The sequence below is a fragment of the Crotalus tigris genome, unplaced genomic scaffold, assembly GCF_016545835.1.
Source record: "Crotalus tigris isolate CLP2741 ecotype Arizona unplaced genomic scaffold, ASM1654583v1 scf7180000024457.371407, whole genome shotgun sequence".
NCBI lineage: Eukaryota > Metazoa > Chordata > Lepidosauria > Squamata > Viperidae > Crotalus > Crotalus tigris.
In genome coordinates this window covers 29,043-173,221 of record NW_024100627.1, presented here as the reverse complement: position 1 = coordinate 173,221, position 144,179 = coordinate 29,043, and the positions used below count along the sequence as shown (strand labels likewise).

At 39.2% G+C, this 144,179-nt stretch overlaps 1 protein-coding gene, 1 long non-coding RNA gene and 1 other non-coding gene across 6 annotated transcripts; 1 reads left to right on the top strand and 2 right to left on the bottom strand.

The window, feature by feature from the left end:
* Positions 1-59,629: 59,629 nt before the first annotated feature.
* Positions 59,630-98,666, bottom strand: TANK (TRAF family member associated NFKB activator). 4 transcript variants are annotated; one of them, XM_039332222.1, is made up of 12 exons: positions 97,659-98,664; positions 96,727-96,821; positions 94,125-94,235; positions 91,662-91,820; positions 85,236-85,394; positions 82,382-82,490; positions 76,623-76,753; positions 71,555-71,734; positions 70,283-70,356; positions 68,720-68,838; positions 66,091-66,398; positions 59,630-59,842 (listed from the first exon to the last, which is right to left on the bottom strand). In XM_039332222.1, exons 5-12 carry the CDS (start codon positions 85,332-85,334, stop codon positions 59,666-59,668), a joined length of 1,197 nt encoding a protein of 398 aa, XP_039188156.1. In that variant the 5' UTR covers positions 85,335-85,394; positions 91,662-91,820; positions 94,125-94,235; positions 96,727-96,821; positions 97,659-98,664; the 3' UTR covers positions 59,630-59,665. The 4 variants fall into 4 exon arrangements, with proteins under 4 accessions (XP_039188156.1, XP_039188157.1, XP_039188158.1 ...); XM_039332223.1 differs by having other exon boundaries at positions 97,670-98,664; XM_039332224.1 differs by lacking the exon at positions 91,662-91,820 and having other exon boundaries at positions 97,659-98,666.
* Positions 77,378-77,541, bottom strand: LOC120303080. Its single transcript, XR_005555348.1, has one exon. It is a non-coding gene; the product is annotated as a U1 spliceosomal RNA (small nuclear RNA).
* Positions 98,588-102,212, top strand: LOC120303077. Its single transcript, XR_005555347.1, has 2 exons — positions 98,588-98,722; positions 99,175-102,212. It is a non-coding gene; the product is annotated as an uncharacterized LOC120303077 (long non-coding RNA).
* The last annotated feature ends 41,967 nt before the right edge of the window (positions 102,213-144,179 follow it).

The window sequence follows — 144,179 nt, the reverse complement described above, 5'->3', positions numbered from 1 at the left end:
AGTAGGTTGTACCATTGCTTAATAGCACAAACAATAGGACAATAAATTATTCTTCATTTTGTGTTTGGATCTTTTTCTGTAAAGCTACCACCCATTGGTTGATATCCTGCTTTGTGGAATTATGGAGAATAATTATCCTCTTTCCTGGGGTCTATTATGCAACCATGGTGCCCAAAAGTGCCAGATCAAGTCTATTTAATAACTAAGTTAAATGTACATTCCTGTATTCAGAGAAAAAAAAGTTAGTTTAGCATGATTAAGCAAAAAAAAAAAGTATAGAAGTTATCTAAGTTTTGATGGCAAGATAGCAAATGGCCATATTTAGAATAGCAAGCATATGTCTGAATTATTCTCTCTCCTCAAAAGTATCGTGACATTAGAGGCACAATCTTTCCCAAATTACTGGTTTTTTGTTTAGAATTATGTCTGGAATGGGGCATGTGATATGACCATTTGGAGTATCTGAATTACAAAACTGGCTGAATTATCCTTTCTGGGTTGAATCCAATTGACAATCAGTTGACAGAAAGACATCTGCCAGTGGAACAAATTCATCCTGGCATCCCGTATCTGCTGGGGAATGTTTTGGAGCAGATTGGGGGGATGATAGCAGGGTAAGTCTCACTGGACAAGCAAAAATCCACTCACAGAATGTTGGATGAAATTCTATTATTTTAGACAGTTGATACATGTTCAGTTAAAAGTATTCATTATACACAGAGTGCAATGTTATTGAAATACAGCTTGCACTGCATCTTTAGAGTGAAGAAAACACAAATTCATCCAACTCAAAAGTGTAGGTGTCTTCATTCTATTCAAAGGCATTTAGTCAATTGAAAGCTCTTAACTCTTTGTTACTATACTTTTTTGCTTGTAAACATGAACTCATACATTTTCCCCTTCCAATGAGTTCTTATTTTCCATAGGGGAAAAACCAGTTATCCTGCAATTAAGATATTACACAGAGACATTTGAACTACAAATGCATTATTACAGAACATATAAGTTTGATGATCCCTTGTGCATCTGCAATGCATGCCAAATTCTCGTACTTCTAGATAGTTCCAGTATCAATTAAACATACTATCTCATAAATGTAGGTTGCTAAACATGGACTACTTGTTATTTCCTCATAGTGTACTCTTAAATAGCTAACAAAGGAGAATATTTGTAGCTCAGGGTTGAAATGAGGGGTCCTTGGTGCTCTCTGAGCTTGCTTGTTTTCTTGCAGACGTTTCGTTACCCTAACATCTAACTAGTGCCCTGATGATGTTACCTAGTTAGGGTATTGAAATGTCTGCATGAAAACAAGCAAGCTCAGAGAGCATCAAGGATCCCTCTTAAATATCTCTGAGCACTATATGTTGTGTTCTTTCATTCTTAACACAGATCATAGAATAAGTTGTAACTTAAAACTATTTATTGCATAACATTTTGAGATATAACACTGAGTTCCCCATTTTGTTTCTTTCCCCTCGTTTCCTTAATCCGCCTTCTTCCTGTTTGCTGCGGCATTTCCTGAAACTGTAGTACTACACCAGGCTGGGTGTCCCACCAGAGAACAAACAGCTAAAATAGGATCAGCAAGCAAGACGAATCACAGGAAAAACTTCCTGACAGTTAGAACAATTAATCAGTGGAACAACCTGCCTCCAGAAGCTGTGAATGCTCCAACACTGGAAGTCTTTAAGAAGAGACTGGACAGCGATTTGTCTGAAATGGTATAGGCCAGGGTTTCCTGCCTGAGCAGGGGGTTGCACTAGATGACCTCCAAGGTCCCTTCCAACTTTATTATTATTATTACTATTATTATTACATGTTTGGTAAGTGACAAGTTATGCAGCCCTAACAGAGTTTACTTGTTCCATATAAATTCATGGAAAATCAAGAACAAAAGCGGACTAGTTGGCTTTGGCTGACCTTTTTCTCTTCACTTACAAAAGTCTTGCAAGAATAAAATGATGGTGGTAGGAGGTTTGCTGTTGCCCCGACCTCTGTGGGATAAATATATAACTCAGTAACTAAGTAAGTATTATCCATGAAAGCAAGCTATATACTTCTGAATACTACAATGCAGGGGATAAATGGAACAGCTTTGCTATCCGGTTTAGGAATTTCTAGAGGCATTTCTAGAGGCATTCTAGTTCAAACTATTGCACCATTGCACTCATTTCACATGCTAGTAAAGTTATGCTTAAAATCCTACAAGCTAGACTCCAGCAGTATGTGGATCGAGAACTACCAGAAGTACAGGCAGGATTTCGAAGAGGCAGAGGAACTAGAGATCAAATTGCCAACATATGGTGGATCATGGAGAAACCTATATGCAGGTCAAGAAGCAACAGTGAGAACTGGACACGGAACCACTGATTGGTTCCAAATTGGAAAAGGAGTCCGGCAAGGCTGTATACTGTCACCCTGCCTATTTAACTTATATGCAGAGCACATCATGAGAAAGGCAGGGCTAGATGAAACAAAAGTTGGAATTAAGATTGCCGGGAGAAATATCAACAACCTAAGATATGCAGATGATACCACTCTAATGGCAGAAAGTGAAGAGGAACTAAAGAGCCTCTTGATGCGGGTGAAGAAGGAGAGTGCAAAAGTTGGCTTGAAACTCAACATTAAGAAAACCAAAATCATGGCATCCGGCCCTCTCAATTCCTGGCAAATAGATGGGGAAGAAATGGAGGTAGTGACAGATTTTATTTTTCTGGGCTCCAAGATCACCTCAGATGGGGACTGCAGCCAAGAAATTAAAAGACGCTTGCTCCTGGGGAGGAAAGCTATGGCAAATCTAGACAGCATACTAAAAAGCAGAGACATCACCCTGCCAACAAAAGTGCGTATAGTCCAGGCCATGGTTTTCCCAGTTGCAATGTATGGCTGTGAAAGTTGGACCATAAGAAAGGCTGAGCGCAAAGAATTGAGGCCTTTGAACTATGGTGCTGGAGAAGACTCCTGCGAGTCCCTTGGACTGCAAGGCGTTCAAACCGGTCAGTCCTAGAAGAGATCAACCCCGACTGCTCTTTAGAAGGCCAGATCCTGAAGTTGAAACTCAAATACTTTGGCCACCTAATGAGAAGGAAGGACTCACTGGAGAAGGGCCTAATGCTGGGAAAGATTGAGGGCAATAGAAGAATGGGACGACAGAGAATGAGATGGCTGGATGGAGTCACTGAAGCAGTAGGTGTGAACTTAAATGGACTCCAGAAGATGGTAGAGGACAGGAAGACCTGGAGGAACGTTGTCCATGGGGTCGTGATGGGTCGGACACAACTTCGCAATTAACAACATAACAACAACAAGAGGCATTTACTATATCTGGAAACAAAATGCATTTACTCAGCCTGGCAATGCTTCTGTTCTTGCTCTATCACTATTGTTGTTCATTGCATCATTTCTGTAGAACAAAAGAGAATTCTGTTAAGGTCGTACAAAACATATACAGTATTAAAATAACTAGACATTAATTTGTACTACATTGTTCGGATAACTTACTTCAAGGAAAGAAAAGATGCTTGAGTATAGAAATCATATCTGTTTTTTATATACTCAAACCTTTTCTATCCTACTTTTTCTTTAAGAAGAAAATTAAAAAAACAAACAGATGGCACCATTTATTTCAATAAAGCCAATATTTAATAATGCTCAAATACAAGAATAGAGATTTTATTTGGAAAAAGATTGGACCTTAAATGGTGCTATTTCACTTGCTTTGTTTTATTTTAATTGTCTTTTGAAGTAGGATGGAAAGCCCTTTGACCAGGGGTCTTCAAATTTGGCCCTTTTATAACTTGTGGACTTCAACTCCCAGAATTCCTCAGCCAGGCACGCTGGCTGAGGAATTCAGGGAGTTGAAGTCCACAAGTCATAAAAGGGCCAAATTTGAAGACCCCTGGCTTTGACTAATGTTCCAGGACTGACATTTCCTAACCTTAGTGGTCATGAGACAACTGACAGCAAGGACTCTTTATTTAAGATTTATCACAAGCACTTTTATAAATATAAAATGTTGTTTCCCACTATATGTAACTACTTTTCTCTTTTTTCCATACAATATTCATAATTACAATATATTAGTAACTATTGAGGGGAGGGGCTGAACCTAAGGTTTTGGAAGCTATATAGAAGCAAAATAACATACAGTTCTATAAGGCTACAGATTAGGGTTCTTCAGCCTTATACAACTGATTCAGATTCAAGGGCAAAAAGTTGCTCTGGAGTCATGAATGGAGGTGGGATGTAGCACCTGTCTGCAACTTCTTAAAGCAGCTGCAATTTTCCCTCGGATTGCAAAGCTGCCTACTGGAGCTGCAATGTTATCCTGTGAAAAGAATCCTTTGACTTAGGAAGCTGCAGCCAAGAGCTGCATGCAGATTTCTATGTATGACAAAGCCCTTTTATTTTGCATTTGCATCTGAAGTTATGCATGGCTGCATTGCAGGTTCATTCCTTTACAACAAGCACCCAGCAGGAAGCCCTACACTGTCAGAATCCAATTATATTTCATCTTTAATTATCAAACATAGAAACTCCCAATTCTGCCTTCTCTGGATTCTGCCATAAGAGGGAGAAAAGGGGGAGAGCAAAGGGGCTTTATGGCCCTCACTTCCTTCAGCACACTTCAAAGGACTGAATGTGTGTTTATTGTGGCCTCTAAGCTTTAACATATCAAAGAAGAGTAATTGCCTTTCATGTAGTTATCTGAAGTCTCCATCCCGACGGAAGAAGAAAGGGGATGGAATTGTGATACTTGAAACTATCACTGGAAGGGGGGTTGATTGGGTGGGACTACTGGGGAACCCCTTAAAACATTGAATTGGAGAGCTTGAACCCCAAGTCCTGTCTAGCATGCCTGCAACCATTTTCTCTTAATAAAGGATTCCTGTTGGAAGAGCTATTCCAAGAGTTCTGTCTTCTTAAGATGCAAGTGGGGTGGGTCCTTACATTAGACAGGACTTGCAAAATTAATCCACCTGGAAGGTAGACCCTTGCCGGGGGATTTTGCAAAAATTTACCATGTCAGACAACGAAGCAAGAGATGGAGAAAACTCCCTGGAAAGAGAGCCGCTGACCCAGTTGGAACCTTGCCAGATGTTGGGATCCGAGAGGCCAGATTTCTCAGAAGAAGAAGTGGTGGAGACCCAGGACCACAAGCCTAGCTGGTCGATGGGCGTTGGAAAGAAAAGCGAGTGGGGAAAGGAATCAAGAAAAGTGACCCTGAAACGGGGGACCAAGCAACCAGAATGGAAGCAGGAGATGGAGAAATCCCTGCACGCAAGTGAAGAGGGAGGAAGCTGTATGCCGTACTCAGACTGGATCCTAGAGAGAGCTCTTGACCTGATGAAGAGAACTCTCAGCTCCCTAGGAGAGGAGATTCCTGAGCCCTACGCCCGCCCCAGTTCCTGGAGCCACAAAGGGAGAGACACCGAGGGTGACGTGGAACCTGCAACCCCAGGGACATTTACTGATCCAGGAGCTCCCACCCCCTACCGGACCACAGATGGAAATCTGGACGGAAGACACTACCACCCATAATGGAGGCACCGATCCATTCCAAGACGTCCACCGTTGGAGGTGAAATTCAAAGGGGAGCCAACACGCTTGGGGTTTTTCCTAACCCAACTCCTCAGCTACATGGAGGAATATGGGCAGGACATCCCCAGCGACAAAGCCCGCATCCGGATCGTGCAATCTGCCCTGGATGGACCAGCTGCAGATTGGGTGGTGAACCTGCATGACTCCAATGCCCCAGAACTCAGTAACTTCAACCGTTTCATGTCCTCGTTGAGAAGACGATTTGAAGACCCCCTGGCTGATCGCAAAGCCCGTGAAAGAATAACAACGATGAGGCAGGGCAAACGCCCAGTGGCTGAGTATACACAAGAATTCCGAGCCATTGCCAGCAAACTGAATTGGCCAGAAGACATCCTCCTTGGCCGTTTCAAAGACGGACTAAACTATGATCTATATGATGCTTGCCTGCCCCGAGGAGACCCACATCGACTTGAGGAATGGTACGTCTTGGCAGAGGAAGCAGAGATCGACATATTGAAGAGGCATCGCCGAGGAAAACAATGGAGCCGCCCCCCGCCTGAGCTGACACACCAACCGGTGAAATCATCGGATACAGCCAAGAAGCAGATGGGGTGTTTCAAGTGCGGAAGAGAAGGGCATCGAGCTGTAGAATGCCGCTCAAAGGCCCCCCAGCACAACCCAGACAGATCCCCAATCAACAAACCCAGAGGGTATTCAGCTAAGCCAAAAGAAACAGCCATGAAAATGATGGAAATTGCAGAAAACCCCACCTCTGCTCACCAAGGGGAAAGAACTCCAGCCTACACCACAGGGACGGTGGATGCCTCAGATGACAGCTCGGAAGGCGAACCCCTGGTAAGTGGACGCATCACACCCATCTTCAAAACAGTGACTATATTAATCCCCCCCATGCCCGAAGCTGTGAAGGTGAAAGCCTTAATAGACTCTGGCTGCACCCGCTGCCTCATTAGCCCAACACTAGTGGGGAATCTGGGCATCCCATCCAGGAGACTGGAACAACCAATCTCATTTGGCCAGCTAGATGGATCCATAGCAGGGGGGGTGCCAGCTACCCTAGCCACTCTGCCAATACACCTCTCCCTGGGCAACCATGAAGAGGACTTAACGTTTGTGGTGACCCCAGGTATGGAATGCCCAATGATTCTAGGGATGGAATGGTTGAAAAAATGGAACCCCTGGGTAAATTGGAGGACGACAGAAATCAAATTCCCGAAGGGGGACCCTATGGACTTAAAACCCCAAGAGAGGCTACCAGAATCAAGAATAGAAAAAGCATCCATAGGAGAGGAAAAAAGATTAACAGAAATACCAGAGGAATATAGGGACCTTGCTGAAGTCTTCAGTGAGGAGAGGGCGAATGAGCTTCCCCCCCACCGACCCACAGACTGTACCATTGAATTCAAGCCTGGGGCAAAACTCCCGAAACCCAGATTATACTCCATGAGCCCAAAGGAGAAGGAGGAAATGGAAAGATTTATAAAAAAAAACCTGGAGAGAGGTTTCATTGAACCAGCTAAGCCTAAAGTGGCTGCCCCGGTCCTTTTTAGAGAGAAGAAGGATGGCTCTTTACGTTTATGCGTGGATTATAGGGCCCTGAATACAATCAGTGAAAGCAACCTATACCCGCTGCCCCTCATGAAAGACATGCTGTCACACCTATCGAAAGGGAAAATTTTTTCTAAACTAGACTTAAGGGAAGCTTACTATCGAGTGAGAATCAAGGAAGGGGACGAATGGAAGACTGCATTTAACTGCCCCATGGGGTGCTATCAATTCAAAGTCTTGCCATTTGGATTACAAGGGGGCCCTGCAGTCTTTATGCAATTAATCAATGACGTTCTAAGGGAGCACCTGTTTAAGGGGGTCCTTGTTTACTTGGACGACATTCTTATCTTTACCGAAACAAAAGAAGAACACGTCAAACTTGTCAGAGCGGTTTTAAAGAAGCTGCGAGCCGCTCACCTATATGCCAAACTCTCAAAATGCGAATTCCACCAGGAAAGGATAGACTACCTAGGCTATCGCATATCCCCACAGGGCATTGAAATGGACCCAGAGAAGGTCAGAGCAGTATTAGAATGGGCACCACCCCGCACAAGAAAGCAACTACAAAGTTTCCTGGGCTTTGCAAATTTTTACCGCCAATTCATCCCCTCATTTGCACAGATAGCCTTGCCCCTCACTAACTTACTAAAAACGAAGGGAACATCCTCAGTAAAACCTAGCCAGCCACTAACATGGACAATGGAGTGCCAAGCAGCGTTTGAGAGACTAAAGAGACTTTTTTCTGCCGAACCAGTACTAAGGCACCCAGATATGGACAAGCCCTTCATAATACAGGCAGATGCAAGTGATGTGGCAGTGGGGGCTGTGCTATTACAAGAAAATGATGATGCAGTATTGCAACCCTGTGCATATACATCTAAGAAACTCACGGAAACAGAACAGCGCTGGCCCGTATGGGAGAAGGAGGCTTATGGGATACGTTGGGCATTACTCACGTGGCGACAGTTCCTGGAAGGCAACAAAATCCCCTTCCAGGTATGGACTGATCACAAAAATTTAGAAGCCCTGAAAACTTCCAGGAAACTCAATCCCAAACAAGCCCGCTGGTCCCAGCATTTTCACCAATTCCAATTTAAGCTCAAACATTTACCAGGAAGAAAGAACTTCCTGGCAGATGCACTATCTCGCATGCCCCAATATAACAGCGCACGAACCACAGACTCTAGACCAATAATGGCAGAATCACAACTGGCAGCGCCAGTAACCACAAGAACCCAAGCCAAAATAAAACCACAACTGGACAGCCAAACTGGGATTGAATTCAGAAAAAGTTTGGAAACAGATGATTGGTTCCAGAAAAACAAACATGTGTGCACAATGAGAGACGGATTGCCTTGGGTAGGGGAAAAGTTATATATACCAACAACTCAAAGACTAACTTTCATGCAACTTTGCCATGACACAAAATCAGCAGGGCATTTTGGATTTGTAAAAACTTTACACTTAATTAAACGGCAATTTTGGTGGCCATCAATAAAAAAGGACATAGAAAGTTATGTTGCCAGCTGCCCAACCTGTGCATCAGCAAAGAGGTTGCAAGGGAAATCGCCAGGGCTGTTACAACCAGTGGCAAGTCCCTCAGCCCCCTGGAGGGAAATAGCCATGGATTTTATAGTGGAATTGCCTGAAAGCAATGGGAATACTGTTATCTGGACAGTCACGGACCTATTTTCCAAACAGGTGCACTTTATCCCTTGCCAAAAAATTCCCACTGCAAAGGCCTTAGCAAAACTTTTCATCCAGCACATTTACAGATTGCACGGGGCACCCCAACGCATCATCTCTGATAGGGGAGTGCAATTTACGTCTGCATTTTGGAAGGAATTTTTATCCCTCTTAGGGACCACTCAGGGATTGACATCTAGCCACCACCCTCAAGGAGATGGACAAGCGGAACGGTGCCAGTCGGTACTTGAGCAATATTTGAGATGTTTTTTAAATTTCCAACAGAGTGATTGGACGGACTTACTTCCTTTTGCAGAAGTTGCCTACAATAATGCAGTCCACTCCAGCACAGGCTACACTCCTTTTCAAATAGCCAACGGCCAAAGTTTCAACCCTATGCCAGAGTTAACCCCAAAAGAACCAACGATCCCTTCACTGAAAGAATGGATGGAAAACCTACAAAACACCTGGCCAATAGTCAGAAAATCACTAGATGAAGCTAGGCGGGCATACAAAGCACAAGCCGATAAAAAAAGGGTTGAGCCTACACCATTCATTATAGGAGAAATGGTGTACTTATCTACAAAATACCTAAAGTCCCTACAGCCCTGTAAAAAACTTGGACCAAAATATATAGGACCTTTTCCAATTAAAAGGATCATAAATCCAGTAACAGTAGAATTAGAATTACCCAAAAACCTCAGGCAAATACACCCAATTTTTCATTGCAGCTTGCTGAAAAGAGAGCATCAGTCACCTCTACGGCCAAAAATCCCCCCCCCACCACCTCCAATCATGGTGGAGGGGGAACAACACTTCGAAATAAAAGAGATCCTTGACTCTAGGAGATATCATGGAACAACTCAGTACCTAGTTGCCTGGAAACACCTCCCTGCCTCACAAAATGAGTGGGTCCATAAACGTCACGTCAGAGCCCCGAAGCTATTGAAGAAGTTTCACACAGAGTATCCTAACAAGCCTAACTAAATTTTTTACTTGTGTTTTCTTTCAGGTGGATCTCTCTTATTGTTAAGAGGGGCCGGATGTCAGAATCCAATTATATTTCATCTTTAATTATCAAACATAGAAACTCCCAATTCTGCCTTCTCTGGATTCTGCCATAAGAGGGAGAAAAGGGGGAGAGCAAAGGGGCTTTATGGCCCTCACTTCCTTCAGCACACTTCAAAGGACTGAATGTGTGTTTATTGTGGCCTCTAAGCGTTAACATATCAAAGAAGAGTAATTGCCTTTCATGTAGTTATCTGAAGTCTCCATCCAGACGGAAGAAGAAAGGGGATGGAATTGTGATACTTGAAACTATCACTGGAAGGGGGGTTGATTGGGTGGGACTACTGGGGAACCCCTTAAAACCTTGAATGGGAGAGCTTGAACCCCAAGTCCTGTCTAGCATGCCTGCAACCATTTTCTCTTAATAAAGGATTCCTGTTGGAAGAGCTATTCCAAGAGTTCTGTCTTCTTAAGATGCAAAGTGGGGTGGGTTTTTTTTTTTTTTTTTTTTTGCCTTTGAGTTGGGCAAGGCGTTCAGGGAGTCACCTATGGGCACTTCACTGTTCTGCTTCCATTTAGTTCCCTGCTCAGAGCACTTTCTTTCTCTTCTCCATTAAACACAAACGTCCCCTACATTTTCTGTGCACATATACTTACAAAGGAACATACTTTCCCCTTGTATTTTCTTTAACTGTTAAAAGCCCTTGAACGTTCAGCTAAGAAAATTTCAGCCATGTTTCAATACCTTCATTTTTTTCTTGAAAGTATAAATTGATGAGCAGGGAGATTGAAGAGGGGATCTGTACAGACAGGGCCACTGCTGTTGTTTCTTTTTCTTTTTTTAAAGACCTATGTAGCACCACATTTGAAGCCTTTTGCCCAGTGGTGCTACTCACATATCACCAGTGTTTAAAAATCTCCTTTTTTGCTTCTTAATTGACCTGATTTGATTTGATGCCAATCAACTCAAAATGATTCTGCCTGGCTCCCAATACACATAACTATGTTCTGTTCTTTCTCTCACACACACAGTGCTGTCCTTTACATACAAAGCAGATTTCAGTAACCATTAGTTCCCATTGAAAAATGTCAAACAATACATTTTAAAGTACAGCCTGCAATCCATATATAAAAATTAATGATTAAAGTGTGTATGTCTATTCTACAACAGACACCAATCTTGTTAAGCTAGGTTGGTATAGGCAATCATTTCAGACAAAATATGATGGAATCTTTTGTGTTTCGGGATTCGAGGCATTGAAACACAACACATCGTAAAGCAAACTTCTTTATTTCTCCTTAACTCCACTCCAAGCAATTGCAAAACAGGCACGCAGGCCTTATATTTCCAACCCCCAGGCAGTCCAGCCAATAGGAATCCCTCTTTCTTCGCACCTTGAGCATGCGCAGTAGTCCAGCGCCAGCCAGTCTGGTCCCGGGCAGCTTTTAGGTTGCCCGGGACCATTTGCAACATTTCTGGGCCTGCTGAGTTCCCTCATCAGGCCCAGGACACAACACCCCTCCCCCCTAGATAGAACACACACACTTCCAATTTTTTTCACAATCATAATAATAATAAAAAAATATATATTCCTGCTCACACGCAGGCAACATTCTTATAAAACAATAGGGTTCTCTAACAACCCACCCTTTAATATGGACTTCCTGTGTCTATCTTTTACCCCACATAGGTCCAACTCCTATCCTAGACTAGTAAGGTTTCCTTGTGCTGACAGGAACCTCACATATTCACCTAGGTGCTTAGGAGGGGCCTTAGCCCTTTGTGACCTACGCAAAGTCAGGGAGGGTGCCTGGCCTGTCAGCTCACCTGCCCGGCTAGGCAGACCAGGACTTGTAATTAAGGGCACCTGGCCTACCGGCCCGTCTGGTGGGCTCGCTAGACCAGGACTTTTATGCACAAATTTTGCAGTTGACCCCTGGTAAGACATACTGGCAGAGTTGCCAGGGCTCTCTCCAGGCTCCATGAGAGCGGAGGAAATTCCCCAACCCGCTGGAGTGGTTGAGGACTCCCCAACTTCCCTGGATGGCTCCAGGGAACTTAGTGCCTCGAGCCCGCGACCAGTCTCGGACATGACCTGCATTGCAGGTGTGCCCCAATACTCCCAGTCCCCTGTGGCTGAGGTGCCAAAGTCAGGAGCCACTTCTATGGCAAACCCCTCCTCAGGAGAATTCCTGTTTGGTGCTCTTGCGGATATGCCGGCCACCCCTTGGGATGACTTCCTCTTGCCAGACTCTCTGTTTGGCGTAATAGCTGAATCGTGAGGATGCCATTGCTCCTCCCCTGGGAAATCCCTAGCAACCTCTGGCAATTTCCAGGAACAGTGAGATTGTGTCTCAGAAGGTTGACCTGAAGTGTGACGTAGTTCCTGGGCCCCCTCCCCCTGAGAGCGGAGGCAGGGGTAAAATCAACGGGACAACTGCCAGCGCAGTTGATCGATATGGCGCAGCAGGACGCAGCCATTTCCCAAGGTCACTTCGTATAATAGAGGTCCAGAGATCTTACAGATGACAGCAGGAACCCAGAGATGTCCAGGACCATAGTTCCTAGCCCAGACCGGATCGCCCACCTGAAGTCTCCGAGGAGCCCGTGGCTGTGACACCTGGGAAGACACCCGGTCAGGGTGCAATCTGTCTAACTTCGTGATGAGGCGGTGGTCCCAGTGGAGTTCAGCTGGGCTCTTCCCAGTGGCAATGCAAGGTATGGTGCAGTGTGCAAGAAGAAAGTCTGCTAACCTGTGATGCCAGCTGCCGTGCGTTAGTCTTTTGAGCGCGTCTTTGGTGGTGCGCACCATTCTTTCAGCTTGCCCGTTGGTGGAAGGGTGGAAGGGAGCTGACGTTGCATGCCATATCAAGCTGGCCTGAAGGAAAGCCTGGAACTCACAAGATGTAAATTGAGGACCATTGTCAGAAACGAGAATATCAGGAAGGCCATGGGATGCAAAGATTCCTCTTAGCACCTGGATGGTCCTAGCAGTAGTAGTGGAGGAGACAGGTACAACCTCTAGCCACTTGGAATGGCTATCCATAAGGATAAGGAAGAATTGCCCCTGGAAGGGCCCAGCATAATTTAAATGTACCCTTGACCAAGGGGTTTGTGTCTCCTCCTATCTGTGTACAGGGGTCTGAGGCATTTCAGGCCGAGATTGTTGGCACACCTGGCATCTGTGCACCTGGGCTTCGATAGCTTTATCAAGCCCAGGCCACCAGAGATGGCTGCGCGCCAGCACTTTCATGCGCACTATGCCCGGATGTCCCTCATGCAGAGAGGACAAGACCCTAAACTTCAGTGAGGCTGGGATAACTAGTCTACTCCCCCATAAAAGGCACCTATTAAAGGTAGACAGTGCATGTCTCCTTTGCCAGAAACATTGAAATGTAGCATCTGGACACGTGACTGGCCATCCTGACAACACCCATGTCAGCACATGTGCAAGCGTGTGATCAGTGGCAGTTTCTGCAGCCACATCCCTAGCATTGAGGGGAGATTCAGGCAACTCCTGAATGGAGTTAATAGCAGGAGCAGGATCTGCCTCTATCTGTTTTAGAGGTAATCTGCTAAGGCCATCTGCATGGCCCATTTCCTTTCCAGGTTTGTGAATTAAAGTATAGTCATATGCTGACAGGAAAATAGACCATCTCAGCATACGTAGGGAAATAATGTGTGGTGTTTGTTTGTTTGTTTGTGGCAAACAAACCCAGCAAAGGCTTATGGTCTGTGTAGACCGTGAAGTGGTGGCCATATAAGAAATCATGAAATTTCTTTATGCCAACCACTATGGCCAAGGCTTCTCTGTCAATCTGAGCGTAATTACGCTCTGCAGATGACAGAGTCCTTGAATAGTAGGCCACAGGGACTTGGGTCCCATCAGCCTTCAGGTGACTGAGTACAGCACCCACCCCATAAGTGGATGCATCACAAGCGATACATACAGGCAGTTACTCATTAAAATGGGCTAATACCGCATTTGATGAGAGCAAAGTCTTGACCTCCTTAAAACTCTTGTCATGGACTTTAGTCCACTGCCATGGAGCTTGCTTGTCCAAGAGCCGGTGTAACGACTCAGCCACAGCAGCCTTATGGGGAAGGAAAGCATGATAAAAGTTAAGAAGTCCCAAGAAAGCCTGAAACTCGCTCTTGGACTTGGGGCCTTCTGAATGGCCTTCAATTTAGACTCTGCAGGGTGGATGCCTTGAGCATCTATTTTAAAGCCTAAAAATTCTGTAGAAGTAACACCAATTTTACATTTGTCCTTTTTTAATTTAAGGCCCACTTGACGGAACCTCATCAATACAGCCCTTAATCTTTCAGCCAAATTCTGCGATGACTCCCCTGCAATGAGGACATCATCAAAGTAGGGGCAGACCCCCGGGATACCCGTGAGCGTGCGCTCCATGACGCTCTGGAATACACCAGGAGCAACATTCACCCCAAATTGTAACCTTTTTACTTTAAAAGCACCCCTATGGGTCACTATTGTTTGGGCTTCAGCAGTTGCCTCATCAACAGGAAGCTGTTGATAGGCCTGTGCTAAATCAAGCTTTGCAAACAGTGTTCTCCCTTTAAGGGAGGCCAGAATACAACTCACTACTGGTACAGGATATGCATGCTGTTGCAAAGCTGTGTTCAGAGTACACTTATAGTCCACCCAAATTCAGACTTCCCCATTAGCCTTTAAAGGCGTCACAATTGGGGTGGAAGTGATCCTTCAGCATGTTTTTTAGGTCTGTATAGGTGACAGACTCCAGTGGTGCCGGGGCTACCAGGTTCTCGGCTACATCGAAAGTGTCCTGACCGCAGACGCACAGCAGGGTTGCTGCTTTCAAGCCGTCTTCCCGAACCTGATTAACTCTTAGGTAATTTTCCACCCGGGCCACATAGGAGTTCCAGTGCTCCAGGTGAAAGATGTTGAACTCGGACAGACATCCAATCTTTGACATCTTCTGCTTCGAATGCCTCACTGCAAGCCTTTGTTGAGGGGAAGGACCCGTTTGCCAAATTCACCTCCAGCGATGCTGTACTGGCAGGTGAGTGCAGAACTGGACGCCGATTCCCAGGCTTCAGGCTTTTCAGATGAGGCTTATCCTCTTCTTATTGCCTTTTTCCTTGCAGCGATCCCATCCTCGTCGCCACTTTTGTGTTTCAGGATTCGAGGCATTGAAACACAACACATAGTAAAGCAAACTTCTTTATTTCTCCTTAACTCTGCTCCAAGCAACTGCAAAACAGGCACACAGGCCTTTTATAGATTTCCAACCCCCAGGCAGTCCAGCCAATAGGAATCCCTCTTTCTTCGCGCCTTGCGCATGCGCAGTAATCTGGCGCCAGCCAGTCTGGTCCCGGGCAGTTTTTAAGACCATTTGCAACATTTCTGGGCCTGCTGAGTTCCCTCACCAGGCCCAGGACACAACAGAATCTATCATTAGATTCCATCACATTTAGTCTGAAACTATTACCTATATACCAACCTATCTCAACAAGATTGGCATCGTTGTAGGATAGACAAATACACTCTTTTTGATGCTTCATAAGATCAAATGTTATCACTTATTACTAAATCAATTGTGTAGCCTTTTGGACCTTGAGAATTGGTTGCTACATTTTTTTCTAAGAAGAGGATGGGCTGGAAGCAATCTGATATGTATTACAGACCATGAGCAGGAACTGACTGTGTCTAATCTCAGACTTCCCTTAAAAGAAGTCTTTCCACTTATCCTTTGGCACAGCATGGCAAGTACCCTTAGTAAAGTGGCAGAGCCAGTGGTGGGATTCAAATATGTGTGAACAACCGGTTCTCTGTATGGATGCCATTTCTGGAAGTCCATTCTGGACCTGGGCAACAAAAAATTAGCTACCAGTTCTGCCGAAGTGGTGCGAATTGGCTGAATCCCACCACTGGGCAGAGCCCATCAGAAGGCACCTGTGTGTGTTAGCCCAGAGGTGCTGGGGACTAAGTGGACTACTGCTCCCCTGCAGATAGAAAGCTGAGCCAAAAAGAGGGGCAATCACTGTTGGAAGTCATGTGAAATATGTTGATCCCGTTCCTCCCACAACTCAGCTTGCCCCATCCCTTACCAGCCCTGTTGTTACATAATATAGACAACTCATAAGTAAGGTTGCATTTCAGTTACAGAAACCGAAAGAAAATGAAAACTTGTGTGATGCTCCAAAACTGCTTAAGCGCTGCCAGTCTTCTTCTGTCTAAGGATGAAGCAATGCCCATCTGGTGTAAAAGCAATGGTTGCATACGTAAGTGGCACAGCTGTTTTTAAGAGTTTTCCTGCTTTGTGTGAATGCAGGGATGATGGGGCGAGAGTTACATTCCTATGCTCTTTGAAATTCATCACAGCTAATAGTTTTTTATCGAGCCATTGCTGTTCAACATTTGTATGAAACAGCATGCATGCATATATTCTCAGAACGTTCTTAGAAGAGAGGCATGCATATTCCTGTAGCAGCTGAGTGTGAACTTACTGCAGGTGAAAATAAGATGATGTAGATCTGTCAACACTGCTATACATGTAGGTGGTTCCATTATTATAATTTGTGAAATGCTCACAAGCTGTCTTTGTAAAGGTTTGTACATAGAATAATGTATTACAACGAGGCAAGATGTTCTACCTTATAATGGCAGTTACACTTGGGCAGCCTGTGCAAGCGACTGAACGTGTGATAAATAATGTTTTAAAATTATGCTGTGAAGAACGGAGGAAAGAAACAACAAAAACAGGAAAGCCACACACAATTTTGAGTCTGAGAGGCCAGAATCTTGAAACTCCCTTGTAACCAATCCAGTGCAAATCTCTGTTGAAGGGGAAGAATAAATAGCTCCCTGCAGAGGATTTTTTTAAAAAAAATCAGCATCCTTTGTGTTACATAAACCTTGCATAATAAATGTACTGTATTTCAGAGAAAGTTCATTCGTCTTTTTAGTGCAATCACCTAGCAAAAGACAGGAAAACACAATCACACTGGGATAGGGATGAGTCTATTCAAACTGCCAAAGAAGTTTTGTGTTTGCTCTTCACACAAGGGATCAGTCCTTTTATCATATGTAGCTTTTCAGGTGGGTCACAATACCAGCAATGCTGCAAACTCATCTTTCTGACTCATTTCTGGATTTTTCCATTTGAGGGAGAAGGGAGAACCTTCCCAATGGATCCCACCAAACTTGCCTACTTCTTGCCTCCCATCATCCCATTGATTGATTACTCAATTACTTCCCCACTTTGCCCCCTTCTCCTTTATTCAGCTGAACAGGGAATAGACAACCAATAGTGTAGAACAGGGGTCTCCAAACTTGGCAACTTTAAGACTTCAACTGGCAGAATTGAAGGCTGTCTGGATGAGGAATTCCGGGAGTTGAAGTTCACAAGTCTTAAAAGTCACCAAGTTTGGAGACCCTTGCTGTAGAAGGAAGAGAAAGTACATGCAAAGGTAAGAGACGGGAAAATAGTTCAATTTGTTCATTGCTCTAAACCATTGATTAATATAGAATTGGAGATTAATGTAGATTAATGATTAATATAGAACCGATTTGACTTGTATTATGTGCTAAAAGCATAATCCATGATACATGAATCACAATGGTTGGATTCACTCAGTGGGCCAAGTTGGAATCAAGCCAACTGCATTATGGCTGAATATAGCATGTGAACTCAGGTATTATGGTTATAGTTCACATGTTGTACTAAGTGATAGTTTCTTTTAACTGATCTTTATTGAATATGGCCTGGTCCTTGTCATGAGGGCCACTGAATTGCTCTACAGCTATTCCAAAGTGAGGTAAAAAGTGGAAATAGCTTTATTGGCTTCCTTAATATATAGTAGGTGACAATACTTTCCTGCCTCAGCAACCACTATTTTATCTAGAGGGAGCAGAGATTTGGTTTATGGTATTTTCTCCTTATGTAGTTTGTCTTTTCTGATTTACTACATTATTTTTTTAAAAAAATGTCGTTTTCCTTTTCTTTTTTAATGTAAGGAGTATTCTAACTTTTCCTGAAAAGCGTCATCTAAATTTCTTAAGGAAATAAAATTTTGAGTGCGTAATATTGTACACAATATTGTAAGCATGAAAGTGCCATGGATTTATATAATGGTATTATATTTGCTCTTCTTTGCTGCTGGGAAAAGCAAAAAGCAAACAAACAAAGCCTCCTGAACTGAATTAAAATTGTGTTTTCTATTCCTGCTATGCAAGCCAATTTAGAATGAGTATTTGGAAGCTGACATTCAGTCTTTCATCTCAGTGGGAAAATATGATTAATACAGTCCTGGAAGTTGTGGAATTACTTTGAAATAGCCTACTGAAAATAGCATTTTGTAGGGACAGGGACTCACATTTTCCCTTAGTGGGAATGGGTTTAAAATTGGATTTGATTGAACCAGTTATTGCAACAACACCAATATAAAAGTTGATACTGGATTTGAAGTCTAATGTCAATTTTGAAAATGAGCTGACATCTAATAATTTTGCAGTTAAATGATAAATATGAATCAGAACTTTATTCATTCTTCATTTCTCATTTTTAAAGTTTCCCTTTCTTTTCATTCTTGTAGTCCTTTCATTCTATAATATTGATCATACTAAAATTATAAATTACAGTTGTTTAATCATTAAGTCTAATTTCATCATTTCCTGCCCGCTGAAAAAGAATTATGGGAAATGTCTACAGTTTATATAAATTTTGTTCCAGCCAAACAGATTCCTTGGCATTCATATTGCCTTTTAATTAATCCAAGTGAAAATGTATTTCTAATTGTTTCCCACATTTTTAAAGTTTTAGGTACATGTATGTTTGATTGCTGTTTTAACATATATCATTATTTTAATTAGGCTTTTTTGTTTCTTTATTGCACTGTAGTTTGCATTTTATTATGTAAAGTATCTTGACAATATTTTCAAAGGTCAAATTTGATTGGAAATACTTTGTTGGTGTTGGCTGAACTTTATAGCTAAGCAAGGTTTGGTTTGGAAATCAGCTGGATGTCAGGAATGAAAGATCAGGTCCACACATGAAGGTCCAATTAAACTGATTTATTGCTACTCATGCCTAAGCACAGGAATATTCTTAACTAACAGTTATCACCTGCTAGGGGTTAAATAAGGGTCAACGGAATTCAAGGGGGTGCAGGACTTAACTCGCTTGTGGCTATGTGGAGCTTTTAGAGGTTGATTCCTCTTTTGACCCTGCCCCCCAGATTCTGTCACTTTTTCCACTAGATTGGATGAGGGACTATGTAGGAATTCCAGGGCTATTGGCTAGGTTAGGAATTTAGCAAACCATTTTGGAAAAAAACAATTCTAATCCTGCCAAGAAAACTGCATGGAGAAATGAGAATTAAATCACTTTCTGATTGGAAGCATTTTTAGTACCATTATGTCTTGATTCAAACCACCATGTCATGCAGAAGTTCAATAGGCACTTCATAATAAGGTAGACCAAGCTAACTGCTACGTTGATTAAAACGGTAATTTAACCAGTACATTAGTTTTTCTGAGTTTGAACAGCAGGTGCCACAGTAGTTGTCATGCAATTTATATTAATTGGGATTTACACTTATATAAAACTCAATGCATGGAAATTTCTTCAGTTTACAAGAAATATATGAGTGCAATAGTCAGAAGGCAAAGACTCCAGACAGGTGTCAGTTCAAAACTTCATTGTATTCTAAAACCCAAGATAAAACTGTTAAATATGCAACAATATTCTTGATTAATATCTAACAGCATTTTAAACTAATAAACCTTACTGAAAGAAGCACTATGGTTATTAATGATTAGGGAGTAAAACTTAATAAAACCCAACGTAAGCTGAACATACTATTGAAATTAATATGAAAATGTAATTCCCTAGATTTCAATTGATTTAAGTGTGACTACTTGATGACATAATCAAGGGCATATTTCTTCTGAAGAAGTTTTACTATTGAACATTTATGCTTAGATTTTTACTATTGAGTACTTGTGTCTCAACTGAAGTCCTACACTTGTATTTCATCCAAAGAATCCAAGATGGTGTACATCATTTCTTCTTCCCTATCATTTTATCCCCACAACAGCCTTGAGCACATTTGAGAGAGAAAGCTTGGATAATTGGCCCAAAGGTACCCAGGGAATTTCAAGAGGAATTTGGGATAACAAGCCAGGTCTTCCTAATTTACTCAATAAATGCTATATCCCACTTTAAAAGTTCTCACTAATCTGTGGAGCTATATCATACAATTAACCAGTTTGGACACATGAAGTGTTATATATGTTTATAATTGTTGATATGTATTGGAAGATAGTATGTTCCTTCATAATAGTGTGTGGTAGGGAAGTTGAAATTTCTAGAGCTGAGCTGAGCTTCTGGAGAAGATTCATTAGTAATGGAGAGGGTTGACAAGAAAATATTCTCCTGCAGCCAAATATGTTCCATGACATTCTTCTTTTCTTCATCCATGGAAATCTCCATCTTGGCTGTTCTTCAGGTGGTCCACGAAGATGATGTCTCTCATTCTCAAGAATTTTGGAATCTTGGACCTCTTTTTCCAATGCAAATGTATCTGTGCCAATGTTCTGAGCTCTGATAGCTAGTAAGATGACCCCTACTTAGCTTTGAGCATGTATTACTTGACTGTACAGGTTCTTTCACTCATATTGGCCAATGGCCCTGTTTCTTCTCCATTCAGAATAGAGTCCTACCAAATTTTCTGCTCTTAGATCAGTGTCTGCTAACTGTGAACTTTCTATAACATACAATCTTTGAGAAAATGGAAAATGAAAATGAAGCATTAATAACACCACCCCATTTTAAAAAGAAATGGTGTTATCAGTTCAGTTGACAATAGAAAGTAGGGGGGCACATTTGAGTCATCCCTCTTCCTCTCTCCCTTCCCATCCCCCACATTCCAGACTTGAATTGTGAAGGAATATCAGGAGCTTTCCAAGTTTCCTCTGTGTAGCAGCACAGCTTTTGCCTCCTTTTGTTCTGCCCAGTGTGCCCATTTTTAAATATTCAAACAAAGCTCCATAAACCGCTAGTTACACCATAATACCAGCTTGTGTTTACATTTTCAGCTCTCCAGATCATGATCCCATTGAGTGCACATAGAGCGAGTGCTCGTGAGTATGCGCCCATTCACCATCAGGAGAAATCAGACTGTAAACACAAGCTGGTATTTTGGTGGGAGCGCACTAATATGGCGGCTGGGAGGGTTGGAAGTGAAAGGTCAATGATAGGTTCAGAAATTCCTTGCTTTTTTCAGGCTGAGTGATGCTGTGTGTGTAATAGCTGTTATATTTCTCTCTCCCTTCCAAATGGGAAGCAGTCATCTGTTCTGAAGCAACAAGGCCTAGTTAGAATGGTTTCCTTTTTTTAAGATGGCATGAATCTTCTATGCCACTTGAGAGCAGCATTATTTAAAATATTTAAAACAAGACCAGATCAGAATTGTTTGTCTTATGAGTTAGACTAGATGACCTTCAAATTCTTAGCCATAATTCAGAGAACCACTAAATGAAGTACCCTATTGATAGCTCCTTTTTTTTTTTTTTAGAAAAAAATCATCCCTCCATCCATCCCACATCTTAATCTATGTTTGAATCTTGGGAATCTACAAAGAAACTTATGACACTAATGAATGTAGAATATGCAGTCCAAATGTTCCTCAACAAATCCTTGGGTACCTCTGGAGAAGTCCTCCCCTCCTGTTTAAAAAAAAGAAATCACATGAAAGCTGCTCAGGTACCACACTTCCTTTCTAAATGCTAAATCAAAAAAATTTGAGTACAACTTAAAAATAATCCAATTAATGAAATGGGAGCTACCAAATTAACTCTGAGAAACCTATTTAAGTCTCAGATGAGATTTGCATTGAGAACATACTCATCTAAATAAGCTAAGTATAAAGCATTTCATCCTGGAAACAGAAAACTTAGCAATATATGACAGCTCTAATCAGATGTCTGTGAGGAATTTCCTAAATGGTTTTCTTCATTTAGATCATCTTTTAATAGAATTCATTCATTTCAGACGTAAAATAATAATAAGAGTCTAGTCAAGCTCGCTAGCAGAAGCATCATTAAGAAGCAAAGAAGTAATGAGCAAGTTACAATACACGAGCTAAATATATCTTACAGAAATCTTCTGTGTATTTATATAAACAAGTCATATATGGGCAAAGATCACCAGATCTCTTTGGGAAATATTTTGACACTGGTGACTTGGAATATATATTCCCTAACTGTTGATGTTCATGAAGTTACATGTAGGGTCTTCTTACTGTAACAAAAGAGAAAGAACTAATGTATCTTTATGCAAAGAAAAAGGGAGCAATTTATCCATTTGATTTCAAAATTGGAGGCTGAGTAATTGAATTTCTACAATGAATTCCCATCTATCACATATGCAATAACTAACATTCTCAATGAGATTTGATTTCTTTCTTCTTGCCTGATATATTTTTCTTGAGGGCCTGACATTAATGCTGAATCAGAGATTGTAACGCAGTTGTTGGCAAATGATACGATTAATATTTACAATGAAATCATATAGAAAAAAATGTTAATAAATTATAATACAGTACTGAGCTCTTCCTATGACAATGGTTGTAGAAATATAAATGAGATAGGAAATAAATTGTTCAGTTTTGACAGAAAACTAATAGTTTTACTAATATGATAGAAAAAAAATTACACAGCAACTCTGAAAGTCAGCCTTTGAAACTCGTTGAAACAATCGAACTACTGTGATGTCATAAAAGGCAGGTAGGTGGGCACGAAGGCAGAAATCTGAATGCACCATGGCAGAAGATCTTGGGAAGCCAAAGGCTAAAGAAGCAGATGGGAGCTTTTGAGACAATAGGCAGCCGAAGCGTATTTGTGATGCAAAGCAGATGATAAACTAGTAAGCCCTGTATTTCTGATATAAAATAGTGCTAGAAAATGATATCTTTGGGAATAAGTAACCATACTATGTGATAGGCAAATTTCTCATCGCAACTATTGGCTGTGAGAAGAGTTAAAATAATTGTGGCACGTTTTGGAATAAACCATATTTTTATCTGGTTGGTGGGATGTGGGCCACAATATGTTGGCTATCAAAGTTATCGCCAGATTAGAGATACCAGCTTGTGGAAAATAGCAGAATAGAAGTAGAGAAATGATTCCCTGCCATTTTTCTCCCAGGGTCCATCTAACAGTCCAATAGAATCATTATCCAACTAGCCAGTAAGCCAGGTTTCTCGTTTATTTTTCCCAGAATCAGTGGACCTTACCCCAGTGTATACCATAGTACTTCCCTAGTTCACTCCCACTTTCAGCAGAGCAGCTAAAGGCATAAACAACACCTTCAGTCCCCATTAAAGCTAGGATCACCACTGCCCCCCCCCACATCATCTCTGATCCAAAGGGAGCTAAACATATGTTGTTTGACACCAGGTCTGTTGCCACAGCTGCATCATTGCTCTTGCACCCGTGTACTGTACAGACATTTGATATTATATCCAATATAAAATACAATAATTAAAAGGGCTGCAGTTCAGAGATAGTGCTAGGTCTGCAAATAAAAGACCCAGGTTCTGTTCCTGTTCCTAATATAATTATTAGTGGTGATTATAACTGATACTACTAAGCTTAAGTGGCCCACTGGTCTGATTTGGTATAAGACAACTTTTCTTTTACATGTTCTATTTATTTCTGACTTATCTTAAATGTTCCCCATCATTTTCATTCACAATTTTTGTTACTTATTTCATTGATAAAATTTTGATCAACATTATGATATATATTAATCACATGATTGCTGTTAATTCATAATTTATCATGACTGCTGTATAATTGGTGTGGTCAAATCTACCTTCATCTCCTTTTCCCCCTTTTACTGAAAAAAGAAACCTCCCCTACATATACAATTCTACCAATATACAGATTTTTTCCCTCCTCATATTCTCATGTTGATGGCTTTTTTTTCATAATTTAGTTCTTTCTTTTGATACTGATGCTGGAATGATTTGAACATTTTAATCATCACTTGTAGCAGTTCATAATTATAGATATTTAATTCTTGAAGGTATCAAAAAAAAACAACCTTAAGATTTTGGGATATGTGGCCTTTACACTGAAGATAGATTCTGAATATTGCATTGAGTTCAACTCAATCACAGGGGTTCTAGATCCAGATTATAAAACCTTCTTTGTTGCAATCTGATAGTCATCCAGCATATGCAGCTCATATCTGGTATGTCTAGGCAATTAATCAACTTTAACAGGACTAGCGTTCAGTCTTTTAAATAAGAGCCAGTGTGGTTCAGTGACTAACGTATTAAACTGTGATTAGGAAGACCCCAATAAAATATATATGCAGCTGTGGAAGTTTACTGATTCATACAATGGCGATGGATTACTGGTTAATTTTGTGGCCATTCTCTGTCTCTCAGTACTATTTATCCTATAGGAGTATTGTTACAGCAAAAGTTGGAGAATAGATATCAGCTATGCTATTTTGATCTTCTGTAGAATGTAAATCTAATTAATAATATTAATTCTGGTAGAATATATAATGTATTCTTGAAGTTACCTGAGGTAAAATTGTGATCAAAGCTAGATAGACAAAACAATATTTATACATGTTCATTGAATTTTTATAATTATTCTCAGGCTAGCTGGAAATTCATAAGAGACCATATCCACAATGTCATGGAAAACAGTCAAATCATGAGGTTATGTTAATTATATGATGATAGTAAAGGTTAATTGAAATAAAATATACTTTTTGGAGGCAAACACAGAACCAGATTTATTGAACAAAGTTGAGAGTTACACATATATTTATTGGACCAAACAAAAGACGTAGGTGTAAAATTTCATCATTCTACTTTAAGAATTCCCACCACTAGTGAATGCAAAACCATGAATATCTATAATGTTCTTGTGAAGAAAGTTTATTTGAGGGGAAAATGGTTAGGGATTAGATATATTCTGGAGATACAGACTTTGCCTTGAAAGGAGATTCAAGAGACACAGATAAAAGAGAAATAAAAAATAGCTACCTGGGGCAAAATAAAGGGTTTCCCCCCCCTTCTCTGAAGGGAACAAGTGTGACTACAAATCAAAGGAGCACAAAACTCAAAATTTCTTCCTTGAAGGTAACAAAAATGTTTGAGGATCATGGAACTAGTCCATCTCTGTCTTGCCTGTCCTCTGAGTGAAAAGACAGATACCCTCACCTAAAACAATCCTTGGAGAAGTAGAAAGGATTAAAACTGAATGTCCTCAGTTCAGGAAATTGGGTTAGAATAGAACGTGGTTGTTAGAATAGCTTCAGCTTTATCATTCCCTTCAAATCGTGACCTGAACTAGACTGTATTTGCCTCAGAAACTGAGACTCAAATAGAAATTATATTGAACTGAGATGAGATATGACAATAATATACTACTATTGCTTGTAGTTTTTGCTTTTACTACCAGCCTGACTTCCAAACCCTGAAGTTCTTGCTCTATTTATGGTTTAACTAAGTGATGCATTTCCAGCCAGTGCCCTGCTTTTGAGGCCTGCAGTGTTGGCATGCATTAGGTGAAGCCAGCAAAGACTGCTGTTGGGGCACATTGAAGGCCTGATCACTTTAAAATGCTTGGCATAGCTTTGCTTGGCAGCTTTTTTCTTCCTGACAGCTGTTTGTTAATCCAGTTGAATTTCTTCACTTCCTTGGGGATAAAAGCGCTTCCTGCTCCAAATCCAAATCTCCATTTTCACCAAATATCCAATGCCATGTGTCACCACTAGGTTTCATTTCCACATGAGCAGGACTTTAAAGGGTCCATGCCAGTGGGACAGACCCTGCTTTAAAATCAATGTGTGGAGGAATATCACTACCATTAGAAGCTATGGCATCTTCTCCTCTACGTTGTTTGACCTGGGTTGAGCCTTATAAATCTTAAAAATATAAATACATAAATTTTAGTAAGCAAGAGATAAGAAATAGCCAGGAACACTACAGTGGGAAAATCTAGGAAAAGATAATTAAGTAGTGGACTTGTTAGCATGTAGAAATAAACAATTACTGGAAGCCAGCATGGATTTGTTAAAAACAGATCATGACAAAGCTTATTGCTTTCTTTGATAAAAGTGACTATGTTAGTGGATCAGGGAAATATTGTGGACATAATATACTTGGATTTCAGTAACACATTTGACAAGGTAGATCACAATCTATTTCTTGGTAAAATAGAACAATGTAAAATAGAACAGGGGTCCCACTACTGGCCTTTGAACCTTTTGGAACCGGGCTGTGAAAGTGGTGGGCGAGCCATTCCCTCTCACCCACCCGCTGGTCCACAAAGCCAAAAAGGTTGGGGAACTCTAGAGTAGACAGTACCACCATCAGATGGATTTGCAGTTGGCTGACCAACTACACTCAGCATGTAGTTCTCAATGAAGCTGCATAGAGGGAGCATGCAGTGACGTACTCAACGTTCTGATTTGGGCCCGGTGCTTTTCAACATCTCCATAAATGATCTAGAGGGGACAGAAGGGGAACTCATCAAATTTGCTGATGACACTAAGCTAGGAGGAAATTGTCAACACTTTGGAAGATAAAACTCAAGATTCAGAAGGATCTTGACAGACTTATACATTGCACCTTATCCAACAAGATGCAGTTCAGTGGTCAGAAAAGTAAGGTCCTGCATTTAGGCAGGAAAAAACTGCCTAAATGCATAGGTATAGGAGATATCTGGTTCAACAGAAATAAATGTGAGAGGTGCCCTGGTGGATCATGACATAATTATGAGTCAGTAGTGCAGTTCTACATTGCATCAACAGAGGGATAGCATCAAAATCATGGGAAATGATAGTACCGTTTTATACAGCACTTCTGAGACCACATTTAGAATATAGTGACTAGGTTTGGTCACAATTCCAAAAAGATGCTGAAGCCCTAGAGAGAGGGCAGAGAAGAGTGACAAAGATGATAAGGAGTCTGGAGATTAAATCATATGATGAACGGCTAAGAGAACTATGTATTTTTAGCCTAATGAAGAGAAGGCTTAGGGGAGATATGATAGCAGTCTTCCAATACTTGAAGAGCTGTCACAGGGAAAGGCAATAATTTATTCTCCATAGCACCTGAGGGCCAGAGACCAAGAAGCAATGGGTAGAAGCTTGTCAGAGGGAGATTCAGCTTGGAAATACAGGAATTTCCTGACAACAAGAATGATTAATCAATGGAACAGCTTGCCTCCTGGAGTTGCAGGTGCTCCATCACTGGAGATTTTCAAGAAAAGATTGGACAATCATTTGTCCAGGATGGTATAAGGACTCCTGCTTTGGGCAGAGGTCGAACTAGAACTCTAAGGTCTCTTCCTGCCATATGATTCTAAGGAATTTCCAGGATCAAGGCAAGAATAGTCACGGCTGGAACAATGCAAACTTTGAAAACTTGGGGAATGGGATCTTTGTTTTTATCCTCTCTACGCACATATTTCACAAATGCAATTTTGAGCAGAGGAAAGTGTGCTCATGGAGGGCACAAAGACAATCACTCTATTTTGTTTATATACTTTTTAGGAACACACTGCAGAATATATATATATATTCAAATTGGAAGTGTCTTGGCGACGTTTCGATGAAGTCTCATTCGTCATCTTCAGGCTGATGTTTTCGGCTTCGTGCTTCTAGGAGTAATGTGTGATTGTAGCTGTTTCTTCCTTTTAACTGCCAGTGGGAGTATGTACTGATTGGATGAGAGCTTGGCTGTGTTCTGATTGGATGGAGGTGTGTTCTGATTGGTTAGGAGCTTGGCTGTGCTCTGATTGGATGGGGGGTTGGCTGTGCTCTGGTTGGGGGAGTGTTCTGTTTGGGTGGGGGCTTTGTTGTGCTCAGGTTAGTCTGAGTTGCAGGGGGATGTGAGATGGTGAGCTGCATAGCTATTGTTTGGCTTCGAGTTCATGGTCGTGCCCCATCTTCATGGTGGGTGTCAGTTTGCTTCATGTATGGATTGGAGGGGTTTAAAGTGGCTAATGATGCAGCTGTGGTCTGGCTTCTGGTCTGTGGTCGTGCCTCATCATCGGTGTGAGTTAGGGTTTGCTTTTTGCATGGATGTGTAGTAGTGACATCCTGTGTGGCTTTCGTGAGTGTGGGTCTGGTGTCATTCTTTGTGTTAGGGACTCGTTTGTCAATAAGGGTGGGTTTACAAATGGCTGATAGGCGGGAGGTATCATCTTCGTTTGTTCATGCTGTGTGGGCGTTTTTCTATCTCGATGGCTTCTCTGATCATTCTGTTATTAAAGTGTTCAGTTTTGGCGATAGTTCTGGTCTTTTTAAAGTCAATTTCATGTCTTGTGATTTTAAGGTGTTGGACCAGGGAAGAAGTTGGTTCCTCTTCTTTGACTGAGTTCTTATGTTCTTCAGTGCGTGCACTTATTCTTCTGTTGGTTTGTCCAATGTATGTGGTGGGACAAGCGGTGCATGGGATTTCGTATACTCCTTGATTTTCTAATTCAATTTTGTCTTTGGGGTTTCTTAGGATGGTGGATATTTTTCTGTTTGTGCAGAATGCTGTCTTAATGTTGTGTTTGTGAAGGATCTTGCTGATTCTGTCTGTGGTGCCTTTTATGTAAGGGAGGAGAGCTTTGCCGTTTTCTTGTTCTCTGTCTTGGATTTTAGTGGGGGTTTCTTTTTGGATTAGTTTAGTAATTTTATTTCTTTGGAATCCATTGGATGTAAGTACATTAGTGAGAGTGTGTAGTTCGGTTTTTAGGTGTTGTTCATCAGCTAAGCGTTTTGTTCTAGAGATGAGTGTCTTGGCTACAGAGTTGATCTGTGCTGGGTGGTGGTGTGAGAGAATGTGCAGATAGCGGTTTGTGTGTGTTTTCTTCTGGTAGATGGTGTGTCCTAGGGAACCATTGGATTTCTTGTAGACTAAGACATCCAGGAAGGGAAGTTGGTTATTAGCTTCTGTTTCCATGTTGAACTGTATTTTGGGGTGTAGGCTGTTGAGGTATGTGAGGAAGTTGTCCAGTTTTTCTTTCCCATGTGGCCAGATTATGAAGGTGTCGTCTACGTATCTGAACCAGAGTTTGGGTTTGTGATCAGATTTTTCTAGAGCTTGGGTTTCAAAGTGTTCCATGTAGAGGTTTGCAATGACAGGTGAGAGGGGTGATCCCGTGGGTGCTCCTTCTATTTGTTTGTATTTTTTGTCCATTATAGATGAAGTATATGTTGGATAGGCAGTGGTTGGTCAGATCTAGGATGTATTTGGGGGGGGGTGGTTATATTTGTTTTGGATAGCTGTCAAGGCTTCTTTGATTGGCACTTGGGTGAAGAGGGATATGACATTGCCCTTGTCTGCTGGTAGGATTATTATGCTGGTGTCTTCTTTCAGGTTACGTAGTGCTGTCTGTTCCTCTTTGGGTAAGTTGCTTTTGGGTGGCTTGCTGGTACAGAGGATGTTGGTGATTTCGAGTCTGATTCTGTTCGCGTTGTCGGGGTTGATTTTGGTCAGGCTGGTTTCAACTCCGCATATAATGGTTTCAGTGGGGATGTGTTTGGGAGCGACTGCAAAGTTGAATCCTTTGGAAAGGACATTAGTTTCGGCTTTGGTGAGGATCCTATCTGAGATGTTATGCACTGTTTGTTTCATGTGTGGCTGTGAGGGAGGAGGGGTTTGTTTCTGGCGTTCTTGTAGTCTTCGGAGTTTGTTGGTGCGTGTGTCTGTCTTGAGGGTGGTCTGTGTTTCGGCTCTCCAGACGGCGAATTGTTTGGATTTGTCCCAAAGTGCAGGGTGGATCTTGTTGCTGAGTTTGAGGTGAAGTGTGAGGAGATCTTTGTTGATTCGGTCTAGGAGGAATCTTTTTGTGTGAAGTTCATTTCTGATTAGGGCCAATTCTGTTCTTTTCAGGATGCGTTTGGTGGCTGCAGAGTTGGAGTGGAATTTCAATTGGAAACCTGTGGGGATTAAATTTTGATCTCGGCACTTGCGTAGGAATGCAAGGTCACATAAAATGGAAGCTCTTTGGACTTCGAGTTTTTCATAGGTCCTGGTCAGATGGTGGATATCCTCCCCATAGAGCAGTGGTTCTCAACCTGTGAGTTGGGACCCCATTTGGGGTCGAACGACCATTTCACGGGGATCGCCAAACAACGCAGTCCGCCATTTTTTCCCCTTTTCTTTAGCTGTGCTACTCCCTTTTATTCTATTGGCTTTTGAAAGCCAATAGAATAGACTCTCTTGAATAGAGTCTAATTCTATTGGCTTTCAAAAGCCAATAGGAATTGTCCAGGCTGTCTCTGCCCTGCTGAGCCCGCCAAAAGTCCCATTCTGCAAACGGTGCTGCAGCAGTTGAGTAGTCCTCGACTTACGACCGGTTGAGTAGTCCTCGAATTACGACCAGTTGGGGGTCACGGCATTAAAAAGGTTGAGAACCACTGCCGTAGAGGTACAATATTTGTTTTCTGAGGTTTTCGCGAGCAACTCAGACTAACCTGAGCACAACAAAGCCCCCACCCAAAGAGAACACTCCCCCAACCAATCAGAGCACAGCCAACCCCCCATCCAATCAGAGCACAGATCAGAGCACAGCCAACCTCCCCATCCAATCAGAGCACAGCCAACCCATCCAATCAGAGCACAGCCAAGCTCTTAACCAATCAGAACACACCTCCATCCAATCAGAACTCAGCCAAGCTCTCATCCAATCAGTTCATACCCCCACTGGCAGTTAAAAGGAAGAAACAGCTACAATCACACATTGCTCCTAGAAGCACGAAGCCGAAAACACCAGCCTGAAGATGACGAATGAGACTTCGTCGAAACATCGCCAAGACACTTCCAATTTGACACGGGAGAAAACCCAAATAACCAAAGACCTACACACACACACACACACACACACACACACACACACACACACATATCTATCTATCTATCTCAAAGACGCCAAAGTCTGAAGAATTTGTGTATTTGTGTATTTCAACCAGCTTTTAAAAAGAAGTTAAACTAAGATTGTTGGGCCATCTCTCTCTTGTTTGGAAGTCATCGATATGTCGTACCGCTTCATATTCACAAATGTTTTCTTCTTACACATTCACAGAACAATTTATTTAGAAGAGGTGCAGTCAGTGGGTGCCAGCTGAGAAGAATCTACAGGCATTTGGGTTTTGTTCTTTTTTTCACATGAATAAATGAATAAATGACTACAAAACAAACAAATATGATAGAAATAATAACCATGGTTCTTTAATGATTTTATCATGTCTGCCTAATCCAAGTGCCACAATGCAAAGAGAGAAAGATCCCCAAATCTCACTTTCTCTGAAATTCAAAACCTAAGAAACATGGCCTCGGGTTAGCTATTTTCAAAATGATCTTAAATTTTGGATTCAGGAAATTGTGCATACCTTTTTAGAGCTCTGTATAGATCCTACTGTGCTGTTTACATGCTTATCTCACTCTTAGTAATAATATGGGAAACAACAGGAGTAGCAATGTCAACTAGGAAATAGCACAGGCATGATAATGAAGCACAACCCTAAAAATTATCTTCATATCAAAGACAGTTGTAATTTTTAAAATGTTAGCTAGATATGATAATCTATGCTAATAACCTGAGCCAACTGAGCAAGAATTCAGGTTTAAACTGAATTTTCTAAATCATTACCTTATTTTTTTCTTTCTTCACTACAATATTTCTTCACTTGTAGATAAAATGGCAACAATGCTTGGGTAATCCCCTGGTTTCGTCTTGGTACCAAAGTGCCTCCAGCCTTTTAACAGTATAGTCCCCTGCCCCTCCTAAATCAACACTGCCCTGCCATAGCTTCAAGGCATAAAATTTTTCTTCCCCTTCCATTCAATCATCAGTTTGCTCGGCAGTGTTTTTTAGAAGTAGTTTGCCCTTGCCTGCTTCCTAGGGCTGAGAGAAAGTGACTAGCCCATGGTCAGCCAGCTGGCTTTATGCCTAAGGCAGGAGTAGAACTCACACTCTTCTAATTTCTAGCCCAGCGGCTCCCAACCTTTTCTATACCCAGCACCCCTAGAACACTTCTGATATATTCTTGCACCCCTTACAAAAGGTTGAAATAACGGCAACGAATTATGCATATACACTACAATTTTGAAAACTCAAGTTTTCGCACCCCCTGGAATGTCGTCTCGCACCCCCAGTTGGGAACCCCTGTTCTAGCCTGATGCCTTAAACACGACATCTAGCTGGCTCTCTTATAACAACTATAGTGGCTATTTATTATTGTAGCATTATCACTCTCTTGCATTTTAATATTTAATGACCATGGGCTTCACAGTTTAAGGAGTGATATTATATTATAGTTAGGCCATGCTGTGTTTTGCTTGTGTGCAACTGACAGATTGGATGCCAAATTGTGATTTTAATCTAGATTTTATCTGTTAATTTATTATTTTATTCTAGAATTTTTAACTGGATATTCCTTGAGTGTTTTTAACTTGCTCTGGTCTTTGACTGTAATACACAAACATGAACTGTTATAATATTATATTATATATTGTATTGTGTATATTGTATATATTATATTATATATTGTATATTATTAGTTGTGTTTTGGGAGGCCCTTCCCTCTGGTCATTGCCCAGGATCTACTATTATAATTTCTTTCCTTTCCTAGTTGATCTCCCATTTTTAAACTCAAATTCTCCCATAGTCTTCCTTCCAACCATACTGTGAGAAGTATAGAGCAAAAATCAGAGCAAAACCACAGCAAACATAATTCTGGAGAGAATCATATTACAGGAGAAAGTAAAGTCTCTATAGATAGATTATTTGTGGTGGCTACAGCATTCTGAAAGCGGTTCAAAATACTGAACTGGTCTTTTACAAAGAATTGCCAGTATCAGTAAATTGGAAGTAAGAAAATAAGATGCTGGATATTCGGGGGGGTTGGTTCGTTTTAGTTTATCAACTTTGTAGAGTCTACTAAGCATATATCAGAGGTTGTTTCCTTCCTCTGTAGGGCTTTTTCTGCCTGGGGTCTCCCTCTGTATGTTTAATTATATCTGATAGAATTAGAAATTGCCTGGTGCTCAATCAATTAAATGATTTTTTTTTTGTAAGACACATGTTTATCACTGGGTGCTGTTTTCCCATATGTTTCTTCTTCACATTACTTTAATTTCTGAGATGCCCAAACAAGATGTGAGAGGATGAGAAGATAAATCAGCTTCTGGAAGTTTAGGTGGAGTTTCACAACTGCTTAGTGTTCTGGTTTGTGGATATTTTCCCATTAGCTAGTGATGTGTCCAAGGGGAATAGTGACAAAACCAGATGAAAAGACTAAACATCACACAAAACTACTAGCATGTCTACCAAAGAAGAGAATGTGATTTGACATTAAATTGCAACTGACAATGTAGATTTTGGATAGAGAGCTGTTGATTTTGACCATTAACTTTGATTGCAGTTATGAGGATGTGGTTTTTGGAAGACACAACCAGGTAACAAAGTATTCCATGTACTTCCATGATTCATTTAAAATTAATACTGATCATACTTATCCTACAGTTGTCAGAGACTAATGTATTTATTTATAGGAATAGAAATTACAAAACAATCAAATCAATCAAAATACATATAAAAAGCTGTTGCTGCAGGGGAAAAAAGCTAAGTATGTATACAAATACCTAAAAAACTTTTATATTTTTAGATGCCAGGTCTTGTACATGTTTCTCATTAATATATTTTATAATAGTTATTGTTTGAAATATTTCACTTGAAGATATGTTCTATTTGTATGTGCATACATATGTATACAGGCTTTACTTTATACTTTGAGTATCTCTCAAAGAAACTACAGTATAAGTGATATTCTAAAAAAAGTTGTAGATGAGATTTGAAAAATAGTATTCAAGAGTAAGGTAGATTTTCAATTCACTTTCTTTCCCCTTTAAATTATCTTAATTTAGAAGATTCAGAATTATTACACTTATTAGATGTACCAAGTGCTTGTTTAGGTTCTACATTTCCTATTATGCTTAGAGTTAATTTTTTTAAAAAATTAAAAGTTCTGGAAATCATAGCATTTGGCATCTGAATATGCATGACACTAAAAAGAAATATATTAAATATAAGTGTACACTTTGTACACTTTAAGGAAATAGTCATTAGGAGGCAAGCTGTCAAAATCTGGATGGGCTCTTTGCAAAGCAAGATTAAAGCACTCGTTTTGATCCTAAGACTGATAAATGAATGCTTCAGTAGTAATCATCTCATCTCATTCAAATGCCCACTTTACTTCTGAAAAATGGGTATTTTTACACTATTTAAATCCAGCCTGTGTCCATTCAGGATTTAGTTTAACATCAGAAGCAGCCTTAATGCTATTTATAAATGAGTATGATATTTCTGTTCAAAATGAATGCATCAATTTTCTATTATGCTAAGTTGTGTATCTTCTGTCCATCTATCCATCTTTTTGTCCTAGAATCTCTTTCAATGTCAGCAGAAAACCAAATTCAAAATAGAACAGTTTTATAGTTTGTTCTGCTCCTTCCTCTTGACTCCTAATCTATTCCAGCTGGGAGACCCTGAAAACCTTTAGCTGAAGGGTGGACCCATCACGTTTTTTCCAACAAGTGGGGGAAATGGGTAGAAGACAACTGGTAGTGAGCTATATTTCTAGAGATATGCAAGTAATCCCAGCCTTGGGCACAGGCCCAGTGTGCAAGAAATGTAGCAAAGGAAGACCCGCTGAGCATGGAAGTAAAATCATTCTGCTTCATTTACACATATGGAGCTGCTGTTTGAGGCTGAGGGGCAGACCCAAAGCAAATTTGGCAACCTCAATTGGAGAATAAAAATAGGGTTTCAAAGGCTGCCTCCTTTTCTGTTCTGTTTCAAGGTTGCTGGTATGCTCACACACATAAACATTGTCAGATTTCAAGGCATAGGCAGACTCTGAATCATGGCTTATAATATTTTCTGTGGTGAGACCAGACCACGGACAGGGAATGGGAGCAGAAGGTGTCTCCCTGGAGGCTCTCTCCTTCTGGACAATCCAGAAGTCCTGATCATTACTATCGTTTTGAAGAGGTAAACAATTGCAGCCCATTTCTAACCAGGTTTGAGGCAGCTGCTTCTTTTTACCCATCCAGGAGCAGCACTTGAGCCCCAGCAATCCCAGTTTGCATGATAGCAGTCGATACCGCAACTACAGTAGATGACCTGGAAAAGCCCTTTGATAAATGTGCACTGTGTTTTGCTAATGACCACAAATAATATATTTATATTGTATTTTTATTTGTATAATTAGTATAATTATGAACAATGTACCAGTGCATTATTACGGTTAACTAACTGTGCAACTAACCATAATACTGTAATAATAATGCTTTGGTACCATAGGTGAAGGAATAGCAGGTTTTTAGTGGGAAAACTGATTTATAGGCAGACAATTGTAGGGCGAATTCTTTTCCTTCCTTTAGACAAAAGGGATGCTAATTGGAGAGACTCCTTTCTGGAAAGCCAGCACTCTAGCTGGGGAAACTCGGCAGGATCACAAAAATCCACACATGTGAAAGAGAGCGACCAGCAAGAGAGTAGGCGGGCCACCTCCTTTCTCCAGTGGCTCATTAATTGGGTGACATTCTGATCAAGTTTGCCAGGCACTGAGAAGGCTAGACACGTTCAGGTACCTTCTCTTTTCCTCCTCCCTTGTGGGGGGGAATATTAAATCTCTCTCTCTCTCTCTCTCTCTCTCTCCCCAACCCAGAATGTTATATTATTAATTGCCAATTTGCATATGTGTGCAGCTGCTGTTTTGGCATCCGATTAGCTTGCTGGAGGTATCGCGGAGCATTTGGCAGCTTTCCTCTTCCAAGGGAAGAAAAAGGAGAGAGAGAGAGAAAGCAAAGGAAGAAGGCGGCCTCCCCTAACTACAGAACAGCTGATAGTCTATCAGCCATAGACCCTGATGGCGTGAATTACAATTACACTACTTTTCACACTAAATCTGGGTGATAGCTAGTTGGAGAGAAGTTTCATTTTTTAAAAAAACCCGTAAAGTGTGTGTGTGTGTGTGTGTTTGTGTGTATTGGGGGGGCGGTTTGCAGAGAAGGGGGAAAAAAACATGGTCACGCTGTGCTTTTAAAGGCGGTATGGGTCAGTTTTGTCTCTTTAACACCTCATTCCGAGGGTCCGTAGGCATCTGGGAGACGCGAACGGCGCCTAACGCGGCTTGAGCTGCTCTCTTCCCCCGCCGCTCCGCCTCTTTAATAAATCTACCTCAAATTACATTTATTAACGAGCCGACCGGGAAGTGTGAGAGTTGTGTTAGACGCTTCATTGATTAAATAATTTGTGGGGATTTTCAGTTGTCATCTCCAGAGTCACGGGGGTGGTTGTGGCTTCACTTGCTATATTATTACCAGTGACTTTAAAACAAGGTTCCAGCGATCTTCGCAATTCATCACCGTCGAAAGCGGGGCTCCGGCTGCCAGCCTGCTGCTAATGGGAGTGAGAGCTAGGGGTTAGGGCTCTTTTGCAGCCCAGCCTGATTAGATGGAGCCCCTGCTGCCCCTTACCTGGTAAGAGAGCCTCGCTGAATTCGAGGGGGCCTTACCTCGCGTGAGAAGCCAGTCGTTCAGGTTCACGTCGATAGTTTGTTTTGCCTTGCTGTATTCATACGTCTTAATTGGCTGGGTCCCCACGACCCAATGAAGCCACTAAGCCGGCACACGCGATGATCTCCGTGGCGTCCGAATTCAGCGACGCGTTTCCCCGCGATTTGGGAGATGTAATGATCATGACTGGGAATCGAGACCTCCCTGGTGGCAAAACATGGTCCTCTGGAACGTTTTTTCAAGGCAATCCTAATGTGAATGGGGGTTAATCTCCGGCATAAAGGCGACAGAATGGTAGCCAAGCCTGCGGATTCCCCCATCGCCACTAAGAAATTGCCCGAAAACTTATCCGGGTTTAAGATGCCCAACCTTTTTTACACTGCCGTGTTTAATGGGGCTGATTCGCAAGTTAGGAGGCATTTGCTGTTGGAGCTTTTCCAAGGCACAGGTCCACTTATTTCAATTCCAGACTTACACATAACTTTCCTATTAAAGTCACTTAAGATTTTAAAGCGCTGGAGTTGGCTGGGTCATAGCTATTTAGTGTCGTTTGGTGGCTTGGTTAAGTTTCCCACGAACCTAATACACTGAAAAACTGTCCCTGGCCTTTTCCTTGCATTTCAACAATTCTGCTTCACACAGTGGTTGGAGTGATGACATCTCCCACAGGTGTTAAAGTCAGATCCTTGGCCTAAAAAAATAAGGGGGGAGCTATCAATTATCATCCTTAACAACAGGTCTAAATCCTATGCACTCTTAATAGAAAATAAACCCTGCAGGAATCAGATTCACGCCCTTAATTTAATCTTCAAGAGTCGGGCCTATTAGCAGCATCAGGTTGGAGAACAGCCTTGTTCTCGAAACTTCCATCCTCCGGGTGCCTTGAGAAAGGGAAAGGGGTGTGATGGAGGAAAGCGCGCGGGAAAGCTGTTATAATAAGCGGGACACCGTATAGCTCCGTCCCTGGGCCACGGAGACGAACGCGGAGCCCCATAGCTTCTTAGCAGAAGAGTGGCACCTCCGGCCTGCCTCAACTTCAATCCACCCGCATAATTGGGCCATTGGGATGTCAGAAAGAGACTTTCCCCTTTGTCACTGTAGCTCTCAGCTGAAACCTGGACCATTTCTTCCTTCCTCTCTCTTTGCATTCAGTAATCTGCCTGCCACCCACCCACCTTAGTCGTGTGCTTCCAGTAATATGGAATATACAATAAATTTCATATGCTTTTCGTGCCTCGATAAAAATAGCCATATGCAATGTGTCTATGTAGGCCCGCGCGCGCACGCGGATGCACACACAAACACACACACCAAAACGTGTACTAATTTCTTGCATAAACGGTTCTAGTCCTGGCTCTGCTAACGTAAGAGAAAATAGACTGTTTTCCTTTTCTGAGTTGCTTGCATTATTAGATTTCTCACTCTCACAGATTATCCAAAAACTACCCATTGATTGATCGCCCGTAGAGCTGCATTTGGTGTAAAGAAAAACTTCACAGCTTTATTGGCTCCCAAGAGACAAAACAAACAGAACAAGATATTCGTATTAATACAAACAATGCAACAACCGAGAGAACCGTCCTGCGGAAAACAGCGCAGCCAAGGCCGTGCAGCGCACCGCAGCCCCAGCAGAAGAGAGACCCGGGAGGGCAGCTCCGGTTTATCGGCTGGCGCTCTCAGAGAAAAATCCCTCTGGGATTGGCAGTAGCGTTCAAAGCCTCTCTCGGAGGGATCCCGGTTCAAAGTGGGAAAGATCCGGACAGAGGAATGGGCAGGGCTCCTCCTGCTCAGGGGAGCTTCGCTGCTACAATGGGCACGGCTGCAACAGGTGTCCCAGCAACTCCGGGTATCTGCTGAAGCTCCTCCCGCCCCGGTGCAATTTGGTCCATGTTTCTCGCTTGTTGGGTTTTAAAGCGTCCGCGGGCGCAGTTTTCCCTTCCTGGAGGCCTCCAAGCCTTGTGGTATACCTTCTATCTCCCGAACATGTACAGTTTCGGTCGGTTGGGATTACGGGAGTGGTAGTGCAACGCGTATCGGGGAGGGACATGATGAAACTCGTAATCAGTCACTCCGCGGCCTGCTCTGAAGTGTTTATCTGAGCGTCCTCTTGGACCTTTATACTGTCTATTCAAATTAACATACGCATAATTCGACGGGATTTACTCCCAGAAAATAGTCCACAGTTGTAATCTGACCCCAGGTAATTTATGTTTGCGCAGCATCGCAACCGGGGAAAATAAAATGTAGGAATCCCAGTTCACAAAAGCGCCTTGCAGCTAGTTGCATTTCCCAGCTGGAAAGAAGCCGTACATTAATTCTCATTTATTTAGCGCCAGGCGATGCGAGCTCCGCGCCAGAAACCAGATTGTCTTTAGTTTTGCAGCTGCAGAGCTGTGTTGAATAAAACAGATTTTCATATTCTATATACAGTAATGATTACTTAATTGCCTGGATGCATAAAGAAGGTAACAGAAAGCATTGCTATTTGTAGTGCAAGCAACCCCGAATGTGAATTCAGATTCAGGAAGTCCCTTGTTTCAAGGGTGACCGTGGCATATGGTCAAAAAAGTTAAGATGGCAACCAGGATGGCCTAGACCAGTGGTTCTTAACCTTTTTGAACAAATCGCCCCTTTGAGCCAATGAGGAAGCTGTCATCGCCCCCCTCCCCCAACATAACCTCTCAAGCACAACATAGGAAATAATTCTTCAATTTATGCAAACACTTTTTCTGTTTTCTTTAAAATTGTCATCAGGACATATCAATGCAAATAATTTATTTCCAGTCTTTTTCCCATATCTCCCATATTCTGGCCAATGGCACGCCACTGTATGTAGAGGCTGCTGCGCAAGGCGCATGAAGATAAGTGATACGTATTCACACATGTACGCTGTTCTGTACTGAAGCTAGCTGGAGGAACATTTGAAAACACAATTCAATCCACTAATAGCGATCATCTGATGTTTTTGTACGACAGATATGCAGCTATTCACTGTACGAAAAAAATTTCAAAAGTGTCCCCAAAACTTCTCGCTCCATCGCCCCCATATCGCCCCCTTTTCGTTCCTTCGCCCCGTCACCCCTTTTTGTTCCATCGCCCCCTTGAAAAATGAAGTCGTCTCCTGGGGGGCAATATCACCCAGGTTAAGAACCACTGGCCTAGACCAGGGCTTTTCAACCTTTTCACTGATTGTTCCACTTTTAGGATATGGCAATATTTGAGTACCACTTATCAAGGTGTCAAAAACTTGATGACAAAAAAAAAAACCTGTTCAAAGTTGCAATTGCACTGAAATGACTTATGACCATTTTTCACACTTATGACCATTGCAGCATGCCCAGGGTCATGTGATTTATATTTGGATGCTTGGCAACTGATTCATATTTATGATTGTCCCAGGGTCACGTGATCCCCTTTTGCAACCTTTTGACAAGCAAAGTCAATAGCAGGCCTGCTGGTGGCCAAGTGCTAAGGCGGGACTTCCCTCCCTCCTCCCTCTTTCTCATGCCCACCTCCTTCTGAAGAAAGAATTTGAAACACCCCCCCCCCCCCATTTTCTCTCTTCCATATATTCATCAAACAAGGAAAAGCCTCCAGAGGCAGAAAATACAAACTGCTGAGTGAACTAGCTTAAAAAGGCACATTCCCCTTTAAGAATTAGCTACTGGCTAGAAAGGAAAGTTAAGGAATGCAGCTGGCACTTAAGGAAGCCAGCTAAGGCTCAAGCTCAAGCTATTAACTTTTTGAAATACTGGAGGGAAGCTGACAGCAGGATTTTAGGTAACTTATTTGGGTGCCTCCTAATTATTGTTGACTCCTGGTAACTGCCAGGACAAATCCCTGCAGTTTTCTTTGCAAGAGTTCTTAAGTGGTTTGCCATTACCTTCTGCCTAGGGCTATGAGAGAGGGACTGGCCCAAAGTCATTCAGCTGGCTTTGTGCTTAAGGCAGGACTCTATAGCTCACTGTCTCTGGCCTCACGCCTTCACCACTGCACCACAATTAGTGTAATTATCCTTCTGAATTTGGTAGGTCAATTTCCTGACTTTGGCTGATCTGGAAAAAAAACTATACAGGGTCCCACCGGATCAGAATTGGGAGAGGTAAGCAGGAAATGCTAAGGTTGCATGCTAGGCAAGAAGAAAGGAATAGCAACTACTTCCATATCAGTTGCCATAAAGTCACCAGGGGTCAAGACAGACTCAAAGGAAATTTTCCTCCCTTCTAAAGCTGCCAAAACAGGCTTGCTGGAAGAAAATATCAATTCATTGGTATGCTGTATAAATACATTTATTTATAAATAAATAAACTTCTGTATTTTCCCAGGTCATGTAAAATTAAAGCTTGTATTTTAAGTATCTGAGGACACTAGCAGTAAAGGGAGCATATAAACACTTTTAAAGCGAGTCTATAAATATAGAGGTGGCGCAGCAGTTAGAGTGCAGTTTAGCTGACTGTGTTCAGCAGGTCAGCGGTTCAAATCTCACCGGCTCAAGGTTGACTCAGCCTTCCATCCTTCCGGGGTAGGTAAAATGAGGACCCAGATTGTTGGGGGCAATGTAAATATATATATATATATATATATATATATATATATGAGGTTTTCGCGGGTAATAGGTCTTTGGTTGTTCGGGTTTTCTCCCGCGTAAAATTGGAAGTGTCTTGGCAACGTTTCGACGAAGCATTCGTCATCTTCAGGCTGGTGTTTTTAGCTTCTTGCTTTGAGCAGCAGCTGTTTCTTCCTTTTAACTGCCGGTATGAACTGGGAGCTTGGCTGTGTTCTGATTGGGTGGAGGTGTGTTCTGAATGGTTAGGGGCTTGGCTGTGCTCTGATTGGCTGGGGGAGTGTTCTGTTTGGTTGTGCTCAGTCTGAGTTGCTCAGAGAAGCCATCCGGCTCATACCTCCCGCCTACCAGTTGGAAACCTGCCCTTATTGACAAACGACTCCCTAACCCCAAAATCTTAAACCCCTCTGCAACTCAGACTAACCTGAGCACAACCAAACAGAACACTCCCCCAGCCAATCAGAGCACAGCCAAGCCCCTAACCATTCAGAACACACCTCCACCCAATCAGAACACAGAGCTCCCCAATCAGTTCATACCCTCACTGGCAGTTAAAAGGAAGAAACAGATTGCTGCTCAAAGCAAGAAGCTAAAAACACCAGCCTGAAGATGACGAATGTGACTTCGTCGAAACGTTGCCAAGACACTTCCAATTTTATATATATATATATATATATATATATATATATATATATATATATATACACATATACATACATACATACATTGCTTACTGGTGTACACCACTTAGAGAGTGCTTGCACTTAAAGCGATATATAAGTCTCATAAATAAATAAATAAATAAATAAATAGACACGCAGCATAATATTTTATAGAAAATGAAATTTCCTGGGTTTAACTCTGAGGAAAGTACATAGCATACTGGACCTCCAAAAATGAAAGAGAGAGAGAGGAAGGAGAATCCCAGTTAGAGCAGGAGAATAGGCAACTTGATGCTCTCTGCACATTCTGGATTTCAGTCTCTTTCTCCCCCAGGGCCAGTGATTGGAAATGGTGGATGTTGAAAACCAAAAAAGCACTATTTGTGCCAAAGGTTCACCCACTCTCTCTTTTTAACTGGAGATGTTTTGGTAGTTGAATCTAGCAACCTTCTTCCTTCAAACATATACTCTCGAAAAGTGAGCAGCGTGTCTTGATGTTAGCGTCCATATATTTTGATTGCAGTCAGTCATTAGATGGAGAAATGTTCTATGAAGATATTTTGAAAGCTAAAAGATGAGCCCCAACAATTGGGAATCTGGAACTGCAGTCAATTTCCAAAGGGGGTAATTGGAATTCTCCTTTTTAGCATAATTTTGCTGGATTAGGCAGGCTGATGCCTTCTAGATGCTTTGCATGATCACTGAGAAAAGATGGCTAAGGTTTATGGGAATTGTATTTGGTTATAGCACCAACACATTATCATTCTACTGCTGTCCCCCTATATTTTTTAGATATTCAATCTTGTTTTGTTCACTTTTCATCTCTTTGGATTTATCAAACAAAAACTGCTCCATCTATTTGTGTACATCTGCTGCTGGCAAATTAATATTGAATTAATTTGATTTTTCATTCCCAAAATATTTTAGTATGGCCCCATGTTCTTTGCTATATAAAGGCAGGTGCAGCTCTTGATTTAACAAAGTAGCACAGCCATTGGCATAAGAAAGTTCCACACTCCAATTGTTGTATTACAAATCTAATTCCTGACCTCCCAGACATCATAGATCAGGGGTGTCAAACTTGCAATGTCACTTGACGTGTCGTGATATATTGTGACTTTTTTGCCATTGCCGGCAATGGAGTGACTGGGTGCAGTTTCACTATGAAGCATCTGGCCCGCGGGCCGGCAGTTTGACACCCGTCGTAGGTGGTCATGATATCAGAACGAGTATTGCTGAATATTTTGTATGGGGGCCTAAGGGAGAGGTAGTTTTAAGTACAGTATGGTAATCAGGATCTCTTAAATATCCTGTGCTCACACTATCTGCACAACTGAGCCATCTCTTATTTAATGTGTTGTGTAAATCTAAAAGCTGATTTAATATTACAGTAAGTAGAAATAGCTCATCTGGTCATATTTCCCATCTGATCTACCATACCAGGACAATCTTGAAAATCTGAAAGTAGCTCTCTCCCTCTATTCCCTTTATAGCCTAAGAAACTAATGAGGATCCTATTTTGCCAAGTATCAGGCAATAGCCAGATGCCAGAAAATGGTTCTTTTGAGGGTCAGTCTACACTTGCACAAAGTCAGGGATTTTGTAGGATTAGAGGTAGATGTATGATTAACCAATAATACCAAGCAGGTGCCAATGATCATCAATTTCATGTACAGGTTGAAACAGTCATTAACTGAAACAGAAACAGCTGTGTAGGAGGCTTAAAACCGGCCAGCCAAAATCTGCTACTAAAGTGAAGTTCTGCAAGAGTTTCATGTCACATGACAAAATTGAGCATAGGAACAAGACAAGGTAGTTTTACTGCATCAGCAAGATCTCTCCCAGGCAAAGATTTCAGAATAGACTGGGGTTTCAAGATGTGCTGTTCAAGCTCTTTTGAAGAAGCACAAAGATATGGGCAATGTTAAGCACTGTAGACACAGTAGTCGGTCAAGGAAAATTAATGCAACAGATGAAACATATCATGCTTACTTCCCTTTGACATCAGATGTCCAGCAGTGCCATCACCATAGTGGGACCCAGTTACACCCATCTGCTATCTGGAGAAGTCTGGCCAGAAGTGATCTTCATGGAAGAATTGTGCCCCAAAAGCCATACCGCCAATGTGGAAACAAGGCTAAGTAACTCAACTATACATGAAAACATAGGAACTAGGCTGCAGAAAAATAGCAATAGGTGCTCTGGACTGATGAGTAAAATTTGAAATATTTGGCTGTAGCAGGATGCGGTTTGTTCATGGAAGGGCTAGAGAACAATACAATGAGTGTCTGCAGGCAATAGTGAAACATAAAACATGAAATTTGAGGCTGCATATCTGCAAATGGAATTGGAAATTTGGTTAGGATCAATAGTGTCCTCAATACGAAGAAATATAAGCAGAAATATAAGCAGATACTTATCTATCATGCCATACTATCAGGGAGATGTGTGATTGGTCCCAAATGTATTCTGCAGCAGGACAATGACCCCAAACATATAGCCAATGTCATTAAGAAGTATTTTCAGTGTAAAGAAGAACAAGAAGTCCTGGAAGTGATGGTTTGACCCCACTGAGCCCTGATCTCAACATCTTCGAGTCTGGGATTACATGAAGTGACAGAAGGATTTGAGGCCGCCTACATCCACAGAAAATCTGTGGTTAGTTCTCCAAGATGTTTGGAACAAGCTTGAAGGAACCTTGCTGAGTTCTTTCAAAAACTCTGTACAAGTATTCCTAAAAGAATTGGTGCTGTTTTGAAGGTAAAGGGTGGTCACACCAAATTTGATTTGATTTCGATTTCTCTTCTAGTCATTTATTTTCCATTTTTTTAATTGATAATAAATTAACACTTCTATTTCTGAAAGCATTCTTAATTTACAGCATTTTTGCACAACTGCCTAAAATTTTTGCACAGTACTGTACATGAATGGATGCCAAGGCTTAGCAGTAAAGAACTTACTTTCTAAACACTGATTAGTTTCAACCTTTCAAGCCGTAACTACTGTTTCCCATTTGGCCAATTGCAAAGGGGCAATTGAAATACAGGTAGTCCTTGACTTATGACCACAACAGAGCACAAAAGTTCTGTTGCTAAGTGAAACCTTGAAATGAATTTTGCCCCATTTTACAACCCTTCTTGCTACAATTCTTAGGTGAATCACTGCAATTGTTAAGTTGGTAATATGGTTAAGTAAATCTGCCTTTTTTGTTTATCAGGTCACAAAAGGTGATCACATGAACCTGGAACGCTGCAATTGCCATAAATGAGTCAGTTGCTAAGCATCTGAATTTTGATCAAATGACCATGGCTAGCTGCAAAAGTTGTAAGGGTGAAAAATGGTCATAAGTCACTATTTTCAGTGTCCTTGTAACTCTAAATGGTAAGTCGAGGACTATCTGTATTGAAGCCCAACTAATACGTACAGTTTAAAAGCTGGTAGGATATCAGAAGTGAAGAAAATGATCATTTTATATTCCTCCCCACCCAGTAATGAATATTGAAATAGTTATTCTGATTGTTACCAGCAGTAAGGATCTTTCTTTGAATTAGAGGTTGTCCAAGCTGCTTAAATCAAATATTTAGATTCTCAATCTGTTTAATACTGATATTGTCGTATCAATCTTAAGTCAACAAGCAAGCTTGTTCTTTTTTTTGCCTGCAGTTAGTTTTGCCCCTCCTGTTTATTTCAGCTGTCTCAAGCTTTCCCACCAAATGGATTAGAATAATTGATCAATGGTTAATAATTGTACCCGCAAATTTATGTAATCATGCTGTAATCATAAGGATATACCAAACTATTACATCTGTGGCAGGCAAACACTTTGGACACTAGTGGCAGATAAAAAACAGGTGCCAATAAGCAAACCACTTTATGGGTTTGTAAATTGTGTAAACTCAATCCTAGAATAGAGAACACACTAGGTCTCATAACTGCTACCTTCCATAGAGGTGATGGTTGGGTCAGTTGTATATCCAAGTCCATTGTGGTTTTATTATTTTAATTCAGTACTCCTTGGTTACTCAGAAAATGACGAGCTGTAACCTGAGCCCCAGTTTGTATTTCCGGTTGCAAAGGGACGAGAAGTCAAATTTGGACGGCCCTTAATTGCAGAATGACCTGGAAGAGTCCCACAGCAGCTGGGGATTCACGTGCGGGATGTTTAAGTGAAGCCAATGGAATGCAGGTTGGCGGTTCCTCCTCCCAGCGGTGGTTATGGCCGCTCCCTCCGGAGAACAAGCGACTCGATTCCGCGGCTAATTTCCGCGTGCCAAGAATGGCGCGACCACGTGGTTTCAAGCGGCCTCCCTGGGGAAACGCTACGCTGCTATCGCAGCCGGGCCTCTAGCTTTTTAACATCCTCGCCTTTTAATAAGGAGCAATGCAGGAGGTTATAGTTCAGAAGCGCGAATGTCCTCTCCTGGGCAAAGCAGCTGCAGCTTTCTGGTGTGCCCTCCCCAGGACTTCGCCATTAAAGATGGTCTGTAGGGGCTTCCCTTTTTTTTAAACAGACATACAGCACAGAAATAGTTTAAAAAAATACTACTGTTTAAGAGCATAACAAGTTACTTCTTCAGCTCCTTCGATTCCTGATACAAGAGGCCTCCCAGGCTCTCCCTCCCTCGCTTAATTTTAATAACATCCAAAAGGAGCACTTGGCTTTTTAAATATTGTTCACTGTATTGAAGGGTTCTGGCCTCGGCTCGGCTTCAGGTGGGGGAGGCTTCTTAATAATAATAATTATTATTATAATTATAATAACATAATAAAATATAATATAATAATAATAAAGTTGGAAGGGACCTTGGAGGTTATCTAGTCCAACCCTCTGCTCAGGCAGGAAACCCTATACCATTTCGGACAAATGGCTGTCCAGTCTCTTCTTAAAAACTTCCAGTGTTGGAGCATTCACCACTTCTGGAGGCAGGTTGTTCCACTGGTTAATTGTTCTGTCAGGAAGTTTCTCCTTAGTTCTAGGTTGCTTCTCTCCTTGATTAGTTTCCATCCTTTGGTTTTTTGTCCTGCCTTCAGATGCTTTGGAAAATAACTTGACTCCCTCTTCTTTGTGGCAGCCCCTGAGATATTGGAACACTGCTATCATGTCCCCCCTCATCCTTCTCTTCATTAAACTAGACATACCCAATTCTAGCAGCTGTTCTTTAGTTTTCTCATGACTGTGTTTCCAAACACTAGATGCGCAGGAAGTTCTTGGTGAAAACACAATAGGCCAACTCGTACTTCAGGGTGTTTGTACCAATTTAGGAGAGTTTTTTGCCATTCAGGAATGTGTTGCATGGTACTGTAGTATTTGTCCATGGAGATGTGTCCAGTTTAAGATCACAGGGTCCCTAAGACAAGGTATAGATTAAGTGATCTTTTCAAAATCAAAAAGGTGTGTGTGAGGCTACCTTCCTCGAGTCCTGATTTGGGCGCAGTTTATATCAGCAGGATGAAAAGTCAAGCTCACTATTTATTCACTAAGCAATCTGGGCCCACCATCTGCTCTGAAGTTGGCATTATAATAGGAAAGGAGACCATTGACTCTGGTTTGTGTAGAACTATCCTGTCTTGGTTTTATCTCTTTCTTGTCCTCCTATCGCTGGAGGACAGCCTCTCCATAGGAGTAGGAGTGTGGAATAGGAATGTTTTCTCCTTCAGTCCTGCGACTGCTTTTATCCTTAATTAGCAGTTACTGTTTTTAGTTGTAGCTGATTCCACCAGTGGCATCTGAGGCCATTTATCAATTAGACGACAACTAAAAGTCTCTTCTTGACTCAAAGGTTAAGTATTTGACACTCTCCAAATGCTGCTCCTTGCTATCTACTTAAACTAGCCAGAATCCTAATCCACAAAATGTAGGAGAGAGAGTTTCCTTTCTAGTTCTCTATTCAATCTCATTAAACTAGTAATTGTACCTTGTAGACAAATGAGTTTTTTTCCTATCTGTGAAATGGCAATAATGCTCCACTCAGTGCAAACATAGGCTTGCCTTTTATGCTGGTATGTATTCTTCGAACACCCAAACTTAAAAAAACACCCAAAACTTTACTGCATGACTTTACTGTGATTTAATACAGAGGTATTGTCTCCTTTGTGCAATATTTAAATATATAGTGGTAATAATTAGTATTTTTTTCCAATAACATAAAATTTAATTTCAATCAACTGATTTTCAGATATGGGATGCAATTTAATGACTTATTGGATGCCATTCAAGTTACACAGTATCTTTTTGAATATTGTGTATCTCATTAACTCAGTTGGCATAATTTAAGTTTAAAAAGGGATCAAATTGCAACTGAGACTGGACTGTACCTAAACACTGGTAATTTTTAGGCTTCTTACAACTGGTCAAGGAGCAGATTGTGTATTGAGTATACATGCATTCAATGGGAAAAGTTTTATCAGTTGGGCTCCTATTTGTCAGACTGTTAATAGTAATTTCGCCAGGAGAAGAAGTTTATACTTTTAATTGCAGCAAAATTTATTATGAGCATGTTAAATTTGCTCACAAGCAAAATACAATTTGGGGCTGTGTCAACCAGAAGTGAAACACATTTTTTTTTTTTGGAAAATCATAACTGCTGGGTGGCAAATGGAAGGTTTTATTTTATCCCAAGTCCTGCTCTCTTGTCTGCAGTGAGTGGGTTTTCTGCCTTGGGAGGCTGTCAGATGCATTAGGAAGCATGAAAAAGGGTGAAAAAAAAAGCCTTTTTGGGGATAAATAAAATACACTTTTAAAAGTTATGGATACCACCAAGACTAATAGAACTTTTAAGTCCTTAAATTTCAAGAAGAATCAAGTCTGAAAATCTACATATAAGGACTTGAGAGAAAGCCATATGAAACTGGGGGGCGGGAGTATTTGTAAGCAAATTCTTCCTAAAATCAAGTTTGCAAACAACAAATCCAGTGCAGTTTACTTCTACGTAAATACAACTGTTTCTTCAGCAAAAAGTACACCTTGTGTGTGAAATTGCTGTGGCATGCTTTAGTTTCTCTTACTGTAGTCTTGCAGTGGAATTTTATATAGCTTGATGCAGAAGCAAATCCCACTGAGTTTATTCCCAGGTAAGTGTTTTTAACTTGCAGATTTCAGGAGTCTTTTGTACTTTCAAAAATGGATTTTAAAGCTAAGAGTGTGCAAAGATGCCAAACCAGCAGGCTCACCAAAATTCGACAGTGCTGGATAATTTTTTGCTTGACCACCCGAGCCCTATAAACATTTTACATTTGGTTATCAATACCTGCCTGCCTTCTTGGCCTCCATCTCCATCATTATCTTTAGCCCACCATAGAGGAAAATCAACTCCTCGGTCCTTCACTTTAGCACCTGGGACTGCAGTAAAATCAGAAGGCAACAACAGAGCTGATAAACTTATTTGGGAGGGGAAAAAAACACCTTCCCCATTTTTCAATTGGTCCAATTGATAAATGGAAGGTAAGGCTGCCCTTTCTTATTCCGCCTCTTTCCCGCTTCATAGAGAAGAGAAAATGACCTAGCTTAATGAGAGGCCAAAGAGCCCAGTAGGACTTTTCAGGATCTAAAACTATTTCTCAGCATCAGATTTGGTGGACTGTATAGTCCACTTCACCCGCTCTCCTGAGTGACATCACTTTCGGACACGTACAGAAAGTGTTTAATAGAATTCCCTACCCGGACTCCGTCTGGAAACACATTCGGAGGCGTCTCAAATCGCTTCCTTTTGAGGTTAATTGCACCGCAGTTTAAACACGCTGTTTCTCCGCGCGCTTCGCCAGGCCTAACTACTGCACGCACGTCCACTTCCCCACAAGGGAACGAAGTGACGTCCCTGCCATGCGGCTGCGAATCTAACTATTTCTCTTTCTCTGTTCCCCGGAGCGTAATCTGGTGGGATCTCAGAAAAGCCGTGGACAGATGATCCAGAGGCACCCAACAACAGCGATATCCGGGGCCATCTGGTCGGGGAGCCACACCAGTGTAAAATGCGTCAAGTCCCCCTCTTGTGCGCCATAAAGAACGAAGAGCGACCGACTCGGGGACAAGCTCGACGACCTCGCACTTCGGCAGAGCGTCCAGTTGGAGACGAGCCGCTTCCGAACCGCTTCTGTAGCTCCCCACCCCACCCCCACCCCGCTTTTCGCAGCCTCCCTGATCCCTCGCCGTCTTTTTGCAAAAAGGCTCGGCGCCTCTCTGAAAGTATACTTCCACAAGTAAAAGGTTGACAGTCGCCAGGAAAAATAATCCACCAATTTACTAAAGCAACTGGATCCCTTCAGTTTTTAACTCTTGCGGGGCCCAGGATGAATTAACAGAACGAGAACTGAAGGTGTGCGATTTTTTTTAAAGTGAGGGCAATGCCCACGACCTTCCCAACCTCCCAGGGGTCTTGTTTTGAAAGGGCTTCGCCGGTTGCGTAAATGCTGGCAGGCCGGGCTGAGCCTAGCCTCTTCGCTTCTCCAAGGGCGTTGGCTTGGCGGGCTTCCCTTTTGAATTATCCCGGGGAACGCGCGGCTCCCAAGCGTTTCGCTCCCTGACTATTAATGGGGATCCTTCTCCAGCACGCCTCAATATGTTGCTCTCCTCACATTAAAAACAGCCATGCCGTTTGTGTAAATCTGTAATAAATAATATTTTAATGTTAAAAGAGAAGTGTATAGTAATCAAAATCTTTAGGGGCAGGATGGAATGGAAACTGAGAAGGATTTGACAGTAAACAATCCAACGCTCATTCCTCTGCCTCACAAGACGAATAAAAGGCACCGGGTGCTTCCAGTTGCCATGGAAGAAGGATATGGCTTTTTAAGAATAAGAAATACTAAAACATCAGGAAGAGGTGGTGTGCAGGGACAGAGACCAAACCTTGAAGGTGAGGCCAGGGGTTGAAAGAGAAACTCGGCTGCGTTGGAGAAGTGGGGTGCTAGTGCAACATCAAATGGGTAACTGGACCATTCCCACAAGATTTGATTCTCAACTAAATTGCCACTATGTCATGCTTTCATTGTTCTGCAGATTTATCTGGGGCCTCTGTCATATCAGGCTACAATTCTGATCCCAGGGATTAGAGATTTATTCTGAACTGAGGAATTTATCAGTGGAAAACATTTTGGTGCTTGATCTGGAGGAACTGCAAACCCCATCCCAACCTAATCCAAGGTACAGGAGCCAAAACCTATCACATTATTTTGGCAGAAAATCTTACAAGCTTTTTCTTTCTTTGGCAGTTAAAACTAAATAATGACAGATCATATAACTGTTTGCTGCCCTTTTCTGATACTTGGAACCAGGCGTTTGAGCCGGTGGAGTGGCATCCTCACGCTACAGCTGTTTTCATACTATATAATAACTTAGTTAAAACGTAGTTGACTAAATTAGTCCAACTGCCTGGATTTGGATGAACATTGAGCCATAAATGTTAAACAGAATTCATATATTTGATGTATTACATGTTTATCCATGTTAACTTAATACAGTGTTCTCCATTCCTTTTTTCCCAACTTCCAGCAATGCATCAATGCACACTTTCCTAGATTTAAAATGTATGTGACCAGTTGGTGGCTCAGTTTGTAGTAAGAACACAGCCACTGAACCATAAAGTACTTAACCATATTTTAGCGTAGCATACTATATTGTGTGAGCTCATTGCCCTGTTTTTTGGAGACAGCTCTGTTTAAGGTAGTGCTTCTTCTCATAAGACCTGTAAGCTTGGATAGCACCTGAAAATGCCATTGATGATTTAAACATAATATTTCCCTGAAACTGGATTTCCCTGACTTAGAGTAATAACTTGGGCGTTTTCATTCCATTTTTCCTAGAATACCAAGTGGTCTGCCATTTCCTTCTATAATTTATTTTTCCAATTTGTATCTGTGTACTCCTAGCAAATGCAACATTCTTAACTTCTCAGTTTAGTCAAGAATCATGGCATCTCCTATTGGTTATTAACCAGATGTTAATAACTTAGCTGTTGTTCAAATTACTCTTATTGCTGTGTGCATAGTCTGGATTTAGTTCTGACTGGATTTTTGTTTTTACTTTGTACTGCCAGATATTTTCAAGAATCTACCCTAGTTAAAGATAACATATATATATCATGTATATATTTATGTATTATGTATGTATATTATGAACTGAGATGATGCTGATGATGATTTTTGAAAAGCTTCTGGGAATGCTGCACTCTCAGAATGCAGAACACTCTATGCACTTCTGATAAGTGATATGGGCAATTCTGTGTAGTCTGAAGCTCCAAACTATAGTGAAAGTAGCCATTGGCCTTGTAGTTCTTGATGGAGAGAAATCATATATACCACTGCCACAGACATAATCCTTTTGTTGAATTTGTGTAACACACTCAATCACAAACTGATCAAGGTCAATTTCATTCAGAATGTTGTGTCAGAACCTATCTATGGTCTACAGATTGCATAATGCAGCTCTTTCCTTATAGTTTTCCATCAGCAGCAGAATATGCTAGCCCTTCCAGTGTTTTCATTTGATGGTATAATGCTGATCTGTGTCAGAATTATGGACAGTTTTATTCCATTCTAGAAAGCAACTAGTTATTCCTGCTTAACAGGGTCCTTCCACACAACATATCATTCCATAGAGCTTCACTAGCCTTTTTAGGAAAGGGAGGTCATGTGGAAAGATGTGGTCAGCTTCTCCCCTATGTCACAGGGAGAATGCTTTACTCATGCCATTGGCCTGAAAAAGTTAGAATGGGTCTTCAAACTTGGCCCTTTTATGACTTGTGGACTTCAACTCCCAGAATTCCTCAGCCAGCGTCCACAAGTCATAAAAGGGCCAAGTTTGAAGACCCCTGAGTTAGAACTTCTGACAATTGTGGATTTGAATAACTAGGTAGTACATGTAGTCCTCATCTTACGACCTCAATTGAGCCCATAATTTCCATTACTAAGCAAGACTGTTGTTAAGCAAGTTTTGCCCCATTTTATGATCTTTCTTGCCACAGATGTTTTAAATGAATCACTGCAGTTGTCAATTAGTAAAACAATTAAGTGAATATGGCTTCCCCATTGATTTTGCTTGTTAGAAGGTTGTAAAATGAGCCCAGGACACTGCAACTGTTATAAATACATGCCAGTTGCCAAGCGTCCAAAGTTTGATCACATGATCAAAGGGATGCTGCAATGATCATGTGAAAAATGGTCAATAGTCACTTTTTTGGTGCTGTGGTAACTTCAAATGGTCATTAAATGAATGGTTGTAAGGACTACAACTATCGACACAAAATAGAAGGTACAATCTGGCAAATTCTATTGTAGCAGCTTGTTTTAATTGGCACAAGGATTGGGGTTTTTTAAAGCCACTGTTTAAAGAGCCTTTGTTGTCAAACTCAGAACAGTAGAAATAGTTTCCAAAGCTGAAATAAGAGAGTGGGGACAGCATGTACAAGTGCTAATAACCTTACACGCAGTAATGCTAATGGAGGAAAGTTAAAACCAATGAAGTATTCCATCATCTTAATGTATAGTTGGATTCATATAACAGTATAGACCAAAATATGGTTATTTTGGGGCTCAGTCTTAACACTCAATCTATAAGGTTAAATAGCCTGTAATCAATAGTTTGAAAAACATCTACATCAAGAATTGGCTCCTGAAGAAAGAATTTGTTCCCAAACATTCAGAATAAAAGATGTGATGCTATCTGGTAAATTGGATTTCATTTTCACAAAGGCATTTTTGCCATGGTCTGGAGCAAAAGTTCATACTTATACTACTAGTTTAGGCAATTTATTCAGAAATAAATCCAATTGAATAGGATTTTTTTCTGTTAATTTTAATGAACAAAAACTAGTCTTATATTTGGTCTGAAAAAGAGTTGTGGTTTCTTGAATTGATTTAAGTTGGCCGGTTGTGTTTTTATTTTACTCCAAGCTGGATTATTTAAGACATTTTGAGGAGTGTGAGGAACCTGCCAAACGCAAACCAGGACGGAAACAAACAATTCATTAGTAAAATCAATTCTATTAATGTTTTATTTGGAAGTGAGCCAACTGAGTTTTTACTTGTTTTAAAAATATACAGGTTGCTCTTCAAAGCCAGGTTTTCTGTGAAACAGAGGACTCTTAAATAAAGGACTCAATCCCAAATGAATTTCAAAGGCAGATAACATCTTATATAGTTCGTCCAAAACTGCTTGCATCAAAAGGGGCATGTTGCCTCTGGGGCCAAGTTCCCACCCAATAGCCCCAGCTGTTGATTTAGCCGGGACCATGTCGCAATCGCCCCTATCAGAAAAAGGTTCAGCAAGCAGAAATTCTTGACTTGGGCGCATGGAAAGGATGTCAACCAGGCCTGCTTCTTTCCCTAGTTAAATAATGTGCTCAGTAAATAACGGGCGCCAGCCGGTTGAAAGTCGGCCTAATTGGTCTATGGAAGATCACCCAGCCATTAAACGCTCGCTCTTTCCCCTCCCTGGCCCTTCTCGCCCCCCTTCCCCTCGCGTAATTAGAGACGCTGGTAGCGACGGCTGGGTTAAAGGCAACGGGGGATCCCCAAATGGGTTTGGAGAAGCGAGGACCGTGCCCCCGATTCGTGGAAGCGAGCGTGGGCATATGTGCGGGATGCGTCTGAGCGCGGAAGCGTCGGTGATGAGCTTAACTCTCCGGCGCAGGAGTAGTGCGGAAGGCGGAATCGCGTCGAGCCGAGCGAAAGGAAGAAGGAAGGAAGGAGGCCCGGCTGATTAGCATGCAGCAGCGCTCTCGAGCCCGGCTCCATTGTTTTAACACCTCCCCTCTCCTCCGCGCCAATCTGTCACCGTTCAGCAGGCGAACGCTGCTGCTTCGAATGCTGCTGCCTCAAATGAGACGGATAATTAGCTGCCCCGCACGAATGGCGCACTCTTCTCACCCCTGATTGCTATCACCTTCTTGCTCCTGGCAGTTTTGACACCTCGTAATCAGCCTGCTGCTTTTTCTCTTTTCTTTCTCCGTTTCTGATCCCCCACCCCCACCCCACGCTCCCTCTTTTCCTTCAGATTTTTTTTTTTTTTAATAAATGCAATGCCAGTTGCCATTTGGATTGAGTCTTCTCTGTTGAGTTAACCTTGCATGAATTGAAAAGGGAGGAAGACTGGGGAGGGGGAGAATGCGAGTCTACCAAAGCTTACGAGAAATAGGTGGGTTAGTAAGTAGGAAGGACACTTGAGCTCCGCCGCGGGCGAAAGGAAGCGCTTCTGTCGATCGCCGGCTTCCCCCTCGCGAGCATTCCCGGGCCGATGGGAGTGGGAGTTCTAGCACGCCCCCTTTAGCTCACGGCAGATCATTGCAAGGCAGGCCCCGCGGCCCGGCCAACCTGCAGTGGTGGATTGGCTCAGATCTGTCGCTTCTTGGCGGGCTGGAAGGCGAAGGGAAAGAAACTCTAGCTGAGTGTGGCGATAAACAAACTACGGAGGGAACCTCCAGAAAAGGACAGAGCTGAGACCTCAAATTAATGTACTAAATTTCCCTTCGAAAATCGCACCCCCTCGATGAACTAGTGGAATCTGTCACAAGAGCGTTTCCCGCTCGCCTCTAACGAGCAGTGACAGCCTAATTACGGGAACGACATTGCAAGAAGCAGCTGGCGAGGTAGCCGGAGAGCCAGGGAAGAAAGGTGCGCGGCGGTGCGTAGGCGAGAGCACGGAGGAAAGGAATCCAAGGCAAAAGCCGCACGTGGCGCCCGGGACGAGCTTCCTCGCCCCTCGGCGCCTTCCTCTGGTTGCTGCGTTTTGTTGGAAGTTGCTCCCGCTCGCCTCCTGGCTCCCAGCCTACCCAGACGGTCCTCGGGAGGTTGCAGGAGTGTGAAAATGACCCCCCCCCTTCAGTAGATTATTATGCAGTACGGGGAGGGGAAGAATGGCAATAGCACCTTTTCCGAGGTGGGGTAATATAGGAGGGACTTCTCATTTTCCTCAAACTTGTGTTTTCTTCCATCACTACCTGAAAACAAACCGGGCCTCTGTTGAATCCAGTCATTCTGCTGAGCTAAGGCCGCGTTTATTCCATCTTACCGCCTGAGGTGCTTTTGGCGAGGGTAACAGACGTGATGGCTGCTCCCCCCCAAAGCTGGGGGAGGAACACTTTTATTCTTCCTTGTTTCCTACCCACCCCTAGTTAAATTCATAGCATAATCCGACAGGGCAGAACCACATATGCCATATACTCCCAAATTCCAATGTGGGTTTTTACTTACTAGTTGTTTTCTACAATGGTCAAACCATGGTATACAGTGGCATCCTGTTAGACAGGCCTTGGAAGAATTTTGCTTTCAGACTATGGTCTGCACTTATGATACCGAGAGGTGAATACACAATATACTCATTGACTTTGTGTCTGTAGTGCTCCAAAGGCTGAAAATCATTGATGACTGCCTTATCTATAAACTGTATTCTAGCCTAGAATTCTAGAAATCTGGGACAGGATTTCTTCACCCTTTAAGGAACAAAGTTGTTATCAAGTAGCACTGTACTACCTATGTACTGTACTGTACCATCACTCATCTTGGTTGGTTAGAAATCACGGAGGGAAAAAACCTTGTATTTAATCTGTAACTCATTCTGTAGATTGGATTCTTGTATTTTCTGTTTCATATAAAAAAGTTATACAAATAAAATCTGATGGATTGGATAAGCAATTATTTCTAGAAAGGTGAATTATTCTTGCTGTATAATGTTAGCAGTACATTCGGCAACACATAGCTCTCTACCTTAGGTTATAATGTAATGGTTTGCTTATCTTTCTGTAATTCCCAAAATCAGATACAGTATAATGGGTGCTGAAGCTTTTTCTTTTTTTTTTAGATATATATCCCTTGTGTTTACTTGTGCAAACTACAGGTCCTTTTTGATAAAAGCCAATGTAGCTCAGGGTTGAAATGAGGGGTCCTTGGTGTTCTCTAAGCTTTGGTTGTTTTGGTTGCAGAGGTTTCATTACCCAAACTAGGTAACATTATCAGTGCAAGTAGGGAATGGGGTTTGCTCTCAATTTATAGAGGTCCCTTTCAACAAACTAGTAGCTCCCTCTCATTTTTCAGCTGTCCAGTTTGATTGTTTTTGTTAACACAGAAGCGTTCTGTAAATTGAAGGATTAGAGAACACAAACACATTACATTAAACATGTACATTCCTGTTACATAGCCATAAGTTTAGGATCAGACATTATTTTTAAGCCATGCCATGACTTTTCTTTCCCAAATACATCCTCCACAGCAGCATAAGCAGGCAGGCCTCTCTTTGTTCCTGTCATATATACATTTGTAAAAAGTTTGAAAAACCAAAAATATTCTGGAGCACATTACAAATAAAACCTGTAGAATACTTATTTTAGTACAAAGGTAGTTAACAGCTTGTCAAGGAAGTCCTAGAGGTTGTAACCAAAATTGTAAAAGATGTTTGCATAACCAAATGAGTAACAAATCATGCAAGGCATTACTCCCCCACCCAAGTTATAAAATGGACATGTCACATTTCTACTGCACAAGACATTTTGAAAAAGTAAAAGAAAATCCTTCAATCGCATATGTTAACACTTTATTAAAACCAAGCACTTTTTATTCTTACATCTGGAATAAAAATTCAGTAGACTGCATTTATCCATTTCGTAAAGCTTCCTGAAAAATACGACACTGTAGTAGGTAAAATGGATTACTGTTAATAAGCTCAATATAAATGACTTAGTCTGGAAAAACTAATCTGTTTAAACTGGAGATTGTGGACTTGACCTTAAGTCTTGGTGATTTACTACTGAAGTAGTTTCCTCTTAATTCAGAAGTAGGGAATCTCAGATGTTGCCAATTCATCTGGCCTGAAACATTTGGAAGTTGTAGTTCAACATCTAGAGGTTTCAAACTTCATCTACCATATCCCACAATTATTAGATTAGGCCTTAATATAATTCTTTTCTTGTTTTTTCTTGTTTGTGGTTTTAAGATTAGTTATAATACCAGTCAGCTTAGAGAAAGATGAAAATAACCTAGGCTGGAATCACTGGCCTAGTCAGTCCTCAGTTTACAAGGAAATTTGTAAACCGAGGACTGACTAGATCAGTGTTTCTCAATTTTAGGAGCTTTAAAATGTGGACTTCAGCTCCCAGAATTTCCCAACCAATACATTTTGAAGTTGCTGAGATTAAAAAACAAATACTGGACTAGACTATTAGAAATTGAATATGAACAATGTAGCAGGAGGAATCAATTAGAGAAAGGAATTTTGGTTCACCTCTCATAAGCATGAACAATTGACTATATTTATGTACTTATATATAAGAGGTCTTATACAGAATCTGATACAGATAGTCCATGACTTATAACAATTCATTTAGTGACTGTTCAAAGTTACAATGGCACTGAAAAAAGTTGCCATTTTTCACCGTTGCGATTGTTGCAACATCCCCATGGACATGTGATCAAAATGCAGATGCTTGACAACTGGTTCATATTTATGACGGTTGCAGTGTCCCAGGGTCATGTGATCACTTTTTGCAACCTGAAAAATCAAAGTCAATGGGGAAGACAGATTCACTTAGCAAGCATTTTACTAACTTAACTACAGTGATTCACTTAACTGTGGCAAAATAGGTAGTAAAATGGGACAAAATTCACTTAACAAATGTCTTGCTTTGCAACAGAAATTTTGGGCTCAATTGTGGTTGTAAGTTGAGGACAACTTGTACTTGATCCCTTTTGTTCAATATTGTCTGCATTGTGTGGTAATGGTTCTCCAGCTCTGGTAATGATGGGGACTGGTTCTTGGTGATACTGTGTGCAAAACCTGTATTTCACCTACCAAAAAACTAAAGTCTTTTCCAAATATTTAATATGTGAGTGCTATTTAGTTAAAAAAAGAGAAAAGCCTCTGGAATTGGTCTGGATTCCTAGTAATTTCATAGATATAGCTATACCTCCCTTACCCAAGTACAAACCAGGTCTGACTCTGCTTTGTCTCATCTGTCAGTCTAAACAAAGTCAGCAAACTGCTGGATATTTACAGTCCAATCGGGAAAAAGTTATTGCACACTGGTTATAAATTCCACGTATGCAACAGACTGAATTGCAGATGACAGACTCTTGCCTTCAATGGCTTTAGTTAAACACATAGCAAGACATTAGCTGTAGGATAAGGCTGTTGCAACACAGTCATTGCCTTCTTCCTTCTTCATGGGAGGTCCATGATTCTGTTCAAGGTTAGAAATAAGAAACTAAACACCATATTATCTTAGCCCAAATTGATCATGCCATACTGATTCTGAATAGCAGGGTTTTTTTTAATATGGAAAGTCCTAGTCTCACTGTAGTAGAGGTAAGAGTATTTGCTGTATTTAAATAGTAGCTGATTGTCACTTTCTGTTACCAAGTCAACAACATTACAAGTTCTGTTCTAAATAACTTTTTTTGATTAGGAATAAAATGATATAGGGCTACAGAATAAAACATTCATACCTGCATACATGTTCCATGCATACTTACATGTAAATACATTTATGGTTTATTTTGATATTAATATAACAATTATAAATAGGTGAAACATGTGGGTCATTGGTTTATTACAAAAGGGGCAACATAAGAAAAGTTCGTTTTAATAATGTTATATTAGACAGTTAAATGTCTAATATAAGGGTCAGTGTGTACTTGCAAGCATTAACATGATAACACTTATTTCCATGTACCTCTTCCAATGTTGCATTAACTAGCCTGCCAAATGTTAAAAAAGTATACTAATAAATAAATGTTATTTAGAAATACAAAGGATGATACACACTTATCTATTCTATATACAAAATACTATCTCAATTTTTGTTACATTCAGACTGGATCATAGTATTCAGCATCCCTTTGCAACTGCAGTTTTAACACAAGACATGTTGATTTAAAAGGAGTTTTGGGATATTTATTTTAGGGATTTGTATCTGATTTTAATTATATTAATGTTGGGTATGAAATTCGACAGATTGTTATAAATGCCACCTTACATTCTGAAATTTGTATATCTGTTGGGATCAAAATCAAAGACAGTACCTACAATTAAATTAAATAAAACTTGTCTGTTTTCCAATGACGCTAAGACTTCAAGTTGAAATGAGAATTCAGATGCCTCAGAAAATCCTCCCTTGATGTAAGAGATGGTGGGAACACTTTCTGACAGAATTCACATATTCCTGACTGCCTGGGTTCCGAGTCTTCAGAAGCAAGTGCCAGTAAGTCAGTGTCTTGTGAGGAGTAAGAGTTCCACGGAGGCTGAAAGAAGCAGGGGGGGGGGGAAAGGAGTGAATGCTTTGTGCACAATCAGGGTTGTGTTCTCACTGACAATGGTTTAGTTTCCCTAAATATCTAGCATTTTACTAAAGAATAAGCTTTGATTTTCTCTAATACAATCAACATACTTTAAAAGATGCCACGGTTGAGAAATACTGGCCTAAAGCATTGTAAAATATTTCTTTTTAATTTTAGAACTGATTACCATTAACAAGCACATTTGGTCAGAAGTTCCAGCATGATAAATATAGACATTACATTTTACTTCTGTAAAATAAGGCACTGGTATTCACATTATGTAAGAATTCGGATCATCAGCATTTCATACTTTTAAAACAACCAAATATATAAATATTAAAGTCTTAAATAAAAAGTTCATTGATTATGGCAGACAAGCCAGAATAATTTTGGTAAGCAAATATTCAGTGTTTCAAGACTTCTTTTTCAAGATAATATGTATTTTGAAAATGTGATTATGCAATAACAACAAGGGCACAAAGCCCAGGATATATTTCTAGAAGTACTTTGTGTTATTTTACTACGTAAGAACATGTAATTTGAGTCTACATGTTTTCTTTGATATTCGATTACAATATACACAAATATGTATATATCTACTCCTATCCATGTCATTGAATTTTGAAATACAGTAGTTAATTTAAAAGGGATGGGGAACAGAGAAGAAGCTACTGTTTCTCTTAGGAGTTAATGCTTTGTCCAAACAATATTTAAGATTTGTTACAGGGCCTTTGCAGATTTCTCTTGTACATCTTGTACTGTGGTCAGTCATCAATCCTTCCAAGCTAATTAGGTATAATTACATCAAGTTCTAACAAACACTACTTTTTTGTTGGTGTAAATTGCTTTGGAAACCTGTCTAAGCATTGATGCGTGTTTTAAGTATCACTATGGAAGTGTGCTTTTAATTACTTATTTGCAACTCCACCTTCATTTAAACTGGCAGTTTTAATAACTGTAACAGGAAGCATTTCATGCTTTTTTTGTAATATTTGATCATGTACACATCAGCTCTTCTCTTGAGAATTTTTATTTACTGGCCTGGTTAACACCTGACACTAAGCCATAATGTGATTTGTTTGGTTTTTGGGTAAGTATGATGTGTGAATTCACCCATTATGTCTTAGAATTCTGTACAGAGTAGGTCACTGAAGCTTGTTTAACAAATCATAATAAATCCTTCAGTTGAGTTTTGTGTTGCAACTTGATTCAATATGCAGTTTTATTTATTTAGGATTGAATACAGTCAATCTTACTTTTGACTAGATATCTAGAATTTTCTTAAAATCTCCCCTTAACGTAACAACTTCACTTAAGAACTAATGAAATCAACACTGCTCAAGAAAGCATTTCTTTGGATTAACAGTCCCCTGTAGAAGAAACTAAGCTATCTGGGTAGGTTTTATTTTGGACCGTAGTTGATGGTGTAATTTTTATGTTATATTGTTATGAATATTTGCAATAGTTTTAATATTGCAATTAATTAGTTGCCTTTTATGTGAGTAATGAAATACATTTTTTCATTTCCATAATTTCAACATGCATTCACAGTTGAAATATTAAAAAATACAATTAAAATTCAGTAACTACTACTAGCACTTCACGTTAAAAGGAAAAACTTTATTTAATGTGTTTATTTCAGTTGAAAATAAGAATCCAAAGAGAATTAATGATAAACAAATGGGATCTTAACTTGCAGCCCATTGGTTTAAAAAACACACACGAATGAGCGTTTAAATTGCTGTATCCTATTTTATGCATGCTCCTTGCTAACCTAGCTTTTAGTTAGAGAAACTGAGTGGCTCATATAGATAGCTAAACACAATGTATTTGTGTAAGTATTGGGATATATATTTCTAAATGGTATACATCTAAGTGTATGCTAAAGTACTTTGTTTAACAGGTGCAGCATGTCCTTTATATTTGTTTTCCTCCAAATGAGAGGCAATCCATTCTGAACCTAGAGCCCTAAATGAGCCACGGTACAGGGATGCACAACATTCCTAACTGTTCAATTCAGTCTACATTCTTGTTTTCATTATTACAGTTTTCAATCCAGGTGTTTAAGAAACTGCAATACATTAAGAAAGCAGACTCAAGTTTTTATATTTAGTCTGCAAGGAAGAGCTAAATTTATTACATCAACTGAGAGCCACAGTTCTAACGACTTATGGTTGCCAATTACGCTGCATTTAAGTTTCCCCTCCTCATCTTTACTTGTTAACACATGTACTAAATACATGACAGAAATTCTTGTCTGCTGAAGAAAAAAAAAGGATGGGGGAATCAAGTGTGTAAATCAGCAATATTAGGATGTCAGCAAGGTTAATCCTGTATACAAGGATCCAAACATTTTAAATGCATTTTCATACTGTCTACGTTCACTCTGCAGGCAAGATAATGAGGTGCCCCCAAGCTATCTTCAGTTGATTCAGAGAGTGAATCTATCTACTTTTATCAGGAGAGGACAGTCTTATAGTCTCATTGAATACATCTCAAATCAGACTCTGAAATCAGGCCAACTTTATTTGTCAGTGGAGGACCCTGCCTTCACTTTAATGCCAGCTTGCCAGAGCCATGTTAGCATGTTGAAGGAATTGGGGCCATTATTATTTTTAGCAAAACTGAACTTTCACATTTTCTCCTGTTGCTAAAAAGGACCGTGCATTTAAGCTTCTTTTCCTGCCTATAATTTAGCGGGGATGTTGATCAGTTAAAAACAAATTAGTGTTTTTATATTTGAAAGGAATGCAAGAATTGAAGGATAAGAAAAGTAACAAAATATTTAAGCAAATATATGTGTCTGTATCTTTAATGAAGTCTAAAGTAGCATTGGCTTCTTATGCCTACGTTTCTGGATAAGATACATAATTTTAATCAAAGGCCTTATGTTCTACATTCCTTCCTGGATACAACTAACAAATATTGGAACTATTTTCTGTCGCCAGTTGTCTTTCCAAATGTAAACACTTAAGATATCAAGACATCCTGGCTATCACTGAATTATAGTACAGTGCTGGCTATTCAGCATTTAAAAATGCATGTGCTTATTTTTCAAAAACAAAAATTTTAGCCTAATATTTTTAACAGTATGACACTTTAACTTCTATTCGCCTGTCTGTTTTAAGCTGCATAATTCTCTATCAACTTAGAATCTCATACCAGCTGTTTCACATGCTTTACTATACAATGCAGGGTGCCATCTATTGAGAAATGAATACACAGTCTAACTAGTTAAAAGAACAAGCAGGAGACATATTGGAGAAAAGGGAAAGTAAGAAGTAATAGACTAGATACTTTGTAACGCCACAGGAATCTTCATAGTAATAGAAAAAATAATTTAATTTGTTTTGTACCAACTCAGCTCAGGATTTGATGCAGTGAAAAGCAAAAACTGGTTAGTCATCAAATAATGCGGGTGAAAAAAAAAACTAGTGAAGGAAATACAGTTTGGTATGTGCATGTGTATGTATGTATTATGTGTGTGTGTGTGTATAAATTATGTATAATAAAACATTTGACAGTTTTTCACATGAATTTTGTTCTGGAAGACATGATTGTCTTTTAGATGTTTTCTTTTGATATCATTTGAAAACTAGTAAGCGGAAAGTAGACATGGTTATTACCTGCTTTTATGATTGAAAAAAATAGATATTACAAGTCTGAGTGGACATCCATTCTCTGTCACACACCCAATTATACAAATGGAGTCATCTCAAAATTAGAACAAACATTCCAGAACTTGAAGGACTCTTCAAAAATCTAGACTGCATGTATTTACATGACATTAATATGTTTTGTCTAGAACATAAATGATAAATGCTTTTATAAGCTTTTATTCTCTATAAAATAAACATGTATTGTAAAAATTTCATCTTATTGTATGAAAAATTTAAATACTTTAAGGATGTTACATTGTAAAATTGTCTAATAGGTAAAGGTGTACATATCTAACTTTAACAATTTAAAGATGAGAAGCTACTGTTTATAAAGGTGGAGATTTTATTTAAATTGCATCTAAACCCCTGCATGGTATAATCTGGTATGAATTTACTCTGATGGCCGCTGCATTTCTTTATGAGTGTGTTTAGGTTTGCAGCCTAATAGAAGCCCAATCTGCTACCAGTATAGGAACAGGGCAGCAACAATATGGCATAGCAGTACGCTAAGACAGTGCAGAGACAGAAAAGAAGTGGAGCAGCATGGGAAAAACAATCAGGGCTGAGCCAGTGGATGGAGAATCATAAGACTCATTGTGACGTTATCTGGAAGGTTTAAATATCTTGAGTGACTTTAGAAGTACAGTTGTAAATCCTCCATGCATTATAAAGAAATTACTGTATTTTTCCATGTATAAGACACTATTTTTTCCTGCAAACACCCTGTTCAAAAATCAGGTGCGTCGTATACAAGTGCAACGTCTTATACACGGAAAAATAATGGTAACCTCCGCAGCCCAGGGCATGCCTGTGTGCGTTGCCATGCCGTCTGGTGCAAGTGTCAAGCCCCTGTGGGCTTGCCACTAACGGGAGGGGGAGGGGGCAAGATCATCGGCTGGCCGAACCTCCGGATTTGCCGGCTCAGCTGTTTGGCGCTCTGCCGAACAGCTGATCGGCATGGAGAAACTCACATGCCAGAGCGTCTTATACAAGGGTGCGTCTTATAGACAGAAAAATACGGTACTTTCCAGCATCTACCTTTAGGGATTGCAAAGACTGAAACTGGGCTATCTGTAAGCAATGTTGTACTCTACTACTGGGCTATAGAAGGAAAAAAGTAGGGAGAAAGAGGGAAACCAAGAATATCATACTAGGTTCCCAAAGCAGGCTTCCTGTAATCCAGATATATTGAGCTACACTGAGCCATCTTGGAAGTCCTCTACATCTGGAATACATAAAATAGAGGAAGGCTGTCCTAGGAGTGAAGAGTAATAAAACATTAATAATAAAAATAAATGAGGTTTTCTTATTACTGACTATTTTAAGGCAAATCCATGCATACATCACGACTATATCCAGAGAGAGTTGCTGAAACAGGTCAGGAGAAAGACATCTGAATTATCTGAATACGTGCAACATGAGGCCCTTGAGTAAACTAAGAACAACCTATAAAAGAATCACTTATTTGCAGTCATTCACACATCATGGGTAAACTTGCCTAAAATTAACCTCCATTTTAATTTAAAAACATGGATCATCATCATCATCATATGTTTTTAATGATTTTACTGTTTTAAAATATTTTTAGTATTTTTAACTGTAATAGACGTTTTGAATTGTAAGCCACCGAGAGTTACAAGACTGAGACGGTGGCTATAGAAATTGAATAAATTAGTTACATAAATAAATACCAGAGTGGAGAACACTAGCTTCTATTCCATAGCAAAATTTTAAATACCATTACAATACTAATATATATATTAGTATGATATATGTATTTGTATATAAAACTAGAAGTGTAGGCAAATGTTTAGAGATTGTGAGCACACTGTGAGCATGTGATCCTGAAAGGCTGCTATGGGAGACTTGGCTTTTCAGTAAATTGGCCAGGTCCAGGCACAGAACATGCATTATCATAAAGCAAATCAACTCCTGGTAATGTCTTACTACTACATTGGGATCTTTGTTCACCCAAAAGAACTTGCATAAATAAAAATTATGGTAAGGAGTGGTATTGGAGACATGCCAATTTTTGGTTTCATTTTTTTCAAATGCAAAAATAAATCAGGTGAATAGAGCGCCTGACATATATACCAAGAGATAAGTTTCAGAGCTTATTGGTACCTACAGATCCTATTTGCTTAGCCCTGGACTAATGCAGATATTTTTGATTAGGACAGCAAGCAGCAAGTTTTGCCTTGGAAATATATATCAGAAAGAAACTGAAGCCCAAACTCAATCTTACAGCTTACAAGTCAATCATAAATAAAAATAAAGGATATATTTTAAAAGATTGATACCAGCTGAGGTTCCCCAACATTTTTCTCATTAGCTTCTGAAGAGGAAAATTCTATTTATTATAGTTTCTAGTTGCAGAGTTATAAAGAAATGTGTTTTTATATAACACGGAGCTTTGTTCAAAAGAGTCTGGATGAGCATATTTGGGCGAGTTGAAGGTTGGGTAAACTTACCTTTGACCTGCTTTGCATCACTGAAGTAGTACAGTCATTACTCATACTCTCTGCAGTTAAAATTCATCTTATTGAAACTCACCTCCTGGTCCCCAAGATCCATGTTAAATGGCTGATTTGGGAGCACATTTTCAGTCATCAGAGTGTTTAGAATTGGAGTTGTCTCTGGAGAGCTCTCCAAGAATTCAGCATCACCATCTGTAGGTGGGAACTTAACATTAAGCTTAGAAAGGGATTCCACTGAGTTTTCTTCCTCATCCGGTCCCATTCCTCTTGACGCAATAGATGGGAAGTGAGATACATCTCTGTTTGCCTCCTTTTTAACCCAAGGATTACAAAGGTCATCTGTTTGTTCATCAGTGCATTGGACAGGCTTGGAGAAAGGGATTTCTGATAAAAAAGACGCAAAGGAAAAGATTAAAAGATATCCCAAATACCAGATTAAAAAATATCATACAGTTATACAAATTCATGACCAATTCCAACATCCAGAGTTGCTCTGTGAGAGAAATAGGCAGCCTCCAAATTTAACACACACACATATCTTCCCCATAGCAAGCTGATGTTGGTGTTCCTCGTCCAATCATTAATTTGTTTCTTCAGAGATAACACGTTAGAATTCTTGCTTGGAACTAAAGTAAAATATTACATAATTGCTTTTATGTCTCAAAGTGTTAAAGTTTTCTTGATTAGTAGTCTAGCAGTTAAACAGTCTATCAGATCTTTTTTTTTCCCAAGAGCTCATTGCTTGCATATAAATATCTTTATTTTCTATATTAAGTTAAATTACCTGTCTATCTATAACTACATCTGTTCTTTCAATTCAGTTTGGCTTCATTCAAGCCAGTCTCATTTTTTTCAGTGTTTTAATACAGATTTCAACTGTTTCACTGCATAGAGAAGGGGCATTTCTTCCTCCGTTCCCTCATGATTTTCCTCTTTCATTCAAGAGACCCTTTGGGGGGAGTCCTTGGGGGAAGAATGGATTGAAAAGGGTCACTAACTATACTTTCTTCTGTGGTTTTAAATCCTAGCTCAGAGAGATACTACTGGATGAGAAATTATAAGACATCCTTTTAGCACATATCATTGCAGCCATGTTGTAGAATTTGCTAAAACAACCACATATCTGCACTTATTAGAGACTAAGTTAAGCCCATACTTGAAATCTCTGGTAAAATACAGAGAATTCTGGCAGGTTAAAAGCCATTATTCAAGGAAATGACTGGCTCTGTCCAGACTTAACTTCTTCCAGTACATGTTATACTGTGAAGCACTTACATCAGCTATTCCTAAACTGCTCAAGCTTTGGAAGTTGGCTATAAATCAGCCAAGCCTAGCAATCAGATGCAGCTATTATTAGAGAACAAAGAATGTTGAAAATTGGGTTATAAGCACATATACTTTGCAGGAGCATCTGATAGGCCCCTGTTGGCTGTCATAGATTAGACAGATTTTGGTTTGATCTAGCAAAGATGGTTTTTACAACTGAGGTGAGGAAAGGGCTTTCAGTAGGGGGTGTGCAAATGTTTCAAATTTCAACTGTTTTAAATTCAAAACCTGAAACAAGTTTGCATTTTAAAAAGGCTCTTTCAATCACTCGGAAGTGGTCTGAGCTTGAAACAGTGTGTTTTGAACTCGAAATGGAGTTATCAGAGTGCAAAATACTTCCAAAATGATCAAAATTAGTCCATTTCGAATGCAAAACAGCTTTAAACTTGAAATAGAGTATTTATTTGCTCAAACCTGAGATGCTTTGCATGTCAGTAGCTTTTAGACATTTACATCACATTAAACGACTTATCTCTAAAAGAAAATTAAGTCATAGTTTACTGCTTTTTCAGTCTGCTCAAAATGTTATCAGCAGCCCAATCCCTAGAAATACATCCTTTTGTGCCACTCATTTTTATAAAAAAGAAATCAGGTATCTTAGATTGTGGATTAAATCCATCACATTATATTTCTGTATATATATAAAATATACATTAAAGCAAAGCTGGGCAGTATGCATCCTTTCCGTATACCATGCCACAAGCTGCAAATTCATATCTGCTTAAATAACTCAAGAGCAGCCTCACATGAGGCTTGTGTTGTGCTGAGATTATCTCACTACAGTGGATATTAAAACAAACAAACCCTGATACAGTACTGCATCAAGGGGGAATAAGGACCTCACTTTCTAGCCCAACCATCTTAATTTAAGTTCCCTCAGTCAGTGAACATGTCTGCTGCAAAAATGTAAATGTATTCATTAGAATGTGGTTGCAAACCTAATTGACCAAGATTCTGAAATCTAAGTGGCATTATACCAAATGAGGTCATAGTAGGCTTTTGCTAGCAATATATGGTGGTTAGGAAGGAGTGAGGTAACCCAGACACTGTTGCCTTTCTCCTTCTACATAGTTTATTTTTAGAGTGACCAAAAAGTCTTTATTTTGCCAGTAAAACCATCAAGACAATCACTGCAAAATGGAATTCGTGCATTCACAGCAAACTGAGCTGTCAAATCACATGCCATAAATGAAGAAGCACTGTATTTTCCCTAAAACCTGAGGGTTATTGCCATATCAAATAAATGCACTCTATTATGTGGCATTCTGCATAACAAAAAGATATGGACAATCTTAAACTGAATCTCTACGCAGTCAATGCAAAGAGTTAGAAGGCAGTAAAGCATAGTTTTCAAAAGAAGTACTACAATAAATTGATACCAGTTGTAGGTTCTCTCCGTAGGTTAAATTTATTCAGCTGGTCTCCCTGTGCCCTTGCCAGTGCACGTATTCGACTGAATTCTTCTTTCATGCCCCAGAAAACACTTTCCAGTTCATCCCTAAAGATTAATGATTTCAGATGTAAAGTATCATCCCATGCTTTTTCTGTTCCTTTAGCCCAACAAACATATCGTTACAAACACCGGCACCATCTGTTTGCAACCCAGACTTAAGGCCAGAAATTATGGGAGGGGATCCATGATCCCATCTTCAAGGAATTTTGATAAAACAGTAACTTCGTAAGGTAGCTGATGGGAAGGACAGATTCTCAAATTGACTGGAACAATACCACACAGACATGTGATTAAACCTTTCCTCTTCTCCCCGCAAACTGAGTCTTACTCATTATAGCCCCCATTAGAGAATACAAAAATATAGGCATACTACAGGGATTTTGTATTTGTCCTTCTGGCCTCCAACAAAATTAATATTGGAGCATGGGGGAGGGGGTTATACGGGGGGAAAAGTGTGAGAAGTTAAAACAACTGAAGTAACTTCTGGCATAAAGATATCAGAGTTTTTTTCTTCTACGTATGTTATTTTTTTAAAAAAAGTAGAGAGATCCAGCATGAACTGATATAATACCTTTATTTTGGTATTCAAGATGAAAGCAAAATAAATTTGAGCATATTCCTATCATTTATCCTTGAATGGTATGTAGAAAAACAACCCTTATTGATACCACCCCATGGATAAAATGTCTCCCCATTTGCAGTGTTTTAAGCATATTCGGATAATGAGGATTCTCCTGGAGGAGCTTGAAATCAGAAGAGGTAGACTGAGGACCCAGAGCAGGAATATGCTATTTACAGTGAGAGAGGAATAGTCTGTTGCCCTAAAGGCTTCAGATTGCAAAATCCAGTCAAGATTGAGTAGCAGTGCATAAGGTGAAATTAATCATCAGTTTCTTTTCTGCAGTTTCTTGTCCCATAATTCTGACTTCGAGACAGTCTGTTCCAGCCTAATCTTTTTCCACAGATTCGGGGATGGCTTCAGTCAATTGAAAGACAGATTTTTCCCCCCCAGAATTTTTGAAAAATGATCCAGGCTTCAAGTATCATTATATTGATCCACTTGAAATCCAGCAAGTGAAGGTTTTACTGCCTAGGCATACCCATTTGCTGTTCTGCTTGGGCCAAGCCTTTCCTTTTCTGTTAATTAAGGCACCAGGTGTCCACTGGCAGCTTTTATGTTATTAATTGTTCAGTTTAGAGCACTGGATTCACACATCATCACATAAGCCCGGCTTATTTGCAGTTGCCTCTGTCCCTATTTTGCCTAAGCCCTAAATCGTAAATTACAAAGCAAAAGCCAAAACCAAGCAAAATCACATTAGTTGGGATGGGTCAACCTAGCCTAAAAGTGGTTCCAGACATCCATCTTAGAAGTGGGAAGGGAGAAGGCAAGAAGTAAGGGGGAAATATCCCCCATCTTTTAAAATCAGCAAGCAAGGACAAATAATGCATTATTATAGAAGGGGGGGGGGAAAGCTCAATTCCATACCTTTCACAGACAGATGCAGAAGAGACCCCTGATGATAATTCCTGTCTAGACGAAGGATGTTTTTCACTCCTTGCCTTTTGAAGGTGATCAGAAGTAGAGAGAAAAAAGTTGAATTATAACATTGTTACAAGAATCACCCCTATAAATTAACCGAACCATAATGTACTAAAATAATATCCACTTGTTAACGGCATCTTGCCTTACTTTTTATGCAAAAAAATAAAATCCATAAATCATTGTTTAGAAATACGTATGCTGGAGATCTATTATGGATCATATCCTCATTATTTTTAGGTGCTAGAATATGCCCGAAGTATTTTGGATAGCTGAGTTAACCAAGAAGTGTTCCATACTCATACCTAAGAAATAATTAATTTAGCTAAATAAGAGGGACACATCGAATGCTGACTTGCATTTCATTCTTTTTTATTAGGCTTTCCCATAATTCAGTCATTTTCATACAAAAAGAAATCATACAAATATTCTTCCACATAGAATTCTCTCCACATAATGAAACTGGGCAGGGATTACCAAGTCCATACATATTTATGCATCAGCCTTTGTACATTAACATGCATCATCATAAAACTCAGGAAGAACACTTTACTCTTTATTAAAGCTGATCCAGGGCTAATATAACATGTTTTCTCAAGTAAGGAGAGAAGTTATTATATTTTACTACCATCTTGTGGATTATCCCTGTATTACATGGGCGTTTTATTTCAAAGCCTATTAGCTAAGATAGAGTCTTCTTCAAGGCCAGTTTGAATTATGGGAACTTCATGGACTTATCCTTGAAGCTTTCTTGACAGCTGTAAGAAAGTGTTATTCCATTTTTTTTTTTGGAAAAAAAAATCACGTTTACCCTACAGCCCAATTTTTTTCAGAGCATTCCCAGCCATGCCCTAACTGGACCCACCTTTCTTATCTTCAGAGCCCCAATAAGGTTGGCCAGGGGTTGCCACGTGCTGTTAATCCATCTTTTACATAGCTTTCAGAGTTTAGAAAAAGTCTGCCTGGGTAAGTGAATCCAGTACGGTCTTTAAAGTAAAATATTAGATATACAAAGGAATGACAGATTGAATATCTGCTTTTCATTCCAAAAGGCAGAGGAAATTAATCTGAGTATTTTTTAAATAAAATACTTTATTTACAAGAGTACTTTATTTACAAAAGAGTACACTGCATTTAAGTTTTGGCTTATGAAATTAGTTTCAGTCCTACAGTATCTGAATGTCTTGAGATCTCTACAATATCTCTGAATTTTCTTACCTCTTTTTCGTATCTTGGTACCTGTATGCAGTTTTGTACTTCATTTATTTCTTTCAGCTGCTTTTTTAGATTCCTTATTTCATCTTCTTTGGCAGTGATAATAGATTCAAATTTCTTTTCCTTTAAATTACTATCTTCTTCAGTTTTTTTTAATTTTACACTCTCACTTTCCAATTGTTCCTTTAAAAAAAAATCACATACACAGAGAGAAAGAGAGAGCACAGTTGGTTAATTTTCAAGCTCTGAGGAATGTCATTATAGAATAGATTGTTATAGGCTAAATTAAGTCTTAGCAATCTGTGAAAAAGCTGTGAAAAGGCGAATTCCATGTTAGAGATCATTAGGAAAAAGATTGAAAAATAAAACTGACAATATCATCATGCCTTTATACAAATCTATGGTGTGACCACACTTGGAATATGGCACATAGTTTTAGTAGCTGTATTTTATATGTATGTATGTCTGTCTGTCTGTCTGTCTCTGATGGAGCTGGAAAAGAGGCAGAAAAGGAGCAATTAAATGATAACGGAAATGGTGTAGTTTTTCTATGAAGAAAATAGAAACTGTAAGTTAAGAGAGGCACAGCATTAACAGTATATAATAATATGCCACAATGTAAGTGGGTAATGTATAGATAAGTTTTTTCTTCATTCATTGGAATCATCCACTGGAACTGAAAGATGGGATTTATGAGATTCATCATTGAACAATGGCTCCCAATATCAGAAAATCCATCAAGAATGTTGGTTGTGATAAGTGATTGTTATATATGGCCTCAGGGTCCAAGATAGTGTGGCTTTTCTCAATGGCACCTGCTCAGCAAGTGAGTGGGAAGCCCTATTGTCCTCAAAACCAGTTGTGGGCTTCTCAAAAGTCATGTGATTAAGGGACCAAATGGGCCTTTGATCTGATCAAGACTCCTTTTGTGCTCCTATATGAAATCAAATTTGAGTAAATACCATTAGGTTAAGATGAAATAATTATAATTCATTTACTTACAATATGCAGTTAATTTCCTTGTGGACAATTATTCAAAACAATTGTGCTTTATTTTGAGTACATACATAAAAGGAGTCACACCACTACTATGCATATTAGTGCTTAGAAATGCAAGAAATGTTGTCTTATTCCATTTATATAGTCTGTTCACTAATATTTAATTAGTTTCAGCATGTGCTAGGATGGAAGATAAAATATATTTAAAGAAAGTGACAATAGTCTTCAAGGCTCTTAATTTCTGGAACAGTTAAAATGTAGCTATTTAGCACTTAGGATTTTACAAGACTCAAGATATTAAGCTTCAAAAATAAGATATTAAGGCTTTTAAATAGTCAACTTCTCCCCTGCATCATTAGGATATAATCTATTAATTCTCTGCATATAATGACAGTCTATACAGAAAAGGGGAAACCACCAAGAAAAAAACCCGAAGCTATTACCACCACCAGCAGCAGCTTTAACAACACTGTGTTTTCCTGAAGATCAAAATCTCCAGCTCTGATGGATGCATGGCGTTTGTCAATTTACTATGAAGAACAGTAATTCAATGTAATCATATTACATGTTGCATGTGTGTGTTTTGCCTATGAAAAATGGCAGTCCAGAGTCAAAACTGGGAAACAGAGTATCAGAAGTAGGAACATTGTGAAAATGATGAGTAGCTAAAGCCTAGTTGGTTCCATCTGGTCAATCTGTTTAACTAATGACAAGCAAAACGACCGAAATACATTTGCTTTTGTTCACATTTTGAATGGGGAAAGAAGAAAAGTACAGTCCTATTATCTTCTTAGTGGCTCATCCATAGGATTTACTTCCGAATGGACAATGCATTGCAAAATGCTATTATGAAGATAAGTATTTCCTCAAACTGAAAAGGGGGGAAACTGCTGCAGTGATGAAAGCTCACCTATGTGCAATACATTTTTCATTCCCCAGTTGAACTTTCAAATATTTTATTTATGTGTATAAATGTATAAATATTTATATATTTATGGATTTATTTTGATATAGTAAGCCGCTCAGAGTTGCCTTGCAGCGAGATAGGCATTAAACAAATTTAATTAATAAATAAAATAAAAATTAAGGTGGATACCACCAGTACTTTAACCACTATTAAAAATACTGCTCAGTCATTCTCTGGGTTCTGTATTTCATTATTTTCTTTTTGGTAAGCCACCCAGAGAACATTTGGTGTTATTTGCTGCCTGTGTAAATGTAAATAATAAAATAAATTTGTGGATGTGTTTGATAGAAAGGTTTTAGAAGGACGAAATCTATTTTTCTATTTCTGGATGGGTGGGAAAAGCTATTAGCACCACATTTTGCTCAGAGTGGAGCCAAGGAAGATGGTAATAAATAATAGGAGAGAAACAACAGAAGAAGAAACAAATGAAAGATGTGAAAAGTACTGAGACAGTGACAGGTTTCTAAAAACAGCAAGAAGCAGGCTGACCTTTCTAAGAAATTTATGATTTTTTTAAAAAAGAAAAAAATGTTTAAAATGTAATAGAAAGCAGTACAATGGGATGAGGACTTTATAATCCCAAACTTCACACGATAAACTGAAGGAAGTTAGAATGAACTTGGAGAAGGTGCATATCTATATCTATTTATGAGACTGAGAATATTTGAACCCGCTTTTTAGTGCTAAAAATAAATCCTAAAGCGCAAAACAACACATTAGAAATGCTTAAAGCAAAGATGGGAAGTCTGTAACTCCCAATATTATTTTGTCTCTAGTCTTGTTCCCGGGGCTCATTTATGAACTTCTGGAGGGTCGTAAATCTTTGATTTTCAAAGTGAAAAGAATGCTGGAAGAATAAAAAAAATATAAAATTCACAAAACAAGGTTAACATTTATTCAGTTAACTTGTTCCTTGCCACCTGGAACTTCATCAATCTAGATCTGCAGTAGTCTTCCTTCTTTTCTTGCTATTTCTTAAGCTTGGAACTGTTTTGTAGAATAGCTGTGCTGTGTTACCTGCCTATCTCCTTCAAACCTGTGGACACAGCCCAGGAAGTGAAGTGAGTCCTTGGAAGTAAAAGTAACCCCAGGTGATTTTTTTCTCACCCGTTGAAGCCTCCAATGTCAAACTATTTTCTGTAATGTTGGTTAGACAGCTATACCTCCCTGGAGTTACCATGAGAAGAGCTTGATTTGAAGGAGATTTAATGTTTTATGTGAACAAACAACATCACATTTATTCAAGAGAACATGGGAGAATCAAGGATAAAGGTAACAATGGAGAAAAAAGTAAAAATAGGAACAATTATTTTCCTATTATTGGCCTGTAGCCTTAAATTTCACATATATGAATAGCCCAATTCAAATTACATAGCCACACCAACAAAAACATGTGCACACTCAATAGGAATCCTCACTATTATCATATGATGAGTGGGACTAAGATCTTGGCCACTGCTTTCAGAGCTTACGGTTAGGTGTACTGTATAGTAGGGAAAAAGCTTATTTTTTCCGACTTCCACCCTGCTTTTTCTCTATGTTTCCCAATAGACCTATTCCTTTTCTGAACTGGAGGTGACCAGAACACTCCAAGGAGTGTCCTCCTGGTACAATTTTTTTTAATAAGCATGTTGCTACCTGTTTTACTGAGGAATTCTTTTTCTTCTCCCTTGTGCTTAGATAAAACAGGGAATACCTCTTCCCTCCTGATTTTCAAGTATGACAAACCTCCTCTCCTTTTCACATATATTGAAAATAATAGTACATCCTTTTAAAAACAATAATATTTGGATTTCATATAACATTTGAGTTTCAAAATGCTTGCCACCTTTTATTTTTGCAATTTGTGTGACCCTCTCCTAAAGTAGGTTAGTGTTACCACAGGTAGAGAACTGAAGCAGAGGAAAGGAGGCTTGGTTAAGGTTACTTTGTGAAAACAATATTAGTTGGACATCTGCATGTCGTCACAGTGCAAATGTTGCTTAAAACTAAGCAAATATACTGGGGATATTTTTGTAGGGGCAATGAGGATTGCTATATCCCTATTTGCAGTCTGTAAACATAGGTACTATGTTGTTACCAGAGGAAGGTTAATTTTTCTTTTTGTTTCCAATTCCAAATTTCTAAGGCAGAAATTACAAAGCTTGCTTAAAGAGAAAAGGGAAAAGAGAGAATGAGAGAGATTCTGAAATTAGATTTCTCCAACGTAATTATCAAGTGTCACTAATTTGACAAAATAGGTATTCTTTATTAACAAATTAACACATAAGATTAAAATATGCTTAGTTGACAGAAATACAAGTCCCTAGCTCATTATCTGCAAGCTAAAAAAATAAGCTTTCGTAAAAGAGTTTGATATTAGTAATTGAGAAAAGCTGCCTTAATGCACATCAGATTCATTTAGCCAAGTACTAATCTTTTTGAGCTCTCCAAGATTCCGGATTGAGTTTTTCCCATTACCTACTAATTCTCTGTGTCAGCTAGGGATGGTAAAAACTGACCAAAATCCCAAGCTAGCACTATATGTAAATCACATACTATTTCACTGAGGCAAGATCCCATCTATTGCTTAACACAAACAGACTTAGGGACTCTTCTATGCTTCATGATCATGCATAACCTCTAGTAAGACAAAAAGTAAAAGAAGTGTAAATATTACTGGAGGCAACCTAAAAGGCCTCCAACTATCTGCTCAACTACAATTCTTAGCATCCTTCACTATTTGACATGCTGGTTAAGGCTGCTGAGAATAATAATTCAGGATACCAGAAAAATCCTCGTCACTAGTTTACTGTGACCAAAGGAGAGAATCAAAGCTTTCCTTTTTAATTGACTCTTAATTGTGGCTAGTTGAAAAGCGTCAAATGATTCCAAATAGGCATGTCTATGTAGCATATCTACATTTTGACAAGCTTATATGAAATAACACACTGCAGTGGATCAAAAACAGGTGAAATATCTCTGCTGAGGAACAGCAGCAGTGATGATGTCTTCAAGTTTATTCTCATTACAAGGGTTTCTCCTAACAGTAATATACTCTTATAACTTATCTTTTTCTCTTTCTAACTTTTAAGGCCACTATATATCTTAAAGAAAGTGTCCTACCTTCAAAAGCTTTTCCCTTTGCATTGCCAATTTCAGCTTTTCTTGGAGCTGATCAAAATCTGAGTTCAACAAGGTACCATTTCTTCCCATTTCATTGTTCTCATGGACTGGAACTTGACTATGAGTGTTGACTATAAAAGAAAGTATTGTTTCAAATTAAAATATTTAGGTGCATGTGAAAAAATGTAGAATACATTACGGTTTTGTTTCACAGATAAATCCCAATTTGAATTAAAAAATACAATACATAAAATTTCCTATTCCACCATCAAATGGATGCAACAATATACACGTTCTAAATCAAACCCCTTTTCAAAGATATCATGCAAAAGAAAACCATAAAAAGATTGTATAAATCACATTTTATTGCTATTTAATGATATTGCAAAACAATGCAAAGTCTGTTAATTAAATCAAATTGTTTGAAACTGATATGCCACTAAACAATAAGGAACACAATGCAACTTAAACAGTTACTCATTTCTGGCTAAAAGACAGGGTAAATCAAAGCTTATTTCTTTATGAACTTACTTAATCCAATTTGGAGTTCATAATCCAATTTGGAGTTCACAAAGAGGGATAATTTCAGTGACTAAACTGAAGGGTTTTTTCTGAGTAAATAGAGAGCTTGCTAACTTTTCTCCAGAATCTTGCCTTAATTTGCTGCTTCTTTATTTTGCTTTGCACTTGATTCTTGTGTCTTTAAGGGTACAGGGAAGGGATTGGGGATGGTGGTGCATTCTTTTTTTTTTTTACAGGGGAAAGCGCGAACGCAGTCCCCCACTACCACAAATTATGCAGTCGAGTTTCCCGCATTTGGGGAAATCGCAGGGGTCAGCACACCCGGAGTGCAATGGATGAGCCTCACCCTGGGAAAACCTCCTTCGTGATCAAGGTGTCTCCCCTGCCAGGTAAGTATGATGGTGGTGCATTCTTACTATTCTGGGGAAAGAGCTCAGAAGGGAGAGAGGAAGAAGGGCCGACCAGCTAGCTCAGGGGTTTACAAACTTAGCAACTTTAAGACCTGTGGATTTCAACTCTCAGAATTCCTCGACCAGCCATGATGGCTGAGGAATTCTGGGAGTTGAAATCCATTAGTCTTAAAAGTGCCAAGTTTGAAGACCCCTGAGCTAGCTGGCAGTGGTGCATATTAACAAACATGGATAAATTCATCATATATTTGTCAATGCAAAGGGAAAGTGATTCAGCAAAGGAACAGCCACTAAAGAAATTAAAACTGGTACCTTTTTCCTTTTTTTTCTACAGTTTGTAATATTTTATTAGATTATAGAATAAAATACAAAAATATAAAAGCAAATAGTAGGACACAGTGGGGAGGAAAAAGTGAGTGGGAGAAGGGAAAAAGAACATACTTCCTCTGTTGCAGTAGAAAGAAGCATTAACATCGAACCTCAACTTTTTATTTTTCCATAAAATTATACTGTAAACTACCATTTCTATAACAACAAGTGAATCTAATCAGTAAAACCCAAAACCTCCCCCCTTTTTTAGTCATCAAGTTTTTGACACCTTGCTAAGCACTGGTAGTACTCAAATATTGTCTTGTCCTAAAAGTGGTACAATCTGTGAAAAGCACTATGGAGCAGTATATAAGTCTAAGTGCTATTGTTAGAATACAGGAGTCTAGGACTTTTAGGCTCCCAACATTGACTGTGCCCACTTCATCCTGAGCCACGAGCCTCAGCCCATTTGCAGCTAGCTTTCCTCCTCTGCTGGCTCTCCCCCAGCAATTCTCCATGGCTAATGGCCCCCTGGCTCTCTGCCGGGCCCTTTCCCCTAGGCACTGTTGTCCTGGGCATTTTGCTCCACGGGACAAGAAACTGCCAGCCAATTGGGTAGTGGGCGGCAGTGATGGCACTGGGGGGGCGACCGAAGGAGCTCGGGGGTTGTGTGTGATGGGATCGGTGGCAGGCTGGGGCAGAGAACAAGATCTGTGCTGGCATGGGGCTGTTGGTGCTATGGAGGGGCAGCAGGCCAATGGCAATGGCAAACAGCTGCTGGTGCTACAGGGGGGACGGCAGGCCAATGGCAGTGGTGCGCAGCTGCTGGTGTTTCAGGAGGGTGGCAGGCAAATTGCCTGCTTGGCGTTCAGGCCAGACCTCAGACACAAAAGCAACAGCAGCAGCGAGGGGCATCAAAATGCGAGGGCCATGCCCAGTGCCATCGCTGCTTTGCCCACCTGCTTGCTTGCTTCTAATCCGGTGCAGCCCAAGGTGCGGAGGCAATGGCAGGAGGGGTATGTGTCAAAATAGGAAGGATTCAAGCTCCACCACCATCTCTCTGTACATAAATACTGGCCACTCATGGAGCCCTCCAATCGATTCTGAAACCCGTTGGTCGCACGTGGGGTGCATGTTCTTGCCCTCCCTGCAGCACCAGCAGCTGTGCACCACTGTAGATCTTGCTCTCTCTCCCAGCCTGCCACTGATCCCGGTGATACTGCTCCCCCCACAGTGCCCTTGGCCCCCTCCCAGAGCCATCGCTGCCTCCCCCGAATTGGCTGGCAGCTTCTTGTGCTGTGGAGCAAAATGCCCACATCAAACTGTGCCTAGTGGAAAGGGCCAGGCTGAAGGGCTGGGGGCAGAGGGCCATGGGGCCATTTGCCATGGAGAATCATCGGGGGAGGGCCAGCGGAGGAGAAAAACTAGCTGTGAATGGGCAGATGGCTAGGAGTGAAGTGAGCACAGTCAATGGTGTGTGCCTAAAGGTCCCATTCCAGAAAGCGGTTCAAGAAGGTCAGCTACTTGAGACAGGAGGTGCTGCTTCCAGTATTGCAGTGTTTCCCAAACTTGACAATTTTAAGGCATGAGGACTTCAACTCCCAGAATTCCACAGCCAGCAACGCTGGCTGTGGAATTCTGGGAGTTGAAGTCCACATGCCTTAAAATTGTCAAGTTTGGGAAACACTGCAGTATTGCATAATGAAATGAGCATTTCAGACATGTATCAGGTTTGGCCTTATTGTGCACAGTCTCAGTTTGCCACTTGGAATTGTGGCTCCTCTTCAGTTAAAGGTAGAGCTAGCCCAGACAAGCAACAGTCATTTATTGCCAGTATGTCAACAGCTCTATCCCAGGTAGCACAGTTGCCTTTATAGTAGAAAGTGGTCAAAAGACATTGGAGGAGGATATTCAGATGCCAGTTCTGTTTCATGTTTCACAAACACCATTCAGATTATCTCAAATGAAAAATATACCAGTTTAAAAAAAACATATCAAGCCATACCCAACCAGAATTGGCTCCATGTCCACATTATACAGGTGAAACTCAAAAAATTAGAATATTGTGCAAAAGTTCATTTATTTCAGTAATGCAACTTAAAAGGGGAACCTAATATATGAGATAGACTCATTACATGCAAAGCAAGATAGTTCAAGCTGTGATGTGTCATAAGTGAGATGATTATGGCTTACAGCTCATGAAAACCCCAAATCCACAATCTCCGAAAATTAAAATATTACATGCAATCAATAAAACAAGGTTTGTACATAGAACAATATCGGACCTCTGAAAAGTATAAGCATGTATATGTACTCAGTACTTGGTTTGGGCCCCTTTTGTAGCAATTACTGCCTCAATGCAGCATGGCATGGAAGCTATTAGCCTGTGGCACTGCTGAGGTGTTATGGAAGACCAGGATGCTTCAATAGCGGCCTTTAGCTCTTCTGCATTGTTCGGTCTCATGTCTCTCATCTTTCTCTTGGCAATGCTCCATACATTCTCTTTGGGGTTCAGGTCAGGCGAGTTTGCTGGCCAATCAAGCACAGTAATCCCACGGTCATTGAACCAGGTTTTGGTGCTTTTGGCAACGTGTGCCTCTCCGTTCTTCCTCCAGACTCTGGGTCCTTGGTTCCCAAATGAGATGCAAAAGTTGCTCTCATCAGAAAAGAGGACTTTGGACCACCAGTTCTGTTTTTCTTTAGCCCAGGTAAGATGCATCTGACGTTGTTTGTTGTTCAGGAACGGCTTGACAAGAGGAATACGACATTTGAAGCCCATGTCCAGGATCCGTCTGGGTGTGGTGGCTCTTGATGCACTGACTCCAGCCTCAGTCCACTCCTTGTGAAAGTCCCCAACACTTTTGAATGGCCTTTTCCTGACAATCCTCTCCAGGCTGCGGTCATCCCTGCTGCTTGTGCACCTTTTTCTTCCGCACTTTTCCCTTTCACATACTGTAACTTTCTATTAATGTGCTTTGATACAGCACTTTGGGAACATCCAACTTCTTTTGCAATTACCTTTTGAGGCTTTCCTTATGGAGGGTGTCAGTGATGGTTTTCTGCACAACTGTCAGGTCAGCAGTCTTTCCCATGATTGTGATTCCTACTGAACCTGATTGAGAGACCATTTAAAGGCTCAGGAACCCTTTGCAGGTGTTAGCTGATTAGAGTGGGACACTTTGAGCCTAGAATATTGAACCTTTCACAATATTCTAATTTTCTGAGATTGTGGATTTGGGGTTTTCATGAGCTGTAAGCCATAATCATCTCACTTATGACACATCACGGCTTGAACTATCTTGCTTTGCATGTAATGAGTCTATCTCATATATTAGGCTCACCTTTTAAGTTGCATTACTGAAATAAATGAACTTTTGCACGATATTCTAATTTTTTGAGTTTCACCTGTACAAAAACACAAGGATAACCTCATACAAAACTTAAGTGTCAAAATCAAACAAACCACATAAGGACTTAGTGAATGTGGGACAGATACTTCCTATACATTACTTAAATATGAATCCTATTGCTTTAGCTGTTGTCCGTGGCGTCTAAAGTTGAAGTTTTACATTTTTTAAATGCTTTCCATTAGTTATGATATAGCACAGAGAAAGTAAGTTCAATGTATGGTAGCACACTATTAGCAGTTTTAAAGATCCAAGATCCAAAAAGTGGTCAAGTGATCAGGCTGAAAAGTGGAATACTTTCAAGACTGGATTGAAGGTGCCAACTGGAGGAAGTGGAAATAAAGCCCAGAATGGATTGCAAAAAATATCATTGATCCACTCACATAGTTTTCCTTCACTTTTTCCCCTTTTAGGATTTCACTAGATAACCCATGACACCTTGGGTCATCCTTTCAAATATATTTCCTTACCAGATTCTTCAATGCCTTCAACAATTTACTGACTTCGCTGGAAGATTTGGGATATATTCAGAGATGTATCTGCTTTAAAAATAGCCCACACTGAACTGTATAGCACAATTAAACACCAGCACAGGAAATGTTCTATGACATTTTGTATTATGTCATAAACTGTTTAATAATATTGTTTATGTTATGTTTTATAAAAATTTGCCAAATTTTAATTCCATGGGAGTTATGGATCTTGGAGTTTGGACATATTTTGTAAGTAATATTTGAAGTATCTTGGTTGAAAAGGTTTTGCCCCATAGTCCGCCATTTTGACCAGTTAAAATCAGTGCCTTCATTTTTATTCATCCCAATTTCTTGTTCAATATTCATACATCAACCTCTTATGCTATAAAATGGTGAGCAGATTTTGTTTCTGTAATTCAGTTCTGAATGGAGGCAGATCAGCTTATTAGAGACTGCCTGTTCTTTTTAAAAAGTTTTTAATGTAGATATTACCAGTATTAGGAGGATCACATGGAAAAAAAATAGAGTTCTGTGACATTATATACACAAGACAGACAGACAAACATAAAGACACTTATGGATGGCAAGAGACACAAACAGAGAGATAGTCGGTAAAAGGCAGGATGGAAATTACATACCTCTGTTGGCAGTCATAGAAGCCAACTGTGATTTGAGTTTTGCAACAATACTCATTAGAAATTCGATTTTTTCCTGCTGGTCATGTATCTGCTTCTCATAGCTGTCTGTCTGTAACGATAATGTAATTGGAAGCAATCATTTTATGTTGATGAATAGGTTTTACCTCAGATAGGCACAAAGAACGCCTATGCCATGGCATTAGCGGCTTAAATTTACTGCCTCAAACTCTAGCTTAATTTTATACTCAAGGAGCTAGAAATGCCCATGTATCTTGTTTCCCTTCTATTCATTTATTGTATTCTCATTGCATGGTTGTTCTGAGGAAATAGGGTGGAATATAAGAGTTTGTTTACCCTCCTCCCCCATTTACTTCACAATAATCTGATAAAGGAAGGTGTAGCTACAAAACAGTGACTTGTCAAAAATACCAGTATTATATGCATGGCTGTATTCAAGTTTATCTAGTGTCCTCTACTATACTGCCATTTTAAAAGAAGTTCTGGATTTTTTCCACTTTTGACAAGACAATTATGGACAAGAAAACAATTAGCTTTCTGACATAGATAGAGGAGTTATTTGGTGGAACAATAGCAATGCCACAATTTCATTTTTTTTAATCTTCCACTTCTGAAAACCATAGCCTTGAGCAAGCAACGGAAAGGGTGCAACTATCTCAAAACACAATAAAAGCTCAGTATATAGCAATAACTGCACCATAAGCCCATTAAAAGGCAAAGAGGTCAGTATATTTGAGCAGCCTGGATGACCTCAGGAAGCAGAAGGAAGAGAAAAAGTCATTAAGACCCAAATTGAAAATGTACAACAGCAATGTCTTGTCAACACTTCTGTACAGAGCACACTCATGACAGCTAAAACAGACAGAAGAAAAGATGCTTTTGACAGCCAGCGTGCACAAGTGATTCTTTTAGAGTCAGATGGCAGCAACAAGTTAGTAACTACAAGATATACTTGACAACCAAATATCCATCTGTATTGAGTACCATCTGGCCGTGATGACTCCGGCTTCTATGCATTTGACACAGCTTCGATCTGCAGAGTCTAGCAAAACAAGTGGCCAACCAGAATCCATCATCAGCCATAAACTGACAGATGCTCCAACCAGTCCATGAGACCATAGAGTAAAAGGGAGGAGGGGTCACCGGAGCAAAAGCCTCTTCTTTAAGCCACCCCAAGTTAAATGGGAGACAATAATAAGTTGACAAAACTTTAAGCAACTGCCTTGTACTTTGCCCTTGGGAATTTAAGTAGAGAAAATTTTAAAGCGATGAACTAATTAAGGAAAGGGAGAATCCAAATAGCATTTGACACCCACAGACAATCCACTTGTTTTGTTAATGTATTAAACGATAATCAGGATATCACAGAGGTGCAGAAGCATACAGCATAGGGACAGATTTTGTCCTCTGCATTGATGGGACCACTAAACTGAGATTTGCTAAATTGTCTATTGTACCATTTAGAGGCCTTTCATTCAGACTAAGAAAAAGAACCACTTGACTGTTCAATAAACAAACTTCTCTAGGCAAAAACTTTCACTGGGAAACATTTACAAATAAAATAACCAGTAATATATTTAAAAATTATCAGATGACATTGATAAGCTGCAGGTAGACAACTACTTCAAATAGAAGGGAGACCAACTCCAGTTCTCTGGTGTTTCATTTGAAATGAAAAGTGAAACTCCAAAAGGGTGTGAGCAACAGCCCAAAGGCTTCCTGCATGGCTGCAGAACTATGGATGAGACTCATCTATAGCGAACCCAGTAAAGGTAGTCCTTGTTTAGTGACTACAATTGCGACTGACAACTTGGTCGTTAAGTGAAGTGATTGTTAGTGAAATTACGTCTGTGTTTATGATCTTACTTCAGCTTCCCTAGAACTTATTATCAGATTTTGTTTGATGGTTTTTATATAAAGATGCCGATGAATAAGGGGGCTTCTGTATGCAAAACCACTGAGCTATAGTATATTCCTCTCATCTCCCTATAATATCTCTAGACCAGTGGGTCTCAGTAGTGTGCTGCAGCATACAGGTGTTTTTAGTGTGACACAAGCTTTTTGTCTTATTTGTCTTTGTATATATCTATGTCTATGTCTCTCTCTATATATAGACTATATATGTATATATGTATGTGTATAAATAGATGTATAATCTGTATATTTAAACACAGTGCAGATATTTTTAAAAAATTATATAAATTTCCTTCAAACCTTGTATTACATATTTAAAAATAGGCTCACTATATATGATTAATCATTTTCTTGTGTGCCATAGAATTACTGCTCTATTAAATATTGTGCCATAGGATGCAATATTGCAAAACAGGGTGAGAAATATTGCACTAGGCTACTGTATGTTTTTAAGTTTAACACTACTTTAACACTAAGACTAAGTTTAACACTACTTCCGTAATACGAAGCACCAACAAAAAAATATTTCACATGCCTGTTTCCTTACTGTTTCCTCTTGCAAATGTGGGAGACTGTTCTTCCCCTACTATCAACTTCCTGACTATCTCTGTCTCCTTGCAAGCCAAGCATTCTTTGACAAAGGCAATCCAAGAGGCAACTGGTAGATACATGTCAAAGCTGCCTAAGAGTTAAAAGAGAAATGCAAACTATCCTTGCATTCAGTTTCATAAACAGAAAATAATATCTTTAGAATGACACAGCATTTTATTGTGACTGCATGATTTTGGCAGATAATCAACATAGCATTATTGAACTACACTGAATATTTCTGTAATGTAGGAAATCTGAGTTGACCTTTTTTCTCAGAAGCGATCTTAAAGGAAATCTTAACTTACAGGATTAGTTATTAAAACATACATACCTTTTGCTTTAGTTCTTTCCTAGCAAAGTCTCTCTCCATACACGCCTGTCGAAACGCTTCATATGCCTTATTAAGCTGCTCTGCAATATTTTTATCCATACTTCCCAGCAATATTTCATCACTGAAGAGATTATGAATGCAGCAGATCTGGTTAAATTACTTTAAAAAAAAGAAAGATATTGGTTATCATAGATTAGTTTTGCTGCTTCACATTTGTCCAGAGAAAAGAACAACTAATGGAACAATATGGTGATATTCCATTGAACACTATTTGAATTTTTTTTTCAGAATAAGGTTTGCCCTCCCCCCCACGTTAATTTGAGGATCTCTTTTTAACATTGATACCTTGATACTCCAGTATTCCTTGATTTATGACCACAATTCAGCCCCAAAATTATTTTGCCAAGTGAAACAGTTTTAAGTGAATTTTGCCTCATTTTACAACCTTTCTTGCCACAGTAGTAAAGTGGATAACTGCAGTTGTTAAGTTAGTAACAGGGTTGTTAAGTGAATCTGGCTTCCCCATTAACTTTGCTTGTCAGAAAGTCGCAAAAGGTGATGACATGACCTTGGGACACTGCAACTGTAATAAATATGAATTAGTTGCCAAGTGTCTGAATTTTGATCACGTGACTGTGAGGACACTGCAACTGTTGTGTGCAAAAGTGTCATAAGTCACTTTTTTCAGTGTCATTGTAACTTTGAATGTTTACTAAATGAACTGTTGTAAGTCAAGGTCTATCTGTAATGCACGAAATGAAACAAACAGCTACTATGAATTCAGTAACCACAGATAATGTTTTTAAATGAATCTGGATTTTATAAATTATATATGCATGTTCCATGTAGATGCAACTATTTATTCAGGCTAGGGAAGGTTAACTACCGTAAATGCCGGCGTATAAGACGACTTCTGCGAGCATTGAAATCGGCGCCAAAGACGGGGGTCGTCTTATACGCCGAGTCGTCTTATACGCCGGAAATACTGGTAGTTTCTGGCATATAAGACGACGTTCTAGGAATGCGGCCTGGCTATAAAGACGGGGGTCGTCTTATACGCCGGGTCACCTTGTACGCCGGCATTTACGGTACTATTATGTTCTATAAAGCAAGCTTTCTGGCAACCCACTAAAACAGTCTAAAAGGTAGTAACATCTCCCCCTGTCCATGTACATATACCTGCTCCCCTCCAGAAAGAAGTAAAAGCGCTATAAACAAACATTTTTTAAATATGATTCCACCTGCCCATATGTATTTCCTTATTTGAGTGAGGATGCTCTTTGTGCATGCTTACAGAAGCAGTAGCATTCTCCCTGATTTGTTACTAGGAGTTAGCAGGATGTGATGGATGTGTGTATACTGGTGAGACTGGCCACTCAGATGAACATCAGCTTGCATGCATCATGGGAGTTTCCAGATGGGTGAAGGGTTCCCACTGGTAGTGTGGGATCAGGTGGGTGGAGTTGTGGCTACTTTTGCCATATGGCTTTGGCTTCTCATCTCCCAGTGAGAAAAGGGGCTAAAAGAAGCTGCTAGTACATTGCTGAGAGCTCAGACATCCAATGGTGATGGGAGAAAGAAAAAGTAAATGGAGGTTGGAATAGAAGGGATGTGTGGTAAGTCCTGGTAGAGTAGCTAAATACAGCAAAATAACTGGAGACCCCATGGTGGTTTATGGGGTCATGTAATGGAATGGGTGAAAGCCTTAGGCAGGTTGATGGGTGAGGGAATTAAAGGCTATAATAGAAGAGATTCTTGAGTCCAGTGAAGGGGACTGCACCTTAATTATGCTTTGGCAGGCTTTTAGGATTTTGTTACATTATCCTATGACCAATAAGATATTTCCAGAAAAATGGTTCTTTTTCCTGAGCTTGCCATCCTCACAGGACTGGGAGCATCCATGGGCAGCTTACAGGTATCGCAGCCAGAAATAATGCCAGGAATGTTACCATGGTAGGTAGCCATGCATACACTGAGTATCCTGGGAGGGACAGAAATACTGCCACTGGCCAGGAGGACGGAAGGAAGGATCAGGCGAAACAGATTAGCGCTGTTCCTCTCAGTCTCCCTCATAATCCAGTCAGTATTTCTGTCTCATCTCACCCCAAGCAGTATTTACAGAAGGTCTATGTGAATGGTGTTTGTTTTGTTTTGCATGTTTGGTGTATAAATGAATGCCCTCTAATAACTCCACAGCCTCCAAGGAATCCATGGCCCACAGTTTGGGAACCACTATGAGGATTTAAGGCTGAAACCATCATCCATTTTCCTGGAAGATAAGCAGGAATTATTTATGGCTTAAGCCAGCAGTCCCCAACCTTTCTGGCACCAGGAATGGTTTTGTGGAATTTTTTTCTCCTCTAAGGGGGGGGGAGGGGGTGCACATGTGTAGATGAAGTTCTGCTTGCTCACCCGCCGCGGAGTGGTATTGGTCTGCTGCCTGGGATATTGGGAACCCTGGTTTAAGCCATAAAGGTGACTGTACAGTTTGGGCACAGCAGCTTGTGTGAATACAGCCATTTGTGGTTTATTCAAGAAATCATAATTAAGAAAACCCTGGCTTATGAACCAGGTTAGAGAGATGCAAAACAAAAATGATAAAGCTTGATAACATTCTAATCCTATAGACACCACTGTACCTTCCTTTTAAAAAACCGAAGTGATAAGAAAAAAAAAACATTAGTTCCTGCTAGAAGGCTTATTGAAAGAGGGCAAGAAAAAGAAAAACACAAGAGAATTTATCCCAAAGAAAACAGGAAAAATATTTTCTTTAAATCAAAAGGTCCATCTAGCTCAGTAATTTATTTTCTAATGGTGATTAGTAAGAGTTGACATTTGAAAAGTTATAAACAAAGGAAAAACCTAACATCAAATTGTCATAGGTACACTGCCCTTAGCCACAGTCTTTAATGTTTAGACCTAGCAATCTATATATAGATTATTGCTTAATTATTAAAAAGTTATATTATTTTTCTCAGTGACTAATGTAATTATACAGTTTAATTAAATTATAAGATTATTAAAAATCAATAAAAAAGAGAATGACCTGGTTAAAATTCTCTTCAACAATCCAATAAAAACTTAAATTAATAGAAACATCTATTAACAGAGAAAGAAGTAGACCAATCTTGGGAGAAACCATTCAAAAGGTTTTAATTCTCCCACTAAGTGTGATTTTAAAAAGTCAGTGGAGGAAAAAAATGTTTTTCAAAAAAATCTTAACACCTAAATAAATTAATGAGATGAAAAAGCAGGGTTTTAAGTTAATTTAATCCAAGTCACGTATGTCTTAAAAGTTACAATGAGGGTACCTTATAAACAGACTGATAAATATTGAAACTGAGCTACCCAAGAAGCCATCTTCAAAATCCTTTGCTATTACAATGGGCTGTCTTTTGAAATACTGAATTTTGAGATAATTTAACCTGCCAACTAAAAGCAGTGAAATATAATTTCCCATTTAATATTACCCTATTACAATAAAACTATAACAGAATAAAAATAGGTAAAAATTGAAGAGTTATTTTAAACCTACATGATCAGTGGACCAAGCATTTAGGAGATTTATCTATTAGCTAAGCCTGTTTGCAGCACGCTACTATGTGACAACACAAATACAAGATGTAGTGTGAATATGTAAGGAAAATACTCAAGTTGCCACTCTAATTTCTTTAAAATATGAGACCATCTAATGCAATACCAGTAATGAAAGTTGCTACGGACTGGAACAGTCCTTATTCCCTATGTAGACCAAAATATTGCAGAGTTCTCTTTAACCACAGATTTAATGCTAGTTGAAAAACCAAAACCAATTATCTTTCCTCAGATTTCATACCAAACAAACAAGAACAGCTTCCAGAACATAATTAATTAAATGTGACAAATTTCTAATTTAAACAGAGTCAACTTTGGCACCAGCATTCTTTTGCTTCCCTATTTATCATTGAGGGAAAACTATTTTTTTAAGGAGCCCTTACTCACTCCTGCTCAGATCCTTTGCATTCATTTTAACTGAAATGTAATGGTTTATAAAGATTTCTAATAGTGCATTCTCAAGCCAGTTAATTCATAAGTGTCACCAAACGCAATGAATTTACTGCAGTTTGTAGGCTCAAGGTGGTTGCTTAAGAGATTTAAATTTCCAACTTTTAATGGCTTATTTGGATGGATGCTAGATAGAACTCAAAGAGGTCAAAGAGTAATTCCAGGCGATTCCATCCATTGTGCACCCATCCTGAAGGAGTGGGATCTGAATGAAAGGTCAAAAATTACTCAGCATTTTCCCAGAGGGCTAGTCAAATGCTTTACTTGGTTGGGCTAAAATGAACTCTTCCCCCCTGTAAGACTGAGAAGGCATATTTGATTTGGCCTTATTGCCGACGTCTCCTCTTTCCATGCTCTTTCATGATCCAGCAATGCTCATGTTAACTCAAAAATGAGCCCCATTAAATCCTGTGAGAAAAAGGTACAGGATTAGAGCCCCAGGGAACTATTAATTCTATATTTATGACAACTGTTGCCATGGTGTTATGTTTCTACAATTGCTGAGCTTTCCAACCCAACAGTAGCCAAATGTGTCAGAGTTTGATAAATGTCACAAATTGGCATCCACACCATAGGGGGGGGGGACTATAAAGACATTTGTGTTGTTTTGCCAAATGTTGTGTCTTTCTTCAAAATGGGAATGAGAGCATCTTCTTGATAATTAATGCATCAGGTCAATTAGCCAGGCAGGACTAGGACTAGGGAGAGAAATGGATACTTGGCCTTGATTACGGCAATTGCTTCGCAGGGCTTCCATGACAGGTACTTCTTTTTTTTTTAAAAAATAAACAAGGAAACATAAAATATACTCTTTGGGAGAAAAAGAGATTTTTTTTTTTTTTTAAAGAATGGGCAAATACAGTACAGGTAATCCTTGACTTACAACAGTTCATTTAGTGATGTTTGAAGTTACAATAGCATTGAAAAAAGTGATTTATGACCGTTTTGCAACACTTATAACCGTTGCAGCATCCCCATGGTCATGTGACCAAAATTCAGATGCTTGGCAACTGACTCATATTTATGATGGTTGCAGTGTTCCAGTGTCATGTGAGCCCCTTTTGGGACATTCTGACAAGCAAAGTCAATGGGAAAGCCAAATTCATTGAACAACCATGTTATTAACTTAACAACTGCAGTGATTCACTCAACAACTGTGGCCAGAAAGGTCATAAAATGGGGCATAATTCATTTAACAACTGTGTCTCGCTTAGCAACAAAAATTTTGGGCTCAATTGTGCTCATAAGGTGAGGACGACCTATATACAACCTGTGGCCATTGTTTCTCCTTGAAAGCATCAGAACTCATACTCTGTTACAGGACTCAACATTGGAGGGAAAGGAGGGGGAGGTTTTAGGGGGGTCTGAAAATCACAACGGGAGGCCATAGCTTCCAGGTTGCCATCCCATCCTTTTGAAACAACTGATCCCAACACAGAGATAAAAGGACCTAGAACTGTTGGTAAGACAAGCAGCCCCCAAATATAAATTCTATATGCAGAGGAAGTAAACTACACACCTGTCTAGGAATACAAATCTCAAAGCAATATGCACGTGATGGGTTAAATTTACACTACATGAAAGAAAGCTGAAGATGCAGGCTTTGATCTGCCCATCCGCTACCCCCTTGAAAATGTCTGAACCCTGCTCACAGAATGCCGAAGTGGGTTTGGAAACTTTTCTACAGAACCTTAAGGTTCTGCAAGAACTTGATGAGATTCTGTGAGAGTTTAAAGACAAACCAAAAGCCCAAACACAAACAGGGACATCGGTACAATTTTTCTCAAGAATAGAAATCATATCCCAGTCACTGAACTTTGATTTGTTTGGTTGAAACATCAGCCTCCTATTGTGTAACTAGAATTGTGTAATTCTAGTTTTAACTCTGGTATGCCGAAATCTTTAATTTTTTATTTAAAGTACCGTATTTTCCGGCGTATAAAGCGACCCGGCGTATAAGACGACCCCCGACTTCGGCGCCGATTTTCATGCCTAGAAAGTCGTCTTATATGCCGGAAACTACCGTAATTTCCGGCGTATAAGACAACTTGGCGTATAAGATGACCCCTGACTTCGGTGCCGATTTCTGCACTTTAGAAAGTCGTCTTATACGCCGGAAATTACGGTAACAGGGTTTCTCAACTTTGGCAACTTTTAAGATGTGTGGCCTTTAAGTCCCAGAATTCCCTAGTCAGCGTACTTAGGTCACTCATCTTAAAGTTGCCAAGGTTGAGAAACACTGACTTAGAATAAGGACAGATTTTCTGGGGAAGTAATTGGTACATCCAAGTTTGTGAAATTCATAAATTTGCATAAATAAGCTATAGTGAACCCAATTTAATTTTATTCTCCATTTTCTACCATTAGAGCTTTGTCTCTTACTCAGGGATTCTCGGATTCTGGTTCCATAGCCTGTAAAAGTTTGAAAATCCCTGCTGTAATGTCCCAAAGGTACTTTTTGAAGAGGCAACTGCACTTTATGTTTCCTTGAAGACGTTTCGCTTCTTATCCAAGAGATGTTGTAACAGACTTAAAACTTTGCTGGAAGTGAAAGAAAATTGGGCTTAAGTGCCAAATCAGTTGCAATTCAATACAAATGAATCAGATGGGGGAAAAGGTTATCTGGGACTTATCCCCAGTGACCTCAGAGATTAGTAAGCAAATATGAGATGGCAGTCAAAGCCTTTAAAACAATTTTTCCAAACAGGATATTTTCTGGTTGTGCTGAAGTTCAATAATTCTCAGCTGGCATTGGCAAAAGATTATGTTTTGGCTATAAATGGCAAAAGTCAAAGTCCCATCCCTCTGGAGGGTACCCAGTTGAGAAATGTTGCTTTGAAAACCATCTAAAATTAAGTCAATGAAGATTCTCAGTCATCTTCTAGGTAGAGTTGTCTGGAGGTTGGGTCATGGCAACTGGATGTATTTTTGGTTTGAAACGATTCACTGCTTATTCTAGTCTTATCTAATCCAAGACTGAAGAAGCTACTTGGATAAGCAGCAAAGCACAGAAGTCCAGTTCCCATGACTCAACTTCCATCTAAAGTTAAATCATTATGCCGGAAAATCAGAAGCAGCCAAAACAGTTATCCAATACAATTAAAAGAAAAGTTGAAAAGGAGATGCTGGGAAGCCTCCTTATGTACCAGATCCAGAAACCAGTTTCTCTTAATCACTAATTGCTTGAAAAATTATTGCTATACAGTATTCAGGTAATGGGAGCAATAGAAATATTACAGCTGCGCTGCGTTAACTTGAACGATCAGGAAATTTTCTTGAAGAATAACTGAAAGAAATGGCATCAACAAGACTGGATTCTTTTCTAAATTTATTGTTTCACTGGAGTTTCCATTAAAGGAAATGCTAGACAACTGTGCCAATGCAGCTTTTTAAATAGGTAAGACCATCAGAAATAGAACTGGAAGACAGTTCTTCAAAACAATAATCCAAATTAGATTTAGTGAAACATTTCTAGTGAAACATTTCTCATTTTTTAACCTCATTTTTCCCATTCTTATTTATTTATTTATTTATTTATTTATTTATTTATTTATGAGACTTATATACCGCTTTAAGTGCAAGCACTCTCTAAGCGGTGTACACCAGTAAGCAATGTATATATATATTTACATTGCCCCCAACAATCTGGGTCCTCATTTTACCTACCTCGGAAGGATGGAAGGCTGAGTCAACCTTGAGCCGGTGAGATTTGAACCGCTGACCTGCTGAACACAGTCAGCTAAAGTGGCCTGCAGTACTGCACTCTAACTGCTGTGCCACCAAAGGTATGAACATTAATTTAAACAGAAACAAAAGTGGCTGATTTTTATGTTTCACGCCATGAGTCAAATGTTATTTGGGTTACATCTGTCCACTTAAAGTATGGTATTAAATGGAAATCTCCTGATAAACAAGGTTTATTCTTTGCATTGATGCATGCAATGCTGTTTTGAAGCTGCCTCACAATTATTTTGAAAATACCTATGCACTGCTTAGCAAATTATTGCAAGTTGTCTTGAAGAAATAAAAAGAAGCAATTCTTACAACAAGCTACTGAAAACCTAGGATATGCCCCTTCACTCAGTTATAAGAGACAGATAAGACACATATATGGGTGCATTGCAAAATAATGCTTTTCATTTACATTTTTAGCACATTGTCTAATATCATAGGACAGTTTTATGAGTATCCTTACAGACACCCTTTTTATTTAAACCTCATCATTTTTGAGATACACTATATTGCAAGAAAGGTACATTGTTTGCAACAAAAATCAAATTCAACATAAACTAGAGATTCAAGCATCTGGAAAAGAAATATGGAGAAAGGATTTTTCCACACTTTCAGAGCTTTCTAACATATTTGGACCGTTAAGTATCAACCTGTCATCTCATTCCTAGAAAATTGCCCCAAATGTTGCAAGTTCACTAAATCCTGCATGATTTTATTAAGCAAGACTCCTAAAACAATAAGAGAAATTGAATGAAAGTGCTGCATTCTAACTTGAGAGTTTGGCAGTGTTTTAAAATTGTTTTAACTAAATTGTTAGGGTTTGCATAAGGGTTATTTTTTGTGAGAAATGAATATTCTGGAATATGCTGGTGTCAGCCTTTTTTCCCTTGAAATATGAGTATTCTTTTAAAGAAAAGAAGCTCCAAACTTTAACTTGCCCCATTGGCCATCAAAGAAAAATGTATCTTCTTCTTTAAAAGAAATGTAAGATTTGTCCAGTCTATTCCTGAGCTGCTTAGGAGTAGCTTTTTTTTTGTTCAAATCAATAACAGATAAAAATACATAATAAAGAACACTAAGATATAAGGAATATGCACCACACAAAAAACTCACCAAAGCAAAGCAGACAAAATAGGGAGAACTATTTCACGGGATTTACCAGCTCATTGAACCAAATGGAAAGATAATATCTGAGAATCAAAGTAGCTCATTGAGATGCAAAACCTGGCAGAAGAAAAAAACAAACCAATTCAAAGATATATGGGGAGAAGAATGGCAGGTGTAGAAAAAGCAAATTAAATATCACTATTAAGAATAGTCTAGTCCAGGGGTAGGCAACCTTGGCTCTTTTATGACTCGTGGACTTCAACTCCCAGAATTCCTGAGCCAACATGGCTCAGCTTGGAAACTCTCCCTTTCCCCTCAGCATGGCTGGCACAGGAATTCTGGGAATTGAAGTCCATGAGTCATAAAACAGCCAAAATTGCCTACTCCTGGTCTAGTCAATCTACATGTAAACAGTGTACAAGTGCTGGACATGGAGCTTAATTCTGATCTCTATTTAGTCATGAAATTCACAGCTGAATCACTCTCTTGGCTCAGAGATGCACAGCTCAAACCCCAGAGTTGTGTTACTCTTCTAAAACCTAACCTGTAACTGCTACATAACCTCAGCAATTATCAAATTAAATGACTGTAGGGTGAAATTGTTAATTGAGAGATTGAAGGATAATAATGACATTGAAATACATGAGAATTAAATCAGAGTTAGTCTTCATTTTATCCATCATTTTTTGCAATGTGACTGCCAAGTATGTCATTTTAAAGCCAGGCTCACAAGAAGATGCTCATAAGATAGTTGTGGGAATACGAGGGGAGAATCTTAAAGGCTACCCAGGACCCCATGGAAAATGGAACAATTGTATTAATTAGTTTAAAGCTTATTCTACATACATATAACATATTCCATCTTTTTCTTTCAAAAATTATGAAATAGAAACCTTATTTAAAATGTTATTTTCTAGCATGCCTATAGTGTGTGATAAATTTTTTAAAATATTTAAATGATTATACTTAACTGAAATTCTTTAATTTTGCATAAAACTAATGATTATAATTAGGAGAGAAAGCTACAGCCCTTCTCTTTTGTTCATTGCTGAAAGTAATTCTGACATGTTTTGATAGAATTTAATCCTAGCATCAGAATACAAGCAGGTTTTTACACTCATACATGCCTTACTCATCAGTGTAGTTAAAGTGATAGAATAAAAATCTCACAGAAATTTTTAACTCCTCCTCTATGAAGTTTTCAACATCCACATTATTATGACAAATGCCTAAGTGGTTTAACTGTTTAAACAGATATTTTCAATGACCATTTTTTGGAGCAGAGAAATTGTATTGGGCTGGGTTCAACAATCACCTAAAGTTTAGTTTGCTTAAAAATGGGGCTGAACTAGCACATAAGATGCTGAGCTGAAACTAAATAACCTTGATTATGGCTGAGAATGATATGTGAGTTCTGTCAGTACATTTCAGCTTTTTTTTTTCTAATTCCAGATCTGGAGAGGGAAATGGACTTTTTTCAAGTAACATAATTTAGGTTTCTGTCAGTATGTATATCATTATTGTTAAGATGGTGTGGTTTGCATATCATCTAATGCAAACAATCTGTTGCAATCTTTCCTCTGCCCATGCCACCTGTGGCTTTTGTATGGATAGACTCAGCTATCCCAGACCTAGCTTCTAAAGTTGCCAGGCTAAAGTTGCAGCCTTGGCTTTACAGGTAGTCCTTGATTTACGACCATAATTGAACCTAGAATTATGGTCATAGGTGTAGGTCATAATACTCATTAAGTGGGTCACTGCATGAGCGCACTTAATTTCATTACTTTTTTTGCAGTGGTTGTTAAGTAAATGTGGTAATTATTAAGCAAATCCATTGTTTGCTGTGATGTTTTTTGTTGGAAACCAGAAATAAATGCCGGCTTCTGGCTAAAAAGTCATAAATCATGGTCACAATACCAAAGGATGACGTAAAAGGGCATAAAAGTGAGCCTGTTACCAAGTGCCCAAAATGTGATCAGCCTAATTGCAAAGCCAAACCACTTCTGAAATCTTGCCATGAAAACTGCAGGGACTTACCCAGGCAGTCGCCAGAAATCAATGATTGTAGAAGGCATAGTATTTGCATCTTGAGGAACAGACTAATGCTCTTGAATCCAAAGAGAGGGGGGAAAGCTACTCTTTATATCATATTCAGAAAGTGATCAGAGCATATCTTACCCTGCTCTTCACATGAATCTACCTAAAATTGATTCCCATCATTTTAAAGGTGCGTTCTTTTAAATTAATGTATACAAGACTACAGATATTTGAACCTAGCTGTTTAAATCTTGCCTATTATTATTAAAAAATAATTCCACTGATTTCAACAGAAGCATATTTGTTTAGCTATGGCATCTCAAAAGCACCCACAATTGACTGCATCATATAACATACTAAATAGTATACAAAATGTATGCCTGGATTCACACACCCCACTAACTCTAAACAAGCACTCTGACTTAATTAGATGTATTCGTTACTTTCAGGAAATAGTGTCCATTGGATGATTGTCAAAAGGCTTCAGTAGGGCAACACCGCTTAGAGAGTGCTTGCACTTAAAGCGGTATATAAGTCTCATAAATAAATAAATAAATAAATAAATTCCCACCTCTCTTGTTAGTACAAAGATAGAAACTTTTCATTCAGGGAAACTGGAGGAAGAACTTCACAGCCTTCAGGATTTCTATTCCACTCGCAATCCTCCTAGGAAGAAAGAGCAAACTGGTTTTCCAAATACTAGCCCATTGGAATTTCTCGGGGGTGTAGTTTCGCAATAAAAAACTTCCACGGTCTGGGTTCAAGGATTCCGGAACAGGAAGTTTTCTCCGATCCTCGGCCCTTCCGCAATTGGTTCGTAAACACTCAGAGGATACGAGACACTCAAATGTTTGTGTGCTACTTATAAGAGGAAATGAACAAGCGATCTCTTTGCTCCAGGTATAACTGGTTTTAAACAAAGCAGCCACCCAGCCGGCTCTTCCCTTGAGCCACCGAGTGGTTTTCCTCCTTAGGCGCTTCCGCCTTTGTAATAAAATCTATGAATGACAAGACGCGCTGAAATTAACAACCCTTGTGGCGTTTTTCTAACTGACCCCAAAGGCCCTGGCAAATAATGGCAAAACGGACCAGGAAAATAAAAGACATAGGTTAAGCTGCATCTCTTCGCCCACACCTCAAATCGAGAGCATTCGCCCCTGGATTAGGGGAAGCGGACCAGAAAGAAAGCTTGTTTACAACTGCACGGTTAGAGCTACAAGGCAGCTTTCAAAATGTAGCTAGGTAAAGTTTGTGCTGTGTGAAGAAACTATCCAAGCTAAGAAGAAGGCAGGGCTTAAAATGGAAAGAAAAACGGAAGCAGAATTGCTAGCTAAACTACAAGGGGGGGGGGTGAGAGAAAGAAACTTTGGGGGAACCAAGAGGAAAGAACTTCGTGTTAATGTGGCTTGCAGAAAAGGCAAAGCATTACAGTTAAAAACGTCGGCGAAAAGTTGCGGGCTCGGCCGCTTAGCGGGTGACTTATAAAGGCAAGAAGAAACTTACGAAGCCCCCACCGTGATCGGCTACGCGCTCCGATCGCCTCGGAGCAAGCCCGAAACTCCGACGCGCCACCCAGGAACAGAGCGAACTTCCTGCTGAGCCGCCGCCGCCATGTGATCCGCTGCGTCAAGCCCTGCCAGCTTTCGGCAGCTGGCCTAACTAGGCGGGGGTTGCTGGGAGCTGATCTCGGCCTTGCCGCCCTCTCCGGGCTTTCTTGGTTCCCCGACGGGCTTTTTCTGCCCGTCTTAGTCGGAGGAAGAGGGCAGATGGGCTGTTCTCGCAGCTTTCCCTCACCCGTCTTCTTGCCTCTGGCTGGGCAGCGCGGTGCAGGGGAGCTTCTCCCGCACGTCGCCCCGACGGGAAAGGAAGGGCCACGAGGGCTGCTGGTTGTCCAGGCTTGGGTGAGCGGAGAGCGAGGGGAAAAAAGTAGCAGGCAGAGCCTTCGCCCGTGGTTTGCCCGCTTGCCCACCTGCAGCTAACGCCACCGGGAGAATTGGGCTGCTGCGCCCAGTCCCGGTCGCTGCACCGCCTAGCGAGAGGTTGAAGCCGACAACAGGAAGATCGTGGGCCTGCGCTCCTCCTCGCGGCTGCCTTCTCTGCTTCCCCTATGAGAGAAACTCAGAATACAAGGTCGGGGGACCACCCGGAAATCCTCCAATCTTGCCCTAGGGCCGTAGGCTATACCAAGAAATCGAAAAACATCCTGACAGAAAGCACAGCATTACGGCGTTATTGTATACAATACAATACGGTTGTTGCATTCAGGAAGAGCCCAGCATTTTAGTTGAACTGAGGCCACTTTATCATATGATGGTTGGGAAGAGCACAGCTTAATCCTGTTCATATCCAAAAGGCAGCGGGAGGAAGTGATCAAGTCTGCAAATCAGGCAGTAGCCTAGTTATTAATTTCTAAAGTAAGCTACAGTGAAGTGCTCACCATAATGGACATCTAGAACCTTGCAAATGTAGAAGTTGTTGCTTACCCTGACAATTATTTGCTCTGCCTATCCTATATAGACTACAAAAATCTGGATGGCCACCAGATAGTAGAAGATAGCAGAAAATGGGTAAATATTTCTGTTATCTTTACTACTTTGGATCAGTTGTTGGAATATTTGCAGCCTGCACGTCTAGCCTTGTCTCAGTTTTCTGGGTTTGGATCTCCTATTGAACTATAAATTGATATCAAGTATATACGGAAACATATGGGTGGGATAGTGGTGTACATCATACTAGATTTAAGATGTGGCTGACTATGATTGTGGGGTTTTGCAGATGCAGTTTTACATATGAGACAAAATAGTCATTGACATTTACAGTATTTCCCATTAACTAACTAGTTTGGTGGCTGATAGTGGCTTATTATACTTTAATTGCAACATAAAGATTAAACATTTGAACAGTGCCTTGTATAAAGCTTTATTTTATTATACTAGTGGCTAAATATTTGGCTTCTGCGACATATGTAAAAAATAAGTGAATCTGATCACCAGTAAAGCTAGTAATATTGTATTTGCAGGAAGGAAAAAAACAGATGGATCACAGACAGATTCAGTTGGAAAAAAGGGAAACTATGGTCAACTCCCGTATATGTTTGCAGTCTACTTTGCTTGCTGCAACAGAATCCTGAGAAAATCAAGCCCTTCTTGATTGGCAGAGCTTGCGTGGCCTAAAGTGGAACAATTCTGCTCTTCTGTGATCTAAAACCATTACACCTATTTTACTGAAGAAAACAGGAGGTTATAATTGATGCAATTAGAACAAAAAAGATCATATAGAGATTTTGGAAAGATTCTTAACAAGGAAGAGAATTTTACCCCAGAAAAAAACTCTATCCTCTATCAATGTGTGTAGATGTGTATTTTGCAAAAAAGGAAAACAATTTGGTGTGTTGTCACAACTGCGATGCCCGGTATAATTATGCATTGATATAATTATGTATATTATTACAAGGTACAAATGTTAAAGGCACTAAAGTATACCCTGGAAAAATGAAAAGGATTTTAGAATGTATGAACTAACTCTATTTATGTAACAGGTCCATTTTGGAAAAAAAGTGATCAGCAGATTATGTGAACAGCATATCTGCTTTTAATTTAGACACTTTTAGACATAGAAAAGAGAGAGAACTTTCAAAGCCAGAATTTATTCTTATCCCTTACCAACACGGGATACTTCTAGATGAGCAGGTACCCTACCTTAAACACAAAATTGTATTAGCGAATCTTGTGATATTGTCCAAACTAATGGGTGGGAGACCTCATTCTGTAGAGATGGAAAAATCATATTCCCTGGTAATAATTAAAAGCCAGCCTAGTTGTTTTACATGGTTTAGACATTCACTTATATCAGCATGAAAGAACTTTTCTATTGTATCATTCTTTCTTTGAAACACTCTCTGCTTTAGAAATTGAGCACATGCCAACTTTGCTATGGTTGAATAGCAATTGCTGTGAAATGAAAATCTGTTTATTTACCCCTAGCATTTGAGAGCTCATGATGGCATAGCTGAACTAGTTAACAGCCATTGTTTTATTATTCTTGCATTATTTTGATGTGCTTAATCATGGTTCTTAAGATTTTCTTCAATAACAGAAAAATCATTGCACAAAAGGTAACAATATTTAAAATGCATTTTTAAAAAACTGGTTGCCTGTTTTGACAGAACTTCCCTGATTGTGGATGGCACTCCTGTTACTATAGTTTGTTAGGGCTACTCAGAGGTACATTCTTCTGTTCAGGGAAGCATAATTCCCAAGTTAAGATTAGGGGTGAATGTGGGTTAATTTTTTTTATCTGTTCCTGCCCATGTCCATCTTGTTATTCATGTAGCAAAATAAAAAGACGATTTTCCTTGGGTGACAGCTAGGGTAAATCTTTACTTGGGAATAATTTAGTATCAGGCAGAATTTAATACTGGGAAGTTTTCTAAGGAAACAAATTTGAGTAGCATAAGAAATGTTCCACTTTAATAGGCTGGGGCCTATTGCATTTATACTGATGTTGTCCACATAGAAATATAGTTTCCTTACAGATAAAACTAAGTCACCATTACAAAATATTTACACACAGTTGTCCCCAGCATGATAATAGAATCATCATTATCATATCATCATCATCATGCAGCTTTACTGGGAACAGCTTAAAGTTGAGGTGATATCTGTAATACCATCATATATCCATATCTGCCTATCCCAGATAGAAAATAGGTAGATAGAAAGATAGGTAGATAGATTGATAGATAGGAGACGGAATTGGTATCTTCATGAACAGAATTACAACTATTAATTTCAGCATTCCGATTTGTTTTAACAAGTCATGATGTTTTATTTGGGGGGATTTTGTGGAAGAATAGTCCCAGGTTTTTAATTCCAATTGCAGAATTAATATTTTAATTGCTTATAAAATTGCAAAAGAACAGAAGAATCTCAGATAGCCAACTGTAATTATTTACACCAAAGCACATATAGGAGGTAGGCCCTAATTATAAAATGAATTGTAAAATCTACACCCTTTTTTAATACATGGATTTGATGCAGAGTACATACCTTCTATCTTAGCAAAGTAGTCTTTGCTTTCCAGAATATTCAAATCATTTGGAAACACACCTTTTTTAGTCTGCTTTCATGCCTATTTTGCTATCAGAAAGTTTTCTCAACAGGAACTTAGAAGTACAGTTCTATCTTGTTCAGCTAATGATTGATGTTAGCTGGGAACTTCCACTGAAAAATCCCCCACATGAGACTTCCTTGTATGTAGCCACAGAAAACTGATCATTATAATTTGTACTCTCACTAAATCAGAATTTAAAGTGAAAACAAAATGTAAACTAGTTGTAGAACTTTAATATCCTGTCAATAATGCCGTGTACTACAGTAAAACTTCTGTTCTATGGATGTGAATTGAAGGATGAGAGTTTTTGAATGATTTTTAATCAGCAGGGACTCAGGAGTACTTTGTAAGGCTTATTTTGAGCAGATGTATAGATTATGAAAAAATGAAAAATAATAACAAACATTTTCTGAGGGAAGATACACAGTTTCTTCAGATTTGAGAGGATACATATAGGTTGTGTGTATATTTATTTATAAAAGTTTTACACTGAAAAGGAGTTGCCATTTTCACATTTTGAAAAGTGCTGTTGCAATCTCTGAATCATCTTTTTGTGGTGGGATTTGAGCCACTGTGTGGCTGTAAATCAGATGGCAAAATTGAATGGTGCATGTTCTGGATAATTGGAAGTTTCTGTACCAAAGTTTTGTATGAACATTTAAATTGGTTATATGGTAGTAAATGAATAGTTACTAGTGCTTAGCTAAAAGCCTTTGCAATTTTCCAGAATAAAAGCGCTGATAATATTGAGGTACATCTTTTTGCAGAACATTAGAATGTAAAATACAAATCCAGTTACAAATTTAAAATATCAGTTATAAACAATTATAAACAGACAATCCAGTAGATTACCCTAAAGCAAAATCTCAGACCAGTGAATCAACAACTATTTTAGCAATAGCTTTTGTGTAAATTGACCAGCTGCAATTAAAACAATGGAGCTATTGTCTGTATTTTTATTATGTTGGCCAATAAGAAAACATTTTTTTTTTCTGGAAAAGACTTCTCCTGTGTATGAGTTAGAATGACTTAAAAAACTTAGTACATGTTTCCAGAACAAAGGACAGAATTGAAGATTACAGGGAAAGTTTCTTAACGGCAGGGATCCACAAATACACAGCCTGCACCAACTATATCAGTTGTATCATCCATCATCATGGTAGACATAATTCATAAACAGATGGCTGTAAAAGTTTGTCTACCCTTAGCCAAATGTGGAACGATGATACAGTCTATTTTATATAAGTTGAACCATTCAAAGAAAGTAAATTTAAAGTCATCAGCAGATCTGATAGTGTTTGGTCAAACAGTCTTGAAGATGAGTGCCAGACAAAAATATAGGAGATACAGAAATAGAATTACAGTTTTAAAGCCGTTGAGAGTGAAAAAAAATTGATCTTTGGTATTTAGTAGCGTAAGATGGGAATAGAGCCTTCTTTTTATTTTCCCAATTAATTGATGATTTAGAGTACTTAAGCAACAATACAGTGTGTGGAGGATAATACAAATCCTATTGCATGAGCAGAAATCCTTTTGCACAATGTTGAATAGGCAGCTATAATTGTAATATTATCATATTTTTATACCAAACAGGAAACATAAGGTTTTAAGTTCATATAGGGAATAGATATAAAAGTGTAGGGATATTTCCCTCCACAGCAGATTTGGAGGAATTGGGAGGGGGGGGCAGGCCTCTCTACCATAGTCTAGAAGACTTTTGAAGACATCTGGTGGAATTAATGGAACCATGAATTGGATCAGTTCACCTAACTATTATACAGTAATCCTATGAATCCTAACTTTGGGGGTATGCCTCTCTGAACCTACTAATGAACCTGGGGTGGTTTTTTTTGCATAATTTCTGGATTGTTATTAGCAGAATATTGCATAGAAAGCATAATACTAAATACTTAAATGCAGTGAATAACTTCCTGTAAATTTGTGGAGAAATTAAATCTGAATTAGAGCTGATCTCAAAGGATGAACACTGCAAGAGTTCACTGCATTTCAAGCCCAATTCCTACCTCCCTCCTTCCTTCCAGACATTGCAGCAAAGTAGTATCTTCTGCTATGGCTTAGGGCATTTTAACAACAGAGAATATAATGAAATGGATAATTTATGTTAATTATTTTATAATCAAAAGCTACCTTGCAAGAAGGATTGAATCAAAACAAGTCCCACTCCATTATTTCTTGGTTTGCATGTTTGTTTATGCTTTATTGTACTTCATGGATGCGTGCACATCCTTTGATTTCTTGGTATTTGAAGCCAGTTCATAAATGATTTATATTCACTTATATGTCAGATTTGTTTCCCACCTTTTATTCAGGAACTCAAGCAACATAGAAGAGAATTTTCCTTTATTTTAGCTCACAACATTAAGTAGGGCTAAAGTATCACCTAGATCAGTGATGGCAAACCTTTTAGAGACCGAGTACCCAAATTGCAACCCAAAACCCACTTATGTATCATTGGGTACTGGATGGGCGTGGCCCATTGGGTGGGCATGGCCCATTGGGTGGGCGTGGCTTCAGTGGTAACGGCAGACTAAAAAGTTCAATCAATTCCAACTTTGCGAGATCTTTTTTTTTCCCGCAAGAAGTTGAAATTGATTGAACCTTTTTTTTTTTTGCACACGATGGCGGAGGCCTAAAGCGAAAAGGTTTTATAAAACCCAGCTGAAGGCCTAGGACTGGGGTGACGATGCACATGCCCACAGAGAGGGCTCTGTGTGCCACCTGTGGCACGCATGCCATAGGTTTGCCACCACGGACCTAGATACTTTCTATGGCTGTAGTCTTTCTAAACCTAGCTCAGCCACCTAGCCATTAGATCAACTTATATCTGGAATACCTTAAATAGTGGGATTTAAACAGTTTTTGAATCATCGTACCTCAAATGTGCTAACTTACATAATGCCTTCAAAATCTGAAACCTCTGACTTCCGGTTCTGGTTCACAGTGTCCCTAGTCGTATGGGGAGACTTGTCTCCTCATCGGCTAGCCTTCCCTCCGCCGGTAGACCCTTATGTGGGTCAAATGTCACGCTGGAGGGTGCGACTTCTTTCGAGGCTTTGCTTGGCTGTGGAGGAGCAGTGGCGTCTCCAGCTGTCCGAGCTATCTCTGAGGGCTGACAGAGAAGAAAATCGGCCAGTAAAATGGCCGATCACCCTGCCACTTCAAACCGCAAGTCAAAGAACATCTAAACTGTAAGAAACCCCGTGGTGAATCCAGGTGAGACTTTTCCTTGCTACTCTCTCTATTCTATTTTGTTTTTTGTACCTGTAAGAGCCTTGTTGGAATTATTTCCCTGGCTTGAAAAAGCAGCTTCTACATGTTTGGGAAGAAAGGCGTTGTATAAAAATAGAACAAATTTTAAAGATTATATTTTATTTCCATATTTTTTGGGGTACAGAAAAATTTTTCTTTCTTTTTTTAAGAACTGTACTATCATCTTACGTTGGAAGATTATTTCTTTTTTCACATTATACTTTAAAAGAGAAAAAAGGAAATGGTGTCTGGAAAAGATCTTTTTTTAACCTACTGAGGACATCTAGTGGAGAAAATGTAATATTGCAACTTCTGGTTACCCTTTGAAGATGGAATAGACCTGACCTTCAAATTATTTTTGAAGAGAAAAAATAAGCTGTGCAGCTGTGGTAATTGTGGGGGTGGATATTGCCTAATTTTTATCAAATATAGCCTCCACAAAAAAGAAAAAAGAGACTTTTTTAAATCACTATTAAAATGGAGGAACCTCAGTTACAATTAAACTAAACTTATATTGGAAAAGATTTATGAGGCTACTGCAGAAATATGTGCTACAATGAAAGAGTTTACTACAGAATTAAGATCCAGAAATCTCACTTCAAACATTCAAACGGATGTCCAGACTACATCTGACTATTTTATAAATCAAAACATACTAGAAGAGGAATCAACAGAGATAAAAGAGGAACTTATTCTATCTTATAAACTTTCCATCTGTAACTTTGAGGAACAGAAGAAGCAAAGACTGAGATTTGAAACTACAAAGCAACGATGCTTTAAGGAGGAGAGGAATAGATGCCTAATGCAGAGGATGGGATTCCTATCCTTTCAAAGGCCACTGCAAGCAACAAAAATAGATCTACTGGCTGAAAGGGAAGCGTGCTTATGGAAACCTGCCTGGCACAGAAAAAAAGCCAAAATCAGACTGAAAAGAGAAATTTAAAATTGTGTAATGGATTAAAAAGCAATGTTGGAATTTTGGACTGTTTTAAGGATTAAGATTTAGAGTTAGAAGCAAGAAAAAAAATATATAGGAGGGTGATTATTAGAATAGATATTTTAAATAGATTAAGAATGCATCTTTTGGCGGAGAAGATGGATTGATTATATTCAGAAGAAATATGAGATTGAAAAGTATTATCTTGCTTTTGAGTAGATTCTAGATAATTATTAGTTTTAATTATTTTACTATTTTTGACTTAATTTGTTAATATTTGTTGGGAGAAGGAGTTAAAGTGTGTTATGGTTTTGATTGATAGTATAGTTGATTAATGTTAGTTAGATTATGTTTGTTTATTTTATTTTTTATCCTGTAATCAGCTGTGGGAAGTGGGGGAGGGGGGAAGGGGTGTGGGGGGTTTATATTGTAATAAATTTATAAAACTTTTAAATAATAAAAAAAGAATGTATCTTTTGGAATAATAGATTTATTTTGATGAAAATTATTATGTATTAGAATTGAAAAAATGTTAACTTTTTAGATTTGGATGGTTCCAATAATTAATGGAGTGTTTTAAATTAGTAAGATGGCCTTTTTGTATGATAACATAGATGTGATAAGGCATGATAATCAATTGGATGAAATTTGAATTTTGTTTAATGAATTGAAATGAATTAAGGTTTAACATTATTTTGTTATCCTAAAGAGATTGATCGACTGTGGGATTATATATATATAGGGTAGATTAATATTTTATTTTAATTGTGATATCTATTGTGTAGTTGAAGAAGAAATAAATGAGATTGGTGATAAAATGAGGGATGTGAGTGATTAAGAATTAGAATATATCTGGAAGGGATACCTGAATTGATAACTTGTTGATTTAAAGTTAAATTTGATTATGGTAATTGTAAACTGATAAAATTTTAAAATAGGTTTAGCAGCAATAGAAATTTAAATTAGAAATGGAATATTTTAAACGTATTATGCTATTTGAGGGAAATAGAGAGGGGACAGTGAATGTATTGAGTTGAGTTGTTTATATATGTTTTTACTTATGAATGTTTGATTACCCAAACACCACGGTGTGTCCTGAGTACCTTTTCTTAAGAATTAAAAAACCAATAAAAAAATCTGAAACCTCTGAAACTGAAATTTGGGCAAGTTGTGGCTGCTTCAGCGTAATCATTTCCAGTGCTCCCTGTGATCTTCATACAAGAAAAGTCAATAGAGAAGCCAGCAAGAAGTCACAATTTTTTTCCTTCTCCACTGCTTTTTTTGTTTGCCAGAGATCATTCTGTTTCTCTGTTTAGGTAAGGAAATATCTTTGAATTACCCCCAGTGAGTAATGGGTTGTGTAGTTAGATTTATACGGATTCTTTCTCAGCTATAACTTGAGTTCTGGCATAAAAGGGAAGAATATGAATATAACATCATACCACACTGGAAGAGGTATCTCTTTCAACGTGCATGGTTGGGGATGACAAATTTTAAATTAAACCTTTAGAATGGCCATCTTCCTCTCTCCCCACTTCCCTCTGTTGATAAAAGTAAAACCCAAAGAGGATGGGAAGAAATCAGCATGGTTCCATAAAAGCACCAGAAAGCAACTCCTATCAGATAACAGTTCTTGGATTTATTTAACATTGTTGGTAATGTTTCAAAGTAATACATTATTCCTGCTCCTTATATTGATGGGTGTAGAACAAGCCCTCTTTTGAAATTGTTTAAACATGAAAAATCTGTTTCTTCAAGATTTTTGAGTGGTTACTGCTTTTTTCTGTCTATTTGATTGCAACCGGATCATCGGGCTTACTGGCAATTGTTTAAGTTGGCAGGCAGCCCAATGTTGCAGTTCTTGTGAGGATTTAGGGTCTAGAAAATAGCAATATTTGGCTCTTTAGTGATAGGTCTCCAGAATAAAGACATTTTCTTCCCTGCGTCTGATAATTTGTTTCTGCAAGAATGTAAATTTTCAAAGGAGCACTCAAGATGCAAAACTGTTTAGGCCACAGAGAGACCTTGATTTCTGATCTAGAAAGTCAGATGTAGCAATGATACTTTCCAAGATCAGATCTGTACAGTGACATTAGAAATGGACTCTATCTTCTCCATCCCATGCTTCCATCTCTGAAAAAGCTCACAGTAACACCTTCAAGAGGCAACAGTAGGCTGATCCAAAGTATTTCTGTACTTCTTTAAGAGCTTTTTTTAAGGAAGATTGTTATTATTTTCATTTCTTTGAGCTGGAATTCAAGATAACATCTGCATTGTCTAGAACGTCTACTAAATGTCAATATAGCCTTCCACAGTCTATCTGGCACAATAGACAAGTGCACAAGATGCTTTAATATCACAATCGTGGACGAAAACATTTTAGTCTATGTGGAAGAGATGGCAACATGAAGGAATGATATAAAATGAAAGAAGAACCCAATTATGTTTATTATTATTTATTAAAACATCTGCTTTATCGCTCTACCAAACATTTACAAGATGGTTAACAACCCACAAACAAAATCTGTAGTAAAACATAATTTACTGACTTAAACCTTTTATAAAGGCTTCTGGCTTTCTTAGTTATATTGTGATCTCACAGAAAAAAACAGCAACTTCAAATTGTCATGAATGATTGCTTTGAGCATATTTGCATAAGAGTTGCAATGGAAGCAACTTACTGGATAAGCCTCAACTTGTATTTCTTGAGCAAATTTCTCTTTTGATTTGGAGCGTGTCTTTGCAGGGGATATAGTCAGGCTAAATCACAGAATAACTTTAAAAGAATTTCTTTGCAAATGAAATGTCACTAGTGCATGGTTTTTCCAATTGGTGTTACAACTGTTGGAAAGAAAAAAATATATGAACCATTTCAGACAAATTTTCTGAAATAAACATCATGCAATTTGCACATTTAATTCTTAAATAAACTAAAAAGTGATTGGGGCTTTTCTAGAATTAGGTGATTCTGGACAGCAGGCATTGGGAATGTCCACCTTATGTTCACTGCACAGCAGGGCCATTGCAGCTTTGAAATCCCCCATCGTACCAGCTGCAATTTTACAGAGCCAAGACTAGAAAAACAGTTATGATTTGTGTCACTGCAACTGTGAGAAGGCTATGCAAAGGTGGCTTATTGGGATGGTGATGTGCCATCTTTACCATTCCTGAAATATACCAAATCAAAACAGAACTGACAAACTCCATCTCCATTTAGCTGTTTGGCTGTTCACTGGCGCCACTCATCAGAGTCATAATTATGCCATGGCAACCTGGACATTAGAATCAGATCATTGGAGATCTGTGGACAGACAGATAAGGGGAAGACCAATGAGTTCTATTTGGTATTTAAAGAGGCATTCTGTTGCTGCCAGTTTTCTGAACCCAGTTCAAAGTGTTGATGTTGAGCTTTAAAGCTCTCATGTCAGGGCAACCAAGGAACTCATGGGGTGGCTTTGCCCTCCCCCCTTAGCCCAATCTATTGCATAGAAGTATTGTAAGAATAAAGGGAAGGCTAATTAATTTCAGGTTGTTTAGTATAGATCAGGATGGGCAGCTATGGCAGCTTTATAGCCTGTGGACTTCAACTCCCAGAATTCCTGAGCTAGCAATGCTGGTTCAGGAATTCTGGGAGTTGGAGTCCACAGGTTGTAAAATTGCCATAGTTGTCCCCCTTTGGTATAGGTGATGATGATAGTAATCAGGGAATAGGTCTTTTCCTGGGTGGCATTTAACTTGTAGAACAGGGGAAGTTAAGGGAAGTTTTACTGCAGTGTTGCCTCTAAGTGCAAGAATCCAAAATAAAACCAACATAGGACATATATGAGAGCCTGTGGGATGCAGAGGTCGAGAAATGTTGGACTAAGAGGAAGAAGAGTCAGTTTTCAGTCTGCTCTCAACGTCAGTCACTGGGTGACTTTGGGCAAGATTAAAATTACTTTCCTGCCCTGACTCAATTCATACTTATTGGACTAATGGTCAAATTGAAATATATGATCTTTTTGATTTCATACTTTTCTGAATTTTACAAAAATATTCTTTTCTCAAAACATGCACTAAAACCCATAATTTACTCAAAAATGCATTTAGAAATGTATAGATTTTGATGACGTATGTTTAGAAATTAATTTTGTATGTGAAAATATACTTTATATAAAGGTGTATTCAAAATGAACATGTAAATACATTTGTATATACATTTTAAATGTGATACATTCCTATGTATAGGTAAAGGTATCCATTCCTACATAAAAGACTTACTGTTCTGTTACATAATTCCCAATGACCCAATAACTTTGTATTGTTAGTATTTATAATTAAAATTTGATGATGTGTGATTGACTTTTGCATTAATTATCCTTTCATTTCTTGGTGATGAATAAGTCCGCCATTGCACCTGTTCCTTGTAAAGTATGTTGTCCGTATCTCTGCTAGTCCAAATAATAGATGAGATGAAAGTTTGGTACAGATGAAAAAAAAATCCCTAAGAGTGAATGAGGTCCAAATCAAGAGGCTAATTGCTACGGATTAATTGCAATACTTTTTCCACTACTATTTCCGGTTTAAACCAGCCATAGGGGAAGATGCCATCTGGACAAGCCCTTAGTAAATGAAAAACGTGTGTGCACGCTCTCTCTCTCTCTCTCTTTCTCACACACACACCAGTTTGCTTGGCACAAGTTCAATTTCTTTTATTCACCAGCTGCTAAGTCATTTTCATATATCTTGCGGCTTCTTTCAAATGAAAACACACCTGTTCTTCTAACACTGTACCCATTTTCTGTTGGCTGCCTGCTCATAAGAAATCCAAGATCATTTTTATAAGTGGATTGTCTGACAATTTCTGAATTTGTTATCATTTAAAAGAGCTTTGTGTTTAAATTTTGTGAGTGGTATGCAGGGGGGGGGAGCAAGAATGGTATAACTTTAGCTTGTACCGTTCAGTCTGCAGACCCAACCTGGAAATAAATAAGAATTCTTGAGAATACCTCTTTGAAGGTGCAAAGTAAATTAAGGAATTGAAAAACTGTCCCCTCCCACCCCAATTGGTAATTGTTTTGCTGATGGTGTAATCTTAAGCATATACCTGAAGGTTAGTACTTTTCCCACTCATAAGACATACTTCCAAGTAAAAACTGGGAGAATCAGATGGCTCTTTTCTATATGAAAATAAACAGCCTTATTCATACTGACTTACATAAACAAATTCTGTTGGCATTTGAAATTATAGCCATATTCTGAAATAAAATCTTTTAGAGCATAAGCAGGGCAACTAGTATTAGAATGGTCACTGATAGAGCACATGTAAAAGTACCACTTACATACCTCTGTGTACACACACACACACACACACACACCACACACACACACAAAGAGAGAGAGAGAGAGAGAGAGAGAGAGAGAGAGAGAGAGAGAGAGAGATGACATAGAACACTGAACAATGAGAAAAGAGAAGATACAATTGTGTAGAGAGTGTACATGTTCCGGATGTGTGATTCTCAAAAATAATGATTTGAATGGAAACAGAAGGAAATTTCAGTTTCCCTTCCAAAACTTCTTAGTAGATAAAGCACACCTTACAATTCTTTGCATCCTTTCCCAGTCATCCAAATCATGGCCCTTGGCCTCAAGGCGGAGTATGGGATTAAAAAAAAAACACCTTAAATCTCTCCTATTACAGCCCAATAGCGGGTGATCCAGCAGTAATAACTAATTTATTCAAATAATTAAATAAATAATTCCAGCCAATATTCATTGGCCATTTGCTCAAACAGGACCCAAGAATAATTCCCCTTCCTCAGGGCAAAGCTGTTGTGTTGACCGTTGGGCCTGACATCATTGCTGGGGGGTGATGGCTTGTATTGCTCCTGGCTGGCTGTTCAGGAGGCAAAGGGGGCAAGAGAATACCATCTTTCCTTTTTTCTTTTGCATGGTTTTCAGCAGGATGACAAAACCTGCTGACCCACCCACCTCATCTGTGTATACGTTTTAGCTGCATTTGGTAACACCACTTCTTAAGGGTGATACAAACACCTGATTGTATCTGTGTTAGAAGGGAGAAGCTGCTCTCTGCCAGCCACAATATTTATCCCCAATTCCCTCAGCGTTCAATTTCCTAGGATTTTGCCACTGAAATTGGGGAAAAGGGCACCCTCCCCAAAATGTGAGATAACACAATGCTGCGAAGTCAGGGGCTCTTGCATACAAGAAGAAAAGTATTATGGGGGAGGGTAGAGGTATGGGACTCTAATTCTTTATCTCTATTAAAAGAGATGTTCCTTGTAATGCTTGAGAAAGGGAAGAGTATCAACTTTAAGGAGAGGAACTTTATCTACAATAATGACATTGGTTAGGAAGATTTGGACTGAGTCATTTCCTTAATATGTGTTAGGTCTTGGGACCGAACAAACCTGGATTATATTTTGTGGTATGTGGCTTGATGGAGGGAGGGATAAAAGGCTTTACCTGTGCAAAGCTTCTGCAGGTGGCATCTTATCCTATAAGTGGCTCTGGGACCTAATACTTGCATTTTTCTGCAAATCAGTGATCCAGTTAGGTTGCAAATTCTTCTCTTCTTACTTGCCTCCTAATTCTGTCTCTTCTCTGTCTGGCTCTTAGGAGAGCTTTTAATTATGCTTGTGGTGTATTGACCATCATCCAATATCTCGAGTGCCTACAAAATCATTGTTCTGATATTTTCATTTTATGTATTTATTTGTTTTTCCTTTCCATCTTTTTTTTTTAAGTTCCAATCTGCATTTCTCCCATCTGGTTAGTCCAGCACTCTTCTTAATTAGTAAAATGCCATCCTGTCAGATTCTCTTCTGCCAGGAAAGTCATTCAGTTACCAGATCACTTCTTCACCTCCATCATATATCAGTACATTTTAAAACTGAAACACATATTATCTCTCTCTCCCTGTCTCACTGTCTCCCTGTCTCCCTGTCTGTCTGTCTGTCTGTCTGTCTGTCTGTCTCTCTCTCTCTCTCTCTCTCTCTCTCTCTGTGTGTGTGTATGTGTGTGTGTGTGAGAGAGAGAGAGAGAGAGAGAGAGAGAGAATGAAAATAAGGGACAGCAATACTAATTAAGAAGAATTTCACAGTAGCCTCAGCTATCACAGTCCTTGGAGTACAGTATTTAAAAGTATAATAAAATGCTTACCTGAACATTTCAATTAACCTTTATTTACAAATTACAACAAATGCAGTAAACAAAAATAACTTCCTTCTCATTCCTTGCCCCCATCACACCATTATATCACTTTATTCTTCTATAGACATAATCATGTAAATTCTATCTGACCTAGTCTTAAATACTAGGTCAGATAGATGATAAAGGAAAGATGTCACTATGGTTCATTATCATTATAATTATTGTTGCTACTTATTGTTTTATTCATTTCTTCCCTTAAGGAACCACTTAAAGAGAACATGTTGGCTATTAAATCATAAGCCTTATGTTGAATGTATCAGTTATATTACAAAAACATAATTATTTTGCTTCCATCTACCAATTATACCAAATAGAATGCCAACCATTTTCAAATTACTGGATGAGAGAAGTTTATTTATTCATAAACTGAAGAAATAAAACTTCAGCCAGTCAAACAGCCCAGCATATTGGAAAAACAAAACAATCATTCTAAAAAAAAGCCTATTAATGTTATAATAAAATGATAAGAACCATTGCAAACATATGGGGGCATATGGGGGCCATTCAATTGCTCTGTAAACAATTGCAGAAAAAATGGTTTAAGAAATGAATAGGGTCTTCTTTTACTACCTACCATGGCCTGTATTAACAAGAGGGGATGATTAACTTTTTTTTTTAATCTTTCCATAAAAGTTAAATAGCCACCCGCTGACCTTACTGATTTCAAAAAGTGAAGCAGAGCCAGCTTTAGTTCAATGGGAGAAATCCTACTGCTGGAAGCTTGACTCAGAAATAATAATAAAAAAAAGAAATAAAAAAGAAAGGAGTGGCAACCTTCTATTGCTGCCAACAAAATAAAAATGTCCATGAATATAATTTATCAGCAGTGAAGCTTGACTTGAAGGAGATTTATTTATGGATCGTATGAAAATCATTAGTGAAAAGAAAATGCCATTTCCAGTCATTAAGGAATAAACTTTACTAGGCCTTAACTCAGGGTTAATTCATGTTTACAATTAAAATCTGAAAGTAAACTCACCTATTTTCATCCATAAAGGGGGGGAAAAAATCAAAACTAGCTCTATTGGGATTAAACTGTGAATGAGCTTTTATCATTTCCAATTTTTTTCTTCAGGCAAGATAATACACAAATAGGATTTGCTAGGGTTTCCAACCTTTTTGCATCTTTTGGGAGCTTTAATGGTTAGAGTCCCCAAATGGCTGCTATGAGTAATTGTGTCCATTTCTCCAATTGCTAGTGGGGTGGGCAACATTCAGAATGTACTCATTGCATTAAAAATCAAATTGGAGAAGCTAAAAGACAAATGATTTGTGATTGAGCTGTAACGCAGGCAGCTGGCAGGATATGAGCTGTACTCTATTTGTTACAAATGTTTCTAGGCCCACCCAGGATCTAGAACAGGGTCTTCAAACTTGGCCCTTTTATGACTTATGACTGGCTGAGGAATTCTGGGAGCTGAAGTCCATGAATCATAAAAGGGCCAAGTTTGAAGACCCCTGATCTAGAGGCATTCAGAACAATAGTGATGCCAGCACTGGAAGTCTAACTTTTTACAGGATGCCCTAAGTGAAAATCTATTCACCAAAGAGATTCCTTTCTTTTTTCCTTTGATCCTAATTCCTTTTGCACTGCTGCACATACAGTACAGGTTATCGTTTTTGCAAAATTGTGGTCTTTGTTTACAATTGGAAAGGCCTATAGAAACTGCATATTAATAGACCAATGCAGACTAGGTTAACACATTGCACTACAACATGATTTGCTTAAGGATTTTTACATCACATTAAACCATTCACTTGCTTCACAAACTGCATTAAGGCATAATATGTGAATCTGGCCATTAGTTTCATTTAGCACTGATCTAGAATTGGCCAGTGTTTTTGGCAAGGGAATGGCAACTCATCCTTCCAATGGTTAATGCATGTCTAGGGATGTTAGGTAGCCTCTGTAATGTCCATTCATTCCCATCCAAAACCACTTTCTTTAATTTTGATTTCTTGAATAAGTCAAGATGACCAGTTTACGCTTCATGCTAAGCGACAAACCATAGCTCACAGACCACAATAGTGGGATTCATATGTTGCACTAAGCCCAAATTAAAGAGGTCACTTTAGGTTCTAAAGAAATAGTAATTGTTTCAGGTTATTTCTCAAACTTTGATGGCCTACATTGCATTCATATATAGCTGCATTTAGTGGATTCCAGAACTATGCCAAACTAGGATTCCCAGCACAATAGTCATTGAGTCTCCAGGATTATGAGATGGAGTTGCATCCAGAATAAAAAATGTTCCTGAAAAATAAGCCTGTTTGTTCTAAAATACAAAAGAGTGTGACCATATATGGTGGTACTATAAAGAATCAGACTGTTGCGGCCCTGTCCTACTTGTAGCTCTGTGGAGTTTCCAGATAAACTATTTATCCAGATACAGATTTTTTTTTAACCCTTTAGCCTTTAGTATGATTTGCTGTTTTTAGTCAAAATGGGACTGGACACAAAGCAAAACTGAGCTTAATTTAAGAAATGAAGGTGTATGGCTTGAAATCTAGCATCTGAAGCTATTGCTAAGAAAATACATTGGTCTATCTTTTTATCATTTCCCTTCTCAAATGCTTCTAATTTGGTAAGGTGCACATGAGGTCTGAAAGCAGAACACTTTAAATGCAATGTTTCTCTGTAAGAAGGGGGGGGGGAAAGCTCAGTGTCCTCTTGGTTTTGCACAGGACATGTGGAAGATGGAGGGAACATATTTCGTTGCAAGATCTCTGGTAAGTTGAGACAGCTGAGGATTTTTGATTAGGCCTCAGCCTGCTGGGAGTAGTTTAGTTACAGAAGTCAACTTAGCTCGTGTTTCTCTCTAGCCTGAGATGGAATTTAAAGCTAAAAAATCCACACAGGAAAAGATAGGGTAGCTTTTCTTTACATAATTGTTAGAATTGGAACCTTCTAATGTTTTTTTATCCTTCTTCTACTTGGACTTTATTCACAATTCTATAATTATAAATTACTGCTGTGATTTCTTCCCTCATCCCCCCCCCCCCCCGGCCAGGCATTGTCTCAAAGGGGAAATTGTCTCAACCTTTAGTTTATCCCCTAAATTTGCTCTCTACCAGTGCTGGAATTTTCACTCTGGACGATGGTGGGTTTTACAATCGGAAAGGCAACACAATGAAATGGGCAGGACATATAGGCAACTTAGGTTTGTGGGGATTTGTGCTTTTCTGGGAGTAGGGTTTCCCTAGGTTTCTCCTTTATAAAGCATAAGTCTATTTTAGCATTTCTGCCACAGTATTTTAATCTTTCTTGCCTGGTGTGAAATCAAATTACCATTTTTCAGGAATTATGGTTTGTGCAAGCATTGGGGATTAAATAAAAAGGCTCTAAATGCTGCATATTAGTTCAGTAGAAGTGATTTTGATCAGTCACCTTCAAGCCTCTCCTTAGCATCCTCCACCTTGTAATAGACAGAAAAGATTTCAGCACAAAACACACATAGAATCTCTTTTGGTTATTTTGAGCAGGCTGCAGGATAAGAAAGAAACTTCCAAACTGCTTCCATTCCCAAACTGTATTTCCCTTGTGTGAAGGATGTCTGAAACTCATGCCACTGATTTTTAGTACCCCAAAAGTTGAATTTTGACAGCAAGTTTTTGGTTATTTCTTACTGTTTCTAGGAGTCTTCTGCCACCAATTTCCAGTTGGTTTTGGGATGCTGGTGACTATAAATGATCCTTGGGCTACAGGCTCCTATTACCAGAGGCAACTGTGAGAGGGACCTTGGAGTCCTAGTGGACATCACATGACTATGAGCCAGCAGTGTGCAGCAGCAACCAAAAAAGCTAACCCAATCCTGGGTTGTATAAACAGAGGCATAGAATCAAGATCATGAGAAGTGCTATTGTTGCTTTATAAAGCCCTAATAAGACCACACCAAGAATACTGCAGCCAATTTTGGTCACCATACCACAAAAAGATGTTGAGAGTTTGGAAAAGATTCAAAGAAGAGCAACTAAGATGATCAGGGGCCTGGAGACTAAAACATAAAAAGAATGGCTACGGGATTTGGGTCTGGCTAGTCTAAGGAAAAGAAGAAATAGGGGAGACATGATAGCAGTGTTCCAGTATCTAAGGGGCTACCACAAGACAGAGGGGGGCAGGTTGTTCACCAAAGTACCAGATAGAAGGACGAGAAACTGACCAAAGAGAGAAGCAACCTGGAACTAAGGAAAAATTTCCTAACAGTGAGGACAATCAACCAGTGGAACAGCTTACCCCCAGAAATCGTGGGCACTTCATCATTGGAGATTTTAAAGAAAAGACTAGACATTCACCTATCTGAGACGATATAGGTTCTTCTGCTTGAGCAGGGGGCTGGACTAGAAGACCTCCAAGGTCCCTACCAGATTCTATTCTATTCTATTCTATTCTATTCTATTCTATTCTATTCTATTCTATTCTATTCTATTCTATTCTATTCTATTCTATTGTTAGACCATGAGTCAGGAAACCCAGGTTCAAGTTTGCCTTCAGTCAGTAAGTAGGAAGGTGGAGGAGAGGGGGTGAGGGAGAAAGAGAAAGAAGAGGGAAAGAGGTAAGTTGGTTAGAGGGTGGATGTGGTTTGGGGGGAAATGGGTGAGCAATACCGAAAATGGTCTGTATTAATTTGTTTTATTTTTTATCTGAAGTATTTTTAAGATTGTATTGTATTGCAAAATTGAAAATAAAAATTTTAAAAAGAAAAAAAAGTTTGCCTTCAGTCATGGAAACTAAGTGACTGAAGGGGCTAAGATTGTTGTACAGATAAAACAAAAAAAGAGATCCCTATGTAGATTATCTTGAGGTTTTAGAGAAAAACTGAGTTCTGAATCTAAGCAATAATAATAATAACATTGACAACAACAAGAAAACTGTAGGTTGCACCCTAAATCTTGGATTTGGTAAGCTCATCAAGTAATTTTTAAAAATACTGCTGAATGCGAAGCTACAGTGTTTTACTGCTCTATGTAGTTTCTCTTGCTATCTAGGCCCTCTCATTATGTTCATGTTATATATAATAGAAAGACTACTTAGATCTGTCTCAAGATCCTATCTTGCCTACAATTTTCCTTTCATTCCTTTCATCTCTCCTCCTTGTGGAGTCATTTATACCATCCTGCCTCGTCAGAACTTTATCGATAATAGCAGAGTAAATTAGATGTGGGAATCCTGTGATCCTCTAAATCTTGCTAAACCACAACTCAAAATATCCCTTATCAGATGTATCTGGCCATTTCAATTGCATCAAGTGAAATAGTTTAATCTCAGAAATGGCTCTCAGACTAGAGAAGGTCAGAAAGTCTATTTAGCCAAAGCTGGGTTTGGCTTGATTGGGACAGTGCACTATTGCCCTCTATTCCTGCCTTCAGTTATTTTTTTCTTTATGTCTGCACTCAGACTGAGGATCAGCTCTTAAAAGTACCATGCTGCCAAAATTCATCAAATCACACAGTGATCAAATTGGTCCTGTGCAACGCAGACATGCCTATTTTAAGAAAAGTATTATTAGTACCAACAGGCTTTCCAGATAAATATAAAGCTTTGGGGACACAGATACATCCATCTCTAGCTCTTCTCCCCCGTACACCAGCTTGGTAGTGGGTGATCCTGGTATAATTATTTGCAAAGAACTGTTCCTCCACCCCACCCCCTGGCTGTTGTTAACAGATGTAACATTAAAACAAGAAAAAAAAAACACCCCAAACCACAGTGCTAACATTAGACAATAGAAACTCTTTGCAAACAATGAGTCAACTACTCTTGAACAGGGTGGGATACTGAAGATAAAGGCAAACAGGGGCATTCAGAAACTTCAACTGTTTCAGAAAACAATTGGAACATTTCAGATGAACCCTTTTCTGTAGCATCTGAAGGGTTCCTTGGCAGTTTACTGGATGTCTTTACAATATTGTGTGCTGTTGTTGCAGAACAATTGTGTACTTCAGTGTTTCTCAATTCTGACAACTTCAACTCCCAGAATTTGCCACTGATATTTTCTCCAACAGAATGTCTAGCTCAGTGATGGTGAATCTTTCAGAGACTGAGTGCCCAAAAACTGGCCCCGCCCCTGCCCCGCCCCCACCCCATCCCCCACCCTGTCTCCCCGCAAGGCCACTCACCACCTCCACGGCCTGTTGCAGATTGCCCAGGCAGCCCAGCAACACTATGGCAGCCACACCCTCTGCCCGCGCCCCGCAGCATCAACTGTGCGCGATGGGGTGTGAGGGCAGAGTCTTGTCCACGCTGCCTTGCTGCCATGTCCTTGGCTGCACTGCTCCTTGTGGGCCACGCTCGGGGGTGACTCTCTTCCGGGGGGCTGCTGGTGAGGGGGTCGTGGGGGAAGGCAAGGCTGGGGCAACGGCACGTGTGCCCACAGAGAGGGCTCCAAGTGCCGCCTCTGGCATGCATGCCATAGTTTGCCACCACTGGTCTAGCTTATGCCAAAGATCTCACATTATTATCTTCAGCCAAAGGTGAGAATACACTCCAGTGTTTTTATCTAAATTGGTAGGTCAGTCTTTCTGTTTCTTGGCTAATATCATAGGTCATTTCTCCATTGCCATGCTTCCTCTCCTTCAGCCAACCTAGATCTGTGCAGAGTTGTGTATTTCCTTTTGTAGCTGGGCAATCAACAATATGTATCTGTGGTTTCCCTTGAAGACTTTCCCCATTGCTGAGTTGCTGTTCTCCATCAATCAATGGATTAGCAGAAAATCATACTGGCATAAAGTTTGCTGCCATATTACTGGTCTCTAGCCTATTTCTGTTGTCTCACACAATTTTCTTGAGGATAATGAAAGAGAAAATCTGACCAGTGTCATACACCTTGAAGCTGTCTTTTGATAGAGTTGGAATAATGGGAGAAAACACAATTTTAATATTGACTATAAAACCCGTGATCCATTATCATTTCAGAGATATTTCCTTACCATATTTCTCAACATCTTCAACAGTGAAATTTATAATGCACTGACTTTACTGGAAAGTTGGAATACATTCAGAGATGTATCTGCCTTGAAAATAGCCCATACTGAACTGTATAAACACAGTCAAACATCAGCATAGGAAACATTTTATGACAGTTTGACAATTTATGTCAAATTTTTGACAGTTTATGTCATAAACTGTTTCATAAAAATTGCTAAATTTCAATTCCATGGGAATCATGGATTCTAGATTTTGGACACATTTCGTAAGTTAGTCCATTTGAGGTGCCTTAGTTCCAAAGTTGCTGCCTTAAGATACACCATTTCGCCCAATTATAGGTTACAGGAACAACAGTCTTAATAATATATAGAAGATACAAACTCAGGGTGACTTAATTAAAGGCAGTGTCATGGAGATCCAATGGTAAAGATATTAGGGTATGTTTGTCTCATGAATAAATGCACAGAAGAAACTGTACAATCAGCCATCAGCCATTTGCAAGAATTTTCAACTAGATCAACTACAAAAATAATGAACCTTTGGTAAAATAATTCCTGAGCCAGTGATGAGAGAGTTTTTTTTAAAAAGGATGGTGGGGCAAGGATACTTGCTGCAAATTAGTTAGGTGAAGAACCAGTCTATTTATATTGTGGCATGACCCCAACTGGATATATCATAAAACTGTATTTTGTATTTCCATTATGAGAAAGGAGCCACCCACCTGAAATTGCTATAGGATTCAGTATTTGGAATAACTCTAACCCTTGTACAGTGTTTGCTGGGTACTATGTGAAGTGCTGATATTGATCTAAAAAGCTTTGTTTGACTCAGAAGCAAGGAATGCACTGGGCCATCAATTAATAGAAAAAATCACATGCTTCATTACCAAACCTCTTCAAAAGGTTTCTTGATAGGCGTTTTTGCTAATGACTTCCCAATGAAGGAATGTTTTCCTCAAAATTACCTGTTGAAATATATTGTTTTTTATTTGGCTATACCCTGTAGTAAATACAGTACTGCTCATCTGTTTTAGATATCGTAGCATAAGTATTAGCCTGCTTCTGTGCCCAGCCTCTACTTGCAAGAGATGAATTTAGCAAAGCTAAATTACAAATAGATGTTTTAAGTCTTCCCCATTTATTCCTAGTGCCCTCTGTTGTGACTGGGTCCTGGTGTGTTTATAATGAAAGTTTTACAAAAAGCAACCAGGAGGACAATTGAACCTTATGCATTCAACAAAGCATGGACTGTTACACATATGGATATATATGATACTAGATCAAATCTTTAACAATGTGTGCAGTTTTAGTAACCTGTACTGTTGTTACAGTTTTATAGATAGCATTTGATAACAAAGAGCTTGTTTTATCAATGCATATTTTTTGTGTTTAGGGTTACTGTTATGGTTGGAAGTGTGGGAAGTCAGCCCCCACACCAGATAAGGAAATATTAAAAGGGCAGAATATTATATTTCCCTAAAGGATCTTAAAGAAGCAGAAAAGCATGCACAATTTTCTTAATAGTCCCAAGTCTCCCTCCCCCAAGCAGAAACCAGCTCTGTAGAAATGCAGATATAAACCATTCAGAAAGGTTGAAGCTAGAAGATTAAGAAGACAAAGACACCTAAAATCAACATACCCCACCCAAACTCTAAGATAGGACATAATAGGATTAACCCACAGATGTCAAAGGGGCAGACTCCGGTCAAAATACATGACACAGAAAATACAAAGCCTCAAACAGGAAGAGGAAACAACCTCAAGAGCCACAGAGGGTATAAAAACCCACTCCCTACATGTGCTCTCTCTCTCTCCTTCCAGAGCCATCTTTCTGTCTGGCTCTCCTCTTCAATAAACTGCAATTTTCTTTCTAAAGCAGTCGCTATGTTGTTTATTCCCAGCTTGGACTGAACCATGATGAAGACTTTTCCTTCAACAGAAGTTTCCATGATAATGTTAATTGAAAGGTGGCCCTAGGAATGTTATTTATACTCCTTTTTTCTCTTCCTCTGTAAATTTCCTTATAGTTTGCAAAGGATTACATGCACTAATTTTTTGATATGAAATAAATCCATCTTGGATTTAAGTGGTAGGATTTTTGAGTAAAATGATTCAGTATAAAATAATAATCACTTACAGAAGTTTGGAGAAAAATCCAAGGTTTGAGCATGCATTGAAGAATCACAAGCAATGGGGTGGGTGGTTGTTTTTTTTTTTTTTTTTGCTAATGATCTTTTTAGAATTTTTAAGATTTGCAAATTATTTTTGATATTCCTTTTAATATATTATTCCCATTGTTCTAGTCTCCTCTTCTGCTTTTAAATACCAGAGCAACCAGACGTTTTTATTTAATGAATTTGTATCTGAAAAGAAAATAGTGACATGATTTTTTGGTGGGAGGGAAGGGGTTTAAATTTCACAACATAGTACAAAAGTTCTGGGAAGATTTGAAGTGCTGTCAGACGTGGCCTGAGACATCTGTTGGATTTTCATACTACCTGCCAGCATTCTTCTTTTGAAATCTTAGGCAGTATCTGTAATTACCTGATTCATTAAATATGGAGGCATCTGGGTTTAAAGTACATTTTGAGTAGTTGAAGATGGTATAAAAAAATCATTTTTCAATGTTTGTTAATAGTGCACCTAGAGCAGTACATTACAGATGGTGTTGCTCAAGATATCAAATTTAGGTTTTTATATTTGCATAATTATCAGAAACAGCCCAACTGATTTAAGTGTTAATGTCCATATGGGTGGACTTCACTGGTTACCAGGAAAGAAAATGTATACAGTATTTACCTGAAAAATAAATGATTTCTCCCCAGATAATTCAATAATAACATCTGAAGGTGTTGAAGATTCACCGAAGATTTAACAGAAGCAGTTGTGTTATTTTTATCTAATATCCTTTTGGGGGAGGAATTGTTTTATTTTGGATAAACATGGTAATAATCAGTTCTGGGTATCAGCTTAGGTATCATATCTAAACAGAGAGTCTGCTTACTCCTCCTCCTCTTCTCTCCCCCTTTTTCACTTTCTTTTTCTCTCACATGCTGTTCCAAATTTAATCATTCAAGTCACCACAATATCCCCATCTTGTAAATAGGTGCTGCGTAGATTACAATACTTCTTAATATTTCAATAATGTTAAAATTAAATCTTGTACTTTTTAAAACTAAATATGGGTGTGCCCAAGAAAAGTATCTGGCATTTTTAAAACTAGGATTGCTGCTCTGCTACTTCCAGAATGCTATTTGTATAAAGTCATACTTTTTCATAATGTGTCAGCTTTTGGACAGGTGTGCTGTCTCCTTTATATGAATCACATATAATAAAAAAATTCCAATGATTCTGTGATGCTGTGAGTTGATCACTGCATTCTTCTGGATCTCTGTTTTCTCCATCCAGGAAATGTGCTCCTGGAAACAAAGTTAGCAAACGTGTTGAAAATCTCATTTTTAAAATCTATATAATATCACTTGCTTGGGACTGAATGAGGGAAGTTGTAGTTATCAATCTTCACTCTAAACTCAGATGTCTAACAACTAAAGGTTAAATAAACCAATAAGCATGTTCTACAGAGGTGAGAATTTAAGAAGCAAACAGGAGAGCAACATACCCAGGTCACTCTTACCTAGAGGTAGTTTTATAATTTTTCACTTGATATCTGATCCATTTTTATAAGTTAATGGACATATATTATTATTATTAATGAACCCAATAACAATGAAGGAGGTTTCTGAAAATACATAAAAAAGCATTTCACAGCAAGAGGATTTTTACCTGTATTCCAAATTAAAGTTGGACTGAGTTAAAGCTGCTTTTTTCTGTTATAACTACCTCCTATTAGGCCCCACTGTTTCACAATAGCAGTAACAAAATTATTACTCACTCTTATATAGTATTGTTCAAGTGAAGAAAGGTGAATTTTTGTGAGAAAGGACTATTGAGCCCCATGGATTTCTAGTATTTAAGCCAAATTCTAAGAGTTGGCTTTGCTTCAGGCTCTTCAAGTTCTGGGAAAAAGTTCTGGGAAAAAGTAAAGAAGTATAATACATTAATAATCTATCTGACATGTACTAATTTAATCAAACCAATGTGAACATCATCTACCAAAATATGAAAAAGCAACAGAATGTCCAGTTATTGCAACATTACATTGTCAGATTGAGCTTTTTCCATATTTAAAACTACAGTGCCTAAGCATCTGGTTTGTTATTATACTTTAAAACAAGAATATATTTTTCATCATTGCAAAATGAGACAATATTGGAAACCATAATTGTTTAGTAAATAAATCTAACACATCATTCAGTATGCGGAAGAAAAACCAAATAAACAGGAACAGGGAGAAGCAAGCGAAATATCACTCAAAATACCTCTATACAGCTGGAAGGCCATAAGGATGGTGGGATTGTAACTGGTTGATAATGTACACTTTGGCATTTCACCACAAAAAAAATTAAGAATGGGAAAAAATAGCAAAAAGGAAATTTAGTCAAAAATATATCAGATTTTAGAAAAGGCATGAATATAGTATCCTCACTGTGTGCCCACAATTTACAGCAACGGAGCACCATAATATTTATGTCAGATTTGGTCTGTGATCCTCACTTGCATCACTTTAGCTTCAAGCAGAAAATCAGTTTTTTAAAAAAGTTCTGCTGAATCGTGCATAGATTAACAGAAATGAATCTCTTACCTCATATTTTTAAACATTTAGATTTAAGCAATTTTTACCAAGACTAGCCATCTTTAAAGACAGTGTGTGCTAAAATATTGTTACAACACTGAACAATTACAATTCTATATATAATTATCAAATGCAAACATTATGCAAATATGTACTATATCTAATACACATATAACTCCTATGCTTTTTAAAAAACCTACTAAATTTTGCATAAATTAATCCTATATATCATTAAACTTATCCATAGAGACTACACCTATAATCAAACCTCACATAAGTAGCAAGTATAATCAGGTTTTCAATCAATTGAGTAAAGGGCCCATATAGAATAATAGAATAGAACAATAACTTTATTGTCACGTTGAATGTACACTAATTGTCATACATTAAAATGAAATTTTGTTGCATACAGCTCTCAAAGGGTCACCACCTTTGATACACACTACGTAAATATGACAAAAACAAATAAATACAGAATTATGCATATTCCCACATATATTATATGTCACGGAGAAACAAACAGTCTAGTTTGGGTTATGTATACATGTGCATGGCGAGAAAAACGAACCTTGCAATTTTACTAGACGGATGGCATAGGGAACAAAGCTACTACAGAATCGGTAGTTCTGCTAGAAAAACTTCTAAACTTCCTCCTAGAGGGGAGCAACAGAAACAGACCACTACTTTCTCCCAAAATTTAGTAAATATAGTACATTGTAAAAATATGTGTTTGTCTTGTTATATCTCCAACAGAATGCTGTCCTTGACAATCCTTTACTATAGAGATGTAATGGAGTCCAATAAATTCTAAACATTATTTAGATGATTACGGGACTAGAGGCTAAAACATAAAAGGAACAGTTGCTGGTATTGGGTATGTCTAGTTTAATGAAGAGAAGGACAACATGATAGCAGTGTTCCAATATCTCAGGGATTGCCACAAAGAAGAGGGAATCAAGCTATTCTCCAAAGCGTCTTAAGGCAGGACAAGAAGCAATGGATGGAAACTAACCAAAGAGAGAAGCATCCTAGAACTAAGGAGAAATTTCCTGACAGTTAAAACAATTAATCAGTGGAACAACCTGTCTCAGGAAGCTGTGAATGCTCTAACACTGGAAGTTTTTAAAAAGAAATTGGAAAGCCATTTGTCTGAAATGGTATAGGGTTACCTGCCTCAGCAGGGGATTGGACTTGATGACCTCCAAGGTCCCTTCCAACATTATTATTATTATTGATCATCGCACAGTCAGCCAGATGTTCAGACTGGATTTGGCATTTTGTCTACCTATCGAGTCCTTACCCAGGACCTGGGATAGGCAGATGTGGATGTTTGATGGTATTACAGATATCGTCGCAGGATGGAAGCAGTTCCTAATAAGGCCGCCTTTTGCAATTGACTAATAGCGAATTTGTCAATGCCAGTGGTGTTCAAGTGGTGCTCCAGTTGTTTTGGGATTGCACCTAAGGAGCCTATTACTATTGGTACTACCCTTGCTTGCTTTTGCCACAGTCTTTCTATTTCTATTTGTAGGAGAGTTCCACTTGGAGGTATCTAAATGCCACCGATCAATAACTTTGTGCCTGTGTGTGTGAGAGGGAGAACATGGAGGGCTTCCACTGGTACACTACAATGACACATGTAATTGAATTGTTTAGAAGCATCCTTTCTACCATAAACTGCGCAAAAGCAGAGATGGATTTGGATTAATACATGAACCAATATTCTTCCTACTGAATAATAGCAAAAAACCCCAACAACAATGATGAAATGAAGACGCTCTCAACTCTTCTCAGACCCTGAAAACAAATGTTTGGCTTAGAAGGAGCTTGAAAAGACCGGTATTCTTTCCTCCAAGAATGTACTTCTTGTCTATGATAGGTGAGTCTGGAGGTTGTTATAAAGATAGGAAAAATCAACAACTAGAATACCCAGATGTTGATCTTCTTAAGCTGAAGCTATTGTGTCCTTCAATAACAGAGAAATACCCACTCTTATAAACAACATTATAATACATAATGTAACATTATACCATACCTCTGAGATATAGGTTGATAAGTAGATAAGGATAGATAGATAGACAGATAGACAGGCAGGCAGGCAGGAAGGCAGGCAGGCAGACCAATGATAGATAGATAGAGAGATAGATATATGATAGATCAGTGGTTCTCAACCTTTTTAATGCCGCGACCCCCAATTGGTCGTAAGTCGAGGACTATCCAACCGGTCGTAAGTCGAGGACTTTCCCTGCCTGGGAGCGCCGTGCATGCAAGGTGCCGCCCCCTGCGCCGGCCAAGGCGTAGCTGACAAGTGGCAGAGATGGCGCAGGCCGACCACCGGCTGGGCCACCAGCTGGCCCAGCCCAAGGGAGGTAAGGCACCCGCCAGGCCCTATGCGCGCCAGCAACCCTTCCTGTGCCCGCTGGCCTCCCATCTCCCACCCCTGGTCCTCTTTTACTTACATTTTTAGTAGTTGATCAGCAGGGAGAGGTGGAAACTTCCAGACAGCTCGCCTTCGCTGCAGACAACTTGCAGCACCGTTTGCAGAATGGGACTTTTGGCGGGCTCAGCAGGGCAGACAGCCCGGACAATTCCTATTGGCTTTTGAAAGCCAATAGAATTAAACTCTATTCAAGAGAGTCTACTCTATTGGCTTTCAAAAGCCAATAGAATAAAAGGGAATAGCACAGCTAAGGAAAAGGGGGAAAAAATGGCGGACTGCGTTGTTTGGCGACCCCCGTGAAATGGTAGTTCGATGCCAAATGGGGTCCCGACCCAAGGTTGAGAACCACTGTGATAGATAGATATGATAGATATGTGATTGATAATGATAGACAGACAGACAGACAGACAGATAGATAGACAGACGGATGATAGATAGATAGATAGATAGATAGATAGATAGATAGATAGATAGATAGACAGATAGATAGATAGATAGATAGATAGATAGATAATCATCTTTAATCTTGCAAATGGAGATATCTACACTTGTTTATCTAATTTTTTGGAACTACGAGTGGATTCCCTCTTCCATCTCAGTTACAGATATTTCCAGCAATATTCGTAAAAGAAAGAAGGCATTTCTGCAGAATGCTAGTGAGTATGGCAGCTTTCAATGTAGCAGGATCTGTTATGTGATTTTTCTCATCTATTTCTCTCTAGTCCATAAATGTACTTGACCTCTTTATTTTACTTACCAGATGGCAGCAGCAACTACTTTTTGCCGACTTTTTTCTAAATTCAATCATCTCAAACTGCTTCTTTGGTGATCTCATGCCCCCAGCTAGTAATTTATCATCATTGAACAGATTTACAGAATTTACATGGAAAATGCTCTTTTCCACTCCCTCTCCAAAACAAATGGAAATATTTTCTTCTGCTAAAACTCACTCCCACCCCTTATGGTGTTGATTCTCTAGTCTCAAATGCTCTATTACAATCCTGTAATTGCTACGTAGAAATGGATTAAATTATAGAATTTGTGTCTCACTTAAAACTGACCTGGTCCTTAAAATCCATCACAATCACCATACTTGATGAAAGTAATGATAAAAATGATAGATGTGGTCAGAAGGAGAAGAGGTTCCCACTTACGGAAGAGAAGGGCCATCTGCTTATTATTTATATCCAGGTATTTCTATTTCGCAAATGCAGGATACAAAGCAATGCTTGTAACACAAGAACCAGTCATTTCCCCTATACAAATCCATATCGAATGGATGTGTTATTTCACATATGTGACAACCATTGTGTCTTCAACGGCACAACCTTACCTGAGAAATAATATGGAAGCTCTTCAATTTCATTACATACAGTTTCATTACTGATGGCTTTATTTCTTTTTAATTGTTCGAAAAAGGTGTTAGAGCCTTAATGAGATTAGTTCTATGAAACTCCATCCTACTGGCACTCAGGCAGTTGAATTTAGTGGAACGCTTATCTTGAATCTCCCCAGAAACTTTTCAAGTTCTTATTCAGGATTTTTTTTGTCTTGAAAGCATATCCTGCTAAGTGTTGTGACATCTCCCTTGTGTCAGTACAGTACTGTGATCCTCAGTATGGTTAGCTCACACAGCCAAAACTGGTGCTGGAGGGAAATCCTGGAATTAACAAGACTGCTATAAGTATGATGGTTTGTAGGCCGGGTAACTTTGGCCACCATCCTGAAAATATATCCTCCAAGTTAAATCCGTTCCAGGTTTGCACCGGAACATGTGCTAACTTGATCATTTGATCTGTTATGCCTTTCAATACTTTTCCACTTTCATCTACTTCAATGCAACAGTTTGTAAGGTTGAATTTTCCACATACCCCCCCTTCTTTGGCTAAAAGATAGTCCAGGGCTAACCTATTTTGCATGATATATGTTCTGGATTTCACATTTTCTTTAGCCAATTCAGTTAGTCTCTTCACAGTCTCATTGGTGATTAACTCTACCACCGCTTGTAACCTCATGATCCTGTTGATCATATAAATAGGGGTACGGTATCCATATGTTCCATCCTCAGCCCAAGTAGCCGGGCCATAGACTAGAATGATGCGACAAGGTGGCCACTCATCCTTTTGCCAAGTGATTCCTGCACATTGGGTATATGCACTTGGTTCCCTTTTTTGTCTTATATTGCCAATTTCATCATATACAGGGACTCCAAGAATTTGCTTAGTTTTTAGTGGTAACAGGAAAAGTCCTGGTCGAATTATTCCCAATACACAAGATCCACACCAGTTTTTAGGTAATTGCCCATAAGCCATTTTTCCACAAATCCAGTACATTCCATCTGGGGCTAACCAATGGAGACTGGTATTTGTGGGGTCTTTTAGTAGGGCATCCCAGGAATGTTAGTAAGGGCATAACGATCCATAACAGTGGTCTCATTGGTTCCAGACCACCATTTACCATCTTCCCATGTCCCTGTGTATAGGAGGTCACCTACTGCTACACAAGATTCTGTTTTGTTTCTTGAGTAACATACGTGTCCTACCAAGTTGGAAGTGAGACCCCAATCACCATCTTTCCCACTTGTATAGGTTAAATTATTATTTTTAGACATTTCTAGTACCTTGGTATAATTTAACTCTTGTGCCTCCCATGGCCACCTTTCTCCCATGTTTGTTCCACCACACACAAAACAGTTAGACACGCCTAAAGTATGGGCAATGTCTTCTGCTAACTTAACAAAGGTATTGGTTACATGTCTAGATACTTCAGGAATATGTAGGTTCTCCATTTCCTCATAATATGACCAAAATAATGATTTTTGTTCTGGTCTTTTGGTTGCAGTTATAATTTTGACTTCTATTTCTACATTGGGTCATAGCCATTTGTATCTATTCCTATCCCAAACATCCATTTCTTACTTTCCCACCTATTCTGTTCTAGGAACCAACTGCCATTCTTGACTGTGAGAGTCACCAAATTACAGTTATCCGTTCCACAGGAATTTGCTTTTGTTTCATTCTTTTCAAACAAGATGTGGTCTATCTCTTTTGGGTCTTGGGTATGCCACTTAATACATGACCACCACTTACATTTGACCGCACATCCATCTGGTGGGCACAAGTATTTATGTTTTGGGATAAGGTTGTGAATATTACCGATCCCTCCACAACCATATGTTGGAGTCCAATAATTAGCTGCTTTGCAAACATCAAAGGTGACGCTAAAACTGGAGTGTAGATTGGATTTCCATTGGGAGATCCCTAAGAGTGCCTGGTCCTTATAGCTAGTTCTTGTTCTATGTGTTTTGATTTGTAAGGCCCAACGATCAGGATCAGACTTTGGGTTATAACACTGATATTGGACACCTTTTCTACAAACTTTATATGTAATTCTATTGTATGTACAAGAGTCAGGAGAACTATCTTGACACCCTTCTGGTTTAACTGTATGGTAAATCAAAGTCTTGGTTATCTGGTTTCCTTGTTTTGTAGTTTTGATACAGTCTTGACAACCTTGGTTTCCCTGTATTTCTGCTCTTTCTTGGTGTGTGCTACTCTATAATTCTTTATTAGAGGGTTTCTGCATTATGACCTCTCGTGTAGCCATTGTACTGATTGGTGTAGGAATGTGTGTGCATATTAAATAATTAACAAATATTATGAGCTGTAGAATCCTCATATCTTCCACCGTGCGTAGAGAGACAGCTTCCTGGGGTGTCTCAGCAAGGTTGTTGATCACACTGTGTCTTGGGAACCCGTTGCTGTATTTCTTGTAAATTTCAACACCAAAGGCTTGTCAGTCTTGTCCACCTTGTAGGTCACCGGATCTGCAGGTGCAGCTGCTTTCACTCTACTCCAATGGATCCAAGATTTTCTTTCCAAGGTTTTTACTGCCAAAGGAGAACACATGACAACAGTATACGGTCCTTTCCATCTTGGGCTCAAGGGATCTGATTTCCAGTGCTTTACCCACGCTCTATCTCCTGGCTTAACTAGGCAATTGTGCTGACTCAACAGTAGAAGTTTGAGAAACTATTGCGTAACCAGAGTATCTACATCCTTTATCCATAAAGCTAGAACCATCAGTAAACCATTGATAGTCTGGATTATGCAAGGGTTGGTCTGTAGGGCCGGTCTGCAAGAATATTGTAGTTCTATTGTTTGCATGCAGTTATGAACAGGTTTGGTTGAATCAGGAATTGGCATTAGAGTTGCTGGGTTTAAAGTTGAGCATTGTTGCAGTGTAACTTGTGGATTTTCTAATAAAAGAGCCTGTATTTTATGCATTCGTTGATTACTTATCCATAAATGTCCTTTATTATCAATGATTGTCTGCAAGGCATGACTAGTATAAACAGTCACTGGAGCTGAAAAGGTTAACTTGTTTGCCTCCTGCAGTAATAGCATAACTGCTGCTAGAATTTTTAAACTTTGGGGCCAGCCCTGTGAAGAAATGTCCAGGTGTTTTGACAGATAAGCGACAGGGCGGTTCCAACTTCCCTGTTTTTGGGTAAGGACCCCTAAAGCTACATTTTGTCTTACATCCACATAAAGTGAAAATGGCTTAGATATATCAGGTAGTCCTAGGGCAGGGGCTGTGGTGAGAGCCTGTTGCAATTGTCTCATTGCTTGGGTTTGTTCCTCTTGCCACAAAAGAGGTTCTTTTTCTGGTCCCCTTAAAGCTTGGTACAATGGTTTAGCTGTGAGAGCGAAGTTAGGAATCCAAATTCTACAGAAGCCTGTAATTCCCAAAAAGGCTCTAACTTCCTGTTTTGTTTCTGGGATGGGAATCTGTAACACAGCTTGCTTTCTCTGGGGGCCCAAAGTTCTTTGTCCTTGTGAAAGTTCATAGCCTAAATACATTACAGTCTCTTGAACTAATTGTGCTTTCTTTTTGGATGCTCTATAACCACAGTCTTGTAACAATTGGAGCAGTCTGGATGTGTTTTCAAAGCAATCCTCCCTGCTTTGGCCAGTTACTAAGACATCATCGACGTATTGAAGGCAACAATCCTCTTGTCTGACTAACTTCAGATAAGCAAGATCTTGGGCTAGGGCTTGACTAAAGCACGTTGGCGAATTTTTAAATCCTTGTGGTAGCCTGGTCCAGGAACCAACACCTCTCTTAGAGGGGCAATATTTTCTTCTGTTTTTATTTCTAACTTGCTCCTGGTGCGACTAGAAACTGAGGTTTCGTTTTCAAAGTTATTCAAGCTTTTATCTGTTTCTTGAAGGGATCCAGCTGTTGCTAATTTTCCTTCCTCACCGGCTTCTGGCTGAAATTGGGCTCCTCTTTCAGGCAGAGGGAGTGGAATTTGCTGATTTATTCTCCCTTCTTCTCTTCTAGGAATGTAGGGGGGGTGGTCTGGCAATTTCCTCCCTATCTTCCTGGCTGAAAATCTTAGCTTTTGTTTGAGGCTTGGCTTTTTGGCTTGCCAAATATATCTTTGCACACTCTATCTGACATTTTGCTAACCATCTCGGTTTTTCTGCAATGTTGATTTTCCATTGGTCAATATAGGGATACTGGTCCCAATAACCATTTCCAGTCACAATTTGATGAACCCGTGCAACGAGTTCGGGATTCGCCGATCCCATTTTTGGCCACCCTACGCCCAGGGCAGTCCACTCAGATTCACAGAATCTTTTTAACATGGCTGGATTTGGATTTTGATCTCCATAATCACTAGAAAAACCCTTTTTGAAATTCTTTAATATGCACTGGAGTGGTGTCTGGTCAACGCTCTCCTTTGACTTTTTCCCACCCATCTCTCTAATACACTACCATTGATCACTCAGCATGAGCTACAATGGTTTAACCTCCCACATAATCCTGCCTATTGAAGGCTTAAGGACGACACCTTTGCCTTCTAAGGGGTGATCAATCCCTTCTTCCGATCCAAAAGGGATCAGGTTTCCCCTGTTTTACAATACTTGCCTGCAGGCGTGTTCCAGACGCCTTTGTTGATTTAAGATCTGTCTGTCACCCTCATGGATCCTCAGACTGGAATGCTTCCTGATGGGTTAATTCCCTTTCCTCCCGTCGAAGTCTCCTCGTAGTCAAGAGCTACGAAGCCGGCTTTGGAGCTGTCGTCGTTTAGGAGAGGGGGGGGCCCACCAGGGCAATCCGTCTTGGAAGGTTAAATCCTTTTTCTTAAAAGCCCTTAAAAATGTCCCGGCGGAGAAGTCGCCATAAATCTTGTGGAAAAATAAAGCCTTAAAAAAATAAAGGGCTTTTACGAAATTCCATGGTTGAAAGAGAGATCTTTATTTTTGCGCAAAAAGGTTCAGAAGTGACTTAACAATCAGCAAATTTCTGAACAAGGGGGAGGGTCTAAACTAAAGCTTTATAGATTTCTTTCTCTCAGGAACAAAGGAAGCATAGATGGAATCTTACATTGTATATGGAATCTACTTTTGTGTAACATTCAGATAGTTTCTCACACGTTAGCTCCATTTCTCATGGGAATACAATGAAGGCAGTTTTTACTTTTATACAATGTTTCTAGATATGCATCAGGTCATTCATGTACTGTTAATACAGCTTTTGTTAACACAGCTTTCTTTTCAGAGATTATGCAGACACATGATTTTTGCTTTTAGTGATTTTTCATTATTATTATTATTATTTTACTTTATTCTTCTTTATTCTATGTTATTCTATTTCTTTCCCACATTAATATCCTGCTAAGTGTTGTGACATCTCCCTTGTGTCAGTACAGTACTGTGATCCTCAGTATGGTTAGCTCACACGGCCAAAATTGGTGCTGGAGGGAAATTATCCTAGAAGCTGTAGTTCCTTATCCTAGGAATCTGTCTTCATGTTTGATCCCAATTATTTGCAGTGTATCTGTATCACTTGCAAGACAGGTTCAGAAGCAAGAACTCATAATATTAAAATACTGAAGTACAAAGTTGTTTATTTAAAACAACGTCTGCATATGTGAAACTAATAAAAGTGATACCGGTGCTAGCAAAATTGACAACATAAACAACAGTAAAATAAGCTCAATTTCAAGTACCTGGTGGAATAAGTATGTCATAACATAAGAGGAAATAAGACAATACAATATTTTATATAACCTTCACTTCACTTTAACTGCAATGTACTGGATGGATGTATTGCAATAAAATGTAAAACTAGTTATGGAAGGATTGATGACTCAAGAAAGAAACCTCAAAGCCATTCGCACCATTAACATGTAGTTAACCCATAGCATTCATATGTATGATAGTCATTCGATGGTCTTTCCCTTTCCTGTTTTGTGGATTTCAACTCCTACAATTCTCTAGCTAGCATAGCATTGCTGAGAATTCTGATTTTAGAAGCCTCTCATCTGGAAGGCATTTAAGTTGGGGAAAATCATTTCAAGACAGAGAATATTTACTCTTGAAAATTCATGTGAATAAGTTCTGGATAAATTGGTGGTTTTGTTACTCTTGTTGTTGCCTGGCCATTTTTTCCATGTTGATTCTAGGGACAAAATCACCTTGTTAGATATTCACAAAGGTTATTACCTATACTTTCAAAGACACACAACACACCCACTTAAAATTATATTCACATTGTAATAAAAGGGTTGTTGTGCTCTTTTTCCTAGGCTAAAGTACAATCAATCCCAATTAAAAAGAAAACCTGAGAGTTGAATTTAGCAAATGAATTTTATGTACAGATCAGATCATACCCTGTTTTGTGGTCCTATCCTTTGACCATGCTATTCTTCAATATGAATTACTATATGATTTTCTATATTAGAAAAAGAGCATCAACACATTTACAGCTTTAATGATCTTGACTTTCTATCATGAAAGTGATAACATTAAACAGCTCTCATGCTTTCACACTTAAGTTGCAATGCGGGTCAATGATGAATTTGTGTACAGCAAACTGATGCTAAAGTGCTACAGAGCATTTCCTGTATACTTTTTTCATGCGTTTCTTTTGGTTTTGGTTTAATCACTGATTCTGGCTTGAAGCGGACCAGACAAAATCCCACTGAAATAAGTCCATCAAATTTTCTCTTGAAACGGATAAAAAAGTCTGAAACAGAACACTGAGTACCTCAAACTCCTGATGATCGGTCCATTATATTATAGTTCTTTTGCTTCTCTTCTTCATGGTAAAGAACTATCCATCTTATGTGAAGTATCGTGAAGCCTAGTGTTATTTTCAGACTTCAGCTGCTTCCTTGATCAGCCACTTAAGCACTTTGCAAGCTCAATGGTAAATATCAATGGCTGAAAAGGTAATAGGATTTCTGTCATGAAAAAAAAACCTGTTCTTCGTTGATAGGCCTCTGTTAAGGCACTTCCTCTGTTTTTTTCTAGCTTTGCATTAGTTTACTGTTACATTGCAGTTCAACACAGTCTTGCTTAACTTGTCATTTATAAATACACAAGGCATGATAGGGAGAAAAAAAGAATTCTCATAGCTCAGGGGTAAGACAATTTTTGTCAATAGATGTTTTATCCCAGGGATAATCTATTGGAAATGAAAAAGGAGATAAGGATAAAGGAAATAATGAGTGATACCACAGCCTAAAGCCACCAGGGACACCCACTTTTCCCCCTTCTTGGAAGTTTTTTTCCCCCTCCCTCAGCACTTTCTTCTCTTTCTTTTACATGGAGTACAGATAGTCCTCAACTTATGACCACAATATAGCCCCAAATCTCTGTTGTTAAGTGAAACATATATTAAGTGAGCTTTCTTGCCATAACTGCTAAGTGAACCACTGCAGTTGTTAATTTAGTAACACAGTTGTTAAGTGAATCTGGTTACCTCACTGACTTTCCTTGTCAGAAGGTCTCAAAAGGTGATCACGTGACACCCCCCCCCCCAGGACACCGCAACTGTCATAACCATGAACCAGTTGCTAAGCGTCTGAATTTTAATCAGGCGACTGCAGGAATGCTGCGATGGTGAAATGGTCATAAGTCCCTTTGTTTCTGCACCATTGTAATTTTGAACGGTCACTAAGTGAACTGTTTTAAGTTGAGGATTACCTGTTCATGGAGGGAGAAACAGCTCTTACCAGAGATCAGAACTGAAATTTGATAGAGAACTGCTGAAATGTGGGTGAGTGCTGCAAGGCACTATAGAATTGTATGCTGCCCATATGGCCTTGATGTAGGATAGGCCCAGGACTGCAAACAGATACTGAACTCTCTTTTTTTTTGCAGACTTTAAAATGCTCCCCTGTTACGGTTGCTAAAAATCAGAGGCAACATTTCTGAAGTTCATTTCAGGTGGGTTGTAGCTAAGAAACCCCCGAATCCGGCTAAAACAGCAAAACCTGGCCCAGATGTAATGTGAAATAACCAATTAACATTAAAGCATTGCTCACTCTTTGGTCATCCCTGTTTCTCAAATGACTAGATTACTTCTTTACTAACAAAAGGTTGTTCCTCTTTGTACGAGAAGTCCCTTCAGAGACTAGGAGAGCAAAAGTAGGATAAGGGGTTTTTTTCCTATTTTAAATTCCAAATTTGTTTGATGGTGGCAGGACTATGTTTATAGTGAAACAAGTTGGCCAACTTAGTGATGATAACCCCTTACTTTTTTTTCATCATCCATCACTCTTTATTCTGCCTCCTCTCCCCAAACAATTTATTCTCACCAATAATCCGTATCATCCAAGAGAAAAGTCATTAGAAAGTACCTTCAGAAAGAATTCAGGGTGTTAGTCTTGAAAGGCAGTCCAGACAAGTAGCACAACCAGGAGTACTGCCTCCATCTTTATTGTAAGGTTACATTAATAGAATATCACAAAGCTGAAACTATTTCTCCTCTTTTTTTCTTTTAGTATGAAGGGTCCCTTCTGAAATATTTTCCATGCCATCCCCCCTTCTGTGGGCCAAGACATCATCATCATCATCCTCATCATAATAACAAGAAGAAGAAGAAGAAGAAGAAGAAGAAGAAGAAGAAGAAGAAGAAGAAGAAGAAGAAGAAGAAGAAGAAGAAGAAGAAGAAGAAGAAAAGTTGGAAGGGACCTTGGAGGTCATCTAGTCCACCCTCCTGCTCAGGCAGGAAACCCTATACCATTTCGGACAAATGCTGTCCAGTCTCTTCTTAAAAACTTCCAGTGTTGGAGCATTCACCGTTTCTGGAGGCAGGTTGTTTTACATATTTTACATGTCCCATCTACGGCTCTCCTTTCTGCCCATATATCATTAATCAAGGTTACAGTAACACCCTTCATGCAAAGGACTCTTTTCCCCCTTAAAAATCAAGCCTAGAATCCCACTTTTTATCAGATGATTTTCATCACTGTCCTACTGTTGATTGAAGACTGAATGCAAGTCTTCAAGCAGATCAATATCCCCAGGGCTTTTTTTTCCTCATAGAACGCCCAGAACGGAGTTCCGGCACCTTTTTTGGATGGAACCTTGTAGGTAGGCAAGGCAGGTTGTATGATATGTGTGAGTTCTGGCACTTTTTTTTTTTTTTTAGAAAAAAAGCACTGGATATCCCCACTATTATACAAAAATAAATCTAAGAGCTGTTTGCCCCTTAACCAGGCCAGAGGACTAACAAATTTAGGAGAAAGCAGGTATATACTATACAGGTAGTTCTCGACTTACAATCATTCATTTAGTGACTGTCTGAAGTTACAACACCACTGGAAAAAGTGACCATTTTTTCACACTCAGGATCATTGCCTCATCCCCACGGTCAGGTGATCAAGGTTCGGATGCCTTGCAACCGGAATTTATTTATGATGGTTGCAGAGTCCGAGGTCATGTGACCACTTTTTGTGACCTTCTGGAAAGCAAAGTCAATGACGAAGCCAGATTTACTCAACAGTCATGTTACTGACTTAAACAACCACAGTGATTCACTTAACAATTGTGGCAGGAAAAGTACTAAAATTGAGCCAAACTCACCTAACAACCTCCTGGTTTAGCAATGGAAATGTTGGGCTCAATTGTGGTTGTAAGTTGAGGACTATCTGTAATATGCACTGTGAAGGTCATAAGTGCTATTTTTTTTTTTAGTGCCATTGGAAGTGGAGGACTACCTGTATCCTGAAAAATAACTTGTGTCCAGTTGCGTGAGGGGAGCAATACTGACTGATTTCATTGCTGGGGGATGGCAACAATTTCTCTTCTAAGGATAGTTTCCTCCTGAGTAAAGGAGGAGAAGGCCATGAGATAAGCTCTTAGTATTACCTTGGCTGATGAGAAGATGCAGCGTAGTGGAATGGAGAAGATTTCCAAATATTCCTCATCGAAGGGAATCAGGGAATCAAAAAGTCTGTCTGTGTAACCCAGCCACTTTGAATGAAATGAAATATAGGCTCACATAGTGACTAGACTAGAAGGCAAAGTGTTGCAGAAGAATAATTGTGTTCTGTCCCAGCCTACGTGAGTCCTTGTTATGCTCACAAGGAGAAACCCCTCTTCCAAGAAACAGGCAGGAACTGCAAAAAAAAAAACCAAAAAAACAAACCCAACCCCTTTTATTCTCACAGACCTGAGTCAATGTCCAAGGCAAACAAACACAGTCCACAGAAACTCGATCCTCAACACGAACGGTTGCCTTTGGCAACCAGCACCTCCCACACCTTTTCTTTTATAATTCAGCCAAGGCGTGGCTTCCTAATGCCTTCTCCTTTGCCTTTGGAGCTGCCCCATTGCATTCCTCTGCCCTACTCGCTTTTCTTGCTTGTGCTTTCGTGCATTCTGGATTTGTCCCAACTGTTCTTCATCACTGTTCAACTTAGGCTCCCAGCACAGCTGTGTCTCAGCCTGAGCACGAATAGAGGGGCCACACTCCTCGTCCAACTGTAAGTCTTGGAGCTCCTCAGAGCCTTCCTCTGACTCTAATATGACTCCAGGCCCCTCCTCCTCATCTGATTCCTCAGACTCAGCTGCCGGATCCACTGGCTGGCAAGGAATCATAACAAATTGGAAAGAAAGGTGAAGGAAACTTTAAAAAGTGGATAAAGTAAACTATAGCAATGTAAGCTACCTTTTTAATCACTACAGACTTTTTGAAATCTCGCCGCTTGAAGGTGTTATCGATTCAGCGGCCAAGGAAAACTTACAATCCCAGATCATTAGGAATATGGAGGTAGATACAAAGTACTGGTGGGACTGAGGAATTAATATCATAGGATTATCCTGGACAGAGAGCTGGAATAAGACCAGTGGCCTCCTTTCTACCCTTTTTTTGTGTGACACAACTTTATCTGACTCATAGCCAGAACAAAGGAAATAAAAGCCAGATAGAGAGAAGGTCTAGCATATAAATTGTGCAGAAGGGAAAATGTGAAAGTGTCAAACATTTTAAACAATAGAACAAATAGTTGTGAGATCTGCTTTGGAGGAGATGTGTTAAGTATCCGTCAGAGGTTATTCAAGAAATGTTGCAAGTGTAGGGACTTGGATGAGGCTTGCTCTTGAAATTCCTTCCAATTCTTCGATTTTACAAATCAGAAGATTAGAGTATTCTGTGTAGTGTTTTCGTCCTCTTTACGACCAGCAGGAAAATACTTGTTCTGAATGCTCTCTTTTGTGTACAGGGAAATCTTTTGCACGGCTCAGAGAAGAGTGTTTGCAGGCACAGAGCTAGGGGGATTGCTCTCTGAAAAGAAGTCAGCCAAGCCACGTGTTTGTATCCCTTGAGGAAGCATATATATATATATTGTACTTGCTGGTTTTCAATATAATTTGTGCTTCCTCCTCTTTTTCCCCCTAGATTGCCTCCAATATATAGTTACGAATTGTTTTGCTTTATTTGATTGGGAGGATTTTTAGCAGAAGCTGACGTTCTTGGCAAGGTATTTAGAAGAGGAACAGAGAGATGTACATTTTTTAAAAAACATAAATAAATGAATAAATAAATAAATAGAGATATCCAGTTTCCTGATATAAATTTAATCTAGAGTCTTATTTACAGGAAGCTTCCTGTAAAATACTGTAAAAAGGAAAAAAAAGAGAGAAGATCTTAGTACAGGTCACAATAGCGTAGGATCTTGATTTTATACCAGTTTGGTCTAGTGATTAAGCCACCAGGCTAAAAAGCTGGCGATCATGAGTTTAAATACTGCCTTAGCCATGAAAGCCAGCTGGGCCAGTCACGCTCTGTCAATCCAACCCACCTCACAAGGTTGTTGTTATGGGGAAATTGGGAGGAGGAAAGTATGTTGAATATGTTTACCACCTTGATTATTTGTAAAAATAATAGCATATATAAATCAAACAAACAAACAAATATCAGAGCATAATGTGAATAGCAAGCCAGTAGGAGTGCACACTAAGTAATATTGTATGCCTAATTTATTAACATTTTTTTTTTAAAAAATATCCCCTGCAATATTTGGCAGGCTCTCTTCTAGTCTATTTATCAGTCTCTTGTTTGAAGTGTCTCATGGAATGATTTTGAAGTTTACGAGACGATGGAAAGTTTTGCCATTGTCTCTTTTCAGCTCTTCATCACATTGTGGTTTCTTCCACCACCATCTGATTTGAAAAAACCAACATGAGAATCCTTCCTTCATTCTTCTTCTGTTGAGATCTGACTGAAGGTGGTCTACAGAGAGACTGTTGACTACCAGAGAGATGAGTATATTGTACTGAAATTCCAGGCATTGCAAGCGAGCAATGTGTAACTGAGGGAGAAAATGGCAGGCAAAACTACTCAGAAATGGACCCAACAAGTTCGTTTTTCTACTTAGGCATATTTGTGCAATGGGCAATACCTGAATAAGTTCACAAGGTGGCGGATGAGGGATTTTCTTCCATCTGTCAAATGCCAACTGATCTTGAAAGATTGATAAGGACCATCTTGTTGAGTCTCACTAACCATATCACACTGCAAAGGTCCCTTGAACACCTTGGAAAGAACATGGCAAAATATTGGGTTCTTTTTTTTTTCCAAATTAATAACACTTCTGAATATCCAAAGAGTTCATTAAAAAAGAGAAGAATTGGAATTGTAAGGAAACCGGTATTTTTTTCCCATAAGGATTGAAGTAGCTACTTCTTTAACTTAATGCTTAATTAAGCCAGCCTTTATTCTAACACCGATACAACATTTGTTGCCAGAAATAGTAATCAAAGCAGTTTTTCTCATTAACTAACTGCTTATCCAAGAAGCTTCACAAATATCATTAACTATATGCTTGTAAATGAGTATAAAAATATTAGCATCTGGAAAATTGCTAGATCTCATGAATATAACTCTATTCATACTTCAAGGCATGGCTGTGTTTACAAAAAGTGTAATTTAACTTGAAGGAGTAGTGGATGACAAAATTAACACAGAAGTCTTTGTGATGACCCAAATCTCATTTTGCACAGGCAATAAGCTCAGAAGTAGCTGTACATCTGCAATACCCCCATGATGTTCAAATAATGCATAATGTTGCTGCTTTGAACGTTCTCAGCAAAACAGACTAGATGATGAATTGGAATGGATTGGAGAAAGTGAATAATTCTATGTGATGATTTTATATTGCATCTTTTAATTATGAAAGAACTGGGGGACCAGGATATTATTGGAACCCAATATCTGTGGGTGCTATGAACAGTTTTGAGGTACCTTGCTTATAGTATAAGTCTCAGTTGTATTCTGTGCTGTTGCAAAGGTTTTTAAAAATTATTAATATGGTTCTTACGCATTATTTGTTAGCCATCTAGAATTGCTTGCTTAACCAGGAAGATTTTTTTTTTTTTAGAAAAAAAGGGAGAAGAGCTAAAGGACCGAAACTCATCTTGCTGTGAACAGTACAACCAGCTTTTGTAAAAGATTTAAAGACACATCTTTTGTTCCACTACATGGTAGAAGAAATATTTGGCTGGCACAATTAATACTCTTCTCTTTTGACTTGAAATCTTAGCAGATGCCAATCCAGAAATTAAAATTCTAATTCTAATTTCTGGCTTGGATGATTCAGCGTCAAGTCCAGGAAGTCTCTACAGGCCCATAGAGGCTAACTGTAAAATGACACCTCATGGCATCTAATTAAAGATAAAAAAATACTTTGTAAAAAGAAAAAATAAAGACATCATATACGTCAAGCAAAAACAGTATTGTTTTAGATAGGGGGCAGACTGGCTGTGATATATATCATCCTATCAATCACTATGAAGTTAATTTGACTTATATAGATGGTTGAGAGGTGGTGTTCATATTCTCCCTGATTGTTTCACCTCCCAAAACTGCACACGCAGTGGAAGAGGACAACCATCCCAGTTAGAAGTGGTGTATTCATCTCCTGTCAGTGTTCTTCCTGAAGTGAACTATTTTATACATTTTTAAGCATTAGCCACATTTACATGATGTTTGTAGAATTCCTTGAAAGAAATTCAGAGACGAGGTTCGGAGTAGCAGAATAAAGTTTCTTTTATTATCAAAGTTGAGTTTAGTAAAAGAAAACGGTTTGCAAAGCGTGGTGAAACTTAACCATGCACTCACAAGAGTTGCAGGGAAAAGCCACACCTCCTACAGAAGCGTAACAGCAGTTATACCCCTCCCTATCTCCTCCTATACCTACGTCAGCTATTCCTGACGTGGCAGGTCACAAACCTATCAGATGACACAATTATTCTATCTTACCTCCTACCTTACCATATATGGGTATTCTTTTGTTCTCTACATGCGGACATTCTTTACTTAGTTCCAGGCACGTACTCAGGTTTTCTTGCACATGCTCAGTGAGCCTGTTGCTGAATAGAAAATTTTAAACTTTTCTAGAACCTTCCCATTCAATTCCCCCATTTCTTATTTGGTCACTAGTTTAATATTTTCTTTTATTTCATTTAACCTACTAGTTTCTTCTTTGGTAGTTTTCATTGGATGTGAAGTATTCATATTTTCCAACAACTGGATTTGGTCCTCAATTTCTTTTAATACCATTATGGATTTAGCATTTTGTTGGGCTTGTAATATACCGTGGACTGAACTGTTCACTAGGTTCTTTATTACTGGAATCAGACAAGGTAACATCATTATTCCAATGAATATAATACATACCATAAACAGAGCCTGTTTCCAATTTCTGAATATTCCTCCCAAGAACCCTTCATCATCCAATATCCCTGTCCAAGTTTGTACAGGTACATGTGCAATTCTAACCATGTCTTTCGTTATCTGGTTAATTACCATGCCTGAATCGTCAATTTGTATACAGCAATTTGTTAAATTAAATTTTCCACAGACACCTCCTTCCTTAGCCAACAAATAATCTAAAGCCAAGCGGTTTTGCATAATATATGTTCTGGACAAAACACTTTCTTTAGCTAACTTAGTTAAAGCCTCAGCTGTTCTATTGGTTATAATTTCTACTACTGCTTGTAATCGGATAATTCTGTTTAACATATAAATTGGGGTCCTATACCCCCAACTTCCATCTTGGGCCCAAGTAGCTGGATCATAATAAGCAATTATTCGTTCGGGTGGCCATTCATCATCTTTCCAATTCCCAATTTTTAACCCTTCTCCCACTTTAGCCACAGACCGCCTTACCAAGTTTCCCACATGTTCATAGGCAGGGACACCCAATAATTGTCTTCTTTGTAATGGCAAGAGGAAGAAAGAGGGTTGTATAGCACCCAGAATACAAGACCCAAACCATCCGGCAGGGAGAATATTATATGCAAATGCTCCGCAGATCCAATATAACCCATCAGGAGTGGTCCAGAGGAGGGTATCGTTTTCAGGATCTTTTAGGAAGGCAAGCTCGGGAATTAAAGATAAAGAGTTGTTAGGGACACTTTGATTCGTTTGTGATATCCAAGTATTGTTTTCCCAGGTATTCAAACAGCGCATGAACCCCATAGGTTTAGTTCTCCCACTATGGTTACTCCTCGAGTAACATATATTGCCCACCAGGTTAATGGACATCCTCCAAGTTTCATTATAGGTGTTCTGGTAAGTGAAATTTCCTTTCCATTTCTCAATTTCAGTATAATTAGCTTCTCTAGCATGCCATGGCCATTCATCTCCCATATTGGTTCCCCCACACACGAAGCAATTTTTCAGCATTAACTTCTGAGCAACCTCTTGGGCTAAAGCGATAAACATATTTTTAGCCTTTGGTGGAACAGGGAGACTATTAAATTTTGCAATCTCTTCCTGATATTCCCAATATACTTTTACTGGCTCTGAAGTTAACTTTGTTGAACTCACTTTTACTATAATATACCCATATGGATCTCTTCCTCTTCCACTTATACCAATACCAAAATAATAAAAATTAGTAGAGGGGGTTTCAGATGCCTTGATTTGTAAGCAAATCCGTGTACACTGTTCGGGCTTACAATCTGTTGATACTGAGGCCATAGACAAGTTGAACCCCTGGGGTCCTTTCCTCCATTCCCAAGGGGTCTTAGTGGTATACCAATAAGTGTGACTTGGAGCAAAAGCCACCTGGCCTGTATTCGCAGCGGGCATAGCAACTTGGAATAAATATTTTTGTTCCCTCATATA

Bases quoted from the DNA above. Each gene is read 5' to 3' on its own strand.
- TANK (XM_039332224.1), bottom strand. From the start codon at position 85,334: ATGGATAAAAATATTGCAGAGCAGCTTAATAAGGCATATGAAGCGTTT. The intron at 82,491-85,235 runs GTATGTATGTTT...TTATCGTTACAG, and splicing joins GGAAAGAACTAAAGCAAAAG to ACAGACAGCTATGAGAAGCA. The intron at 59,843-66,090 runs GTGAGTTTCAAT...TGCTTCTTTCAG, and splicing joins TGGATCTTGGGGACCAGGAG to CCTCCGTGGAACTCTTACTC.